The following is a 144179-nucleotide window of genomic DNA, read 5'->3' on the forward strand; positions in this document are numbered from 1 at the left end:
TTTTCTGCAGTCCCATTGAAATGACTGAGAAGCGCACACCCACCACTCCATTCACTTCTATGGGGCTGATGGCAATAGCTGAGCCAGGGCTCACCTACACTGAACAAAAATATAAACGCAAAACTTTCGGTTTGGCTCCCATTTTGCATGAGCTGAACTCAAAGATCTGAAATAATTTCTACATACTAAAAAGACGAGACGGTTTCTGACAGTTTGTGCAGAAATTCTTTGGTTATGCAAACAGATTGTTGCTGCAGCTGTCCGGGTGGCTGGTCTCAGACGATCATGGAGGTGAACATGCTGGATGTGGAGGTCCTAGGCTGGTGTGGTTAAACGAGTTCTGCGGTTGCAAGGCCGGTGGAATGTACTGCCAAATTCTCTGAAACGCCTTTGGAGACGGCTTATGGTAGAGAAATGAACATTTATTGCACGGGCAACAGCTCTGGTAGACATTCCTGCAGTCAGCATGCCAATTGTACGCTCCCTCAAACCTTGCGACATCTGTGGCATTGTGCTGTGTGGTCAAAGTACACATTTCAGAGTGGACTTTTATTGTGGGCAGTCTAAGGCACACCTGTGCAATATTCATGCTGTCTAATCAGCACCTTGATATGTCACACCCGTGAGGTGGGATGGATTATCTCGGCAAAGGAGAAGTGCTCACTAACACAGATTTAGACAGATTTGTGAACAATATTTGAGAGTAATAGGTCTTTTGTGTATGTAGAAAATGTTTCAGATCTTTGAGTTCATCTCATGCAAAATTGGAGCAAAACTGAAAGTGTTGCATTTATATTTTTGTTCAGTGTATTTTCGGCAGTCCCATAGAAATGAATGGAGGGAGGCCACACATGTGCGGCCTCAGCTGGGTTAGATAAAAGAAATCCAGAAAGCTGCATTTGTTTCAGCAGAGTGTAGTTTGCTGAAGCTGTTTGTTTAGATTCTTTTCTGGGCTGGATTTTTTTTGGACTGGTAGGTAGGTTGGTAGTGGGACCTACAAGTCCACACCCTTGCTCCAGTACGGATATTCCCCCTAGCCGGAGGTGATACCAGGTGTGGCTGCTGGGATCATTACTGGGGAATAAAAGAGGCCTCAGACTGTCAGTCTGGGTCAGAGCATGGAAGCTGATGGACCTGTCTTCAGTAAAAAGCCTGATCTCCCTATGTTTGGTGAAAGTTTTGGTGAGGAAACACCTATGTTTAGTTAGCGCCCAGATGGGCTGGTGTTTCTTTTGATGTTTTCTGTTACGTGGATCCTTACAAGTGACTGTGAACGTTTATTGGAGACAAAATAAACGTTATTTTAGACTTTCTAACCTGCTCTCTCCATTGAAGTCTGTCATTGCCGACCCCACCACACATACAGATCCCGACAAAAGGTTATGAACCCCTTCCCGACATATAAGTTGGATGTCGGGTCTTTAAAGATGGTGCCCACTCTGAAGTAGTGTGAGCCCCATAGTAACTGGGTGCCTACTGTTTCAAACAGCAGACACCCAAGGCTAATGTCTCCGATAGGTGATTGATAATGCTCATAATGGACATTAAACCCCCTCGGATGCCATGGTCAAATGTGACCACGGCATCTGAGAGGCTAAAAACCTGGAAGGATGCGATTGCCGGGCAGGAACGACTCCCCCGGGCGGAGATCAGGGAAGGCTCTCCATAAAAGTAATAAGCCAGCGCCTTATATTTACTTGTATATTACAATCCAGGCCAGCAGGTGGCAGCACTGAACTGTAATATATCGATCTTTGTATAAGGTAATGGCTAAAACTCCATTACTTTACACAAATTGAAATCTAATGATTACATGTTGGGATCCACATGGGGGCCTAAAAAAAGTTAAAAAATAAATAAAAAGGAAAAAATTCTAATCAACCCCCATCCCCAAAATTAAAATAAATAATCAAAAACACCTCTACTATTAAAATATTTTTAAAAAAAACTCATACATTGAATGGCGTGACAGAAAGAAATAAAAATGGCCGATTTGACATTTTTTCATCACTTCACCTCCCCAATTTTTTTTTATTAAAAGTGATGGGGGTTATGGGGGTCAGAATATGGCAATGAAAAGAAATAAAATAATGTTTTCAATTTTTTTTTCAGTATACATACACTTGAATAACTATGCAAATATGGAATCGCCATCATCGTATAGACCTGGAGAATGAAGAGCACGTCAGTTTTACCGCATAATGAACACCGCAAAAACAAAACCTTTAAAACTGGGGCAGAATTGCATTTTTTCTCCAACTCCACCATATTTGGAATTTTTTTCCAGCTTTCCACTACATTGTATGCAATATTAAACAGTGCCATAAGAAAGTATAACTTGTCCTGCAAAAAACAAGTCCTCTACTGCTATTGAATGTACTTGAAGGTATACAAGACTTTTATATGTTTACTTCTTGGCTGATTCTTCAAACTACATTTCCACTCCAGAGAACCCCAGGGAGCAACAACCTAAGGGAGTACACCGTGACACAATACTTCATGAGGGTAGGGGCGTAGAGCGGGTGTGTGGGAGGAGCGATGAAAGCCCGGGAGTCAGCCCCAGCAGCGCAATACGTGTGTGACTGCGCCATACTGCTGCTGCAAACGGCTGGATGTGACTGATCATCAGAGAACAGGTAAGTATTTGTGTGTTTTTTTTATGGAGCAGGAAAGGGCACTAGGGGTCAAAGGGGGGCACAAGCAGGACATAACTACCGTGAGGGGCCACAAGGAGGACATACATACTGTGAAGGGGCAGTAAGGTGGGCATAACTACTGTGAAGGAGGCACAACTTGGGCATAATTACTGTGAAGGGGCCACAAGGAGGACATAACTACTGTAAAGGGACAAAAAGGTGGGCATAACTACTGTAAAGGGGCCACAAGGAGGACATAACTACTGTGAATGGGTTACAAGAAGGACATTACTATGAAGGAGCACAAAGGAGCACATAACTACTGTAAAGAGACCACACGGAGGACATAACTACTGTGAAGAGACCACAAGGAGGACATAACTGCTGTAAAGGGGCTATAAGGAGGACATAACTACTGTGAGGGGCACAACGTGGGCATTAGTACTGTGTGGTAGCACTAAGGGGAAATGCCCTAGATTACCCTGTTATACATTGGGATGGCTCGGTCTTACAGGGCCAGCACAGTGCCCCCTGGTGGGGGTTTCACAGGGGCAGTTACCATCCCTTACTTATGTGATTATTCTTTTTGCTCTATCAACACATGGACCTTGTTCCAGATCCAGCGGACATCAGACCGACGCCAGCGACACCCTGGATGCGGTAGGACCAGTTGGTTCTTTAATTTATTGCACAGTGCATTGGTACCGCTGTGTACCCTGTAATAGATTTTATTAGGTAAGTGGGACTGGGTGAGTATAGTTATGAATTGGGTGGAGTTAGGGAAGTGGCTAGTGTGGGCACAATGCTGAATCCTTGCCCCGGGTGCTGAAAAGCCTAGCTACAACTCTGCATCAGGGCCACTATCACAGCCATCCTCTGCACCGGTTCCTCAGGGGCTCGCTGCATATGATTTTAATTGATTATATTACTGACACGAGGCTCCTCCCGTACTATTAGTAGTTTCTCTCACGCATATATTCTACACTACAAGGTTAATGAATGAACACATGAGAGACTAATGTAATGAACTACTCTTGAAAAGTTTGGGGAGTATTTTTTATTTATTTTTTTCGGTATTTTAAGACATGCAACATTGAAACAAATACACTGCCATGATTAAGGACAAGGAAGTTGTCCGAAACGAGTAGACATTTGTATGTTTTTGCAACCATTTGTTATGTATGGATTTTCTATGAATAAAGGGCCGATTTATGGATTCTGAGATGCTGGACTATTTTCTATAAAGGTTTTTATCATACCTGGTCTCTTATTGCAGTGGGGAGGGCTCGTGCCACAGCCAGTTACCTTACAGCCAGACAGGCATCTGATCTGTGGATTCTGAGAAGGAGGGGGTTCATCTTCTGTTACTAGGACCAGTTTTAGGGGGTGGCAATGGGGCGACTGCTTAGAGGCAAACTTTTTTATGGGGCTTCCCATGGAAAAGATACCCAGGAGCAGCCTGCATTTACTATTAACCCCTTCAATGCCTCAGACTACAATTTGAAAACTGTCTAAAAATGGAAAAGGGGGAAACCCTACTTTGCTTGTGGCCAAGGCCCCCATCTTCTATATAAACTGTCCCCGACTAGAGGAATTGTTTATATATTTAACCTTCAAAGCCTCTTACCAACCAACCCCTTCACTACCGCTTTAGCTTTAGTTGCTATAGAAATACTGACCGTCTCTCTAAAGACATTACGTGGCGAGCTAGAACAAACATAGCCGTCTTTTCCTAATAAAAATTAAAATTGAATGAATATGAAGCATCAGTTTAATGACAGAAATCATTTCCTCTTCATTGACTGATGTTCTATTCATATCTTTAGGAAGGGGAGTCTCATTAGAGCGCTCGGTTCCTGACAGACACTGGCCGGTTATTGGTTTCAGAACAAAAGTACACGGGATAATCTGGCTCTGCCGTGACGTCACACCGTGATTTTCTCCAGAATTTGACTGCGCGCTTTAATTTCTTTAAGCCCTACTAACCTATTTTGGGCCCCGTCTAATGAATAAATAACATTCAGTCGGCATTGTCCTGATTTTAACTCCAAGCCATTTTCATTGATATTTCATTTCCTTCAAAGCATCTAAATGTGTATTGATCCGGTTTGCATGAAGAGACAGCGACTGGAATCAAAACCTGAAATAAGTATAGGAACGTCTGTATAATGCCCCAAAATGCGTGGGCGCAGCCCATATCCATTAAGCAATCACTCTTGGTACTTCCTCTTAGGTAATCACGTCTAATTCATCCAAATTGATATTACAGTGAAGACTGCTTTGTGTGAATGGAGTTTATTCCAGTGGAGTGCAATTTACTACTTCAAGTCAGGAGACAGACTGTTTCATTCATAGTGAGACTCATCAGTAAGTCTGATTTCACATGGCTGTGTGCGCTCCGAGAAAAAAAGTCCGCATGACGGACAAATTTCCCAGGCCGAGTGAATTCACTGCATCATAATGATCTAAGACGCTGTGAGTTCCCGTCCAAACACGGGCCTATTGTCCCGTACTCAAAAGATGCTGTGAAGGCAATAGACCTGTAGTTGGGCTGAAATTCACAGCATCATAGGTCACTATGACGCACCTGAATACATTCGAGAATCTCCCGCATCCAAATAAAATGTCTTCTTTATTTAGTTACCGGTTAAAAGTACAGTCCCTGACAAAGTCTTGTCGCTTGTGTACAAATTGACCTGAAGTGCCGCTAAAATACACTCACCTAAAGAATTATTAGGAACACCATACTAATACGGTGTTGGACCCCCTTTTGCCTTCAGAACTGCCTTAATTCTACATGGCATTGATTCAACAAGGTGATGATAGCATTCTTTAGAAATGTTGGCCCATATTGATAGGATAGCATCTTGCAGTTGATGGAGATTTGAGGGATGCACATCCAGGGCACGAAGCTCCCGTTCCACCACATCCCAAAGATGCTCTATTGGGTTGAGATCTGGTGACTGTGGGGGCCATTTTAGTACAGTGAACTCATTGTCATGTTCAAGAAACCAATTTGAAATGATTCGAGCTTTGTGACATGGTGCATTATCCTGCTGGAAGTAGCCATCAGAGGATGGGTACATGGTGGTCATGAAGGGATGGACATGGTCAGAAACAATGCTCAGGTAGCCCGTGGCATTTAAACGATGCCCAATTGGCACTAAGGGGCCTAAAGTGTGCCCAGAAAACATCCCCCACACCATTACACCACCACCACCAGCCTGCACAGTGGTAACAAGGCATGATGGATACATGTTCTCATTCTGTTTACGCTAAATTTGGACTCTACCATTTGAATGTCTCAACAGAAATCGAGACTCATCAGACCAGGCAACATTTTTCCAGTCTTCAACAGTCCAATTTTGGTGAGCTCGTGCAAATTGTAGCCTCTTTTTCCTATTTGTAGTGGAGATGAGTGGTACCCGGTGGGCTCTACTGCTGTTGTAGCCCATCCGCCTCAAGGTTGTGCATGTTGTGGCTTCACAAATGCTTTGCTGCATACCTCGTGTGACGGTATCATCCGTGTCACCGTCTAGTATTCCCTTCTCCCCTTGAAATAGCACCGCCAAGTAATCCACAGAGCAATAGATCACTATTATCGCTGGTATCGCCAGTATCGCCAAATAAGTCTATACATGAGCCCAAGCTGAATGCTAGAAATACTTTACTGGCAGGCCTCACATTGAAAAATACAATTGCTTTTATCCCCTGCTCCCATGCAAGGGAGACACCCACAACAAAAATACATTAACCCATAACACAAAGGTTACAACCCACATAGACACCATGGTTAACATAATCAACACAGGCAGGAGAATACACATTGCCCTCTGTCCTGAGAGACAATCGAATTACAACTCGGTTGTCTCCAGGACAGAGGACAATCGCCAATACACACAGAGAGACAATGGAACAGACATCACTTACTCAAACATACAATGTCCCACCCTTTACAATACACATAGACATTTAACACATCCCAAAATGACACGAATTAGACCAGGAATTCAAAAGTTAGTCTCTTTGGCCTAGCTGTACTCATGGCTTTTCTGCACAAAACCGGTGCATACAACATGGGACCATAATCGCATGGTAAGAGGCGGGCAAGTAGTCCTCTCCAAGCACTCGTGGCAACCTCAAAAGAGGGGAGTTTGTCACATATCTTCCCTTTGGGGTTAAGACTAAACAGGTATCTGACCTCCTGTCGGTCAGTACCTAGATTAGTCAGGAAGCCCACCCACACAGAAACATTAGCAGAGTTGCCCACCCACGGTAAATAGTTAACAAGGTAGCTCACCCACCAGGGACAGTACTGGTCTGTAGGTCCCAGGTTGTGGTGAAACAGTTCCGCATCCTCAGCCTCCCTGGTGCAGCTAGGCAAACCGCTGGGGCTACTTGGGGAAAAGCGGCCAGCGGTGTTCTGCACTGATGCCAGCACTTCTGCTGGGGCGAAGGGGGTGCAAGCCAGTCCTGTAACAAGGGGGTCGGTGGAGCAGAGGCTAGCGGCGCTCTGCCCTGATGCCAGCTCTTCTGCTGGGGCGAGGTGGGTGCAATCCAGTCCTGTAACAAGGGGGTCGGTGGAGCAGAGGCTAGCGGCCCTCTGCCCGGATGCCAGCTCTTCCGCTGGGAAGGGATCAGTGGGTATCGCAGGCTCATCCCCTGCCAACAGAACTCGGCTGGAGGGATCAGTGGGCATCGCATGCTCATCCCCTGCCCCCAGAACTCGGTTGGGAAGTAGCTGGGAAGGGGAGGGCTCGCTAACCTCCTCCTCCTGGTATCCCTGCGGAGATGGCTGGGGATCTGGACCGACCGTCCAGCATCCCTGTAGGACTGGCACAGAGCCTGCGGTCTCATCTGCGCCCGTGTAGAGGGGTTTGTGTTCCCCTTTTCCCGGTATCTCCGGGTTCTGTTGGAAGGTGAGGCCGGTTGCCTCTCCTCCCCAGGACTCTGGTTGCTGTAGGGCAGAGGGACCCAGCATCTCCTCCCCCTGGAACTCAGGTTGCCGCTGTGGAGAGAGACCGGTTGTCTCCTCTCCCTGTGATATGCACTGCCGCTGGAGATCTGGGCAGGCGGCCCAGCATCCCTGTAGGGCTGGTAGAGAGACCTCGGTCCCATCTCCACCTGCCATCTGTGGGTCCTCCCAGGACAAGTCTATGAGGTTGCTCACCTCTGAAGTTGGTTGGGCAAAAGAGGGTATAATTTCCAGGCAATCCTCTGGGCTGAGGGATGGTGGTTGAGCTAGGTTGAACAGTTGACGGTAGCTCTGCTCCAGCTCCCACTCCATGGTGACTAGATGAATCAGGTCTGGCCCAAGGTCGTCCGCTCGGGGAAGGTCCAGCTCGGGTTTCCCTGATGTCGTGGATGTCCCATAACCGACATTCTGTGGGGCATCCAAAGTCATCGCCCTCATCAAAGGCTTCCCACAGTAAGCCCGGACCATTATAATCCTCTCCCTCCGGCAGATAGTGGTTAGTCATCCATGGGTTGCGCTGGGTGGCATACCACTTTAGTGCCCGGTACGCTTTGTCCAGCCACAACTCCCTCCAACTCAGGGTCCACAGTTCTGTCACCCACTTAGCCAAGGGTTGCTTTCCTAGGAAGGGTGACCGCAGGGCCACGAGTACCTGGAGCCTCTGTTCCTCACTGGGAAGACTCTCTCTCCGCTGCCGCTGTACCTTCTCCAAAGCGTCATACCACAGCCCCTTTCGAGTGGCATCTCTGTAGTCCAGTATGCCCTCCTCTGATAAAGGCCCATCCTGTTGGGCCAAGTACTGCTGCAACCTCCAGTTAAACTCCTCTTCCATGTTGCTGTGGATAGGAACGCTGCCTGGTAGCTAGCTCTGTCCCTTGAGCTCCTTCAAAGCCAGGGTCGCTGCACGAGTGCCAGCGTTGCCCTCCATGCACCATACACTAGTGCCTTCCTTGAATCCTCTGTGCAGGGAAAAAGAAGGGAAAATCCCGCTGCTTGCCACCAGTTGTGACGGTATCATCCGTGTCACCGTCTAGTATTCCCTTCTCCCCTTGAAATAGCACCGCCAAGTAATCCACAGAGCAATAGATCGCTATTATCGCTAGTATCGCTGGTATCGCCAGTATTGCCAGTATCGCCAAATAAGTCTATACATGAGCCCAAGCTGAATGCTAGAAATACTTTACTGGCAGGCCTCACATTGAAAAATACAATTGCTTTTATCCCCTGCTCCCATGCAAGGGAGACACCCACAACAAACATACATTAACCCATAACACAAAGGTTACAACCCACATAGACACCATGGTTAACATAATCAACACAGGCAGGAGAATACACATTGCCCTCTGTCCTGAGAGACAATCGAATTACAACTCGGTTGTCTCCAGGACAGAGGACAATCGCCAATACACACAGACAATGGAACAGACATCACTTACTCAAACATACAATGTCCCACCCTTTACAATACACATAGACATTTAACACATCCCAAAATGACACGAATTAGACCAGGAATTCAAAAGTTAGTACAAGTCTCTTTGGCCTAGCTGTACTCATGGCTTTTCTGCACAAAACCGGTGCATACAACATGGGACCATAATCGCATGGTAAGAGGCGGGCAAGTAGTCCTCTCCAAGCACTCGTGGCAACCTCAAAAAAGGGGAGTTTGTCACACCTCGTTGTAACGAGTGGTTATTTCAGTCAACGTTGCTCTTCTATCAGCTTGAATCAGTCGGCCCATTCTCCTCTGACCTCTAGCATCCACAAGGCATTTTTGGCCACAGGACTGCCGCATACTGGATATTTTTCCCTTTTCACATCATTCTTTGTAAACCCTAGAAATGGTTGTGCGTGAAAATCCCAGTAACTGGGCAGATTGTGAAATACTCAGACCGGCCCGTCTGGTACCAACAACCATGCCACGCTCAAAATTTCTTAAATCACCTTTCTTTCCCATTCTGACATTCAGTTTGGAGTTCAGGAGATTGTCTTGACCAGGACCACCCCCCTAAATGCATTGAAGCAACTGCCATGTGATTGGTTGACTAGATAATTGCATTAATGAGAAATAGAACAGGTGTTCCTAATAATTCTTTAGGTGAGTGTATATTTCTAATCAAGATTTTGTTACAAGAAATTGGTCATTTTAATCCCAACAGCTTTTGTAATAATGTTTCAGTGCAAAACGAAACTGACAAAAAGTATTCTAATATTCACAGCTTGGTAAAGCCTATTGAGTAAATTTTTGCCAAGACATAAGTGTTGTCGCCTTGTCATATGAGCTTCACCTGTGACTAATAATGGATCAATTAGGTCTTAGGTGTGTATAAAAAGAACCCCAATACACTAGACCTTCACATCAACTGCAACTAGACCTCTGCAAACATGCCTAAGATTCACCCGGAGACTAAAGTGTTGATTATCAAGAGGCTGAAGACCAGATCCACTGCTGATGTGGCAGACACCTTCAATGTGTCTCAGCGTCAAGTTCAGAGGATAAAAACATTTTTGAAGAGACTGGAGACGTTTTGGACAAGGCCAGGTCAGGCCGACCCCGCAAGACAACTACTCGAGAGGACCGTTTGTTGGCTCAAAAATCCAAGGCTAGCCCATTTTCCACTGCAGCAGAGCTCCACGAGACCTGGTCACCTGAAGTCCCTGTGTCAACCAGAACAGTTTGTCGGATTCTGTCTCGAAATGGCCTCCATGGTCGAATCAGTGCCCATAAGCCAGCACTAAACAAAAGACAATTGAAAAACCGTGTGGCATTTGCAAAGGCCCACAGCCTGCTAAAAGGATGGACGGTGGAAAAGGGGCAGAAGGTGGATTTTTCAGATTAATCTTCTGTTGAATTACACCACAGTCGCCACAAATATTGCAGGAGACCTACTGGAACCCACATGGAGCCGAGATTTACCCAGAAAACAGTGAAGTTCGGTGGAGGCAAAATCATGGTCTGGGGTTACATCCAGTATGGGTGTGTGTGAGGGATCTGCAGGGTGGAAGGCAACATCAATAGTCTAAAATACCAAGAAATCTTAGCTACCTCTTATATTCCCAACTATAAAAAAGGCCAAATTCTGCAGCAGGATGGTGCTCCATCACATACTTCCATATCCACATCAAAGTTCCTTAAGGCGAAGAAGATCAAGATGCTCCAGGATTGGCCAGCCCAGTCACCAGACATGAACATCATTAAGCATATGTGGTGTAGGATGAAAGAGGAAGCATGGAAGACGAAACCAAAGAATATTGATGAACTCTGGGAGGCATGCAAGACTGTTTTCTTTGCTATTCCTGGTGACTTCATCAATAAATTGTATGAATCCTTGCCAAACCACATGGATGCTGTCCTTCAAGCTCATGGAAGTCATACAAGATATTAAATTTGGATCTCACAGCACCACTACTTAATTTGCTGACATATTTTTGGATTTGCAATAAAGTTGTTCAATTTCTGTATAGGCGACAACTTTTGTCTTGCCAAAATTTGACCTTTCTGTCTTGATTAAATGATAAATCTTTTTTCAGTGAAACTAATTTATTTCAGTGCATTAAACATCATTTGGGAGGGCTTTAGCTTTTCATATGAGCTATTTCTAACACCAATTGATTAATTAAAAGCCAGGTTAATAGCAGGAGTTTCTATAAAATAGAGAAGCGACAAGACTTTTGTCAGGGACTGTACATATATGAGACTTCACCACCCTCCACCGCAGGTTAACATGTTTCAAACGCAATGTTCTTAGTCATAACCTGATGCAGTGAGTTTGGCTCACGTGAGCCATGGTGGGTCCATGATATGTGGCTGTCACATGGACTATGCACGGTGTAAAGGTCTGGTCACCGAGATATCCAACGGAATAACCAATTGGACAACATGTTATCACCGTTAGCATTTGTAGTACGCCAGACGTGGAGTACTAAGATGTCGTATATAGTAATTGTTTTGTATTGTGATGTATTTTGTATGTTTCTGGCAGTTTGTTCCAGTAGGGTTATGGATGGCAAGGATTAGCAAGGAGCAGCGCTAACCACCTTGTTCTTTCCGTTTGGTAGGAGTGGGCTGGTTCTGCTTCATGCCAGGAGGAGGAGTTCCTGTCAAAAGACAGACGGGAGAGGAAGCTCACTGCAGAGCTCCTGCAAAGCATTCTCCAAAGAGAATAACAGATAAAGACAGGGAATCATTGCGAAGACAGACAGCACAGTGAACAGCTACTATCAGCCGTGATGTGAGGGACTACGGCTAAGACATTCATCACCCAGATTACTACTAGGTAAGTACAATGCAAGTGCTAAATTGTGGCCACCTAACATGTCTTCATATTCCTTACTGATGCCAGAATTTTGCACTTAAAATCTGCTGCTACTGAATGTATCTGAAGTTCATCGTTGCACTTACTTAGAGACTTTTATACATTTACTTTTTGCCTTATTTTTCAAAACTACATTTCTACTGCACCGATCCCGAGGAAGCCACGCCTTGAAAGAGTACAGCAAGACACAACACTTCATCAGGGCCACTACCACTCCCATCTTCTTCACTGGCTCCTCTGGGGCTTGCTGCACATTGTCCTTTGCCAGCTGGCTATCTGCAGGATTTATGTATCCCTAGATGGCCCTGGTGAGTAATTCCCTGGATATAGTCTAGCAGGAGTGGAACTATTATTAGTTAGAAATACAATCACTATGGGCAAAGACAGCAGATTAGGTCACTAGAAACATACCGGGGGAGAAATGGGGTCCAGCCCATAGTCAGACAGGCTAATGGTCAGAATTGGAAGTCAGGCAGAACTGGGTATGTGGTAGCGTGATACAGGCAAGAGACTGGTGAGAGGCTACCCTGTTATCCCAAAGGATAGGTGAGGTTGGTCAGGTAGGAATATGATGCAGCACAATGGACAGCTTTAAATATGTGCCTATCAAGTTGCTTTGGCCAGGCTGCAAACTTTGAGCATGCACCTCTAAGCAGCTTGGCTGGAAGGCAGAAGAGATTGCTCTTAAGCAGGCATGCTCAACCTGCGGCCCTCCAGCTGTTGTAAAACTCCCACGATGTCCCTCTGTAGGATGATAGCTGTAAGCTGCCAGGGAATTATGGGAGTTGTAGTTTTGCAACAGCTGGAGGGCCGCAGGTTGAGCATGCCTGCTCTTGAGCACATACACAGGTACAGTTGTTGCGCCTGGTACTGCAGCTAAGCTGAATTTACCCGTGCTACACTACCCCTTTATTTTGCCTATAGGTGGAATTCCATCAAAGGTTAAATCCTGGTAAACCCCTTGAAGAAGCATTGAAGGGCCTTTCAATGATATTACCAACATAAGGATGTAAGCCATATCAGGCCTAATGCACACGGCTGTTGCGTGCATTGGAGACCGCAATTTGAGGTCCCCAATGCACGGGCACTGTCCGTTCGGCTGCCGCGACGGATCCAGGCAGATTCAACTTGAATTGGTCCGTGATTCATCTGCACTGCAAAAAAAATAGAACAAAATTGAAAAATTTTGCGGTGCGGCGGCGGCTGCATGGAGAGAAACCCCACGGAAGCACTCTGTAGGGCTTCCATGGAGTTCCGCGCCTCCGTTCTGCATCGCACCTTCCAGATTGTGGCCCCCTTTAAAGTGAATGGGTCCACATCTGTTATGTGGTGAGCACACGGCCGGTACCCGCATATTGCGGACCCATTGTTTGCGGGCCGCGGCCGTGTGCATGAGACCTAATCTTCATCACTAGGATGATTTCTGAAAACTTCTGCAATATGGTGCCCTTAGCCTGCTGTTACAATTTAGCAATACTCCCCATAGAGGCTGCAGGATAATATAAAACCATATACCCAATAAGAAAAAAAATCCCATATGCTACCCACCATGGGCGGACTGGCCATAAACCCTGGAAGATTCCTTGTGCTTGAGTCCTCCTCATGGCCGCTAGTCGGATACATAATGATCTGACACTTCCAGGGTCCTCAAGACGGTGATATAGTTTAATACTGTGGTGGGGCACAGGACCCTTTGACTCCCTGCCCCACCATCCCCCTTCACAGACCACTAGGTCTGAAGCTTAGGAAGCAATAAAATGGCGCAGATAGGCTACTTTCACACTGGCGTTTTAGTTTCCGTTTGTGAGATCCGTTCAGGGCTCTCACAAGCGGTCCAAAACGGATCAGTTTTGCCCTTAATGCATTCTGAATAGAAAAGGATCCGCTCAGAATGCATCAGTTTGCCTCCATTCCGCTCTGGAGGCGGACACTAAAACACTGCAGCGTTTTGGTGTCCGTCTGACGAAACTGAGCCAAACGGATCCGTCCTGGCGCACAATGTAAGTCAATGGGGACGGATCCGTTTTCACTGACAATAGAAAACGGATCCGTCCCCCATTGACTTTCAATGGTGTTCAAGACGGATCCGTTTTGGCTATGTTACAGATAATACAGACGGATCCTTTCTGAACGGATGCATGTGGTTGTATTATCTGAACGGATGCGTTTGTGCAGATCCATGACGGATCCGCACCAAACGCGAGTGTGAAAGTAGCCTTACAAATCAATGGAATCAACACTAGCGTGTGTACCAGGCATCAGGCAGGGTAATGACATCATCAAGACTGCCTGCATTGGGGCACAGGCAGTGTAATGATGTCATTGAGACCGCCTGCGCTGAAATTCAGTCTTTAACCTGGAGCATAAAGGGCACTATAGCGTCATTACTGTGGCCCTGGTGGCATTTTCAATACTGTTGGTAAAACGGGAAGCTGGGGGCATTTTTAAAATTGGGGCACTATAGGGTGGCATAACTGGGAGCATTTTTAATACTAGGAGCACAATAATGAAATATTATTATTACTTTGGCACAATAGGGGTGTTACTATTGCTGGAGGCAATATTACTACTAGGGGCACTATTTTTTTCTGCAGTACAGTATTTGGGACATTGGGAGCACAGCCGGCATAGCACTGGAGGTGGCAGCACGAGCGGAAATTTTGATAAATACCGTAACTAAAATGCAGCAGCTCGCCCCCCCCCCCTCACCCCTAAAAAACAAACTATGGACAATTATGTTATACCAAGTGCTTTGACTGCAGTCTGAGTACCCACAGAGATATCCTCGGGATAAGGCCTCATGCACGCGGCTATTGCCCGGCCGTGGCCGCATTGCGGCCCGCAAACAGTGAATGGGCCTGCATCACTTGAAGGGGTCAGCAATCCAGAGCTGCGGTGCGGAACGGAGGCTGGTGTTCCTCTCCGTGCGTCCGCACAGCAAAAAAATAGAACATGTTCTATTTTTTTGCAGTGCGGACGGATCACGGACCCATTCAAGTCGAATAGGTCCCCAATGCACGGAACGGCCGCACAACGGCAGTGTGCATGAGGCCTGAGGCATCGATATGCAGCCTCTCCAGACAGCTGATTGACAGGGGTGCCAGGAGTCAGACCCTCGCCGATCAGCTGTCTGGAGACGCCACATTGTTCTGATGGGCACTGTAGCCTACTTGCAGCTTACCAAGCACAGTGCCATCCATTGTATAATGGTTGTGCTTGGTACGGCAGCTCAGGCCCATTCATTGAATAACGATAAATGTAACTTCACTGGCCAAAGAAGAGGCCTAAGTGCTCAAGACCTGTTGGAACTACTGATCGGCGGGGGTGTCAGGCGTTGGAATCAATATCTTAGCACTGCACAACCCCTTTAAGAATACAAAATCTATGGGTAGCATTCGGGATTTTTTTTGTTCTTCGGGCAACCTCTACATACTTAGCCTGCCATGGGCCTGTACTGTTCCTGCGTAGCTTGATTTTATAGGGCGACATATGGAGTTTTTTTTTTCTCTCTCATTGAATATGTGATTGAAAGATGCATTGCTTATCCTTGAAATAACCTTGCATCAGGATGGCAGCACACGCATGGACCTGAATGGACTCCATGTGCAACTACGTCTACCTATTCATGTAGTGATTCATCCTCTGCTACCTCATTATGGCCTAACCTTGCAGACTTGATGTCTCCCATTCTAGGAAATTTATGGCATGGTGGTCATATTGCTTGTCACTCAAAAAGACAGTTAAAGGGAAAAGTAATAGTTAATACTAGCTATAGCTTCCGTTGGTCCAGTGACTTCTGCAGCCAGCATTGTGCCCGTATGTGCAAGTATGCTACATGTCATCACTGCTAGTAGCGGATGATTCACAGAAGTACACCGCGTATTCCAGTAATTAATGGCCCATTATAGCCGAGTGCAGATTGCTCTACCCTGTCACTGCTTATGTGATGTCTAAACAAAAGAAAGCCCAAGTTTACAATAGTCTACGAAATACTACCTTCTGAAACGAGGTGGCGGTAAGGCAGTTACGCACTTACCGATATTAACCACTTCAACCAAAAGCCCCATTTTTCAAATCTGACGTGTCACTTTATCTGGTAATAACTCAGACCATCAGGGTGTGATCAGGCTTAGATATACAGAAAGCCTGGATGCCGTTGCACGGCGCCCAGTTGCCATTGCAACCACCGGGCCACTGCCATCACATCGCGGCGGCCCGATGGGGGAGCCCCCTCCCTCTATTAACGCCATGGATGCCGCAGGTGAATACTGACCACTCTGTGTCCCTTGCCAGCTTGGCTTCTCCAGTGTCACAGCCTCAGTCAGAAAGTTGGATGTAACTGTGCGCCCGATTGCCTTAAATTACATGCAATCTGGATGTACAGTTACATCCAAATGCGTGAAGTGGCTAAAGATACAGTACAGAATAAGAAAAACATGGCTGCTTGCTCCCTGCTGCTCCTGTCCATCGGTGGAGTGTGATATTGCAGCTCAGTTTTACTCAGTTTTCCCTAACTCAAGTGAATGGGACGGAGCAGCTGTAATTACACCAGCTCACCTCTGCAATATCGACGGCGAGCAGGTAAACAGTAAAGAGGCCGCATTTCTATAATTTTTCTTGTGCTTTAAAGGGTAACTCATATTTTCATTTTTTTTTTTTATTAATATTTTAGCATATGTTACTGCTGGAGCAGCATTATGCATAAAGCAATCTTTAGTTTCTTCACATACCACTGTTTTCCTTGAGTTTTTCCCTTAGTTACAGCTATTTAAACATTTGCAATATGAGGACCTTCTCAATATAGCTTCTCTGCCAGTTCTCTGAGGCCAAAACTGCTTTCCCTCACTTCCCATACACACTTGCTGTAGCCAGCAGCTCCCTGCCAGCCAATCAGATTAGATTACTGAGAGACACGCCTCCTCACTCTGAAGCCTAATGCAGGCATGCAGTGTGAAGGACCGCCCCTCTGTCTTCCTAGCCGGAGACAGATGAGCCCTAGCAACGGTCTTTTAAGGGAGCAGTGGAAAAGGACAGAGGACATTAATGAAAGCTGTTATTATAAGGTAATTACAGATCTTTTGACAATCATTGACAGACTAACTCAGGTATACATGCCTAGCTCTAATAAACTAGCAAATAAAATAAAAATATGACAGGTATTAAGGCAATTTGCCTGGGTTTGTGGGAGGGGCTGAGGTCCGCCTCCAGCCTATTTAGGGCACTCCCCTCACCTGGCTCCTGCATCATTTGAGGTCTGAGCTTTGAGAGAGGAGGTCGCTTGTGGAGTTCCTGGAGAGTTACCTGCGAGTCGCTGGATTTCTGGGAGTTTTTTCGTTGCCATCCGTTCTGGATTTGGAGCATTTTGGTTCTATTTTTTCCGGCTTCACTCGGTTCACTGTGGGTCACGTTTGCCCGTTAAACTGCGAGTCATCCATACGGTGCAGCCGGGGCCTCACGGTTGCCCCCTGTACCGGTTCAATTCATTTCACCAAACGCTGCACCAATGTCACTGTTTTCTGGTACAAGTCACCAGTATTTCATTTCTGTCTTGCCTTGTTCATGCACAATTTGTCCACACCGTACCACTATTCCGGTCGGCCCCCCTGCGACAAGCATGCAGTCGTTTTCTTGGGCAATCCCCCATTTTTGTTCATTTCATTTCACCAAACGCTGCACTAATGTCATTAGACATGTCTTGAGAGGTAATGTAGATACAGGTAGCACACCCAGGACCAATGGGAAGGATTCACCTGTAGAAGGAGAGATGTGGAGTGCGCAACAGCCCACCAGCCGGGTCCGGAACTCTGGAATAGAAGGCCACAAAAGAATACCCTGTGCAAATGCAGATGCAACCAGGCATTTAGTGCCAAAACTCCGCCAGAGGGGGAAGTCAAGCAGGGGGAGCCACAACTGTATCGCTAGCCCATACCCCAGCGGAGGAGGGGCCACACCGCAGAGGCCACCAATTCAGTGCTAGAAGAATCCGCCACCTGACGAAGGAGCTGTGCAGTAAGAACCATAGTATGTAGTGTTAACACAAATACCACTCCCCCAGAAGTAGCCAGCGCCCGCCCTGTCGGCGCAAAACTGAGGGGGAAGCGTGAGGCTACCCCGTAGAAGCCATGGTACCATACTGCCCCAGTTAAGCAGAACTAGCCTGAACACTTCACCTTGGAAGGGCTCTGAACAGGAGCCACAGCAAGCTAGCGTCAGGGCAGAACCCCCAGCTGAGGGGGACTACAGAGTCAGTGAACACTCGACTCGCTGGAACATACTCCCCATATTATTCGCAATGGCGAATGCACCACGTATTGATGAGGACCATATCATGACCAACTAGAGACGAGGAGGCCCATAGAGATGGGTGGTCTCTAGGACTCAAAGTGTTGCTAGGCAACCCCTCTGAGAAGACAGAGGATGTCACAACCATGCTCCAAACCAGAACCAAAAGATAAGAAGGAGCCTATGTGAAAACAGCTACCGTATCCACTGGCGGCACCCATACACCACAGATGCAGAGCACCAGCACCTGCGGTATCGACTGTTGCCATGCCCCACTGTAAAAGAGCATGTCCTAAGGCATCTAGAGACGTGTTCTAAGGCATCTAGCGCCGTGGAGTAGTTGAACTGTAGTAATCTAAGATGCTCAGGTATTCCCCTGTAAGCGGATCACTTGTGGAAGGGGAAATGCAACAGGAAGCACGGTGATGGGAGAAGGCTAATGCATACGGCAGGTACAGAACCCAGTGGAGATGCAATGCCGCCCCCTACCGAGGGGGGATGCATACGTCCGGCACTGAAACCAGTGTAATTGTACTCCGTCCACCTACGGCAGTGGACAATATAAAAGGCAAGTACTGTAACCGTAGCAGTGCAATTACTCCGTCTATGGAAGGGGTAATGCATACAAAAGTACTGCAGCAAAAGTGGTCATGCATACAGCAGGAACTGAATGCAACGGTAGAGATTAGGTCGTTTACGGAAGGGTAATGCATATGGCGAATCCAGTACCCTGTGAGAGTGCAATTACTCCACCTAAGGGGTAATGCCTACGGTAAACACTGTAACCGGTGATAATGCCATAACGCCACCTATGGAAGAGGCTAATGCATACTGTATGGACTGTACCCAGTGGAAATGCAATTCCGTCCCCTATGGAAGGGGGAAAAATTACAGGCGTCACTGAAAACAGCGCTCTAGCAGTTAGTTCACCTATGAAAGGAGGTAATGCCTAAGGTAGGTATTGTATGTAGCAGTAGTGCAAATACTCCACTGGAGGAAGGGGGTAATGCACACGACAAGAACTGCTGGCTACTGTGGGCGCAATCTTGGAAGATTGAAACGGATTCGAGTCAGAGCCCGAATCACTGATTCCCCCCGCCCCCCCTTGGAGTGAACCTCTCCAGGGATGGAAGGGTGCGTCTGAGCGGAACCCTTGGGGGTGCGCAGGTGACAGAAGAGAAGTTCTGCTCTGGCCCGCTTGCGCAGGAGTTCTACCTCTCAGAAACTTGCCCGTGGCAGTTGTAGGCCGCGACGGTGGGTATATATCAACCAGCTACCCAGAGGGTGGAGTGGGAATCTATGGTTCCATCCACTGGATTGCGTAGGTGGAGCTTTATCAACCAAACGACCCCGGTGGATGGAGTGGGAACTTTCAGAGGTTTTCCATTGGATCGTGCAGGTGGAGAATTATCAACCAAAAGGCCCCGAAGGATGGATTGGGAAACCAGAGATCGTGTACTGGAGAATTATCAACCACATGACCCAGAGGGTGGATTGGGAATACTTCAGCTGTCCTCTCTGGATCTGCGCAAGTGGAGGAATATCAACTAACGATCCAGGAGGGCGATTGGGAACTATGAGAGGTCCTCCTTTGTCCGTATAGGACACGGGCCCAGCCTGGTACCACACAGACAGGGTGGGGAGGGGGGCCCGTATGAACGCACATTTTTCTCTTCCTTTTTTGGGATGCCCAGCGTCAAGTGGGCAGAGAGGCAGGAAGGGGTTAACTGTTTGAACGTTAAGAAGCTGTCCTCCCTTCACATTGCCCAGTGGCCGGCCAGAAGGGGTTAAGCTGTGTAAAGGACCGTGGGCGGGGCCCTGCGGCTTGTGGGAGAGGAAAAGTGAGGCGGGAAGAATTTGCGCCACAGTGCACCCCCTTGTCTAGAGATGTTATTAACCCTCTAAGTGCCCCAGCGGATTACATAGGGGGAGTGGGGGGCCTCCTCTGCTCCCTCTCTTGCCTGTCCGACCGATGCATGGTCCCGGTCTGCTGCGGTACTTCCGCACTGCGGCCGGGCCCAAGTTTTCGCGAGCGGCCGACCGGAGCTGACGGTCGGCCGGGGCGCAGAGAGACCTGAGCAGAGAGGCCGCTTGCGCCCACCGGCCAGGGGACCGAGTTCAGAGTGCATTATTTTACCCCGGACTGGGAAGATCGCGGGCCGGAATTTTCTTGTGGCGGCCGGCTTCGGTGTTAACTCTTCTGGAGCGGCGCTACCTGGTGCTGGCTCCCGAAAGGGTGGCTCCCGGTGGTAACTGCGGGACCGGCCTGGGACACCACGGTGCATGACCGTGGCCGGCCGAGAGGGCAGCGCCTGCTTGGATGTTATTAACCCCCTAAGTGGCCGCATAGCCGTCGGCCTAGAGGGGGAAGTGAGAGGGGGTCCTGGTGCTATAACACAATAGTGTGGCACAGTTCTGCTGCCACCTAATATCTGAGGGTCCATACTTGACTATTGTAAGGCATTCTTTGTTTGGCAGAACATAGTGAGGCCCAATTAACAGCAAGTACGCCACATCCTGTGGCAGAACCCCTCTAGTTACTATATTAAAGCCTCGTGCCTGCCACCAAAGAGAAAGGGAGGGAGGGGGAAGAGGGTTAAAACATACTTACCTAATCCCGTGTACTCACCTCATCTTCATCCTCTTCTCTTCACTCTCCCCAAGTGGGCCTATAAGGTCACCTTCTCCAGCAGGGTCACCTCCTCAGCAGCTGGCACCGGAGTGGCAGGAGTCTGGTATGGCGGGAGGGTCTTCTCTTTGGCGGACCTAGGTGACCCCTTGGCTGGCGGGATGCAGGGGAGCGAGGCTGCCCTGGTCCACCTTGTCTTCTTGTGGGGGGAGGAGGCAGCGTGGCCTACCAACGCTGTCGTGCTCCCCCCGGAAGAACAGGAAGGCGAGGCGTCCACTGTTTCCCACCTGAAAAGAAGGAAAATAAAAAATGAAAATGAAAAATCTTCTGGAGCTACCCTGCAGAGCAGGGAGGTCTTGCCTCCTATTGACACTAGAAAAAACTGAAGTTCTCTCTCCAGGCTGGAGGGGGTATAGCTGGCAGTGGAGGAGCTAGCAGCTTTTACTAGTGTCAACGCCTCCTAGAGGACATAGCTATACCCACGGTCTCTGTGTCCCCCAATGAATATGGGCGAGAAAAATACCACACGGTATTCTTTTTTCATAATGGCAGGCAGTAAGGCAGTCAATAGGCCCCAGTTCTGCACCAGGTCTCATCTGTCATACACAAACTTTTACTTTTTACAGACAAAATTTTGATTTCTGTAAATTCTATTTTTATAAATTGATGACTTTGGGGAATGGTCATAGCCCATTGATACTTCCTCACTAGTAAATTGTAGATCTCCCTTGATGTAACCTAAAATCAACACACAGATTTCACTGATGGGGTTATTGAATATGATTGCTTAGTCACTGTATTTTCCTGGAAGCTACATACCACATCCTGGCTCCCATCTCTGGTTTTCATACTTGTACAGTTCAGTTCTCGAGATGATGTTTATTTCCTTAATCTTGTACTACACAAATATCAATTATTCATCTTTGAAGGAGGTTTATAGAAAAATACTAGAAGAAAATAAGTTCGCTGCTAGTACTTTTTTGGCTTTTTAAAAACACATTTTACTAGGTTTTAAACGGTCAGTACAAAACAATATACAATACATTGTACAAAAGCAATCAACAAAATTGCTGTAAGAGACGGCAAAGAAGTAAGAAATGGAGAGTCATGGCCTAAAATTTTTGAGACTGAATATTGTCGATGATCTTTCCAATGTTTATTTGGTAGGATAGTTGCCCATTAAGCTTCATTTTGCACTCACTTCATTGTCCATCTCCTTTATTTTGGGTTAAGACCTTCTCCATTCCGGCACTGTGCTCTCATTTGGCCTAAACCTTCAGGCGGGTCTGGTTTTCATGCCGTTCATCTGCTCTAGTCATTTATCTATTAAACCAGTTCAGTATTCTCCTCTTCGAACAGTGGGTATCCATGAAGTTGGTTGCCTATCTTCTAATTACCCTTCTTTGGTTACCTCCGACATTCAGATCATTTGGGATGCCTACATTCGTTCTAAGGTCTTCCCTCTTTAGTGACTAGCTTCTTGTTAAATACTAATTTTCCATTTTTCTTGGTCCTTCTATTCCTCTTTAGATTTATGACAACCTAACCTTTCTAGCACCCCTAACGATTTCCTACAACTAGATCATCCAAGATCACAATTTGGCATTTTCTTGTCAATGCTAGCATCAAACCATTGTATGTCTTCTATTGACAATTAGCTCACGTGTGTTGGTCTCTGTGCCCCCAATATGGAATCTTCCATAACTTTAACAAGCATGAAATAATTTGTCTTCATGTCTCCTTGCTTACTCCAATTGTGTCACTGGTCCATGAGACAATTGAGCAATCCCTTAATTTCAGAAGTGGGAGGCAGCAGCTTTGGAATATCTTAGGTTACATGCAGGAACAAATTGTAAAATATTCCCCAGGTGGTATAGATGCCCAGATATCTTGCAGAAAATCTTTCTTACATCCATATGTTGGAGCGATGACAACAGGATCGGACTGAAGTTCTGGCCCACCAGAGGAAATTATTCTTGGGGCCCAACCGCCATATCATCAATAGGTTTTGATTCAAAGAAATAGACCATAGTGACTGTCTCCGAAGGCAGCTCCAATTTTTTTTTACTCGTCTTTTGGGGTCCAGTATGGTATCAGAGCCTGGGCCTACTGGAGGATTCTCTGGTGGGCCAGTCCGATGCTAGATGACAAGGTAGGAGAACTTATCACCATTTCTAGAACAGCTGCCCTTAAGTTTCTAGCCAAAGAGATAGTCCCTTCATTATACAATATCTTACAACTTGGAAACTTGTTCTATGGAGATGCAGACAACCCCCTTGCCATAGATAAGTGGTTTCATCACAGTCGATAAAAGTGTTTTCCTGCCATTCTTTTGTGAAAGCTTGCAAACGGTTGCAGGACTCTGAAAGCAACCTGGTTCTTCAAGATTTGGAGCTTTTATGGAACCGCTAATTTGATGAGCTTGTGTGAGCCCACCTATGTTGCACGGTTCAGAATAAAGTTGAAGTTATGTCAGGCCATTAACATTTCTGGAGCCTGCGTGTGGCGCAAACCGGTCCTATCTCTCGGATTTCTATATATAGTTATTCCGGCCGGGACCGTGAACTGCAGGTATTTCTTACTTGATCTAACATTTATTGCTCTCTCCTTAGCAACGGTGCCTGTTTTCACAAACAGTTTGGAAGAACTCCTCCAGATCTTGTATAATACTGAGTCAGCCTCTGAGTGCACTTCTCGCCATGTCACTCGGGTAAGCTCAGACGGGGACAAATTATGTTTTGCCGATTACTTGGGTTACGGCTTCTTTAAAATTAAACAGAGCTGCAGCAAGTGGGAGTGAAGAACCAAGCAGATGCTACCAGATATGAAATTGACACTGGGATGGATGTTTTTTTTAGTTAACTATGTTGACTTCAGATCAGGTTCCTGGAAGCACTGTAAACCATTCATTCTAACACGCTACTAAAGTAAATGCAAGATAAATATTCCGCCAACTTATTTCGATAAAGGACAGCTCTGGCGGCACAGGAAGAACGACTGTAGCCATATTCAGCGTATTACCGGTAGGAGCAACATTAGTCAAAGCTCTCAGCTGCTTATTACTGTGTCAATCTTGTAAATAATTTCCAGAAAGTAGGTACCGAGAACTTTTTTTTTAAGATAAAGGAGGACATTTTTTATTCCCTTGTGCCAGAGCGAGGGCATGACCATTGGCAAAAACGGTCATAAAACAATGGCTGAGATCGAGCCGCCATAGATTTCACTCTGGTGCCTGTGCCTCTTCATAAATTGCATACCTCCTCCAGCAGTGCAGGCCTATTTAAAGCCAGCGTAGCACACGCTGGCCTTGATAAATCAATATTTAAAGGGATCCCATGCCTTTAAAAGAGACACACCACCTGTGCAGCTACATGATTGAGGACCGATGACCTGTTTATGGTGGTAACTCAGTCATGTCTACAGTGCATTTTATTACATTGGTTTTCCCTGAGCGCTAGTCTGGAATCTGGGTCAGGGTGCATGGTACATGTGGAAACAGAGGAGCTGCATTCTCAGGAGTGTTGGGGTCCCAGTAGTCAGACCTGCATTGATCAGACTTTTATCATTATCAGAAAATTGGCAAACTGGCCCAAATAATTTTGTACAAAATGTATTTGCCAAGAATCTCCAATAAATAAAAAAAATAAGCGTAGCATTAGCACCAGAATATCTTCTATAACTAGGGTATTATTGTACTTTATTTGGTTTGCAGAACGCTGTCGCATTGTATTTTTTTTTTTTTTCTTCCTATAAGGGCAGTAAGGTCTTCTTCATATAGTCGTTATACTCTAAAGATGCCCCCCCCCCCCAGTCCCACCCCTGAGGTTCCACTACAAAGAATTTAAAGGGATTCTCTGAGACCAGCAACCCCTTTTATATTTACAGACAGGGTGAAAGGGTTAAAAAAAAGAAAAGACTCACCTGTCACCAGCTCTCCGGTTCCAATGCGTAGCTCCCCTCTCCTCCGCTTTTGGTTCCCACCAGACAAGAAGTGCAATGTGTTGTCTGCATGTACGTCAGCACTGCCAACCAATCAGTGGCCTCAGTGGTGATATGTGCAAACAAAGTACTTGACCACTGCTACCGCTGATTGGCCGATAGACGGGTGTAGACAGCACATCACACTTCTGGTCAAGTGGAGACTGGAAGTATAGGAGAAGGAGGTGCTGTCTTTTTAAAAAATAAATAAAAAAATTACACCCAGCTTGCACACATGAAAAAGGTGTTCCCAGTCTCGGAGAACCCCTTATGCATATGGTTTTTAAATTTGGTTCAGTGGAAATGAGGGGTGTCTGGGTGTTGCAGCTACAATATGAACCCTAAAACATGGCCGTATTACAGTCATGTGAAACCGGTATAATTGTGTGCAGACTTTGACTTTAGGACTCCAGTGCTTGTAAGACAATCCTATGATGCCCTTTGTATCCATGACCGGAAAACAGGCTGCTGTTGGCACATTATTCATTTCCATATTGTAAGCTGGGTGATGTCTGACTGCGAATCCCGCAGACCTGTCGCTAAGGGTATGTTCACATGTGGGACCTTACCGCTGACCAATACAATTCAATTGGGCTATGTGCACATCCTGTTTTGTTTTTCACAGATCCATCTGCCCGATTCACAAAATTCTCAGCAGGTCCTACGCTTGGCTATTTTTCAGGAAGAGAAAAGCTGTTTCCATTGACCGGAGTGAGAAAAAAAACGGAATGCATATGGAACGTATATATATCTATATCTTATATATTACTGCTGCATATTTATACTGCATGCCATTAAAAGATGCAAAAAAAAACTGTCGGCATTGCTGCTTTTTACATCCCTCCCCCTACCAAAAAAAAAAATAATAATAATTATATGTATTCCAAAATGGTGCCAATAAAAATGACAACTCGTCTTGAACAACACAAGCTCTCATACAGAGTTGTCAAGAAATAAAGAAAAAGTTTTGTCTCTTGGAATGCAAAGAAAAAAATAATAATAAAAATAAAACCCTCGGTCATGAAGGCTCTAAATAGGCTGGTCCTTAAAAGGTTAAAATGCTAATGTCAGCTTAGCCTAAAAGCTTGTTTCCAAAGCTATTTTTGCAGAAAATATATATTTAGTGAAAAATGCTAATGCGTTCCAGAAGGCAGACGTAATCAAACCCGCCTAGTGGTTTATCTATAGGTCGATGCAAAGGTCGCAGCTACACTGAGGCCTTTGACCCATAAAAGGACAGTGGTGCTATAAATGTCACGTGAGATTTGGGGGACCTCGTACAGGTTATGCAAAGAGGCAGAAAAGTTTAAACCATTTTTTTTTTCTCTCTACCCAGTAGGACACACTTCGAAACAGTGACTCCTGCTTACTCGCATTGCCCAATGGGGGAGTCCAGTCGGTATGGAATCAGCCTATAGTGTCATTAGAGCTGCTGCTCTGTCTCTTCCATGTTTTACACTGCAGCTCTGCTCATAAGCACTTATCTTCCTGTTTGTCCCATTGACATGCACATTCGCAGGTCCCAGTGACCGACACCCTTCACAATCTCATCTATCTTTCTGCAGCTGACCTGTGATGTATAGGTTATGGACAAAAATCTGATGTCTAATGCCAGGTCATGTCTTAAAAGTACTCAATTAACACTGTGGGACTTGTAGTTATAGCCAGTGCAGAGATATATCACTTATCTGACACACACAGGGTGAATGACTGAACTTTCTCTGAGACCAAGGACACAGATAAGAAATGCTCCCTCCTTTATCTACCATACCTTCAATACAGGGAACTTAAAGGGAACCTGTCAGCACCAAAATGGACCATAACCTGCCAGCAGTACCTTACAGCTGTTGACATCAGATTTCTAATTATGTTCTTGTATAAGGCCCCCTTTCACACGAGAGAGTATTCCGCACGGGGGCAATGTGTGATGAGAACGCATTGCGCCCGCACGGAATCCGGACCCATTCATTTCAATGGGGCTGTGTACATGGGCGTTGGTTTTTCACGCAAGTGCGGATGCGATGCGTTTTTCACGGATGGTTGCTAAGAGATGTTTTTTGTAAACCTTCAGTTTTTTATCACGCGTGTGCAAAACGCATTATATCGCATTGCACCGGCGCAATAAAAACTGAACACGATCACAGACCAAACGGAATAAACTTGCTTGCGAAATCGCGCATTTTTCACTGAACTTATCTGGACCTATTCCGCTCAAGCTCGTCTGCAAGGGGCCTAAGATGTCTGCAGCGCATGATCACTGTAAAAACAACTTTTATTCCCCCGCAGGTCGTATGCAAGTGGGGTTCTTGAAGTCAAGGTGGCAGCGGCTTTCACACTTGAAGTCAAGATCACCTCGCCTCCTTCCTGGCCCTTCGCATTTGATTGATGGCCTTTTGTATTCTGAATTCCATCCTGAGATTTTGCGCATGCGCTGTATGATATTGTTTCTGGCGCCTGCGCACTGATCCACACTGTAGCGTACTTGGTTCTGCGAGTCAACGCGCAGGCGCTCCTGATCCCAGACTGACGCTGATGCAGGGTAGTGTTCTCTGAAGCGCTTACCCACGTAAATCTGCCTAAGCACATTGCCTTGCTGAGGCCAAGTACACTACACTGGGGATCAATGTGCAGGCCCTGGAAACGGGATCATATGGCACATGCGCGAAATCTCAGGATGGAATCGTGCCTGAAAGAATCCAAAAGGCCATCATTCAAATTCAAAGGGACGGGAAGAAGGAAGGCCAAGCTTGGCTTCAAGCGTGAAAGCCGCTGCCCCCTTGACTTTAAGAACCTCATTTGCATACGAACTGCGGGGGAATAAAAGTTGTTTTACAGCGATCATGCGCCGCGGACATCGTACACAAGAACGTCATTATAAACCTGATGTTAACAGCTTTAAGGTACTGCTGGCAGTTTATGGTCCATTTTGGTACTGACAGGTTCCCTTTAAAGAGGCCCTGGAAAAAATCCTAAAAGTGGGTGGAGGGGGGTCCAACTTAACAGAAGGGTAGGCAGGGTCAGCAATATCAACGCAAAATACTGTCCCATCAGAACCACACACTGCAGTGCAGCACAATATATTGCCCCCAAAGCTGCCCCTCTGTGGTGGCCATCAATAGCTGCCATTTTCTGTTCTCCTCCTCCAGTTGTCTCTGATTTAAATACAGAGCAGTGGCCTTAGGAGATGAGCAGGAGCGGTCGCTGGCTGGGTGCATGGGTATCTGATTCTCAGAGGTAATCACCACTGCGACAGGATACTGGACACTTTTCTATGCCTCCGCTTTCCATGAATATGGGTCTGTACAGTGGGAAATACAGGAGCCTTCCATTGAATGGATCGGTATATCTCCGATGAACACAATGTGAACAGAGTCTCACCGCATTACTCTGGTCAGCTTCTTCTCTAGTGCCCTACTAGTCAGTACAAACTGGGAGAAAGCCAAGATACTACGTGACTTCTCCTTGCACTTGAATATCTGCGGCCAAGAGTGCAGCTTTACTCTTCTGGGCAAAAGTAGAAAAGTTTGAATACAGAATGTGAGACTATTGTGAATTGCACATAAAGAGATGGAAATTTTTTAGGAAAATGGCAGTTTCTGCTAGCTTTTTTTGCATCTTTATGTTCTAACAGAACATATGGATGGGGGGGGGGACCTAAATGGGTGTTACAGGCAGGCCATTTTGTTAAAGTGATCATAAAGGATTAAAAATAATCAGCAGGCTCTCTGCTGATCTCTGCAATCTTCCGATGCGGCTCTCCATTTTGACATGCCAGAAAGGATCACTTATGGCTCGGAAACCCCAAATGCTCAATGTTAACCACTTGGCTAACCGCAGCCCTTTAATACTTTATCTGCTCCGACTTTCAATTTCAAGTGGCTCAAGTTTGTATTTAGTAGAACACATTAAGCCATTTTAGTGCTATTCTTCAAAGAGGAAAACTCAAAACCATGTTCAAGAGGGTCTGTGACAGCAAAGAACTACAAGTAAGAGTGTAGTAAACCCCCCCCCCTACAATGATTGGAGAGCATGTGCACAAGGGCCGAGGTCTAGAAGACTGGACCGTCATAGGGAGCAAAACCACCAAATAGGAGACAAAAGCTGCATTTTCTCTACTGGAATCCATCTCAGGGTTCATATGTACGTTGCAATTGGAAATATAAGTTTTGAGTCCAAGGTCTGTGTATGGGCAGCTCCTGACAGATTGAGGGGGATTTGCCCGATCCTGTTGTTCTCCCAGGAGATAAGCCGCCGTCAGACATGTCGGCTGTGGCTTTCTCCTCTCTTCCCATTGAAGACACATACATGCTTGGCGGAACCAAGAGTATATGAGCATCAAAAAATTGGGAGGGTCAGGAGACATCGGTCGGCCGATAGCTACTGAATGTGTATGGCCAGCTTTATGGCTCATGCACGCGAAGGTGTGCTGCTCGTTCTGTGTATTGGGGACCGCAAATTGCGCTCCCCAATGCACGGGCATCATCTGTGTGGCTGGAGCAGACAGATGCAGACCTATTCAAGTTCAGATTTTTTGTGGAGTGGACAGAAAACCCATGGAAGCTCTCCGTAGTGCTTGCGTGCCTCTGCTCCGCACCGCTTGGATTGCGGACCCATTCAAGTGATGCACTGCACAAACGGCTGGTGCTCATATCTTCTATGGAGAACACTCAAGGACATTTAATACGCCCTTCAGAACAAAACTTTAAAAGGGTTTCCGAGATCTTTACACTGATGACCTATCCTCTGGACCCCCCCGATCAGTGGTAACCGCTGAGAAGACACAGTAGCGCCGCGACCTTCTCTCTGCTCGCCAAGCACAGTGTTGGACATTGTATAGTGGCTCCGATTGGTATCGCAGCTGAGCCCCATTCACTTTTATGAGGATGAGCTGCTCCTAGGCCATGTGACCGATGAACGTGATGTAACATGGCCTAGGGAAAGCTGTGAGGGCTGCGAGCGCCGGTGCCTTCTCAAACAGCTGATCGGCAGAGGTCCCAGACGTCGGACCCCCACCGATCAGCTACTGATGACCTATTGAGTGGATAGGTCATTAGTAAAAAGATCTCGGAAAACTCCTGTAAAAGGGCATTCCTATCTTATATACACTGCTCAAAAAAATAAAGAGAACACAAAAATAACACATCCTAGATATGAATTAATTAAATATTCTCCTGAAATACTTTGTTCTTTACATAGTTGAATGTGCTGACAACAAAATCACACAAAAATTAAAAATGAAAATCAAATTTTTCAGCCCATGGAGGTCTGGATTTGGAGTCACACTCAAAATTAAAGTGGAAAAACACACTACAGGCTGATCCAACTTTGATGTAATGTCCTTAAAACAAGTCAAAATGAGGCTCAGTAGTGTGTGTGGCCTCCACTTGCCTGTATGACCTCCCTACAACGCCTGTGCATGCTCCTGATGAGGTGGCGGACGGTCTCATGAGGGATCTCCTCCCAGACCTGGACTAAAGCATCTGCCAACTCCTGGACAGTCTGTGGTGTAACGTGACGTTGGTGGATAGAGCGAGACATGATGTCCCAGATGTGCTCAATTGGATTCAGGTCTGGGGAACGGGCGGGCCAGTCCATAGCATCAATGCCTTCGTCTTGCAGGAACTGCTGACACACTTCAGCCACATGAGGTCTAGCATTGTCTTGCATTAGGAGGAACCCAGGGCCAACCGCACCAGCATATGGTCTCACAAGGGGTCTGAGGATCTCATCTCGGTACCTAATGGCAGTCAGGCTACCTCTGGCGAGCACATGGAGGGCTGTGCGGCCCTCCAAAGAAATGCCACCCACACCATTACTGACCCAATGCCAAACCGGTCATGCTGGAGGATGTTGCAGGCAGCAGAACGTTCTCCACGGTGTCTCCAGACTCTGTCACATGTGCTCAGTGTGAACCTGCTTTCATCTGTGAAGAGCACAGGGCGCCAGTGGCGAATTTGCCAATCTTGGTGTTCTCTGGCAAATGTCAAACGTCCTGCACGGTGTTGGGCTGTAAGCTCAACCCCCACCTGTGGACGTCGGGCCCTCATATCACCCTCATGGAGTCTGTTTCTGACCGTTTGAGCAGACACATGCACATTTGTGGCCTGCTGGAGGTCATTTTTCAGGGCTCTGGCAGTGCTCCTCCTTGCACAAAGGCAGAGGTAGCGGTCCTGCTGCTGGGTTGTTGCCCTCCTACGGCCTCCTCCACGTCTCCTGATGTACTGGCCTGTCTCCTGGTAGCGCCTCTATGCTCTGGACACTACGCTGACAGACACAGCAAACCTTCTTGTCACAGCTCGCATTGATGTGCCATCCTGGATAAGCTGCACTACCTGAGCCACTTGTGTGGGTTGTAGACTCCGTCTCATGCTACCACTAGAGTGAAAGCACCGCCAGCATTCAAAAGTGACCAAAACATCAGCCAGGAAGCATAGGAACTGAGAAGTGGTCTGTGATCACCACCTGCAGAACCACTCCTTTATTGGGGGTGTCTTGCTAATTGCCTATAATTTCCACCTGTTGTCTATCCCATTTTCACAACAGCATGTGAAATTGATTGTCACTCAGTGTTGCTTCCTAAGTGGACAGTTTGATTTCACAGAAGTGTGATTGACTTGGAGTTACACTGTGTTGTTTAAGTGTTCCCTTTATTTTTTTGAGCAGTGTAGTTCGGGATTAACAAGCGCTTGATCTATGGCAGCCTCACCAATTTGGAGTATGAAGGGGACACAGTGCCGGTGCCCCTTCACCCTTTGTAGCCCCAATGTCCAGCTGTACCCAAGTAATTGGGGCTGGCTGCAGATTCCTTCACAATGTGTACTGGGAATGTGTCCCCTTCATTCTCACAATCCATGGACATCCCAGAGGTCAAATGCCTGCCAATCATAAAATGATATGCCATCACTTTGTGAGATGGGAATAATACCCCAAAAAAATAGTAAAAAATAATAAATCCCTAATGTCTATTACTAGACAGTGAAACCTAGAGACGGCCAAACAAAATTGCACTGAAAAAGGGTCTTGAGTGGTGGTCCACTGAGTGTAGAGAGCCAGCATGTATTGTGTATGATCGAGAGGAAAACCTGGTCTTGTCAAAGGGGTGGTCTAGTGTAGAGGTAAAATTATATTACTACTACGTTACATACAATTTGCTGCTTCAGGAGGATGAAATGCTGGCACCGGGGCCGCTTCCATAGACTTCAATGACGGGAGCCATGCACTTCCACACCCACCTCTCATTTTGGTCTCCATGGCTTTGTGTGGAGGTCGTGGGCCGCCATTATTTTGCCCTACACATATTTTAGACGTGTATAGCATATCCTGGGGTTACCCAATACATGTCTGAAGCAGAAAATCAGACATCATATAGTACGTGACAATCTCTTTCTAACAAAGCTAGAACCAGCCCTGGACCTCACATGGATCCAGAGATCTCCCCATTCATTGCTCTGCTAGATTTATATCAAGCTGTCAGCTTAGTGAGCGTGTTCTCTCAGGGACGTGTCCTTTCTGCTGTAGCCGGTGGCAGTTGAAGGATGGAACTGAGCATGTGTATCCATCTCAGTGAGCAGGACAGAGACAGTAGGAAAAGAGCAAACAGCAGGTGGCGCTTTACTGCTAGATTTTTAATGACATGCAATTATTAAAGAGGACCTTTCATTACAATAAAGAATCTAAACTAACTATACAGACATGGAGAGCGGCGCCCAGGGATCTCCCTGCACTTACTATTATCCCTGGGCGCCGCTCCGGTATCTTCAGATTTTCTGCTCAACTGGCAGGAGCCTGCTCTTGTTCTCCTGGGCGTCTCCTTCTCCCAGGCTGGAGCGCTGGCTAATCGCAGCGCTCAGCTCATAGCCTGGGAGAAAAAACCTCTCAGGCTATGAGCTGAGCGCTGCGATTAGCCAGCGCTCCAGCCTGGGAGAAGGAGACGCCCAGGAGAACAAGAGCAGGCTCCTGCCAGTTGAGCAGAAAATCTGAAGATACCGGAGCCTATACCGGGAGAACGGAGCGGCGCCCAGGGATAATAGTAAGTGCAGGGGGATCCCTGGGCGCCGCTCTCCATGTCTGTATAGTTAGTTTACATTTTTTATTGTAGTGAAAGGTCCTCTTTAAAGCATTCAGACCCAGGTGCTGGTTTGAATACTGCAGAATATTTTTCAAGGGACAACTTCAGATTATCGGTGCAAAATTTCTCCCACTGGTCAGGTGGTTCGATGTTCCTGAAACATAATGAAAATGTATAAGAATTGGGTGTACGCCCACTCATCACACGCCTGCTGCTCACATACAGCAAAGGGCCACATGTCGGCAGGGTGGGAGAGGAGGACATCCACTAGGAATGCAATTTAAAGGGGGTTCCCCGGCTGTAATAGAGTTTAATGGGGGAAAGCGCGAACTGTTTTGATGTAAATAAAGCGTAATCATTGTATAATATATTTTGTCTTTCTATTCCTCACAAATTTTTCTGCTTGCTGTCAATGAATTAAGACATCCGGATTCTGAAAACCCATATAGACCGAGCACAGTAATAGAATGTTTTTATTGGAGGAGGTTTTGAGGTACATTTTCCCGCAGGTTTTTCAGCCAGAAGCGGATCCAGCAGGACGGAGAAGATGAATCCCTTTGAATCCACTCCTGGCTTTGGCTGAAAAACCTACAGAAATCTGCCTCAAAACCTCCTCCAAAAAGCTGTGTGTGAACCTACCCTAACACTGATGGGGGTTTCCTACAATTGTATCCAGTCCAGACAATCCTCTGTGTGCAAAATACATCACCGTCTACTGCAGAAATCTCTGCTGTTGTTTTTTACAATGTATCAGGCGGAGTCCAGGCACACAGAGGGCTGTTTAGGCTGGATAGAACTGTAGCAAACCCTCAGCTGTAGGAAGTAAATTTACATCATGCAATAATACAGCTTTACATAAAACATGTATATAGCAATCGCTGGTTTTACTGGTCTGTCTTTCAGTCCTCCCACATCTCATACACCCTTGTGACCTAACCATATCATCTGTCTAAGGCTCCCCCCATGAAGTACCTTTTGATAACTTTTAGGGTATATGCAGAAATTCACCTGCGACGAGGAGTTTGAAATCCGCTGCATGTCAATTGTTTCTGCAGATTTTCAGAGCAGATTTCACCCTTTGCAATGCAAGGATAAGATCTGGGGCAAATCCGAGTCAAAATCCACAAGTAATGTGTGGATTATGGTGTGGAAACGCAGCAAAAAAAACACACAAAATCCACATAAATGACACTGCTGGGTACATATCACCTTAAAGCGGTTGTGCCACAAAAGATATTTAAATTTTTTCAAACCAGCACCTGGATCTAAATAATATTGTAATTGCAGGTAATTAAAAATTTAGTATAGCCAGTGAGCTATTCAATCAAATGTACCTGTATAGTGCCACCTGCTGTTTTCCTTATTTGTTGCCCACCTCACTAAAGTGGTCGCATGTGCTCAGTTTAACTCTTCAACTACCACCAGCCATATCTTATGTCAGAAGCTGTGGAGGTTATAGGGGAAAAGCTACAGCAGAGGACACACGCTCCCCGAGAAAGGACACGCGCTCCCCGAGAAAGGACACACCTCCTGAGCTGCCGGCCTGAATCTAGAACAATTAGAGCAATGAATGGGGAGCTCTCTGGACCCATGTGAGGTACAGGGCTGGTTCTAGCTTTGTTAGATAGAGATGGTCATGTACTAGATTATTTTTATTGTTATAATCATGGCATAACCCCTTTTAATCTTCTTTGAACCTCATCAAGTCCTCAGTATTTAGTGGGATCTGCTGTTTCCTCTTCTTCCCTACTATGTCCTCCAGCCTTCCCAAATTTCCTTGTCTAGTTAACTTCACCTGGAAAACTCTAAAATGGTCCAATTTGTCGTCCCATTTAGGGCTCATGCACACATCCGTTGGCTGTTTTGCAGTCCGCAAAACACGGATACTGGTCGTGTGCATTCCACATTTTATGGAACGGCCGGCCTCTGATAGAACTGTTTTGTCCTAGTCCGTAATGCGGACAAGAATAAGACATGTTCTATTTTTTCCAAGGCTGCAGAATGGACATACGGATGTGGACAGCATCTTTTGCGGCCCCACTGAAGTGATTGGGTGCCGGATGCAGATTAAAAATACGCTTGTGTGCATCAGTCCTTACTCCAGAAGCTATCTACCAATATCCTTTACCTGGCCGTGCAGTAGATGCACATATATGGAAAGTCTATGGATTGGAATATTTTATTATATTGTTTCCCTTTCAGTATCTCGTGTCTCCTACACGGACTTCAATGTTCTACGTTACTTCCTCGTGAACACATGTGCGTCTATATCCGTTGGTACCCTCCACATGTTCCTCGGTAGTAGAGTGTGCATTTCATGTCCAATTTTATAAAACCAAAACTGAAAACTAGAAAACCCCTCTCATGTAAAGGACAGACAGCGCTGCTCCCGTGAACTTGTGGAGGTCTGCAATGTCTCTGCGAAGCATTGTCCTCTCATGGACTACTCACACAGGGGCACGTATTCAGCGCCATTAGCCGTTTGTCATGTTCTGGAAAACAAAGGAAATATATTCTTTGCCTGGCTGGAGAAACAATTCATCAGAAAGCTGATGCATGGAGAAGTGGTTCCACTGCATTAATTCAGACATGGAAATGTTCTTCTCTGCCTTCCTGCCGAGGTGACAGCTCCTGGGCGTGAAGTGATTTTCCGTGGCATCAGCTGAAATGAAAACAATGACATAAAATTAGAGCGAGGATGAAAGAGTAACCTGTTGGTACACGCCAGGAAGAGATTCACCATCCGCACACACCAGTTACAGGGCTTTACTGGTTTTATTACAGGATAACAAACTGTGATTTAAAAAATAATTGTAAAAATAATGGCTGGCTCACGGTAATTTGCATACAATTCCACTATTTATTATAAAACACAATACATTAAAAACTACACACACACATATATATATAACTAAGGGTACTTTCACACTTGTGGCAGAGGATTCCGGCAGGCAATTCCGTCGCAATCCGGACGTAAACTGATAGCATGTCAGATGGATCCGAGTGCGGATCAGTCTGACAAATGCATTGAAATACCGGATCAGTGTCATCCGGAAAAACAGATCCGGTATTAATTCTTTTGGCCATTTTTAAAGGTCTGCGCATGCGCAGACAGAAAAGCCGGATCCGTTTTTCCGGAACACAATGCCGGATCCGGCACTAATACACTTCAATGTAAATTAATGCCGGATCCGGCAAGTGTTCAGTATTTTTGGCCAGAGAGAAAACTGCAGCATGCTGCGGTATTTTCTCGGTCCAAAAAACGTAATAGGGACTGAAATGATGCATCCTGAACGGATTGCTCGCCATTCAGAACGCATTAGGATAAAACTGATCAGTTTTTTTACGGTATTGAGCTCCTGTGACGGAACTCCATACCGGAAAAGAAAACCGCTAGTATGAAAGTACCCTAAAAAGCATAATTCATATCGTCCATTTCATAAACCAGGTCCCTTTAAATGCGGAGCTCACGCATGTATCACAAAATCTTAAAAAAAAATGATAAAGAAATAATGATAAAAAACACGGTTTCCTTAGTTTCTTCACTCTGGACGTGTGGTTAGTAATTTTAGTTATTTGGTTGCATTCACGCAGTTCTCTTAGTTAGTTGTCCCACGATCTGTTGTATTGTTAGATGTGCAGTGCCAGTTCTCCATTAGCTGACTTATTATGCGGGTGTGTAGCCGTAGCATATCATTGTCAGTCATTTTTATCATTTTGTGATAAAAAAAAAACTCTGCCCCTTCTGCTTTCATCAGCTTTTGGAGTGTGCAGAGTATGGATCCCATATACTTTCTATGGATCCATCAGCTTCATTCTATGTCATTTTAAGAGGAGCTTCCAACATCACTACCAGGCTCCCATTGTTAAAAAAAAAAATTAAAAAAAATACTACAACAAAAAAAAGTGCTGATCACAGGGGCCAACACCAGATGTGAACAGACCCCTAAGAGCAATCCTGGGATTACCTGGAAGGCGTTTTGTTACTGTACAGTCACATTCCAGCAGGTCGTGGGTTACACAGTCCGAATCTTCATGCAGAGTAAAGAGATCTCGGAGTTCATCCACGGAAAAACGAATATGTCCTGATTTCGGGGTCAAGTCAACAACCGCCCCAGAGAGACCCTGTTTACTTATCTGCCTCTGATAGATCTTTTCTTCTAAAGTCCCTGCAAAATATGGAAATGTACAGGGTCAGAGGTCACCTCTAATGGGTCACACTGGTCATGGATGTACAAGCCTTGTACTGCAAATGAGATCATTGGTGCTGATAATACAGCAGCTGAAGGATCGTTTCCTACCAACAGGAGGCCGTTTACAGTGTGTATCGTACAGTGGGGGAAATAATTATTTGACCCCTCACTGATTTTGTAAGTTTGTCCAATGACAAAGAAATGAAAAGTCTCAGAACAGTATCATTTCAATGGTAGGTTTATTGTAACAGTGGCAGATAGCACATCAAAAGGAAAATCGAAAAAATAACTTTAAATAAAAGATAGCAACTGATTTGCATTTCATTGAGTGAAATAAGTATTTGAACCCCTACCAACCATTAAGAGTTCTGGCTCCCACAGAGTGGTTAGACACTTCTACTCAATTAGTCACCCTCATTAAGGACACCTGTCTTAACTAGTCACCTGTATAAAAGACACCTGTCCACAGAATCAATCAATCAAGCAGACTCCAAACTCTCCAACATGGGAAAGACCAAAGAGCTGTCCAAGGATGTCAGAGACAAAATTGTAGACCTGCACAAGGCTGGAATGGGCTACAAAACCATTAGCAAGAAGCTGGGAGAGAAGGTGACAACTGTTGGTGCGATTGTTCGAAAATGGAAGGAGCACAAAATGACCATCAATCGACCTCGCTCTGGGGCTCCACGCAAGATCTCACCTCGTGGGGTGTCAATGGTTCTGAGAAAGGTGAAAAAGCATCCTAGAACTACACGGGAGGAGTTAGTTAATGACCTCAAATTAGCAGGGACCACAGTCACCAAGAAAACCATTGGAAACACATTACACCGCAATGGATTAAAATCCTGCAGGGCTCGCAAGGTCCCCCTGCTCAGGAAGGCACATGTGCAGGCCCGTCTGAAGTTTGCCAATGAACACCTGAATGATTCAGAGAGTGACTGGGAGAAGGTGCTGTGGTCTGATGAGACCAAAATAGAGCTCTTTGGCATTAACTCAACTCGCTGTGTTTGGAGGAAGAAAAATGCTGCCTATGACCCCCAAAACACCGTCCCCACCGTCAAGCATGGGGGTGGAAACATTTTGCTTTGGGGGTGTTTTTCTGCTAAGGGCACAGGACAACTTATTCGCATAAACGGGAAAATGGACGGAGCCATGTATCGTGAAATCCTGAGCGACAACCTCCTTCCCTCTGCCAGGAAACTGAAAATGGGTCGTGGATGGGTGTTCCAGCACGACAATGACCCAAAACATACAGCAAAGGCAACAAAGGAGTGGCTCAAGAAGAAGCACATTAAGGTCATGGAGTGGCCTAGTCAGTCTCCGGACCTTAATCCAATCGAAAACCTATGGAGGGAGCTCAAGCTCAGAGTTGCACAGAGACAGCCTCGAAACCTTAGGGATTTAGAGATGATCTGCAAAGAGGAGTGGACCAACATTCCTCCTAAAATGTGCGCAAACTTGGTCATCAATTACAAGAAACGTTTGACCTCTGTGCTTGCAAACAAGGGTTTTTCCACCAAGTATTAAGTCTTTTTTTGTTAGAGGGTTCAAATACTTATTTCACTCAATAAAATGCAAATCAGTTGCTATCTTTTATTTAAAGTTATTTTTTCGATTTTCCTTTTGATGTGCTATCTGCCACTGTTACAATAAACCTACCATTGAAATGATACTGTTCTGAGACTTTTCATTTCTTTGTCATTGGACAAACTTACAAAATCAGTGAGGGGTCAAATAATTATTTCCCCCACTGTATGTGATATGTCTAAAGTGATATTCCAGCAGATCTGATCGCACTCAGCACGTTTTATACGTTGTTTGGAAATTTCCTAAAGGGTTTAACACTGATGACCTATAGCACCGTATGAGCGGTGTGCTCTCCTTCGTTCTGGAGATGGGAGCAGGTCCCACCGGTGAGACCTGCACCTACCTATATGACATTGCTGGCATAACTTAGCGATATACCGTCAATGTCTGAGATGGGTAATTTACCATTACAGTTTGCATGATCTCCGCTTGCTGTCAATTGGTAGGATCCTTCATTCTTCACGCATGTTTGGCTACTTACAAGACACCGCTCTAATAAGTCAGGAACCTGCGTGTTCATCACATAACCAACATGGATTTGCATTGCCTGAAACTATACAATGTAGGTTCCCTCTGAATGACAGCAAGCACAGATCTTGTGAGAAAGAGAACCATCTCACTAGTGCCACCTTGCTGGAAGTGGTTCCCTAGGAGTCAAAATCCGACTTTTTAACAAGCCTTGGGACATGACAAGGGAAAATAGCCAAGCCAAATATCCATCTATTTTATAGCTTGTTAAAAAGCCAGATTTTGACTCATAGGGTGTACCTTCCACAAGGTGGCGCTAGTGAGATACCTCTTTGCATATTGTTTTCCAATAAGTCTTGATATCACGGAGCACTTCCAATAAACCATACAAGGCTGGTGTCTTTGAAGGGCATCAGTAGATTTGTCCCTAGGACACTGGCTGACCTGTTTCATGTGCGCTTGGGCAGCTGAAGGCATCTGTGTTGGTCCCATGTTCATATGTGCCCGCATTGCTGAGAAAAATGATGTTTTAATATATGCAAATGAGCCTGTAGGAGCAATGGGGGCGTTGCCATTACACCTAGAGGCTCTGCTCTCTCTGCTGCGCCCTCTGCAGTTTGATTGACAGGGCCTCATCATGCCTGCCTGGCCCTGTCAACCACAGTGCAGAAGGCGCTGCAGTTGCAGAGAGAGCTGAGCCTCTAGGTGTAATGGCACCGCCCCCATTGCTCCTAGATGCTCATTTGCATATATTCAAACATCATTGTTCTCAGTAATGCAGGCACCTATGAACATGGGACCAACACAGATGTCTTCAGCTGCCAAGTGTACATTCAGCAGGGCAGCCAGTGTCATAGCTACAAATCTGCTGACAGGTGCCCTTTAAGGAGAGCCAGTACCCTTCCAATTTTTACCTTTGAAAGGCTGCCGGGGGATTTGCTTACCAAATGATAAATGAAGCAACTTTATAAATAGTCTTCACTAAAAATTTCCAACCATTTTGATTCTGCAAATTGTGTGCGAGTCCTTCAATGAGCAAGCGGTGCTGCTGAATCTGACATAAGTCTCTCAGAGCTCTGCTCCTGTGTGGTAGGGAGAGTATCACTCAGGCTGTGTATCTGTGTAAAGACACTCCTCAGCATCAGAGCAAGGGAGAAGAGATCCCTAATCAGCTGTTCAAGGGCAAATCAGTCCAGGAATGAAGCTGTGCTGATACAGGAGAGCTAGTGATGGCAACAGCATCCTGGACACACAGCCCTCACAATATGTATTACTGGGAAGGACATACCTGCATGACACAAGTCTGAGGCTAGGAGCAGATTGAAAACTGCTTGTTGGAGGGGGGGGGGGGGGGGGGGTCTCAAAATGAATGACTAAATGAAGATAGCACCCTGAAACTTCGTGCACGTTAAAAAAGAAAAATATATTTTTCAATTTTAAAGGTGTACATAGACTTTAAGATCAGGATCTAGGGGCAGAAATTGTGGATGACTTATTCAAAATTTTGCATGATTATGACCATTTATGATGTTTCTAATCCATCTAAAAAAATGAATCAACTTCTTATTAACATCCATCAAAAACTAGGCAAAACCCAACCAAAGAAAATTAAATTATATTTAATCACTAATCACATATGGACTAAAAGGTTAAAGCCTATAACATAGATATACTAACAAACTACCTATAAAATGGATGCCAGACTGCTTATAATCAATATAAATTTTATCAGTCAATTAGACAAATACATAAGTTAAAAACCGGTAAAGGTACAGGGAAAAAGGCGACATCTACTGGAGGAGAAACACAGTGCGAACAGTTCAGCGCAAGTACAAAGCGCAAGTGCAAAAGCCAGTAAGCAACAAAATGTATAGGACAAGAAGCAGTTACCCATACTGTGTCTCCTCCAGGATGGCGTCAAACCCGACGCACGTTTTGGGGAACCTTCGTCTGGGGATTAGCTGTTGTTTAGCAAGAAGAAGAAATAGGAGTATGACGGCGGGATCAGACTACACAGTATGTTTGTAGTCTGTTACCATGGGGATGCATGAGTCTTCATAGGAGCTGAATTCCCAAACATAGACATTTTGCTAACTTATGGTAGGAGGTAAATCTGATTGGCATTAACCAACCTTCCAGTTTCTGATAGAGAAGGGAAGGGCAAAGATCCTGGCGACTTGCCAACATAGCAGAGGCTTCCAGGAGTCTGTGAACAGTTTGGGGGAGGCAGTGCTTTGTTTTATTAAAAGTGAAATATCAGAGTAAGGGCTCATGCACACAAATGTATTTTCTTTCCGTGTCCGTTCCGTTTTTTTTTTGCGGACCGTATGTGGAACCATTCACTTCAATGGGTCCGCAAAAAAAACGGAAGTTACTCCGTGTGCATTCCTTTTCCGCATGTATTTCCGTTCAACAAAAAAATAGAACATGTCCTATTATTGTCCGCTTTACGGACAAGGATAGGACTGTTCTATTAGGGGCCAGCTGTTCCGTTCCGCAAAATACGGAATGCACATGGATCATGTCATCCGTATTTTTTGCCGATTTTTTTTTTTGCGGACTGCAAAATACATACAGTCTTTTGCATGAGCCCTAACTCATCTGGACAGCTCATGTTCGCACTGTTGCCCTGCAGTGCTGGGGTCCTGGATTTGGACAACATCTGATTGGGGCGTGTGGGTTTCCCATGTGTATCTATGAGATGGGAGCAGGGACAGATGCTGATCTCTGTACAAGCTGCTGTATATGTCGGTGCTATACAAGCAACAGGCAAGTCTTGGAAGTTCCCATCCCTTGGCCTAACCTAGAAACTGAGTGATTCAGATTAGATAACTGCAATAAACGTGAGTAATCTTCAGGCTTAACCTATGTACACATTTTCTCAAGTCTCACGGTGGAAGGATCCTTGCCTTTCCTTTGTTTAAACAGGACCTGCCACAGGTAAAACTTTGAAATCCTCCTGCCTTCCTTAAAGGGGTTCTCTCACTTCAGTAAATGGCATTTATCATGTAGAGAAAGTTAATAAAAGGCACTTACTAATGTATTGTGATTGCCCATATTGCCTCCTTTGCTGGCTGGATTCATTTTTCCATCACATTATACACTGCTCGTTTCCAAGGGTTACGACCACCCTGCAGTCCAGCAGCGGTGGCCGTGTTTGCACACTATAGGAAAAAGTGCAGGCCTTTCAGGTGGCCAAGACCACAGGACTGAGCATAGACCAGTCCTTTAACTTACAATGTGCAAGCACGACTACCACCACTGGATTGCATTATGGTCGTAACCATGGAAACGAGCAGTGTATAATGTGATGGAAAAATGAATCAAGCCAGCAAAGCAGGCAATATGGACAATCACAATACATTAGTAAGTGCTTTGTATTAACTTTCTCTACATGATAAAAGCCATTTGCTGAAGTGAGACAACCCAAGTTTTACCAGATGACAGGTCCTCTTTAACCTCCTCAGGACCGCCGTACGCAGGATTGCGTCTTTGCGGCGGTCCTGTTGTTCTGGGTGGACGCGCCGGTGCGTCCTCTCGCGAGACGCGAGATTTCGTGCATTGCCGGCCCGCGCATGCGCATCGCGGGCCGGCAAAAGTTAAAGAAGTATTTCGTCACCAGCCTGCCAGCCACGATCATTGGCTGGCAGGCTGGCGATTTTCAAAAAATCAAATCAGAAGCCAGATAACAGATCATATTAGTAAATATGATCTGTTATATGGCTTCTCTGCTGGTCCTTTTCGTCGGTTGGATCCAGCAGAGGAGCAGACATCACTGTGAGTACCCACCAACACTACACCTTAGCCCCTGATCACCTTCCATCACCCCCATCATCCTAATTAACCCCTTGATCGCCCCCTGTCAATCACTTAGTGAAAGACAAAAAGTGATCAGTGTAAACTGTCACTTTTTTTTTTTCACTGGTATTGGCTGTTAGGTTTTAGGGATAGTTTAGGCCCCTTGGTTAGGTAGTAGCGTCAGTTAGCGCCCAGCCCACCGCACCGCAGTCACTTTTATTCGCTGATTAGCGTATCGCTAATCAGCATTTGTACTTTTATAGTATCTGTAAGTGATCAAAACTGATCACGGTCAGATCTATAATAGTATTAGTGTCACTTTAGTTCGCCCTCCACTCAAAACGCAGTGTTTGCCCGATCAGGCCTGATCGGTCGCCCACACGTGCGTTCACCCACGCCCGCCCCACCGCAGTGACAAAAAAAAATTTGTTTTTTGATCACTGCACATTCACTTTACACGCACTGCGGCGATAAAAAAATCAGTTTTGATATTTTTTATCAACCGCAGCGGCCTCCGGTACTTCGCTAGCCTCCCCTTTGTAAGACAGGCTTGCTTTTTTTCTTGGGTAGTCTCAGGGAATACCCCTAAATTTAGTAGTCCAAAATGTCAAACAGGGGGTATTCTTCTGAAGAGGCCTACAGGATTCTGACCCAGTAGGATGAGGAGTGGGAACCCTCATCTGACGAATCTAGCGGGTCAGAATATGAACCTGTGGAAAGCAGTGGCTCTCTGACCCAAAGTTCGGACGAGGAGGTGGAGGTCCCTGATAGAACCAGGCGTACCCGGCCCCGTGTCGCTAGACCACAGGTTATGCAGGATCCGCTTCAAGAGCAGCAGAGTGGGGCTGTCGCTGCCGGATCACGTGGTGAGGCATACACCAGCAGCGCAGCCCATCCTGGACCTAGTACCAGTACTGCCGTACAACATGGTGACGTGGCGAGCACCAGAAGGGCAGTTGAAGCTGGTACGGTGGCACGTGCACTAGTTACCCCGTCGCAGTCACCGCGCAGACAGGCCCGTAGAGCCCCTAGAGTCCCTGAGGTGCTGGCAAACCCTGATTGGCAGTCACCAACTTCAGCCGCACCTGTAGTTCCCCCTTTCACCGCCCAGTCTGGAGTTCGGGTTGAGACGGCTCAAATCGGTTCGGCCCTGGGATTTTTTGAGCTGTTCTTGACTGCGGAGCTCTTGGACTTAGTCGTGGCAGAGACCAACCAGTATGCCACACAATTTATATCCGCCAACCCGGGAAGCTTTTATGCCCAGCCTTTCCGGTGGAAACCAGTCCAAGTTTCCGAACTTAAAATTTTTCTGGGCCTTCTCCTCAACATGGGTCTAACTAAAAAGCATGAATTGCGGTCATATTGGTCCACGAACCCGATTCATCACATGCCCATGTTCTCTGCTGCTATGTCCAGGACACGATTTGAGACCATCCTGCGTTTCCTGCACTTTAGCGACAACACCACCTCCCGTCCCAGAGGCCACCCAGCTTTTGACCGGCTCCACAAAATTCGGCCCCTCATAGACCATTTCAACCAGAAATTTGCAGATTTGTATACCCCCGAGCAAAACATCTGCGTAGACGAGTCCCTAATACATTTTACCGGGCGCCTTGGCTTCAAACAATACATCCCAAGCAAGCGTGCCCGGTATGGGGTCAAATTGTATAAGCTCTGTGAAAGGGCCACAGGCTATACCCACAAATTTCGGATCTATGAGGGAAAAGATCAGACCCTGGAGCCGGTCGGTTGCCCTGACTACCTGGGGAGCAGTGGGAAGACAGTCTGGGACTTGGTGTCACCCTTATTCGGCAAGGGGTACCATCTTTATGTGGACAATTTCTACACAAGTGTGGCCCTCTTTAGGCATTTGTTTCTAGAACGGATTTGCGCCTGTGGCACCGCGCGAACTAGTCGCGTGGGCTTCCCCCAACGGCTTGTAACCACCCGTCTTGCAAGGGGGGAGAGGGCTGCCTTGTGTAACGAAGAACTGCTCGCGGTGAAATGGAGAGACAAGCGTGACGTTTACATGCTCTCCTCCATTCACGCAGACACGACAATCCAAATTGAAAGGGCAACCCGTGTCATTGAAAAGCCCCTCTGTGTCCACGACTATAATGCGCTCATGGGAGGGGTGGACTTCAATGACCAGATGTTGTCTCCGTATTTAGTTTCCCGCAGAACCAGACGCTGGTATAAGAAGGTGTCTGTATATTTAATTCAATTGGCGCTCTACAATAGTTTTGTTCTCTACAGTAAGGCTGGGAGAACACGATCTTTCCTCAAATTTCAGGAAGAGATCATCGAGAACCTCCTTTACCCAGGAGGTTCCGTGGCCCCATCCACCAGTGTAGTTAGCCGTCTACACGAGCGACATTTCCCCAGTGTCATTGCTGGTACCTCAACCCAACCGCCACCCCGAAAAAAATGTCGTGTCTGTAGCAGGAGTGGAATAAGGCGTGACACCCGCTATTTCTGTCCTGACTGTCCGGACCACCCTGCCCTATGCTATGGAGAGTGTTTCCGGAAGTACCACACACAGGTACACCTAGCATAGGGATTGCATCTCACAGGACAGGCACACAGGGCTATTAGGGCCCTTTTACTCTCAGCTGCTGCAAACCTCTCCTTTCACCTGGGATAAAGTGCATAACGTACTTCGCCACATCTTTGGGCGATTTGCGCTTTGCACATTGTCCCATGGGGAAGGAGAGGTTTGTTCTATAAAGGTAAAAAAAACTAAACAAAAAAAAAAATACCGGTAAGTAAAAAAGTTAAAAAAAGTTAATATGTTCTGTTCTAAAGTTAATAAAGTTATTGCGTTGCGGCCTGGTTTTTTCTTTTTTGTTTTGTTTTTTTTTACCTTCCAGGTGGACCAACCGATCGACTAGCTGCAGCACTGATGTGCATTCGGACAGAAGCATTGCGCTGCTGTCAGATTACACGCAAGTCGGTGTATGCGGCGCTGCAAGACGAGATTTCTCCTCTGCAGTAAAAGATACGTTTGCCGAGGCATATGAGCTGAGGAGGTGGCGGTGTTCATATACTTTGGCAAACACTTTGTATATATAAAAAAAAAAATCCCGGCAATGATTTATTCATCCACATCGATTGATGTGAATGGAGAAATCGGGTTTGCCAGGGCATACGAGCTGAAGTGGGTATGGATGTTGGGCGGAGCTCCTATGTCCTGGCAGACGCCTTTCCCCTCCTTTTTCTTTTTTTGGCAGAGATTTTTTCATCCACATTGATCGATGCGAATGAAGAAATCTGTGCCGTTCATTTTTTTCTTTCAGCCCAGAGGCTGAACGGAAAAAAAAAATCTCATTACCCGTATGCTCAATATAAGGAGAATAGCAGAAACTCCTAATGCTGGGCATACATGTAATGATTGCGGAGACCCTCAAATGCCAGGGCAGTACAAACACCCCACAAATAACACCATTTTGGAAAGAAGACACCCCAAGGTATTCGCTGAGGGGCATATTGAGTCCATGAAAGATTGAAATTTTTGTCCCAAGTTAGCGGAAATGGAGACTTTGTGAGAACAAAATCTAAAAAATCAATTTCCGCTAACTTGTGCCAAAAATTTTTTTTTTCAATGAACTCACCATGCCCCTCATTGAATACCTTGGGGTGTCTTCTTTCCAAAATGGGGTCACTTGTGGGGTAGTTATACTGCCCTGGCATTCTAGGGGCCCAAATGTGTGGTAAGGAGTTTGAAATCAAATTCTGTAAAAAATGACCTGTGAAATCCGAAAGGTGCTCTTTGGAATGTGGGCCCCTTTGCCCACCTAGGCTGCAAAAAAGTGTCACACATCTGGTATCTCTGTATTCAGGAGAAGTTGAGGAATGTGTTTTGGGGTGTCTTTTTACATATACCCATGCTGGGTGAGATAAATATCTTGGTCAAATGCCAACTTTGTATAAAAAAATGGGAAAAGTTGTCTTTTGCCAAGATATTTCTCTCACCCAGCATGGGTATATGTAAAATGACACCACAAAACACATTCCCCACCTTCTCCTGAGTACGGAGATACCAGATGTGCGACACTTTTTTGCAGCCTAGGTGGGCAAAGGGGCCCACATTCCAAAGAGCACCTTTCGGATTTCACAGGTCATTTACCTACTTACCACACATTAGGGCCCCTGGAAAATGCCAGGGCAGTATAACTACCCCACAAGTGACCCCATTTTGGAAAGAAGACACCCCAAGGTATTCCGTGAGGGGCATGGCAAGTTCCTAGAATTTTTTTATTTTTTGTCACAAGTTAGTGGAAAATGATGATTTTTTTTTTTTTTTTCATACAAAGTCTCATATTCCACTAACTTGTGACAAAAAATAAAAACTTCCATGAACTTACTATGCCCATCAGCGAATACCTTGGGGTCTCTTCTTTCCAAAATGGGGTCACTTGTGGGGTAGTTATACTGCCCTGGCATTCTAGGGGCCCAAATGTGTGGTAAGGAGTTTGAAATCAAATTCTGTAAAAAATAAACTGTGAAATCCGAAAGGTGCTCTTTGGAATATGGGCCCCTTTGCCCACCTAGGCTGCAAAAAAGTGTCACACATCTGGTATCTCCGTACTCAGGAGAAGGTGGGGAATGTGTTTTGGGGTGTCATTTTATATATACCCATGCTGGGTGAGAGAAATATCTTGGCAAAAGACAACTTTTCCCATTTTTTTATACAAAGTTGGCATTTGACCAAGATATTTATCTCACCCAGCATGGGTATATGTAAAAAGACACCCCAAAACACATTCCTCAACTTCTCCTGAATACAGAGATACCAGATGTGTGACACTTTTTTGCAGCCTAGGTGGGCAAAGGGGCCCATATTCCAAAGAGCACCTTTCGGATTTCACAGGTCATTTTTTACTGAATTTGATTTCAAACTCCTTACCACACATTTGGGCCCCTAGAATGCCAGGGCAGTATAACTACCCCACAAGTGACCCCATTTTGGAAAGAAGAGACCCCAAGGTATTCGCTGATGGGCATAGTGAGTTCATGGAAGGTTTTATTTTTTGTCACAAGTTAGTGGAATATGAGACTTTGTATGGAAAAAAATAAAATAAAAAAAATCATCATTTTCCACTAACTTGTGACAAAAAATAAAAAGTTCTATGAACTCACTATGCCCATCAGCGAATACCTTAGGGTGTGTACTTTCCGAAATGGGGTCATTTGTGGGGTGTTTGTACTGTCTGGCCATTGTAGAACCTCAGGAAACATGACAGGTGCTCAGAAAGTCAGAGCTGCTTCAAAAAGCGGAAATTCATATTTTTGTACCATAGTTTGTAAACGCTATAACTTTTACCCAAACCATTTTTTTTTTACCCAAACATTTTTTTTTTATCAAAGACATGTAGAACAATAAATTTAGAGCAAAATTTATATATGGATCTCGTTTTTTCTGCAAAATTTGACAACTGAAAGTGAAAAATGTCATTTTTTTTGCAAAAAAAATCGTTAAATTTTGATTAATAACAAAAAAAGTAAAAATGTCAGCAGCAATGAAATACCACCAAATGAAAGCTCTATTAGTGAGAAGAAAAGGAGGTAAAATTCATTTGGGTGGTAAGTTGCATGACCGAGCAATAAACGGTGAAAGTAGTGTAGGTCAGAAGTGTAAAAAGTGGCCTGGTCTTTCAGGGTGTTTAAGCACTGGGGGCTGAGGTGGTTAAATCACTTAAGAGTCACGCGCTGTCAGCCTTCCTTGGGTGATCCAGGTCAATACAGGACTTTCAGTAAGACCTCCTGTGCACCTTTATTAGAGGTCCCTTTACACGGGACGATGTACAAGCAGATTGTCGGAAGAAAGCGTTCCTTCCCGACAATCTGCTGATCGCTAGCGGAGGAGACTGGTGCATTTACATGCAGCGATCTCCTCCAGAGTATGAGGAGGAGCGATCACTAATCCCACAGCTCTTCCCCATAAGGACTCATCGTTTGCCAGCAGATCGTGTTTACCTGGCACCATCTGCTGCTGGTAAACTATCTTTTTAGCATGCGCACAATAGGAACAACAAAACAATAGGATTACCCAATGAAAGAGCGTTTCGCTTGTTCACCGGGTAATCAGCGGTACATTTACACCGCTCGATCATCGCTAATGAGCGTTACTATGAATGCTCGTTAACGATAATCTGTGCGATTCACGGCCCGTGTAAAGGGCCCCTAAGGTGAGCTTTAGTTATCCATATATAATTTGTATGAGTTCTTACAATAACGCCCCATCTCTAAAATGATATCAGTTCATCCCTTCTCACCTGTGGTCAGGAGCCGGTATATATGGACAGTGCGCTGCTGGCCATCTCTCCACACACGAGCCATCGCCTACAAAAAAGAAACCCCCTTTTAACATGTAGTCACAGACTGACATCCAATCGTATCTGTCTATAGAGATCTCTACTAGACCTTTTAGTCTGAAAAAGAGAATACATTTTGCTTGGAGTCTTTAAGTCGCTCTAGGGCAGTTATGGCAAACCTTTTAGAGACCGGGTGCCCAAACTGCAACCCAAAACCCACTTATTTAACCTGAACACTAGTATATCCTCCATGTACTTTATCATGTAGCTATAATATCCAGCCTGCATTCAGTGCGCGGCCTGTGCCGTTCATAGTGCGCCCTGCGCTGATGAATGACAGGGAGAGTCTAAGGCATATCGGTACACCATAGACTTTTTCCAGGGTGCTGGTGCCCACAGTGAGGGCTCTGAGTGCCACCTCTGGCACCCGTGCCATAGGTTCGCCACCAATGCTCTAGGGCAGGGCTGGCCAACCTGAGGCTCTCCAGCTGTTGCAAAACTACAACTCCCAGCATCCCCATACTGCCTACAGTTATCAGCCTACAGCAAAGCATGGTGGGAGTTGTAGTTTTACAACAGCTGGAGAGCCACAGGTTGGCCAGCCCTGCTCTAGGGGGTAGTTCACAAAGAGGCTTCTGTCTACAGAACTTGTCGCAAATTCTGAGCCAGAAATCAGGGGGCGGCCATATGGTAACCATCTCCCCTGTTCTTTCTTCACATGGTCTGCACGGACATTCTTAAAAAACTGTGGCAAAGGCAATTTCCACCATGTGAACTAACCCTTATAAAGAAACTTCTTGAATTCCTTTAAAGCCAAGATAAACCTGTCAGAAAGCAAGCGTTACAACTCAAGTAAGAAAAGGATTACAAGTCATAAGAACAGGAGAACAGTGTCACCTAGTGGCAGAAGTTCATATGACACCACAAGTGTCATGGAGGTGGCTTTAAAGGGAACCTGTCATCAACTTTGTGCTGCCCATACTAACGGCATTATAAAGTAGAGACAGGTGAGTTGGTTTCAGAGGTCTGTCATTTAAAAGTTAAAAGTAAGTGGTTGCCGAGAACCAACATCACAATCATTGCAGACTAGGCCTAGAAAAGAGTCCCGACCCCCTGAGAAGAGTCCTGGTTATCCATGAATTCCTGCTCTCCTGCCCACCTGCTGATGACTGACAGTCTTCTACCTAGTTTTCTCCCTTTCTCTCTAGGAGAGAACTGCCAATCATCAGCAGATGGTGAGAGAGCAGGAGATTATAATAACCAGGACTCTTCTCAGGAAGATCTGACTCTTTTCCAGGCCTGGGCTGCAATGATTATGATGCTGGTTCTCAGCAACCACTGACTTTTAGCTTGTTAGTGACACACCGCTGACATCAGCATTTCTGTCTGTAGTTTAAACTAGTTGGCTAAATGCAAGGGGGGGTCCCGTGACCCACCCGTGTCGGCGATCGCCGCAAACCGCAGGTCAATTCAGACCTGTGGTTTGCGGCTTTTACCTGGTGCGGCGGCGGCTGCGGTGGTGCCATCGGGTCCCCATGGGGCTGTAGGGGGGACCTGATGGAATGGAAGGCAGCGCGATCCCTTCCTGAGGCATCTGCGCTGCCTTCCGGTGACGAGCCTGTGAGATCCAGCCCCTTGGATCTCACAGGCCAGAAGCTGTATGAGTAATACACACTGTATTACTCATACAGCCAATGCATTCCAATACAGAAGTATTGGAATGCATTGTAAAGGATTAGACCCCCAAAAGTTCAAAGTGGGACAAAAAAAAAAGTTGAAAAAAAGAGTCGAAAAAAAAATTAAAAATTTCAAGATTTGCTTCTAAACTTCTAAGCCTTGTAACATCCCCAAAAAATAAAATATAATTCCCAAAATGATCCAAACATGAAGTAGACATATGGGGAATGTGAAGTAACTATTTTTGGAGGTATTACTATGTATTATAGAAGTAGAGGAATTGAAACTTGGAAATTTGCTATTTTTTACTTCATTTTTGGTAAATTTGGTATTTGCTGTCTCCTCATACAGCTGATTGGCAGGGGTGCTAGGTGTCGGACACCCACCGATCTGATACTGATGACCTATCCAGAGGATATGTCATCAATATTAAAAGCCCAGACAATCCCTTTAATATACACTCACTGACAAAAAAGCCATAACACACCCAGATAGAAATGTCAGTTACCTGCAAAACTGGGCATGCAGTTCTGTAAATGACTACAGGTGTGGCCTGGGTCTTGTCACCCTATGCCCCATAAAAAGGCTCTCAGAGGCTACTTTTGGGTAGGGCACCGCTTGGTGAGAGATCATTGACTGCATGACATGCTTCTACGACACGCTCAAAGACATTTTGACCAGCTGACAGCCTTTGACAGGGGCAAATCACAGGCCTGAGAGATACAGGAGGGTTGTTTTGAAGAACTGCCCGCCATCTATGCTGTTCTGACCTAGCTGTTAGGAGGTGTTGGGAGCAGAGGTTATGCAAGGGCACACATGGTGAACAGGCTCCGGATGGCCCAGACAGACCCCAGGTTGAGAGGATGGTTTGATCTGCCAACAAGTACAAACAGCTTCCACGGTTTCACTGTCCAACATCCAGACACAGGTGGCACCTTCAGGACACATCCCGGTCTCTGCCCGCACCATTTCTAGGAGCTTGGCAGAAGAGGAAATTTGGTGTCATGGTGCACATTAGGTGTCCGGCCATTGACAGCCAAGCCACCATCAACTTTGTTTGCAAAGGGGTCATGAAGCAAAAACCTGGACTGCTTCAGACTGGAACCATATTGTCTTTAGCGACAAAGCCAGATTCTGTGTGGGATCTCACGACAGTCGGGTTCTAGTATGGAGGGCTCGTGGTGAGCGCTTCAATCCTGCCTTTGCTGTGGAGCTACACACTGCCCCAACTGCTGGTGTGATGATCTGGGGGCCACCGCACATGACACTCGGTCACCCCTAGTAATGAAACGAGGGACACTAACGGCTCAGCGATATGTACAGGATGTCCTGTCGCCACACATGTTCCTCTCATGGCCGGGTTTCCAACTGGCATTTGTCAGCAGTATACACAGCAAGGGTCTCCCAGGAATGTCTCCTCCAGATTACAACACTTCCTTGGCTGCTCGGTCACAAGTTTTATCGGCAATCCAGCATTTATGGGACCAGCTGGGACATCCGCTTCATCAACCTATGAGTGTGCAGGATGTACAGGGCAAATGTGCCGCAGGATACCATACAGAACCTGTATACCTCCATGCCCAACCGTATCTCATCTTGTATCCAGGCGCGCAAAAAGGTCCTAGAGCCTCCCTCCAATTGTACAGTTTTCCCCAATAAACTCCCCCTTTCTCTCTAATATTGTAATCACTTGCATATCATTACATTCACATTTGGAAGGTTCAACATCTTCTTCTTGGTGCTTTCTTTTTTTTGATCAATGAATGTATTACATCGTTTGCTATTTCAAGGTTCCAGTATCTTTGTGGAATTGGCATTGAGGTCTCCTGTAAGGCTGTGTGGATGAAGAAAAGCTTTCCTCTGACGGGGGTCCTACTCCTACCACTGGATGAATGAAGTCTAGTTGTGGGGTACTCCACAAACTTGTCTGCACCCTGAAGGCACTGGGGGAATTAGTACTAATAGATACCGTACACCAGTGATGGATAACTTCGCGCACTTCAGATGTGGGGAAACTACGACTCCCAGCATGCCCTATTCATTTCTATGGAGTTCTGTGTTTGTCTTGGGAGTCGTAGTTTTACCACGGCTGGAGGGCCGGAGGTCAGCCATCACAGCCCTATACCATGACCTGGGTGACTGAACATCTGCATAGACAGTGTTACACCCACTATTCATATTTTAGGCATTAAGAAAAACAGCTAAAAATAAAAGCCCAAGAAAACATCAATCAACATGAAAATACCTGCATGTCATTAGCTGGATTCCAGTCAATGTCATATAAAATTAAATGGCAGGCTCCGATCAGGTTCAGCCCCACACCGCCCGCTTTGGAGCTAAGTAGGAAGATGAAGTCTGTCGAGTACTTGCTATTAAATCCGTCCACAATTTGCTGCCTGTGTGTGACCGGCGTCTGTCCATCCAGTCTGGTGCACTTATATCCATGCCGCTGACACACGTCTTGTAGTATATTTAAGGTCTGAGTGTAATGAGAGACCAGAACCGCTCTGCAAGATACAACAGTCTACAGATTATCAACTGCAGAGCATGGCAGCAGAACTCCACACCACTGATCACGCCTGGTCCTTCAGACCACACAGCCTAGCACCTCATCTCTCAAAACTGATCTCTCTTTAGATTCGACTCAAGAGAAATGGCAGTGTATGATCCTCATCATTTCCCACCCAGACTACTGCAACATCCTTCTCTGTGGCCTTCCATCTTGTTCCCCTACAAAACCACCTTTAACTCTGCTCTTCATTGAATCCACCAATCCCATCATTGTCCATTGCAGAGCGAATTCTTTCCAAAGTCCACAAGCTGTCCCTTCATACCTCCATCTCCTGATATCCCATGTAATCCCTGATCCCTCTATGACCTCCTCCTTTGCATCCTCCATACTCTGGATCTCACTTCCCCAGCACATCAGGCTCTTCCCTTTATCCTTTAAAAAACACACAAAAACGTCCAACTTTAGAAAAACCTACAACTCCAAATTTGCCCTCTGTCTCCTTCCCTTCCTCCCAGATTGTAAGCTCCCAGGGCCATGGTCCTCAATCCCTCGGTACCAGTCTGTGACCGGGTAAGCTCATGTGTATTGGACTAGATGTTTTATCGTCTCATGTTATGCTTTTAACCCTTTTTACATTTCACGTGTTCAGTGCCCTGAAACTGAAGGGGTTGTCAGAGAGTAAAAAAGCACAAACTAGCTGCAAGAAATATAAAAATTCAAAGACACTAATGTTACTCCCCTGTTCTATCACCTGCAGCTCCAGCGCCGATGCACCAGTTTCCATCCTTTTTTAAAGTTGTTTTTTTTCCCCTTTCCTGGAGCAATGATGACTTCTACATACAGGTAACTGCTACAGCCGATCGTTTACCGCGGCTGTCACATACTGAAAATGCTGGTATCATCTCTGAGGCCAGTGATTGGCTGCAGCAGTCCTGTGCATGTACAGCATCAGGAAAATAAACAGAGGCTGATGGCAGGCACTGGATCAGCGGGGGACATAACAGGGCAGACTACCCCTTTAAAGGGTTTCTGGCCCCAGAATTAACCCTATTAAACTAGCTGACATTAGCGATGTGCTAATGTCAGCTGAACCTAACTAGCCTATTCCTACTTTTATCTCTGCCCCCGTTACTCCAGAAATATAACTTTTATAATATGCTAATTAGCCTCTAGGTGGGGGGGGGGGGGGGGGCCTTGCCCCTGCTCCTAGCGGCTTCAATCTCCCACCTCTGGCCACGCCCTGCTACACTAGATTGACAGGGCCAGGCAGTGTTGGTTTCCTACTGCCGGCCCTGTCTGCCGTGTAAATCTCGCACCTGCGCCGTCCTGTTCAGCATTCGGCGCAGTGAGAGAAGGGCGCCCGCCGCCTGCCTCACTGCGCCTGCGCCGAATACTGAACGGCGCGAGATTTCCCCAGCGCACAGGGCCGGTAGTTGGAGGTGAGGGCTGCCTGGCCCTGTCAATCTAGTGTAGCAGGGCGTGGCCAGAGGTGGGAGAACGGAGCCGCTAGGAGCAGGGGCAGGAGCAGGAGCAGGAGCAAGGCCCCCCCCCCCCCACACCTAGAGGCTAATTAGCATATTATAAAAAATGTATTTCTGAAATAACGGGGCATAGATAAAAGTAGGAATAGGCTAGTTAGGTTCAGCTGACATTAGCACATCGATAATGTCAGCTAGCTTAATAGGGTTAATTCTTCTACGCTGCACAAGGCTGGGGTCACAAAGGGGTTGTCTGGGATACAGATATCAATAACCTATCAGAAGAGGTCATCAGTATCAGCTCAGCGGGGTCCGACTCTCCCACTGATCAGCTAAATCGCCGGGAACTATACAGTGTAGGGAGCAGAAGCAGAAGGCTCTATACACTGTATAGTTTGCAGTGGCAGATGCCTAAACCAACTGATTGGTGGGAGTCGGACCCCCACAGATCTGACATTGGCATGTATGTACTAGACATTCTTAATATCTTACTTCCACGCTGAGATATAACTGTTTAGCCAGAGGCTGCACCACTGAGACACATTAACCATACAAGGTATCCATGGCAACTCAAACCCTGACAGAATTCAACAGGGGAACATACTGTATAGTCGTAAGCATCTCAGTAGTGCAGCCCCAGGCTTTCGGTCTAAGTTTCATTCTCATTCATATGTCAGCAAAGAAGATACATATTAACAACTAGTTTTCACATTTTTAATGTGCCCTGAGGGGCCTTTAAAGGGAATTTGTCACCAGCGACCTACCTTTCCAGCTGTTTGCATAGACACATAGCGGTGGTTCACCAGATTAAAACGCTGTTTTTCTTTTCTTGATCCGAGAGTCCGTTTTCCAAGTTATGATACTTTTTCTTAATATGCAAATTCAGCCTTTGGTGCAATGAGGGCGTCGCCATTGCTCTTGTTGCATCCACACTCTGCTGCTTTCTGTGACCAGTCCCTCCCTGGCTGCTTTGATTGACAGGACCAGGCAGTGGTAAAGAAGCCAAAGAGGAGCTAGGCACAGAAAGGAGCGGAGCCTGGGAGCAAAAAGAGCAATGGTGACGCCCTCATTGCACCAAAGACCTCATTGGCATATTAAGAAAAAGCATCATAACTCAGGAGCAGAACTTCGGATGAACATAATAAAAACAGCGTTTTAATCAGGTGAAGCACAGCTATGTGTCTATGCAAACAGCGGGACAGGGAGTCCCTTTCATACATGGCTTCTAGTAAGTCTCCTTATTAATAAGCTGCACAGAACTCACCTCTCGGAGGGGCTGTGCTCTCTTATGGCTAATAATAATTTTGTTAAAACCTGCAGTTTCCCGGATTCGGACTCGGAAGCTGTATGTGTGCTATAACCGCAGGGAAAGAGCTCGGCCAGAGTTTCATAGAAGCCCTGCTCCTCGCCATCCACACTGGTGCTCTTCTCCTGGAAGAAGAAGTAAAGGAAAGACATTAGAATATCTAACAAGGGCCTCTTCCTCACAAGTGTAATAAAATCCGTCTGTATTCCAGCTCCAGAATGCACTTGGATTCCGGATAATATACAGTACCATCAAGACTGTCATCAATATTGCTTCAGTGTTTCATCCGGATTTACATGCGTACTCCTTCCTTGCTGCATTTTTACCATATACTACAATAGGCATATTTGAAAGATAATACGCACAGAAGTAGGACGTGCTGCGGATTTGAAATACTGATGGAATATATCCGCTTATTTGAACAGACCTATTCATTAACATTAGCAGCGGATTCCGGTTCACTAAACACACATGATATACGAAAGAGGCCTAGAAAATAAAATATTCACCATGACTGCAACATATGTACTTTCCCCACAAGCAAGTAGCAAGAGCCCAGGGGTGCACCTAGCCGTTCTGCTGCCTGAGGCGAAAAACTGAAACAGCCCCTCCCTATGGCAATTTCTTAACCTAACCCTTCCCCTTCAGCCCATGGCCCTTTGGCTGCACCCCCCCCCCCCTACCTGAGGCACTCGCCTCACCTGGCCTCATTGGTGGTGCACCCCTGCAGGAGCTGACTGATCAAGTTTTGAATCAATGGACAGACTTTCTTTTAATTATCATGGTTTGATAAATCATCAAGGCAACTAGAAGAGCGGTCCTGATGGAGAAGGCTTCCTGCCAGCCATATTCGGCTGAATACATGGAGCTAATCTGTCACTGGCAGCACCAGTCAGTCAACCAGTTAACCAGTCAACCTACCCTTGGGTTTATTCACATTGGAAGTATACATCAGGAGGATTTCACAACGTACATCTGACGGAAGCCTCCGACATGCCACTGTACAGCCAGTCGTAAAGTGAGGGACATTATTCAAGACTCTTACAGGTGAAACTCCAAACATTAGAATATTTTGCAAAAGTTCACTTATTTCAGTAATGCAGCTTAAAATTAGAATTCTGTGAAAAGGTTCAATATTCTAGGCTCAAAGTGTCACACTGTAGTCAGCTAATTAATCCATACCCCCTGAGCAAAGGGACCAGAGATTGTGACTTTGGGGTTCCATAAGCTGTAAGCCATAATCATCCAAATTAGAACAAATAAAGGCTTGAGATATCTCGCTTTGCATGTAATGAGTCGATCTCATGTGTTAGTTTCACCTTTTAAGTTGTATTACTGAAATAAATGAACTTTGCACGATATTCAAATTTTTCCAGTTTCACCTGTATATGTTTTAAACAAGTCTACACCGCATGGTATATGCTGCTGTATAGAATAGTGCAGCAGAATGTGCTATTCCATAGAGCTGAAGAAAAGGTATAGCAACATACACCAGCCCGACTGCAGATTAGGCCTCATGCACACGACCATTGTGTGTTTTGCGGTCCACAATTTTCAGAACGGCACAGACAGCCATTGATATAACTGCCTATACTTGTCCGCAAAACGGACAAGAATAGGACAGGTTATTTTTTTTTTTTGCGGACCACAGAACGCAGCACACGGAGTGCTGACCGCATCTTTTGCGGACCCATTGAAGTGAATGGGTCCGCATCCAAGCCGAAATAATTGCAGCTCGAATGCGGACCAAAACAACAATCGTGTGCATGAAGCCTAAAATGGACAATCTTTTTGGATCCATCAGGCATATACAGTCAGCAGCACATCTGTGGAGCATACGTAAGACACTGGCCCAGTTTACTAATGTGTCTGCGCCCTGGGAACTGGTACCGGTTTCAAGTTTTAAAGTAGTTTTCCACTTTAAAAATCAACTACCGAAGTTATTCAACTAAGTCACGCGCGACTTCGTGAAAAACTAACTTTGTTCATCGGAGCCCATACATTCTATTACTGCACGGAGACAAATCTCCAAGCAGTGTTATTCCGAAGTCATGATGTAACACCCGAAGCTCTCTTTGCTCATCTCTATCTGCGCCTAAAATCTGTCCAAAAAGTGGTGCAAGGTTGAACAATAATGGTAAAGGCAGCTCTCACCTCTTCCTCTGCTAGACGAGCAAGGATACCGCACCTGGTTGCAGTTGAACAAATATTGGAAGGAATAACATCCAGCTCCACGTCTAAGCAGGAAACACTTTTTATTGATGCGGTTAAAATCTTCATACAGGATAGTTTCATCAACGCGTTTCAGACCATATGACAATTTTGGTCCTTCCTCATGACAATGTCATGAAGGACCAAAATGGTCATATGGTCTGAAATGCGTTGACGAAACTATCCTGTATGAAGATTTTAACCGCATCAATAAAAAGTGTTTCCTGCTTAGACGTGGAGCCTGTGTAAGGTTACACCATCTATAATATTCGTAAACCAGGGCCATTATTGTATTTACTGGGGTGTATAGGGAAGATACTGAAGTGACTACTGTTAAGGGTGTATTACACAGCCCGATTTAACAGGCGATTGTTGAGAAGGAAGCATTCCTTCCCGGCAATCGTCTGCTTGCTAGCGGAGGAGACCACTGCTATTACATGCAGAGATCTCCTCCTCAGTTTGGGGAGAAGTGATCTCTAATGCCATCACTCTTCCCTATACTAAATCATTGTTTGCCGGCAGCAGCAGAGCGTGATTAGACCCCACGATCTGCAGTTGATGATTTTTTTTAACCTGTCAAAAAATTTGATATTGCCTGATGATCGCTAATGAGTGTTACTACGAATGCTCATTAGCGATCATCTGGGACTCCGTTGGGTGAAGCAGCGAGTCTGAATATTTGGCTGTCACCTGTCACCAGCAGATCACAGAAATGCTGCCATATACGCACATAGGGATGAACATTTATAAAACCTGCACATCTCACACTGACCTGGATGGTTTTATAAAGCAGATACGGGTGGTTGCAAAGTTTCTTCAGTGCCCCAATGCACACGAGATGAGGACTACTGTCTCCTGAGCCTTGCAAACAACACTTAACAAGACGAGAGCTCAGAAGCCTTTTGTAAAGATCAAGCTGGAGCTCGGAGGGTCTGCAGAAGACAATGCTCTCAATTTTAGGAGGGAGAAATTTATTAATGACCTCCTGGGTTCTTCGGAGAACACATAGGCCTGTTAGACGTCCCAGTTCTGTGGCTCTTTCATCTCCTAATTTTTTTTCCTCCTAAAAAAGAAAGAGATGCATGACATACCTTTAAGTAAATGGGAAACACTAACACATAGCCTTTCGGCAGGGGGGAAGGGGGGTTCACACTTGTGTTAAACGGATCCGGCAGGTTCACTGCCAGACCCTATTGACTATAACAGGATCTGGCTGCTTCCCGGCATGAGTGACGGGTTTCGGCTGGACAAAAGCCATTGCATGCAGTCTGGTTAAAAGATAAGGGTCATGAACAGGAGGACCTCCAACTAGATTGTTCAGACGCTAAAAGGATTCTTTTCAATGTCTAAAATAAAAGAAGTGATCCCCCACTTTCTGCTCGACACAGAGGAAATGACCTCTCAGGTAAGTACCTGCTACGACCCCTGATGTCCTCGCTAGGAACTTCGGTGATGGTTTAGCACTGCAGAACCTTTTGTCCCCTGTATTACAGCACTGCAGCCAGAGACATTGAAGTAAATGGGGCTGGCTGCACTTCTCCGCACGACTGAGTGGCCATGAGCGGAGTAGTGAAGGGAAAAAACCTACGGGAGACTGTCAGATATATTGAGCAGAAAAGGGATCAATATGGTAAAGGCCTATACAAATCACCTCCCAATAAATAGAAGGGGATAATATTACTATTCATTGTACAATTATAGTAACCATAATGTGAGTGATATTATATGATTTATCCTATATGTGTATGTTTTAAGAAACTGAAGTCAAGTATAATTCTGTAATCCAAAATTTTATTCATGATATATAGAATTAGATGAGGGTTCCCATGTAATCTTGTTGAGTGTGAAAGAAAGACATTTGGAGCTAATTACCACATGACTAAAGAATGTGTAGATAAGAAAATCAAGTATTTAGGGAGAGTTTGTTTAAAACTTGTATATTTTTGAAGCAGACTAGATGTCTGAAGGGTTGATATACATTAGTGTCTTTCTTATCTTATTTAAAGCTCTGTCTAAGACTTTGGTCAAGGGTTATCTTTTTGTCAAACTAAAAGAAAATAGAAGAATTAAGTGTAATTACACAAACTGTCACATAGAACACTAGTGTCCTCTTGTGGTGGTGGTGAGTAAGAGAGAAGTGGCAAATTGATGCACTGTGATCTCATTAGTCACGTGAAAGACCAAACCAAGCCCACCTTCTGGGATAAAAGTTAGCAGGAGCCACCAAGACAAAGACACACAAGAGAGAGGAGAGATCAGAAGGAAAATAAGATCTGATCTTACTTCACATTTGAACCTTGACACTGATTTCTTCCAGACAGATTCTCTGGTATAGTATACATTTTGTCTGTATATTAGGCAACTGATTAGCCATATACACACATATATATTTATTCAAATAGACCATATTGTTCTTTGTAGGATCTGGATTGATTGGAGATAATTGTAACTGCAGAATCAATTGTGCCTTTTCAATCTAGGGAGATAAATCTATACAATTGATATATCTACAATTGTGTGATCTCCAAAGAACTGATGTAGTTCTAGTCAGATGGTCTAATTGAATTGATATACATTACATAACATGGTGGAAGCTTAATTTTATTTGGGTTGTAATCTAGAGTTATAACAATAACAAAACTCATGCATGATGAGATGAAGTCATCATGCATCATTAAAAGGAGTTGTCCGGGTTCAGAGCTGAACCCGGACATATCCATAATTTCACCCAGGCAGCCCCCCTGATGTTAGCATGCTCTCCCTTGCCCTGCGCTGGATCGCGCAGGGCAAGGGCTCTTTTATTTACAACAACACACTGCCAGGCGGAAGCTTCCGCCCAGCAGTGTGTTCGGTGACGTCACCGGTTCTGATGGGCGGGCTTTAGCGCTGCCCTAGCTGTTTTACAGGCTAGGGCAGTGCTAAAGCCCGCCCATCAGTGCCGGTAACGTCACCGGGCTCACTGCTGGGCGGAAGCCTCCGCCTGGCAGCCCTATGGAGAGCCCGGTTAGTCACAGGAACTCCAGAAAATGCCTTTTCACGCAGGGAAAAGGAGAGCATAGGAGCATGAACTGCTACGATGCTCAAGTCAGGGGGGCAGCCTGGGTGAAAATAGGCTCTAAACCCGGACAACCCCATTCAATTTGAATTAGGAAAATCTGTTCGCTGGGAGAAATCAAGTGTCAATTTTTTTTCTTTATTACTAAGATATCTGTTTAATTATTGATTATATCAATATCCTATAGGTTATTTTATCATCTTGATTGCATGTAATTATTATTCTTGAATTGTCACCAATTTTATATTGTCTTATATTTAATTTTTTTATTGCACAAAAAAAAAAAATATATATATATATATATATATATATATATATATATATATACACACACATACACACACTGCGTGCAGAATTATTAGGCAAATGAGTATTTTGACCACATCATCCTCTTTATGCATGTTGTCTTACTCCAAGCTGTATAGGCTCGAAAGCCTACTACCAATTAAGCATATTAGGTGATGTGCATCTCTGTAATGAGAAGGGGTGTGGTCTAATGACATCAACACCCTATATTAGGTGTGCATAATTATTAGGCAACTTCCTTTCCTTTGGCAAAATGGGTCAAAAGAAGGACTTGACAGGCTCAGAAAAGTCAAAAATAGTGAGATATCTTGCAGAGGGATGCAGCACTCTTAAAATTGCAAAGCTTCTGAAGCGTGATCATCGAACAATCAAGGGTTTCATTCAAAATAGTCAACAGGGTCGCAAGAAGCGTGTGGAAAAACCAAGGCGCAAAATAACTGCCCATGAACTGAGAAAAGTCAAGCGTGCAGCTGCCAAGATGCCACTTGCCACCAGTTTGGCCATATTTCAGAGCTGCAACATCACTGGAGTGCCCAAAAGCACAAGGTGTGCAATACTCAGAGACATGGCCAAGGTAAGAAAGGCTGAAAGACGACCACCACTGAACAAGACACACAAGCTGAAACGTCATTTTCTAAGGTTTTATGGACTGATGAAATGAGAGTGAGTCTTGATGGGCCAGATGGATGGGCCCGTGGCTGGATTGGTAAAGGGCAGAGAGCTCCAGTCCGACTCCGACGCCAGCAAGGTGGAGGTGGAGTACTGGTTTGGGCTGGTATCATCAAAGATGAGCTTGTGGGGCCTTTTTGGGTTGAGGATGGAGTCAAGCTCAACTCCCAGTCCTACTGCCAGTTTCTGGAAGACACCTTCTTCAAGCAGTGGTACAGGAAGAAGTCTGCATCCTTCAAGAAAAACATGATTTTCATGGAGGACAATGCTCCATCACACGCGTCCAAGTACTCCACAGCGTGGCTGGCAAGAAAGGGTATAAAAGAAGAAAATCTAATGACATGGCCTCCTTGTTCACCTGATCTGAACCGCATTGAGAACCTGTGGTCCATCATCAAATGTGAGATTTACAAGGAGGGAAAACAGTACACCTCTCTGAACAGTGTCTGGGAGGCTGTGGTTGCTGCTGCACGCAATGTTGATGGTGAACAGATCAAAACACTGACAGAATCCATGGATGGCAGGCTTCTGAGTGTCCTTGCAAAGAAAGGTGGCTATATTGGTCACTGATTTGTTTTTGTTTTGTTTTTGAATGTCAGAAATGTATATTTGTGAATGTTGAGATGTTATATTGGTTTCACTGGTAAAAATAAATAATTTAAATGGGTATATATTTGTTTTTTGTTAAGTTGCCTAATAATTATGCACAGTAATAGTCACCTGCACACACAGATATCCCCCTAAAATAGCTAAAACTAAAAACAAACTAAAAACTACTTCCAAAAATATTCAGCTTTGATATTAATGAGTTTTTTGGGTTCATTGAGAACATGGTTGCTGTTCAATAATAAAATTAATCCTCAAAAATACAACTTGCCTAATAATTCTGCACTCCCTGTATATATATATATATATATATATATATATATATATATACATATACACATACATATATTTTTTATTTTTTTTTTGTACACAACCCTCTTCCTTTTGTCTTCAACTTAGCGCAGATAATAAGATTTTGTCAGCGCTGGTTTTGATTTGTGGAAATAAGTCGGAATCTCTTCTATTATAGATTCTAGCTTGTTTTTCCATAAATACATTAAGCTGTTTTTCAGAGCAGTATAAATATTCTGACAAGACAGCGCTAAACCAGTACTGTCGTCGTGTAATTCTTAGGACTGGCAAGGACCCCAGAGGTCGGACTCCCACTAATAAAGTGATGGCATACCCTAGCTATATGCCATCACTTTATACAATGGGAACGCACCTTTTATGCATTACAATAGGGTGGTTTATACAATTACTTTATTTGCTGAAGGCTCGCGGGATCTAATTATTGGCTCCTCATATATTTTTCTGTAAGCGGACAGAGCGCCAAGAATTCCTGGATTTACAAAGTCGATCAATGCATAAAACTCCTGGAGATCGTTCTGAATTGGAGTGCCTGGAAAATAGAAAGTTCACTCATAACTTTTTAACGCATTTTTATTTAGCATTATAAATGATCAATCCTAATGGGTAAGAAAAACAGTAAGAGCGAGCAGAATGTTCTTTAAATCAGGTCGATATGTGCTGAAGAGAATATTGGGCAACAACTAAATATGGCTGACTTTACTGGTCCTGAATGCCAAATCTATCTAGTTATATCTGAAGACAATTACTTTCCAAATTTCCTAATATCATACAGGAAGACCCCCACTCGGGATCTCCCTCCCATCAATAAGAGAACATGGAGAGTGACTAACCAGAGCCACCCAGTGGATCCAGTCCATCCAGGTGTTACGTGGACGTCTATTCATTTGGATAGCCACATGTTATACTACATTTGGCCTGTAGTGGTCACTTCAGAAGAAATGAGCAGTCAAGACTAGCTGTTTGCCAAGGGTCTCTGGCACTTAAAGGCAAGCTCGGACTGGCCCACAGGGGAACCCTAAGAAAAGTGGGCCCACTGTCCACCAGCACGGCATCTCAAATAACTTATATCAATATAAAAAACTATCCAGTTTATTATTATTATAGATGCATCGGAAAGATAAGATGGCCTCTCGGAATAGAGGCAGGCCAACCAGTATCCTCTCTTCCCAGGGACCCACCTTTTGAAGTTGTTGCAGAAACCCCCATAATCAATCATCCTGTAGCGTGTTGTTGCTGTCTGCCTCTGTGTGGGCAGGTAATATTTGCATGTCGCTGTACAGTGGGCAACCAGAATGAATTTCACTGGTGGGCCCCTAGGCATTCCATTCCGACACTGCTTAAAAGGGGTTGTCTCACTTCAACAAATAGTATTTATCATGTAGACAAAATTAAAAGTGTTGTCTGTTTTTTTTTTAAATATTGATGACCTATATTCACCGAGGCCCAACTGCTGTCACCCCCACCGATCAGCTGTTTTTACAAGCACTGCCTTCTCTTCACCGTTTACCTACGTGTAATTACAACAACATTTACGCAAGATCATCTCTGACGGTGATGTGAATGCAGCCTAAGGCTCTCATATTAATGGGGTTGTCTGTGATACAAATCTTTCAAGTAGACTACAAGGTTTGATTGTAATTTCATCCAGGAACAGCCAATGTGGGTAAAGAGGACCGTTCACCGCTCCTGACATTCCTGTTTTAATAGCTTCACGCATTCCCCATGTAATAACAATTCTGGAGCATCTATTCTTATGTCTGTATGTTGTGCCATTACTTTGTAATTTCTACTAGAAGTTGTGAATGAATTGCTAGTAGTCTGCAGTAAGGGTACAGAGAGGAGGTAACTAGTTGGGGGTGTGTACCTGCACAGTCTGAAAATGGCAGCACTAATTGGATAGAGCGATACTGTGCAGGTACACACCCCCAACTGGTTACCTCCCCTCTGTACCCTTACTGCAGACTGCTAGCAATTCATTCATAACTTCTAGTAGAAATAATAGAGGAATGGCACAACACAGAGACATAAGAATAGATGCTCCAGAATTGTCATTACATGAGGAATGCATGAAGCTATTAAAAAAGGCATCAAAGTGTGGAGAATAGAGAGGCGGCACTGCCAGACGTCACATTAATATTGACACCCCGTTTTCAACTACCTATCTCTTGCACGTCTCGGTGGTGCACAGCCTTGACAGTATGCATACAAAAATGGGGAGAGGAATAGAAGAGGCAGCACTCACCGTCGTGGTTCAAGTCCTTTATTCGTACAAAAAAGGTAGAATCTTCAGGCTGGAGCGTATGGTGCAATACAGTTGGAGTCAGCGGCGACGGCCGTTTCGCGCTAACTTGCGCTTCGTCAGGCCAGTGACATACTTGCGCTCACCGGCGCTTCTTATACCCGTCACTGCGTCTGGTTGTCACAGCAACCCAGACGCACGATCCAGTCCAGCTGAACATACTGATTTATAAACAACATCATGACAGACAGTTAGAAATGACCCGAGCTCATTCATCTATTATTAAGTCCAAGCGGATATGTCGACGACGTGTTTATGATCTGGTCGGGCACTGAGATGCAATGCAGGGAGTTCGTGTCCTATCTCAACAACAATAACAATATGAACATGAGATTCACCCTCAATTTTGGGGGTCAGTCTCTTGAGTTCTTGGATGTATATGTTGAGGCTGGTGCAAAAGGTATGCCTACTAGCGGTCACCGAAAGCCTACAGCCACGAACCCCCTTCTGCATCACAGGAGCTTCCACCCGGAGAGTTACGAAAAAACAATACCTTATGGCCAGTTCATGCGGTCAAGTCGGAAGTTAGCGCGAAACTGCCGTCGCCGCCGCCAACTGTATTGCACCATACGCTCCAGCCCGAAGATTTTACCTTTTTTGTACGAATAAAGGACTTGAACCACGCCGGTGAGTGCTGCCTCTTCTATTCCTCTCCCCATTTTTTTTTTATAAAAAAGGCATATTGCACAAAATGTTGGTAAATTTCTGTGCAATGGCCTGATCCCCTTTCCTGTTTTCATTGAGCATAGATCACTGTTGAGATGCCCAGGTGATCCAAGCACAGTGAGCAAGGACGCAGCATGCCCTGCATATGGCAGCCTACCACATATTCAGTATTTAATGAAGCGGATCCCGGCTGCCGTAAAACAGACTCAGCTTGCCGACAGGTTGAAGAAAGCCACAGCAATCTGATTTGCTTCCCCAATCTGCTTTATCACAAGAATTACTTATTGCAACAGATATAGGTTAGGAAACTGCTAAGAATGCAATTCCCAAATAAAATAAAAAGCCTAGTGCCAGCAAAAAGAAAGAAGAAGTTACCGGACAGGATGATCCTTCTGCTGCAAGACAAACTGCTGAGCGCCAAAGTTGTTTTTATGGAGCTGTTCTTTAAGCGATGGCCCTCGTCACAGATGATGAGATCAAAGCTCAGGTTCTGGAGTTGTTCTAGAGAGCGTAATAGCATCTCATAGCTGATGATGAGCACCGAGTACAAAGGAGAACTGACAAAGTCTTCCACCTTGTGATCCTAAAGAGAAAGACACAAAAGGATTCATTGCTATTCACATGACTAAGTGCTAGGATTATACAGTGAATGGGTGCAAGAAAAGGCTCGCAACCAGTCCCTAACCCCCAGGGTGTGCAAAGCAAAACTTAGTATGCACTCCCCTTTCCAATTGAATTTTTGCTGAATTTAAGATTCTTTTATTAAGTGGAGGAATGTTTTAATTTTAAAAAGTCACACTCTGCCTCACACCCTTGATTCCACTTCTTTGTCGACATGTTTCTCAATGTATTTACATCAGAAAACTGGTATAAATACAGTAATTACTCTACTATGTACAGATCTAAATCTTGTGCTTCACTTCAGTACATAAGGATGCCTGTCTGCTGTCACCACTAGGGGGAGCTCAGTTCACAGGAAGTTATTCCGGTACCATTGAGCTCAATGGAAGCAGCAAAATCTCTTTGCACCCAGCTCCCCTTAGTCGTAGCTGTAGAAAAATGCGGTGGTTTGTTGTTGAGAACAGGAGGAGTTCAGCACCAGGTCTCCTCTCACCACGGGCCTCATAGCAGCCTTCTGGTCTGCCTCCATGATGAGTACACACCACTGGATGAAGGACAAGAGGCCACTCCTCGCCAAAGCTTGGAGTTGTCTATGGCACCACTAATGCATCCCTCTAGAGTGGGCTCCATGTGAGGTAAGGAACCTAAAAGAAACATTTAGAGATAAAACCAACTTTCCAATCTAGATGGTTTTGAATCCATGCATTCTGATGGAGCAGAAATCATGTAGCTAGGTTGTCATTACCTGATCCACTGCAAACACTCTCATTCTCTCTGTTCCCAACCACTTCTGAAACTCTTTCCTCCAGTTCTTCACCAGACTCCCTGGGGTCACAATCAGCGCTCTCTTGAAGACAGGCTTCCCTCCATATGGACCTTGGCGAAGAAGAGTCCAGATCAAACAGATACACTGAAGCGTTTTGCCTAGGCCCATCTCATCAGCCAGGATAGCTCCAAATTGTCCACTGACCCTGCGCCAAAATAATTAAAGGGGACAACTCATTTCCATATACAATATCTCACAAAACTGAGTAAACCACAGACATTTTTCTAAATATTTTATTATATCTTTTCATGGAACAACACTGAAGGATCTGACACTGACCACTTAGGCTACTTTCACACCAGCGTTTTTGCTAGATCTGGCAGGGTTCAGAAAAAACGCTTCCGTTACTGATAATACAACCGTCTGCATCCGTTATGAACGGATCCGGTTGAATTATCTTTAACATACCTGAGACGGATCCGTCATGAACTCCATTGAAAGTCAGAGAAAACGGATCCGTCCCCATTGACTTGCATTGTGGGTCATGACTAAACCCAGGACAGAAAGAAAACTGCAGCATGCTGTGGTTTGCTCTCCGGTATGAGAACGCAACCAAGCGGAACGGAATGCATTTTGATGAATTCTGTTCTGTTCAGTTACGTTTTGTCCCCAATTGACAATGAATGGGGACAAAACCCTATGACGGATCTCAATACCGGAAAATAAAAACGCTAGTGTGAAAGCAGCCTGAAGTAGTCAGTGTGCAGCTTTTATAACAGTGTAAATTTGGTGTGCCCTCAAAATAACTCCACACACAGCCATTAATGTCTAAACCGCTGGCAACAGTGAGTACACCCCTAAGTGAAAATGGCCAAATTGTGTCCAAAGTGACAATATTTTGTGCGGCCACCATTATTTTTCAAGCATTGCCTTAACTCTCTTGGGCATGGAGTTCACTAGAGCTTCACAGGTTGCCACTGGAATCCTCTTCCACTCCTCCACAACGACGTCCCGGAGCTGGTGGATGTTAGAGACCTTGCGCTCCTCCACCTTCCGTTTTGAGGACGCCCCACAGAAGGTCAATAGGGTTTAGGTCTGGAGACATGCTCGGCCAGTCCAGCACCTTTACCCTCTTTAGCAAGGCAGTGGTCGTCTTGGAGTTGTGTTTGGGGTCGTTATGTTTGAGTACTGCCCAAATGCCAGAGCACTCGGGCTGTAAACTCACCATCTGATAACTAAACTAATGTGGATTTTCACATTCAAACGCTATGAACACCTTTGCATTGATATTTTAACCCTCATTTGCTCCCTAAATGCAAAATTAAGGCCTCTTTCACACTTGCGTTGTCCGGATCCGGCGTGTACTCCACTTGCCGGAATTACACTCCGGATCCGGAAAAACGCAAGTGTACTGAAAGCATTTGAAGACGGAACCGTCTTCCAAATGCGTTCAGTGTTACTATGGCACCCAGGACGCTATTAAAGTCCTGGTTGCCATAGTAGTAGTGGGGAGCGGGGGAGCGGTATACTTACCGTCCGTGCGGCTCCCCGGGCGCTCCAGAATGACGTCAGAGCGCCCCATGCGCATGGATGACGTGATCCATGTGATCACATGATCCATGCGCTTGGGGCGCCCTGACGTCACTCTGGAGCGCCCAGGGAGCCGCACGGACGGTAAGTATACTGCTCCCCGCTCCCCACTACACTTTACCATGGCTGCCAGGACTTTAGCGTCCCGGCAGCCATGGTAACCACTCTGAAAAAGCTGAATGTCGGATGCGGCAATGCGCCGAAACGACGTTTAGCTTAAGGCCGGATCCGGATCAATGCCTTTCAATGGGCATTAATTCCGGATCCGGCCTTGCGGCAAGTGTTCCGGATTTTTGGCCGGAGCAAAAAGCGCAGCATGCTGCGGTATTTTCTCCGGCCAAAAAACGTTCCGTTCCGGAACTGAAGACATCCTGATGCATCCTGAACGGATTTCTCTCCATTCAGAATGCATTAGGATAATCCTGATCAGGATTCTTCCGGCATAGAGCCCCGACGACGGAACTCTATGCCGGAAGACAATAACGCAGGTGTGAAAGAGCCCTAAGAAAACTTCTTTAAAAATGTTCTACCATTTTGCCTCTGCAGCGTGAGTATAAGGCTACGTTCACACCTGCGTTGTTGTTTTCCAGCACTGAGATCTGGCAGAGGATCTCAATACCAGAAAAAAATAAATACGTTTCCGTTTAGTCCTCATTCATTCTGATTGGGAAGAGATCCGTTCAGGATTCATCAGGATGTCTCCCGTTCCGTCAGCATTACGTTTTGTGATCTGACACAAAACCGCTGCAAGCTGCGGTTTTGTGTCTGGTCATAAAAATGGATAAAAACGGATCAGTTTTTTAGGAGCCTACATTGACTTTCAATGTATTTAGTGATGGATTTGTTTTTTTTCCGTTTAGATTTCACACCACCTCATCCTAATGGTACGGATGCATCCTGATGAGCAAAATCAAAACGGATCCGTTTAATTCTGGTAGGGGGAGAGCATCTAAGAAGGGCAGCTGACACAGTCAGGAAGAAGAACACAAACCATGGAAATTTGCAGGGAGAAGGTAGCAGTATCCTGGACACACAGATCCAGCATTATTACTGGGAGACACGTGTTCAAATGAGGAAAGTCTGAAACTAGGAGCAGGTAGTAAACCGTATATCAGGTGGTCTAAAAATGAATTGAAGGAATAAAAAGTGAATCCTGAAACAGCACAATTATCTGAGGATAATCACTAGCACATGCAAGAAGACTTTTCCCAATGTCAATGGGCTTTAAATGAAGAAAACCCTCCATTCTTACCTCATGCCCATCACACACTCATAGAGAAACAGAATCCCTTCTTTTTGATGGGGTCGTAGATGGACTGCCACATATGGATCCACCACCACATCTACAACAGGATAGCCGCTTTTATTGAACATTTGCTGGTGATATTTCGATGGTCTCGGCATTACAATAGAGTCTTCCAAAAAAAAAAAAGATGGAGACAATCCGCTTAGAGGAACAGTTGACTGAGGTTCAATTCTACATACAGTGCTGCTCTGTGACTTTGAGGTTTCCTTCTTCATTCCAAAACTTAGAGGTTTTCTGGGCTTTTTCATATTGATGATCTATCCTCAGGATAGGTCATTAATATCAGATCGGCAGGGGTCCGACGCCTGGCACAGGTCCGATCAGCCGTTTGAGGAGACGGTGCGCAGACTGCGCACGTGCCGTCTCCCTTCTATCTTCCTGTCCGCTGCTGCTGTTCCATAGACATACAGCAGTGAGCAGGAAGAGAGACAGGAGACGGCACGCGCGGACAGCGTGCGCCGTCTCCTCATACAGCTGATCGGTGGGGGTGCCAGGTGTCGGACCCCGGCCGATCTGATATTGATGACCTATCCTGAGGATAGGTCATTAATATGAAAAAGCCCAGAGAACTGAAGAGGAAGCACTGCTCGCATGGAGCGCAGCCTCCTCTTTAAACAGATGATCGGCAGGGGTGCCGGGTGTTGGACCCCCTTCAATCAGATATTAATGACTTATCCTGAGGATAGGTCATCAATATAAAACCCCTGCACAACCCCTTAAAAGTGGCCCTGGAAAAAAAACTAAAACATTGTCGCAATGTTGCAGGTAGCTCCAAATTGACAGAAGGTGGGGGTGTCACAAGACAATGGGCCCAATACAAGTTGCCAGGATCAGTAATATTATAATGTATCACAGAATACCCTCCCACAGAACCAAATACCACTGAGCACAACAAAGTACCTCTGCAGAAGCTGTCCCTTTGTGGTGGCCATAAATAGCTGCCACGTTCTATCCTCCTCCTCTAATTATCTCTAATATGGAGACGGAACAGGGGGCTTAGTAGGTCAGATGTGGGCCACAGCACCGAGTCGGTCCTACCTTCAGCATGCTGCCTGGACTTCCTCTAATAAATGACTCCTCTAGTTCCCCCAGTAGTAGTACCCGGCCAGCAGCAGTGAGGAGGGCTCAGGTGGCCTTATGAGCATCAGCCAACCGGGGAAAATTCCCTATTGGGTCTATGGCCAGTGTGGCCGGGGCATTATCCTGCTGAGAGAGGCCACTGCCATTAGGGAATACCACTGCCATGATGGGAGGTAGCTGGCCTAGGGTTGAGCGGTAAACTGGTGTCCACGATATACCGCGGTATTAAGAAACGGCATTATCCCCGTTTCCAAATAACCGCGGTATTTGGTGACGTCATAGGAGCGGTCATATGCGTGCTGACCGCTCCTAAATCTGTGTCAGCCCGCCCCTGCATGGTGCATGTGTGTACCGGTCACATTACTTCCTGCAGCGGCCGCCCCCGGCTCCTCCTCGCTGGCCGAGCACAGGAGCGAGGTGCGCAGAGTCAGTCAGCAGTCCGTGTCCAAGCCAAGGTGGGGGAAGAGGAGTGAGAGACCCTAACGGCCCAGGCGTCAGAAATAAAGGTTGTACTGTCTATGTCTTCTGCGGCCCTGGCCCTGCCTGCGAGCTGCGCTGCACATGGTGATGGCACCTGATAAACTATAAGGTCTCCCTGTTGCCCCCATACAGGAGCAACAAGAAGTCATTACTGTATGGGGGCCACAAGACATTATTATACTGATGGCGGAGGGGTTAAAAATTGTTGTCCCATACAGTATAATGTCACCTTGTGGCCCCCTTACAGTATAGTTCCTAAGTCCAGACAGTATAATGTCTCCTGGTGGCCCCATGCAGTATAGTGACTCTTGTGCCCCGCTGCCTGCCGAGCGGCCAGCCCATATAGTATATAATGTCTCCTTGTGCCCCGCTGCCTGCCCGTACAGTATATAATGTCTCCTTGTGCCCGCTGCCTGCCCGTACAGTATATAATGTCTCCTTGTGCCCCGCTGCCTGCCCGTACAGTATATAATGTCTCCTTGTGCCCGCTGCCTGCCCGTACAGTATATAATGTCTCCTTGTGCCCCGCTGCCTGCCCGTACAGTATATAATGTCTCCTTGTGCCCGCTGCCTGCCCGTACAGTATATGATTTCTCCTTGTGCCCCTCAAATTAAAGCTGACAGTCTGCAGGTAAAGCACATCTTGTTCGTTTCATTTCAAATCCATTGTGGTGGTGTATAGAGGCAAAAATGTTAGAATTGGGTCGATGTCCCAATATTTATGGACCTGACTATACATTTTTAAAATACAGATAGTGACATGAAAAAAAAAAAAGGTTTAACATAAAAATGTGATTTAAACAATAGATCATTTTCTGATGACACATTCCCTTTTAATGTTTTAATATTATGGCTGATTGGTGTATAGGAATAAAGAAATGAACTAGTATCAATGCAAAAAGTGAGGCAAAGTATTAAAACAATTATTTCAACCATTCATATTTAAAAACAAAACAAAGCTGAAGCTGTGTTTCTGCATTAAATAGGTTTTCCCCTCTAAGAACGTATCTCCTACGCACAGATTAGGATATAATCTGATGAGTCGGGGTCCGACCGCGCTATTGAACTCTATGGGACGGCTGGATAACGCTGTGCGCGGCTTCTCTTCGTCACGTCCATAGAGTTGAATGGAGCTGTATCATGTGACCACTGCTCCATGTTCTCCAGCACCTCATTCCTGTGACCAGTGAGGGTCCTAGCGATTGGACCCTCACTAATCAGATGCTTGACCCCTATCCTGTGGACAGGGATTATGTTATTATGGCGGGACAACGCCTGTAACTTTCCCAAATCGATGGATTTATCAGTAACTATGGAATTAATATATCAAGACATGACATGTACTACACCGGTCTTGATTAGGCCTGCGCCGCGGCATGTCGTTTAGGACGAGGCGTAATGCCTCCTCTGGCAGTCCGTGCGCTCCAGGTGTACATTTCAGTCATTATTTACACCAGTTTCTGGAGTAAATGAGGATGAATTTGCCGGGGCCAACACCATATCTTAGCAAACTGGCGAGGGCGACATAAAAACACCAGTTGATACTAGATTTAGTCACAATGGTGTTTAAAAAGTCATAAAACATGGCGTAGGGGAATGATCAATATGTCCGATATGAGAGGTCCAACAAAGTGGTTTGCCAGTTTTATGAATGCTTGGACTATTTAACATACTCCCCCCTTCTCGCTTGCTGTCAGTGAATGGAAGCTGAAAACATATCCAGCTCATGTGCTTCGTACATGAGGGGGCTCTGACACACTGTAACAAATCACGACCCTGTGCGAGCAGCACGTTATCAGGACAGGTTTTCGGCTTACGTCTGAAGTACATACAGGGACGGCACACTTTGGAAATGTTTAGAAATGTATACTTGGTGCGCTGGGATCGTGTCGAGGTTTGCAGATCTGGAGGTCTCTTGATGCGCCGACTTCTTTGCTCCCATCTTTCACTGGGTTGGTGAATGGTTTCGGTGGGGCGTAATCTGAAGGTGTATGGGTGGGCGCCATCACTGACGAGTGAAAGCACCTGCCGCTGGTGTAATCTTCTGCTGAGATTGTACCCATCACCTCAATCTCCTTTCCGCCAATCATCAAGGTGTGGCCTTCTTCCAAGCTTTCCAGATCCTTCAGCTTGTATCCCGACCCTGTGAAGAATAACCGTGTTTATGTAGGAAGAAAATGCAGGTTGCAGGACCCCCACCCCGACCAAGCACTGTCCACTAAACGTCAGCACCTCCTTCTTCAGGGAAGTGGGGGGCCTTTAGTTGGGAGTCGCTCTGATTAATTTGGTGTCGTTTCTGCCCTCCTGGGGTGTATCCCTGTCAGACTGGGTAGGAACACACCCTATGAACAATGGGAAGGGTAAAAGGTACATTTTTAACGTGGTTTTCCAGGAGTTAGATACGGGTGGCCTGTCCTCGGGATCGGTCATCAATACCTAATTGGTCATGGTCCGACTCCCAGCACCCAGCTGTTTGAAGAGGCCTCTTCTTTGGGGCTCGTTCACACGAACGTGTAATGCCCGTTGCCGTAGGGTGGACCACATTTGCGGATCCGCAATAAACGGGCACCGTTCGTGGCCATTCCGCATCACGGATGCGGACTCATTTATTTCAATCTGGAGATGCGGAACGGAACACTACGGAGTGCTTTCTGGGGTTCCGTTCCGTGCTTCCTCACTGCAAAAAGATAAAACATGCTCTATCTTTGTGCAGAATGGAAGGATCGCGGACCCATTCAAGTGAATGGGTCTGCGATCCCCATGCGCCTGCCCCACAGACGGTGCCTGTGCATTGCGGACCGCAATTTGCGGTTCACAGCACGGTCACGGGCTTCACACGTTTGTGTGAACGAGCCCTTGGCCGGTGACGTCATGTTCATCGGTCACATGACCTACGTGAAGCGCAGTCCCATTTACGTGAATGTGCCTGGCCTGCAATACCAAGCACAGCCCCTATATGATGCTCGGTAAGCCGTGAAAAGGCGCAGTGCTCACCAGAGCGCCGTGGCCCCTTCAAACAGCTGATTGTCGGGGGTGTAGGGAGTCAGAACCACTCCAATCAGATAGTGATGATATATCCCAAGGATAGGCCATCAATACTGAACCCCTTTCATTTCTCTATGCATTTTCAGCAGAGTAGTCAGGTTAAGCATTGAGGAGAAACCTCCTTATATACTGGTAAGGATCTAGACAAGGTCTCCCTGACAATGGGCCACGTTGTCGTCAGAATCTCTCAGTAGTGCAGCCTCAGGCTCTAGGCCTATGACCTGGAGATGTTTTTCACATCCTTTAAGAATTTATCTGTACATAAACCTATATTCACACTACCTTTTCCAATATCTTTGCCTTCCAGGTCCTTCAACGTCACAGATCTTCCTCTCGCGATGAGAACAGCGTCTCCTTCCCATTTCTTGTGCTTCTTCTTTGACGCTTTGCACCAGACCACGCTGAAGTACTTTTGGGGGCAGCTCGCCTCTTCCTCCTCGCTTCTACCGTCCACCATCTGATTTGCTGCTCGGAGAGGAGCGGCCAAACCTACGGAAACCAATGAGTCAGTAGTTATCAAACTGAGAACAGACCCGATGCAATATGGAAACACACATGTAAGGACAACAACCTGATGGGTCTGAATATATCTATAGCCACCACCTGCAAGATTGTTAATGGAGGCTATCAATGCAAGAGGCAAGGGGACAAGCAAACCAAGGGTGGAGGACACAAACCCAGAGATGGGCTACCAGGGCCAATATGGAAAGGCAAGAATGGAAGAGAAAGGAAAGAATAGGAATCCTCCTTGGCATCAGTCCAGCAGCTTCCATTACAAGATCCTGCAGGATTCTTCCCAGAAGATCCTGCTGACAACGACGATGTCCAGGGAGAAGATGATGGAAGATCTCTCCAATCCCCTATACCAGGGATCAGCAACTTCCGGCACTCCAGCTGTTCTGAAACTACAACTCCCAGAATCCTCCTTTCACATCTCAGAGTTACAAATACAACTGAATAAGTGTGCCTGTTGGGAGTTGTAGTTTCACAGCAGCTGGAGTGCCGAAGGTTGCTATCCTTATCACTGGGTCAGGGGAGGACATGGGGGGGTGGGGGTCTGTCTCCGCATTTGGAACAAAGCTGCAATACAGAGCCCCACCAATCTAAATATGGGCGGGCTAATCGCCGATCCTGGTTATCGGGCCCCAGGGATGGTCTGACAGAGCGCTAAAGGGGTCGTCTCACTTCAGCAAATGGCATCTAGCATGTAAACTAAGTTAACACCAGGCACTTACTAATGTATCGTGATTGTCCATATTGCCTCCTTTGCTGGCTGGATTCATTGTCCATCACATTATACACTGCTCGTTTCCATGGTTACGACCACCCTGCAATCCAACAGCGGTGGCCATGCTTGCACACTATAGGAAAAAGTGCTGTGCGAGTGCACATAGACCCATCTGGGTCACCTCGTGTCTACGCTGCAGCGGTGGTTGTATCCTCTGGAAACAGTGTATAATGTGAAGGAAAAATGAATCCAGCCAGCAAAGGAGGCAATATGGACGATCCCAATACATTAGTGCCTTGTATTAAAGGGGTTGTCTGCTCTTTGCTATATTGATGACGTATCCTCAGGATAAGTCATCAATATCAGATCGGTGGGGGACAGGCTCCCACCCCCGCCAAGCAGCTTTTTGAAGAGACCGCAGTGCTCACCTGAGCGCGGTATTCTCTTCTCCGTTTACCTGCTCGCTGTCGACATTACTGTCCAATTACAATTCTGCCTCCCCATTCACTTCAAAGGACGGCTCAGACCTGACCCCAAGATTTCTACCGTTGTTTTTCATTGTACATGTCGCAGATCCGTTAATCTGAGCGTGGCCATCACTCGCCGTTTTCACGTGGAAACTACAAGAATTGTGTGATGCAGATTTTCACTGAATGAACTACAGCGTAAATTTCCATTAAAAATCAACTGGCGCCTCACATTAAGTGATCTTTAACACAGATTTTGGTGAGGATAAAGGGCTGAAAACCTCTTTAAAAATTCTGCCCTGTGAACCACCTTAACGGAGAAGCTACGCGTCGCCATTTTGCCGCCACTGCAGCCAAATGCTGGCTGCAGTGGTCACCTACACCCCCCTTGCATCATGCCAAATACACAAAGGGGAGCAGGTCACCGCTGCCGCCAGCGACTGGCTGCAGAGGCGGCAAAACGGAAGAGGACATCCTGGGAGCAATCGAGGCCGAGGAGAGAGAGCGAGCGGGGGAGCAAGCCAGGCTTATTTTCGCAGGTCTGCCCAAGAGAGGAGATTCAAATGTGAAAAACTGACATGCAATGGCGTGCAGAGATTGAACGACAAACATTTTTCAGTCCAATTTACAGAAAATGAACGATTTATCATTATTAGTCGCACCCTTTTCCTATTACAAATCTGCAAGTCAGTAGCAGTGCTCTAGGGGCAACGGCCGAAATAAGGAGCAAACAGCACAAAATATTTAGCGATTACTTAACGTAACTGAACATTTAAAAAAGAAAATCTGCCTGAATTGTACAGAATTCAATATAATATAGGAAGTAGGGATCGACCGATTATCGGTTTGGCCGATATTATCGGCCGATATTGAGGATTTTGAACGTTATCGGTATCGGCATCTATTTTGCCGATATACCGATAACGTATGGGGAACACAGAACGCGCTGCTGACAGCGCTCTCTGTGTTCCCTCCGCAGCACAGGGGAGAAGGAAGCAGTGTCTCCTCCCCCTGTGCTGCTGCTGCCGCCAATGAGGGGATAGAACATAAGAGGAGGGGAGGGGCTGTGGCCGCTGCGCCACCAATGAAGATAAGCCTTTCATTCATTCATATATACAGGAGGCGGGAGCTGGCTGCAGAATCACATAGCCGGCTCCTGACCTCTATGAGCGATAGCTGCGGTCCGCGGTAGTTAACTCCTCAGGTGCCGCGGATCGCAGCTACCGCTGATAGAGGTCAGGAGGCGGCTATGTGATTCTGCAGCCAGCTCCCGCCTCCTGTATATGAATGATCGATAGACTTATCTTCATTGGTGGCGCAGTGCGCCCCCCCAAGCCCCCCAGTATTAATCATTGGTGGCGCAGTGCGCCCCCCACCCCCATCCCAATCACGGCCAATAGTAAAAACATTGGTGGCGCGGTGGTGCGCCCCCCCCCCCCCCACCCAGTATTAATCATTGGTGGCAGTGGCCACAGGATCCCCTCTCCCCTGCTCCTCCGATCGGAGCCCCAGCAGTGTAAGCCTGGGGCTCCGATCGGTTACCATGGCAGCCAGGACACTATTGAAGCCCTGGCTGCCATGATAAGCTCCATGCTGCTGTGTGCACAAAGCACAGAGCAGCAGGGACAGTGTGAGATCCTATTCACCCTGATAGAGATCTATCAGGGTGAATAGGACAAAGGTTCTAGTCCCTAAGGGGGTTAAAAGTTAGTAAAAAAAAAACACAAAAATATTAAGTATAAATGAAAAAGATTTATAAAAAAAAAATACACATTAACAATAAACAAAAAAAATACACATTAACAATAAACATATTAATTTTCAGCAGATTTGTGTAGGAATTTTTTTTTTTTTCTCAAAAATGAAAATTCCCAGAATATCGGTATAAATAATCGGCTATCGGCCTGAAAGTTCACAAATTATCGGTATCGGTCCTAAAAAATCAATATCGGTCGATCCCTAATAGGAAGCATACAGTGAAGGCCCGTGCACTAGAACGAGGCCGCTGTTAGGGCTCCATTAGGTGGATTTACCAATAATCGGGCAGATTATCGGGAACGAACATTCCTGCAAAGCTCGCTCCCGACAGTCTGCCAGTCTAGAGGTGTAGCCGATCACCCGATGAACGAGCAGACACATCAATCATCGTTTCTGGGCAGCAGATCGTGCGATCTAAACAGAGATCTACTGCCCAGAAACAATGATTCTGTATGGAGACGAGGGATGGCAATAGTGATCCCGTCCTCCTACTGTGGAGATGATCGCTGCATGTGAATACAGCGCTTCGCCTCCACTTAACGCTTCCTTCATGACAATCTGCTGCTCCTCGGCCCATCTAAACCCACTTTTAGGGCTGATGCACACGACCGTTGGATGTCAGACTGACACCGGCCGGAGGGGAAAGGCTGGCCCGTAATATTGCAGTCCTATCCTTGTCCAGACAATAATAGAAGATTTTCTTTGGGGGGGGGGGGAAGAACAGCCACGAGGACACAGAATGCACATTGAGTCATTACCGTTTTTTCCGGCCCCATTGAAGTGAATGGTTCTGCATACGGGCCACAAAAAAAAAACATGTTCTATTTTATTTATTTTTTTGCAGCCCAATTAAAATTAATGGGTCTGCATCCGATCTGCAAGAAGTATGGATTGGATGCGGACCAAACATGCTGTCGTGTGCATTAGCCCTAATAATCACTGATCAAACTCTGAGGCATCGCTCACATTTCCGTTTTTGATGGACGGGTGCCATCCTCATTTCCCGCAGACAGCACACGTACTCATTGATTTGAATGCGTTTGTTGATGTGAACTAAACGCCCATTGAAGTCTGTGGGTCTGTGAAAAACCCTTACCACAACATGGATGACACGACATCCTCTGGAAATGAATTTTAAGCCTGACAGTGTCTGTGGAACACAGATGACACACGGACCAAACACGGATCCTTCATGGACACTGATAAAACTATTTCCATGCACATCAAACGGACTCGGAAATGTGACCGAGGTCTGGCTGTGTGAAGGTGGCCTTACAAAATGGAGCCGAGATAGACATTGTGGAAGAATAAAAGAAAAACTAAAATATTTGTCATAAACTGCAAGAATTTTTATTCTTCAGAAGAAAAAAAAAGAAAAAAAAAAGACTTATAAACTGGAATTTTCACATTGTCAAGAACAGAATAAAAATCACATTTCTTATAAAAAATAAAATAAAAACGTCAAAATTACAAAAATCTATAAAGTGGAAACAATACAAGAATTTGATGATTTCTTCATAAATAGAAAAAAAAAAAAAAAAGGATGTGAAGATGTGATTTATTGTAATGTTTTCTGTACTTGTATCATTTCCAATAAATACTGCAAAGATCGCTCAACGAGGATTTAAAGGGGTTCTCTAAGGCCCCTTTCACACGGGCGAGTTTTCCGCACGGGTACAATGTGAGAGGTGAACGCATTGCACCCGCACTGAATCCGGACCCATTCACTTCAATAGGGCTGTGCAGATGAGCGGTGATTTTCACGCATCACTTGTGCGTTGCGTGAAAATCGCAGCATGTTCTATATTCTGTATGTTTCACGCAACGCAGGCCCAATAGAAATGAGTGGGGAATGCGTGAAAATCGTATCGATTCCGCAAGCAAATGCGGATGCGGTGCGATTTTCACGCATGGTTGCTAGGAGATGATAGGGATGAGCAACCCCGGACCCCATTAAAGTCTAACATGGTTATAAAGGGAAAATATTAGTATTCTTAATACAGGATGCTAAGTAAACTGTGGATTGAGGTTTTAAAAAAAATATATAAAAATAAATAAAACGTACTTACCCGTTTCAATTGATCGCGCAGCCGGACCACTCTTTTAGGACCTGCAAAAGGACCTTTGGTGACATAATCGCGCTCATCACGTGTTGAGTGTGATTACGTCACCGAAGGTCCTTTTCCAGCCAGGTCCTCCAAGAAGAAGAAAGACGACTATGCCGGATGCGCGAGCAAGTGGATGAAGCGAGTTTTTTTTAACCCCACAATGGACATTTTACTAAGCTTTCTGTATTAAGAATGCTATTATTTTCCATTATAACCATGTTATAAGGGAAAATAATAAAATCTACACAACACCGAACCCAAACCCGAACTTCAGTGAAGAAGTCCGGCTTCAGGTCTGGGTACCTAACCAGTCAGTTTTTTATCACAAAAGCAATCGCAGTCAAAACTGACTGCAATTGCGTTCCTACTCGCTCGATTTTCCCACGACTCACCCGCATCCTATCCGGCCCTCACACGCGACGCCCGTGTGAAAGAGGCCTAAGTGTGCCAAGAGCAGATCTTAGTGACCAGGCTTACAACACACAGCTGTTTGCATAGGACTGCATGGCTCATCCACGAATGTATTTTAAGGAATGAGGGAGTAATCTACTTTTCTTTAAATACTCAGAGCACCCCTTTAAAGGGGTTATCAGAGACTAAAAAAATACTCCCCATATGCCCGAGCCCCTCATACTGATTCTACTTACATGGCTCCCTGCACCGCCGCTTCTCCCTGTGCGCGGATGAAAACAGGGTGATGGGGGCGAGCCTCCCTAGCAGCCAGATTGTTTCATCCGCGCACGGGGAGAAGCAGCGGCGGCCGTGCGGGGACAAGGAGCAACAGGGGGAGCTAGGTAAGTAGAATCAGTGTGAGGGGCCTGGGCATATGGGGGGGCATATCTTAAGTCTCCGATAACCCCTTTAATGTTAACCATGAATTGTAGAAGGTTGGATTCCTGACACTTCACAGTCATAACCAATAACATTTCAGTAACTTTATTTCGAGTTAAAGGCTATGAACACCTTCAATGGGGTTTTTTTATGATTGAATTTTACTCATTTTGGCTTTAAAAAAAATATCACTTTTAAAATTTGTCTTTATTAAAAATTTTCAGCAGTTTTTTCCTACAGGTTTAGGTTTCGGCCTGGATGCTTTCCGTTTCACACTGAGCTTAGATGTCTAGCCATCATCTCTGAACTCTTGACAGCTCCACATCGTTAGGCTATTTTCACACTCACGTTTTGGGCGGACCCGTCGTGGATCTGCAAAAACGGATCTGTTACAATAATACAACCGCATGCATCCGTCATGAACGGATCCATCCCTATTGACTTACATTGTGTGTCAGGACGGATCCGTTTGGCTCAGTTTCGTCAGGCGATAGCAAAACTCTGCAGGCAGTGTTTTGGTGTCCGTCTCCAGAGCGGAATTGCAAAAGAACGGAGGCAAACTGATGCATTCTGAGCGGATGCTTTTCCATTCAGAATGCATTAGGGCAAAACTGATCCGTTTTGGATCGCTTGGGAGAGCCCTGAAACACATCTCGCAAACGGAAAGCCAAAACGCCAGTGTGAAAGTGCTGCGTTTTCATGAGCTGTCAGGAATTCAGAGATAAGGACTACACGTCTAAGCCTCAAAGCAGCAACATGACGTCTGAAACTTAACCCTGTAGAACAAAAAAATGTTTTTAGCCCTTTAGCCCAAAATTAGCAAAATGCAATCATAAAAAAAGTTGCCCCAAAGGTGTTCAGTCTTTAAGGCTGGGTTCACACGAGAGTGTCCGGATTAGGTTTTGACTGCAATTGCGTTCCGATGTTCAGTTTTTATCGCGCGGGTGCAATGTTTTTTGCACGCGCGTGATAAAAAACCGACACTGGTACCCAGACCCGAACTTCTTCACAGAAGTTCAGGTTTGGGTTAGTTGTAGTGTAGATTGTATTACTTTCCCTTATAACATGGTTATAAGGGAAAATAATAGCATTCTGAATACAGAATGCATAGTACAATAGGGCTGGAGGGGTTTAAAAAAATAAACTCATTAACTCACCTTCTCCTCTTGATCTCGAAGTTCCCGGGCTCTTCTTTACTTGAGTTGTGGGCTAAAGGACCTTTGGTGACGTCAGATCTCATGCTCCAATCACATGGTCCATCACCGTGGTGATGTACCATGTGATTGGAGCATGAGATCTGACGTCACCAAAGGTCCTTTAGCCCACACCTCATCAGTAAACTCAACTCAAAGGTCCTTTAGCCCACAACTCAAGTAAAGAAGAGACCGGGAACTTCGAGATCAAGAGGAGAAGGTGAGTTAATGAGTTTATTTTTTTAAACCCCTCCAGCCCTATTGTACTATGCATTCTGTATTCAGAATGCTATTATTTTCCCTAATAACCATGTTATAAGGGAAAGTAATACAGTTTATAGACTGTCACCTAGCAACCATGCGTGAAAATCGCACCGCATCCGCACTTGCTTGCGGATGCTTGCGATTTTCACGCAACCCCATTCACTTCTATGGGGCCTGCGTTGCGTGAAAAACACAGAATATAGAGCATGCTGCGATTTTCACGCAACGCACAAGTGATGCGTGAAAATCATCGCTCATCTGAACAGCACCATAGAAATGAATGGGTCCAGATTCAGTGCGGGTGCAATGCGTTCACCTACCGCATTGCACCCGCGCGGAAATCTCGCCCGTGTGAACGCAGCCTAAAAGTTTTCTTCTGCTCCCAAATTCTGCTGGCTCCCTGTTAACAGAGCAATGCATTGTGGGAGAACAAGGGGCAGCTAGGCTCTGCTCACATCACAATGGGGATAGATGCCTAGATTTCCTGATTTACACCATTATATCGCCATATGAAGAAGACACCACTTCCGTCCTACACTGGGCAAACGATGCCCTATGGCTACATTCAGCAAGCAGTAGGTGCCGGAAACCTTCCCAATGCATATGCCACATATTACTTCCATATGGCGGTGTGAACAGAGCAAACCGCTCGTCTCCCATGCAAGGTCAGATGTTCCTATCTGCTGAACATTGAGACTGTCCACATACACATGACATTGCTGGCAGAACCTGCCTGAGTGGAGCCCAGATAAACCGCTGACTGTTTCCCAGGGCAACCAGCAGGATTTTGAAAGCAGGTCTGTATGTGAATAGATAAAACATAGGATAACACATAGATTTCTAACGCAAACTGCTCCTGAAGGTGGAATAATATTAGGTCAATACCCCCAATAGCACAGCACAAGGCCTCATACACACAACCGTATCAGTTTAGTGGTCCGCAAAATACAGATGCGGTTTGTGTGCCGTCCGTAATTTTAAAAATTTTTTGTGGACCCACAGACTTCAATGGGTCCGTATTTTGCTAACATATTCCCATCTTTGTGCGGAACGGGCATATAGATGTGGAAAGCACATGAATGATCCGTGTACTTTCCGCATGTCCATTTCACAAAGAGATGGGACATGTCAGATACCTGATGGCAAAATGCAGACCACGGATCTACAGAAGTCGGGGTTTGGACCTGTAACTTTAAACAATCAGCAGATATTAAATGGATTTATTTTTTCCCCCGAATTTTATTGGGTCGACACTCACGTGTTCACTTTAGTCAGCCCACTAGCTGATGTCTTGTCTTTAGCGAATCGAGCTTCATCTACAAGATCCGAAGTTGATTCGTTTGAACACTGTGCGGATATTTGTCTCCGTACAGCATTTAAATGTATGAGCTCCGGGGAGGGAAATTCAAACTTCAATTTTTTAACTTGAAAACCATTTTAAAACTTGGATCCGAAGACTGCTTTGGTAGCAAGCCGTCTTCGGATCCAAGTTTTAAAATGGTTTTCAAGTTTTAAAATCGATGGCCAAAGTTATTCAGCGAAGTCTCGCGCAGACATCGGCGATAACGAATTTCCCCTCACCGGAGCCCATACTCACCGGAGGTTTTGAACGAATCGACTTTGGATCTTGAGTGACCTATCCTCATCAGTGTCCGATCGGTGGAGGTCCGACACCCAGGACTCCCGCAGATCAGCTGTTTGAGAAGGCAGCGGTGCTTCTCTCGGCACACCAAGCACAGGGCCATCCATTTGATAGCAGCTGTACTTGGTATTGCAGCTCAGCCCCATCCACTTCAATGGGGAGGAGCTGTGACTAGGCCAAGTAACCGATGACATGATGTCACATGGCCTAGGCTAAGCTTTGAGAAGGTCATGGCAGTATTGCAAGTGCCAGTGCCTTCTTAATCAGCTGTCAGGGGTCCCAGATGTCGGACCCCCATAATCAGATACTGCTGATCTATCCAGAGAATAGGTCATCAGTATAAAAGTCTTGGAAAAACCACTTTAACCCTGCTGAGACCTGCAGCTCAATATCAGAAGGCAGATCACAGTCCGGTGTATCACTGCAATATCCAGACGCACGTGTGGCAGCGCCTACAAGTTACTGTACTCCGGCAGGTCCCGCCGTAATCTTAATGCCTTAAACTTCTCCACTTTGATTTTGGCTTTCAGCAATTCCTCTTCTAGATGCTGCCTTCTCTTCAAGCATTCCCGCTTCTCCTTGATGTAAAGTCCGTATTGCTTCTGGTTGTGAAGGATGAGCTGATGCTCTTTCTTCACCAGCTGCAACGTCTCAGGACTGCAAGCGCAGGTCGTCCTTAGGTGCGAGCAGCTCTGGCTGAAGCATTCTTCTATCCTAGGAAGCGGCGGAGACATGGACAAATTCATATCCACCGAGGAGAGGGACGGAGACACCGACCTCTCCAAGGTGTGCTCAAACTCCAGATCCTCAGCATCTTCCGACGCCACCTCTATCGGCGGAGGCACCAGCAAAGATGGAGGGGGCTTCACGTCGTCATCGTCTTGCTCCAGCTCCACGGTGACGGCCGAGATGTGCTCCGGTAATGGCGGCGGCAGGAGGTTGTTTATGGACTCCGGCTTCGTAGTCTTCGTTTCACTGAAAAGAAAAGAGAATTGAGTTTGCCTGGGCATCTCTCAGTAAGACAGCAGCCCCGACACAGGCAACTGCCCCAGGGGCAAATAAACCGCCCCTGTACAGGCAACAAAGCCCAACACCAAGAAAGGGTTGCAATATTATGGGCAACTGGCTGACTTGGCGCTACTATAATCACATTAAGGGTCCATTCACACCTCCGTAGTGTATTGCGGATCCGCAATACATCCGGCCGGCAGCCCCCATAGAACTGCCTATTCTTAGGACATGTTCTATTGTTTGCGGAGCCGTGACCCGGAGGTTTGGGACCGCGGCACGGAAACGCGGATGCGGACAGCGCACTCCAAAGCGGAATGGAGACGGAACGGAGGCAAACTGATGCATTCTGAGCGGATCCTTATCCATTCAGAATGCATTAGCGCAAAACGGATCAGTTTTGGACCGCTTGTGAGAGCCCTGAACGGATCTCACAAACGGAAAGCCAAAACGCCAGTGTGAAAGTAGCCTTATTCTGTCCGCGATGGGGACGCAACCAAACAGAACTCATTCTGGTGCACTCCGTCTCGTTCAGTTTTGTCCCCATTGACAATAAATGGGGACAAAACGGAAGCGTTTTCCCCCGCCATTGAGATCCTAAGACGGATCTTATTAGCAGAAAGGGAAAGCGCAAGTGTGAAAGTAACCATATATTTAAAGTGTGCGGGGGTGGGTGGGCGCACTCAAGAACTGGGCCCCTCCAGCGCTCGGCTATTTTCCTAAGTCCCATTGCAGTGAGTGGAGGTGCTACCCACACCTATAGGTCCATCTGTGGCATATCCTATTGAAACCCCTTTAAGGTGAAGTAATGCCCTCCAGCTGCTGACTGTCCGTGTGCGCAGTAATACATAGACAACCGCGAATTGGAGTCTGGATGGCGGGGGGCGGTTGAATCTATTGCACTGTTTCACATTAACCCCTAAGTGACAGGCCGGTGTAATCAGCTTGTCCATCACTACACTAGGCTGGTGGATTTGAGAATGGTTTTTAGACTGGCGCACAGTAATACATTCAGCGCTTGCGTCTATTTCAGTAAAAGGTGCATCTGGGGGATGCCTGCTGTGGAATTGCGACTTTTAAAAAAAAGTCACTTCATAAATGCGATGTACTCTGAAACTGTCCAAATTTTCACTCCAAATCTGTAGGGGGCGCTGGAAGGCACAGGGAATCAAAAAGTTGCAAAAAAAAAACAAGAACCTCCACTTGCCACTTTTTGAAGTGTGCAGAATCCTGGGGTGCAGGGCTTGATATAACGCCCCCCACAGGGTCAGTGTGGCCCTAGAGGTCTCGTCTGGCCCCGCTCCATTTTTACGGTGACATTGCGGAGTGCTACCTCTCAGGACGCGGTGCGTGTATACACCTACCTACACGTCTATTCCGGTCTGACTACGCGGACACAGCTCCACGGTGTTGCTGAGGGTCCACTATGGGCTATGCATCTCTGCACCTGTCCACGGCTCTGCAGACTTCTGCCATTTCTTAATTTTAAAAAGGTTCCCCTTCGTAGCAAAGTTGTATGAAGGTGCCCATAGGTGTACAGCGCAGTGTATGGGGGGGGGGAGAAGTATATGACTTTTTATTTTACTTTAAAACTAAATGGTTTATGGACCCGACAGGGAGAGGGTTAAACTACCGCACTATGTGACAATATAAGCCGCAGTGATATCTGCAGGCGTAGGATCCCGGAGCAGGGACGCTCGAGGACCTCCCTAGTACTACCCCCATCCTCCTCACAGTGGCTGAGAACAGCAGCCGCCGCCCAGCGCTGGGATTGGCAGGCTCCTCCAGCTTTATATCCTAGGACTGGAATTTCAGGTTTGGACTGGCGTGGGGGATCCGCCGTCTCCCCTCCGAGTGCGACCTTTCAGTCCCTCGGCTCCCCCCATTAACCCCTTCTGCTCCGTCCTTTGCATGAGAAGGGTTTCTGCTTTGTATAGAAGACCCCAGCCGCCGCCGTCACCCTGCTCTGCCCGCACACTGCAGCGTTAGACCGCCCGTCCCGGAGTCCCTGCGATTAGCCAAGGGGTAACCAGTCAAAGATGTAATGTCTGCTACTGCGCCGCCGTCATGCAGATTTTCCAGGTCGCTGACTAACCAGATTAGAACAGAGGCAGATAAGACCATCAGGGCCCTAGAAAAGCTTCTGTCTCTTTAATTAAAGCTGCAGGGAGTCGCCCTGACTCTAAGCCGTCTGCTGCAACAGTGCCAGCAACCACCACCGGGGGGGGGGGGGTGGAGCTCAGGCTTTATTAATGTCATCTGATCGTATCCAGCGCTGCAGTTTAACAGAGCTGAGCTGCAATACCAGATACAGCCCACGGAGAGATGTGGCGCTGTTCCTTAAAAAAAAAAAAAAAAAAGCTGCAAGGGTCAGCAACCGCCACTTGTTGCAAAACTACAACTCCCAGCAACCTTCACTTGTTGCCCGGCTACCGATCCCAGTATGCACACTTGCTCTGTTCTCCCATACAAGTAAATGAAGCATGCTGGGAGTTGTAGTTTCACAACAGCTGGAGTCTATATCACGCTTAATGGGTTCTCGGACTCTTGTTGGCCTACCACGACCCGCTTAGGCGCCGTGTCAGCGCGTTATCGCCCCCACTGGTGGGAGGACCATGCGACCATTTGCCTATTCTCTACCTAGGACAGGGAATCCGCAACCTCCAGCTGTTCCGAAACTACAACTCCCAGAATGCTCCATTCACTTCTACGGGCGTCACAAGAACAGCCCAGTTGGGAGTCGTAGCTTGTCGGTCCATGCCGACCCGTTAGGCGCTGGCGCCATCTATGGCTCGTTGTCGCCTCCAGTGGTGGGAGGACCATCATTAGACTTTTCTCTACACAGGACAGGAATCAGCAACCTCCGGCGCTCCAGCCCAGTAAGCGTACACACTGGGAGTTGTAGTTGCACACCGGCCATGCTGTCGCCCCCGCTGGTGGGAGCTGGACTGTGATCACGTGACTCCTCTTTCTAGCCCTGGTTAATCTCAGGACTAACCCCCCCTCCCCCCGCACTTACTTGGCCGAGGAGCCGTTGACGACGTTGCCGAACTGCGGGATGATGTCGAGCAGCTTCTTGGTGGCCTCGGTGAGGGTGGGGTCCCCGGGGGCGGCCTTGGCCTGCAGCAGCTCCTGCTTGCCGTGCTCCTTCAGCCGCTTGTAGAGGGTGCGCAGGCCCTGCGGGGTGCGGGGCGGCCGGCCGGGGCCCATGGCGTTGTACTTCTCGGCGATGAGCTCCCAGCAGTTGTTCTTCTCGATGATGACGGAGTGCTTGTTGGTGTGCTCCTCCAGCACGCTGATGTACGGCCGCACCAGCTCCAGCAGGTCCAGCTTCTCGAACACCGTGAAGTTACACGAGCGCGCCTTCATGGTGTTAGGCCTCGGCCCGCGGCAAGCACGCACAGACCCCGCAACGCGAGCGGGCTTAAACTAGGTTAAGTCTCGCTCAGGCCTACGCCTACGGGAGGGGGGAGGAGGAGGGCTCATTGCGAATTCCTCCGGCTTTAGTCTGACGCCAGGAAGTATAAGGCTTTAAGACCAGGCCTGACCTACAGGGGGGGGGGCCGCTCCTGACACACGGGGGTGGGGGGGGGGGGCAGGGGTGAGGTAATAAAGCGGCGGACGGAGCCCTGAGAGCGCCGGCCGTGGAGAACCCCCTAAGCGGGGCCCCATCAGCCTGTGCTCAGGCTCGCCTCATTTGCATAATGCTGGTCCTGCTGCCAATCAGGGGCGGGGACGCTCTGTACGTCACGCCCAAGGCTTAGACTCTGCTGTATAAAGCTCGGCCCGAGCCGACAGGGGGAGGGGGGTATTTAACCCCTGGTGTGCTCAAACGCAGCAATGTGTATGAAGCGGAGGTGAAGGGATTACCGCACCTAGCCTCTCCTCAATACAATACATCGTGTGCATGAGGCCTTAAAGGGGTGGTCTCACTTCAGTGAGCGGCATTGATCATGTAGAGAAAGATAATACAAGGCACTTACTAATGTATTGTCCATATTGCTTCCTTTGCTGGCAGAATTCCTTTTTCCATCACATTATACACTGCTCGTTTCCATGGTTACAGACCACCCTGCAAATCCATCAGTGGTGGTCGTGCTCAGCCTCTCTGGTGGGAGCGCACACAGGTTGGTGCTTTTTCTTATAGTGTGCAAGCACGACCAGCGCTGCTGGATTACAGGGTGGTCTGTAACCATGGAAACGAGCAGTGTATAAAGTGAGACAACCCGTATAAAGGAGGCGCATATTGCTAGGATAGGCTCCCAATGGCTGACAGGTGCGGGGCCCCTATAGGACGGAGCCCGCCAAGTGTTGAGCGATATCTAAGAATTCTGTTACCACCGACCACAACTTATGATCCGTGGTAGCGGAATCCATAACGGGATTCTTATTAGATAAACCGAACACGAACCTTGTACGCCAAACCTGAAAACACAAGTTCGCTCATCCCTACAGTAGAGCGGACTGTGCATGGGTGGCCGCCCTCCATTCATTCATTTCTATGGCAGCGCCAAAAACAGGCTACGTCGGTCAGCCCCATAGAAAAGCGGTGGCTGCGCTTGTGCAGCGCGTTTCACGTCTATTTCAATGGCACTTCCGAAAATAGCCAAGTGCGCTGCTCGCCTATCTTCGGCAGCCCCAAAGAAATGAATAGACGGCGGCTGCGCATTTGCGGTCCACTCTAAGTCACGGGCTCCGCTCTAGAGATGTACACTGGCAGACATTGGGGGCTTATCCCAGGAATATGCCCCCAATGTATGAGAGGGACCAACCCCTTTAAGTGGTTTTCCAAAGTGTTTTATACCGATGGCCTATCCAAAAGGATGGGTGGGGGTCTGACACCCGGGACCCCCGCCAATCTCTCCTGTGAGCACTAGGACCTCCTTGCAGCTTAGCAAGCACAGCGCCATACATGTTATAGTGGCTGTCCTTGGTATCGCAGCTCAGCCCCATTCACTGTAGACCATGTGACCGCTGAATGTGGAGCAGTCTCTTCAAACAGCTGATCGGCGGGGGGCTCAGTAATACTAAACAGCAGGACAACCCCTTTAAATAACGTTTAGCCAAACCTGACAGTTTCAGTGGGACTGTCCAACCAGTTAGGCTCCATTCACACATCCGCAATCCATTCCGCATTTTGCGGAACGGAATTGCGGACCCATCCATTTCTATGGGGCCGCACGACGTGCGGCCCCGATCCGGAATTGCGGACCCGCACTTCCGGGTCCGCTATTCTGATCCTGAAAAAAATAGAACATGTCATATTCTTGTCCGCAATAGCGGACAAGAATAGGCATAATCTCTTAGTGCCCGCAAAATGCGGAACGCACATTGCCGCTGTCCGTGTTTTCCGGATCCGTAAAACACACACGGATGTGTGAATGGACCCTTAAAGTGTATGGGGGCTTCATGACTGCACCCTGAGGTCAGGAGACATCAGGATTGAACATGCCGGATCCTTTTTGTTCTCTAGGACACATGCATGCTTGGCCAAGTGTGCGTGTGTATAGATTAGGTTCAGGACAGACGGCTGCCGGTTGGCTTGTTCGGCTTATAGCCAAGTAAGATCTGGTATTGTGGATTCTGCCCCCAAACAGTGGGAGTCCAATATGCTGCACATGAGAGGGATCGCGTGAAGAAAGGACATTTCCCTTTGGTTTCTGGCAGAAATCGTGACAGGGGGCTAAAGTCGTGAGCGGACCCACCGCCTTCAGCATGTCCCATCAGGTGACCCTTTTCAAAAACCGATCAGCTGATGGTCCCGGGCTCCGCTCCAAGCCCCTTTAGCAAACTGATGATTTTGCCGGGGGACGCTGGGGCCATCAATGCAATATAAGGGCCAGTTCACACTGAGTTTTTTGGGGGGAGGTTTTGAGGCCGATTTTCCTGCAGGTTTTTAGCCAAAGCCAAAAGGAATCAGAAATATAAAGGAAGGACTGTGACTTCTCCGTCCTAATGGATCCACTTCTGGCTTTGGTTAAAAAGCATGCTTCGAAACCTGTTCCAAAAAAAGTCAGTGTGAAAATACCCCTAAGGGCTCAGGCACACGAACGTTGTTTGGTTCCGCATCAGAGACGCATTTTTTTTTTCCAGCTCGGACCCATTCACTTCAATGGGGTCGAGTTGCTCCGTACAGTGGGGCCGCAAAAAGGACATGTCCTATTCTGGTCTGTTTTGCAGACAAGAATAGGCATTTCTATTATGGGCCACCCATTCCGTTCCGCAAATACGCACACGGGCGGCATCCGTGTTTTGCAGACTGCGGTCGTGTGCACGAGCCCTAAGGCTGCTTTCACACAGCTGTGGCTAACCTGACCCGAACTCACAGCATGACCAATCCCTAAGATGCAGAGTGTTCGGCTCACGTGAGCCGCCGTTGGTCCTGGAAATGCGGACTACAGACGGCCACGTGAAAGCAGCCTGATATGGTGGCCACGTAATACAAGGACAGGAGCCCCTCTCCGTTCTGGCTCATAGAGGATAGGTCCTAAGACGGGGGTCCCCTCTGTGATATGTCATCATAGGCCGTCTGCATGAGACAACTCCTTAAAATGGAACTCCGCCTTTCAAGTAGGCAAAACGATGGGACATCAAATAAGCATAAAGGGTTAACCTCAGCTCTTACCAGTCGGAGGTCTGAACCTGGAGACAGCAGCGGCTGCCGGCTTCTGGGGGGTGACAGCAGGCGGTGCAGCTCCTACTTCTCCCCCGCAGCTCCTTTCACCTGTGTCTGGAGATACGAGCTCCTTCTTGGGCTTTACCATCAAAAAAGAAAAAGGATTATTACATTGGGACCAAGACAGAAACTAATCCATCCATGTAGAGGGGACCCCACCTCCACCAGGGTCTTTCTAGAGACCCCTCTCACGGCATTTTCATGTACACAGTATATACAGCAATGTGGAGAACATGGGGCAGCCGTGTGGACCCTTTCACAGAATGAACTTTCTCTCAAGTTTAAAGGTAAAGGCGACGCATGCGCAGTAAAGCAGGGTGTACTCATCCCGGCTTCAGATCCTCTTCGCCAAACTTCAAGGGTGAACGTATGACTAGAATGTGAGCGCGTCGAGGAGGCCGGAATACAAACGACCAGCTATGTGGAGCTACACAATGGCGCATGCGCAGAGATTCCTGGAGGGCAATGAGATGTTCCCAGCGCTTGACATAGTTGGTCAAAGGAGAAGGGTTTAGGCAGAATTATCTGCAGACATCCTTGTCTGGAAACCGCTCATTAGCATCCAACAGGAGCGGCGAATAAAGGCCATTTTTAGTGCGTTCAGAAGTAAAGATCAAAGGGGCGTGCCCTTTCCGATGCAGCTCAAAGGGGCGTGCCCTTTCCGATGCAGCTCAAAGGGGCGTGCCCTTTCCGATGCAGCTCAAAGGGGCGTGCCCTTTCCGATGCAGCTCAAAGGGGCGTGCCCTTTCCGATGCAGCTCAAAGGGGCGTGCCCTTTCCGATGCAGCTCAAAGGGGCGTGCCCTTTCCGATGCAGCTCAAAGGGGCGTGCCCTTTCCGATGCAGCTCAAAGGGGCGTGCCCTTTCCGATGCAGCTCAAAGGGGCGTGCCCTTTCCGATGCAGCTCAAAGGGGCGTGCCCTTTCCGATGCAGCTCAAAGGGGCGTGCCCTTTCCGATGCAGCTGGTGGCAGTTGAAGGGGTTGTCCAGTTTGCCATAATAATGACCTGTCCTCTGCATCTATTTGTCCATTCCACAGCCCCGCAAAAATATAAAACATGTCCTTTTCCTGTCTGCATTAGGCCTCATGCACACAACCGTTGTGTGTTTTGCGGTCGGCAAAGTGCGGATTCGCAAAACACGGATGGCGTCCGCGTGCGTTTTGCAATTTGCGGAACGTCACGAACAGCCATTGATATAACGGCCTGTTCTTGTCCGCAAAACGGACAAGAATAGGACAGGTTATTTTTTTTGTGGACCACGGAACGGAGCAACGGATGCGGAAAGCGGACCAAAACAACGGCCATGTGATTGAGGCCTTATGGACAAAGATAGGACTTTCTATAGAAGCCAGGACGTTCCGTGCAGGATGCACACGGCCGGTATCAGTGTTTTGTGGACCAGAAAAAACGGCAACGATCGTGGGCAGGAGGCCTAAGAGATGAATGGAGAAGAAAATGATGAAAGGGAAGGCTAGGTTTAAATGCATCGGTGTAGGAACAAAACAATGGAATCACTGGATCCGGCATATTCTGGACTCCACCAATGTCTGACGGATAGCGATAGTGAGGTCCATCAGGTGTACTGTATGGATCCCCGCATTCTGCCCTTTTTTTTGTCTGAACCTCTGCTGCAGATCTGAACCTAGCCTACTGTCTGGGGAATGTTGACAGTAGAGGATTCCGAATATTTCTACGTCTCCATAGAAAACAGCAGGCAGTGGGGCCTTTACCTCGAATGTCGTCGTCCCATTCCCCACCGACACGTATGAAGATGGAGTCACTTTAACTGGTGGCACGAAGCGAGGCCTTTTAGCTGCATTTCCAGCGAGTAGTTGGCTTGGGGCTGCTGACCGCCTCATGCTGGCGCTATCTGAAAGAAATGGTGGGGCCCCGTTATACTACAGATACAATTATACCGTTATATTGTAAAGGATGCGTACCGCAACAATCAGTCGGCTTTTCCCCATAGGAGTCTAATTAGGGATGAACGATTCAATGCTGAACGGATTCATCTCATTATCAAGAGCTCTTCCCCGGGAGGGGCTGTCCCCCCACAGGCAAAGAAGCGCCCACCTGCCTGTTGATTGACAGGGGCAGTTTTCTAGCCCGGCCTTACAATTTGGGCCCTGCACCACGGCCACTGAATCTCTGCTTCGGGAGCAGCGACTGCACGGGCACAGTAGTTCGAGGTCTTTATCATTTCGGAGACCTGCTCTGGGGTATAAGACCAGACACAGACGAGTAAGTTCAATGCGAGAAACTCGCTGCGTGTGTAGGCGCGATTCCCCGTTCTGACCTCTGCTCCTCTGACATTATAATGATTTATAATGCTGTGTAGAGTTGCATCGGGTATCGAAGTATCAATACCCAATCGATACTTTTAGACACGGATCGATACGATACCGGGTCATACTATTTACTGATACTAGGCCGCACAGCCTAGTATCGGTTAGAGAACATAGCGCGCGCCGCTCTCCGCGCACGCCATGTTCTCTTCACTAGCACAGTGATGGAGGCGGCAGGCCCTCCCTCTCCACTGTGACGTGGCTGCCACCAATGGGGAGATAGCAGGGAGGAGGAGGGGAGGGGCTGTGACTGTGGCCACTGAGCCACCAATGAATGTAAAACACATTAATTTAAGTATAGGAGGCAGCCGATTAACCCCTCAGGTGCCACAGTTCGGCAGATCGCATGCCATGTTATTGAGGCCGGGTACTGCCGCCGGCACTCGCTGCCTCCTATACTTGAATTAATGTGTTTTACATTCATTGGTGGCGCAGTGCGCCCCTCCCCCCCTCAGTATAAGTATCATTGGTGGCGCAGTAGCCACAGGTGCACCCCCCCCCCCCCCCCCCCATTGTTATAGTCATTTCTGCAGAGGCTACAGGGTCCCCTCTCCCCTCCTCTTCATTGGTGGCAGTGCCAGTTCTGATCGGAGGCCCATCAGTGTAATCCTGGGGCTCCGATCGGTTACCATGGCAGCCAGGACACTACTGAAGCCCTGGCCGCCATGGTAAGCTCCCTGCTGCTGTGTGCACTACACACAGGGCAGCAGGGAGAGTGTGAAGTCCTATTCACCACCAGAGATCTATCAGGGTGAATAGGACAAGGGTTCTAACCCCTAAGGAAGAAAATAGTAAATAAAAAGTAAAAAAAAAAAAGTTTATAAAAACACCAAAATACAAAAAGTTTAAATCACCCCCTTTCCCCAAGTTTACATATAAATTTGACAAACAATAAAAAATAAACATATTACATATCGCCACGTCGAAAAAAGTGTGAATTATTAAAATATAAAAAAATATTTCCTATGCGGTAAACGCTATAACAGGAAAAAATTATATAAAAATCAAAACCCCCAAAAAAGAGAATCGGACTGTTCTTTTATGGGCCGGAAGTTCCATAAAATGCGGAATGCACGCGGCTTTTTTTGGTGTTTTAATTTTTTTCACGTGGTATCAAATGGTATCGAGTATCGCAATACTTTATGGTATCAATCGAATCAAAATTTTTATATCGTGACAACCCTAAGGTCGCATTCACACATACGTGGATGTTCACGGACCGCGGTCTGTGAATACCCGGCCTGCCGTCCTGCTGAGTGCACAGCGTCATAGTAACCAATGACGCCGTGCACTCAGCAGGACGGGTTTTCCGTGAAAATCCATGTATGTGTGAATGCGGCCTAATGCTGTGTGTCCCTGCGAGACCTGGAATCTACTGAATTCTTCACACACAATGCCCTCAGTGTGAGGCCTCATGCACATGTATGTATTTTGCAGAACGGAACAGATGGCCCCTAATAGAACAGTCCTATCCTTGTCCGTAATGCGGACAATAATAGGACATGTTCTATTTTTTTGTGGAACAGAAATACGGACACGGAATGCACACGGAGCACCTAATGTTTTTTTTGCGGACCCATTGAAATGAATGGTTCCGCATACGGTCCGCAAAAAAACGGAACGGACACGGAAAGAAAATACGTTTGTGTGCATGAGCCCTAATTCAGTAGATACAGGCCGCGCAGGGACACACAGCATTATGAATCATTATAAGGGCTCATGCACACGACTGCGGTTTTGGTCCAAATCAGATATGCATTTTTTGTGAGTCGGATGCGGACCCATTTACTTCAACTTACGAGGCTCGGCCCGGGGGCCCTACCGTTTACGAGGCTCGGCCCGGGGGCCCTACCGTTTACGAGGCTCGGCCCGGGGGCCCTACCGTTTACGAGGCTCGGCCCGGGGGCCCTACCGTTTACGAGGCTCGGCCCGGGGGCCCTACCGTTTACGAGGCTCGGCCCGGGGTCTGTAATATGTAGGGGATTTGGCCTGTGATGTGCATTTATATAGGGGCTGGTCTGGATTCTAAACCTATTAGGGGGTCTCGGGTCCACTGTCTGCATGGTTAGCGCTCTATATTTTGTAAGAGATCTGAAGAGGGGGGGGGTCTGGATTTGGGTCCATATTTATTTAGGGGCTCTATTGGTTTAGTAGGTCTGGGGTCTGTACTTAGTCCCATATTTCTTCAGGGGGGTCTGGTCAGGGTCCTATTGGTTTAGTAGGTCTGGGGGTCTCTAGAGAATGCCTGATGTCCATACAGACCCCCTGGTATTAGCTGTGTGACTATGGCATATCTACCATTCAGCCCCCTGATACTATTAGGCGTCACCCAGCTTTCCCAGGCTCTGAACAAAAGCACAGGCTGTTTTGCCATGTGACAGGTATTCCTGTGAGGGTGGCACGACTGTCAGTTCATTGGGGGCTCCATGTAAAATAACGTATAGACAGTATGTACCGTACTCACACCCGGGACCGTCAACCAACTCCTAAACCAGCTGCCGCCGGTGTTCACCGCTCAAACCTCCCTCTCTCCCGGCATGCACCACGACCCGCCAATTCTCTTCAGTCACTAAGCAGTGAGTTGCACTCTTTTGCTCGCTAAATAAAGTTTATTGAAGGAACAAATAAACAAAAAAAAATCCGCGTTCTCTAGTTGCTATAGCAACGGAGAGCGAGGAGGTTGGGTAATCCGCTTGTGTGAATTTTGGTGTAGCAGGGAAGATAAACAGCTGTGCAAGCGCCTCTAGTTGCTTAGCAACAAACAGACCAAGGCTCAGGCTGTATACAGTTTATTGAACTAAACAAATCAGTATTCGCTATAAAAAAAACTAAAACGGTATAGTGCGGAACTAACCCCGCCCCCAACCCATCCTTAGTCTGTGCGCTGCCACGTGATCACGTGACCTGAACCTCCCGGGAAGTGGGAGGAACCTGTAACTAGCAGAATGAGCCGCTTTATCAGTGCAGACACAGTGCGCCGAACCTGCTGCAGGGCACCGTGCACTACGCTGTAGGCTGTATTGGATTGACAGCAGGGAATTAGCCCAATAAGCCCAAGAATGAGTGAGCCTAGTCTGCCATTACCAATGTATGATGCAGAAGAATTATGTCCCTCTTTAGTATTGCCTCTTGCCCCATTCACAGTAGTTATTAACCCCTTGCAGCAGTCCCCCATTCACAGTAGTTATTCCCCCCTTTCAGCAGTCCCCCCTTCACAGTAGTTATTACCCGCTTTAAGCAGTCCCCCCTTCACAGTAGTTATTACCCGCTTTAAGCAGTCCCCCATTCACAGTAGTTATGCCCCCTTTCAGCAGTCCCCCTTAACAGTAGTTATTACCCGCTTTAAGCAGCCCCCCATTCACAGTAGTTATGCCCCCTTTTAACAGTCCTTTGTTCACAGTAGTTATTAACTCCTTTCAGCAGCTGTAGGAAGGCGCAGGGGTCCGTGTCACCGAGGTTCCTGGCCTCGGTGAGATAGGAATCGGTAGTTTAATGTGTCAGTAGCAGCTAGTGCTCGCTGACACAGTGTTTTTTACTTAGTGTGGCTGTAAAGCCGATCCGGGCCAGTTCTTATTGGGAGCAGCCAAAGAGCAGGGTGGGTGGCTGTTCCCCACGTTCCAGGCCAGTTTTTGGGCTGGGAATAAAAACCCAGCCAGCAGCTCAGCTGTGTGTGTGTGTGGATTACCCTGCATTTTCATAGTGGAGCTGTGAAGCACGGTGGTTTTGGGTTCCAACCAGTTGGTAGCATGCTGGAGAGCCGCACGCTGAAAGTCAGGCGTCTGTGGATTGCCATGGACAAAACAGTCCATGTTGTTTTTGCTTTATTGCTTTTTGTGTGAATAAACACTGAACTTTTACTTTTACTACCGTGTTCTTGCCTCTGTACTGCGTCCGCTTACTCTGCCTACCAGAGCAAATCCCTACAATTGGTGGAGGATGCGGGCCAGTGCAGTGAGGCTGGCGTGAACACCGAAATATTTTTGGTTTTCATTTTCTTTTTTGGCACGATTGTATGTCATTTATCAAACCAGCTAAATTCAAACCTGTGTCACATGACAAAATGGAGGCTGTTGTGAAGGCCCTCATGGAGGCTAATTTGCAGCAGGGAGAGACCAACCTGCACCAGCGGGAGGCTCAGCAGCAAGAGACTAACCAGTTGCTGTTACATGAAGTGATGGCTTTGCAGACAGCAGGAGCAACCCCAAGCGTCCACGATGCCCGGAAAGCAGTCCGTGCAGCTATCCCTAAGATGGCACCATCAGATGACGTCGAAACCTACCTGGCGATGTATGAAAAGGTGGCCACAAGGGAGACTCTACCCCGAGACCAGTGGGCTGAGGTCGTCGCTCCGTTCCTTACATCAGATTCCCAGCGGGTGTGGTTCGACTTGCCGGATGACCAAGCATCAGAAAGAGAGTTACGAGAGTGACTGATACCCATGAGACAGGGGTAACCCTAGCAGAGTGGCCCGCCTCAGGGGGGAGACCAGAACACTGGGAACCTGAGTCCAAAGGGCCAGCGATAGGGGTGACCGGGGGAAACAACCCCGCTAAATCAGCTGTGTGGTGAATCCATTGAACAGTTGGTGGTGCCCCAGGCTTATCGCAAACTTGTGTTAGAGTTAGCCCACTAGCATGTTCTCGGGGGTCATCTGGGAATGCAGAAAACACAGGACCGGATACTACAACGGTTTTACTGGCCCAGTGTGTTTAAAGAGGTGGACGAGTTCTGTAAGTCTTGCCCGACCTGCCAGGCAACTAGCCCCCAGCACCTTTTTCACAGTCCCTTGGTACCTCTCCTGATCATCAAGATACCGATTGAGCGAATCGCTATGGACCTAGTAGGCCCAGTACCGAAGTCCGCTAGGGGACACCAACACATCTTGGTTGTCCTTGATTATGCCACTCAGTACCCGGAGGCAGTGCCACTGCGACATACATTGGCAAAACTTATAGCTAAAGAGCTATCTGAGTAGTTCTCCCGAGTGGGGCTTCCTAAAGAGGTTCTGACGGACCAGGGGACCCCTTTTATGTCTAAGGTCGTGAGGGAACTCTGTAAGTTACTGCATATTAAACAGTTAGACGTCCGTGTACCATCCACAAACGGACGGTCTGGTGGAAAGGTTTAATAAAACTCTAAAAACCATGTTAAAAAGGGTTGTGTCCAAAGATGGGAAGGATTGGGACCTTTTTCTGCCCTATCTCATGTTCGCAGTGCGAGAGGTGCCCCAGGCCTCTACTGGGTTCTCGCCCTTCGAATTGCTATATGGCAGACATTCTCATGGCTTGTTGGACGTAGCCAAAGAGGCGTGGGAACAACAACCCACTCCGCATAAAAGCGTCCTGGAATATGTCAGCGAGCCCAGAGTTGGATCTATAATCGGCAGACTCGGGTCCGGATCTTTAACCCGGGCGATCGGGTTTTAATTCTGGTGCCGACCGTGGACAGTAAGTTCCTAGCCAGGTGGCAGGGGCCCTACGAGGTACGGGAAAAAATTGGAGAGGAAAATTACAAGGTACACCAGCCGGGGAGGCGAAAACTGGAGCAGGTTTACCATGTTAATTTACTAAAACCTTGGAAAGATAGGGAAACCTGTACAGAAGACAGCCCGCGACCGGGTTTTCTAGGGCAAGAGGTTCTGTTGCCACAATAAAAATTGCTGACAGCCTCTCCTCTAAACAGGCTCAGGAAACCAGGGAGTTCGTTAGTCGGAACACGGATGTGTTCTCGGACCTCCCTGGACGCACTTCCACAATCCAACATGACATTGTCACTGAGCCTCAGGCAAAAGTCCAGTTAAAGCCATACCGGGTGCCCGAGGCTCGGCGAAAAGCCATCTTGGAGGAAGTGCAGCTCATGCTGCGGCTAGACATCATTGAGGAGTCTAAAAGTGAGTGGGCCAGTCCTATAGTCTTAATTCCGATTAAATACGATTTTGTAACAATTTTAGGAAGTTGAACGAAATATCTAAGTTTTATGCATATCCCATGCCTCGGGTAGATGAACTAATTGAGAAGTTAGGGCAAGCCAGGTATTTTTCTGTTTTGGACCTCGCCAAAGGGTACTGGCAGGTACCCTTGATGGAGGCTGCCAAAGAGAAACTGCCTTCATTACACCAGAGGGGCTGTACCAGTATAAAGTGTTACCCTTTAGACTGCATGGCGCCCCCGCCACTTTCCAACGTCTAATGGATATTGTACTTTGTCCACATCGGCGGTACACCTCGGCTTACCTGGACGATATTATCATTCACAGTACCGACTGGGAAAGTCACCTGCCCAAAGTACAGGCCGTAGTGGACTCCCTTTGAAAGGCTGACTAACTGCTAACCCAAAGAAATGTGCGATAGGGTTAGAGGAGACTAAATACCTGGGATAGGTCATTGGACGTGGAGCCATTAAACCCCAAGTAATCAAAATAGAGGGGACCTGCCACCTCTAGGCAAGTAAAGTCGTTCCTGGGAATGGTGGGCTATTACATGAGGTTTGTCCCCCATTTTGCCACTTTAGCGGCTCCGTTGACAAGGCTCTTGAAGGGACGGAAATCCGTGATGGTCCACTGGAATGACCAGGCAGAAGAGGCTTTCTCCGCTTTGAAGTCGGCCCTGTGGGTCCCCGGTTTTGGTGACGCCCGACTTCAAGAGGGAATTTGTGGTACAGACCAATGCCTCCGAAGTAGGCCTCGATGCGGTGCTGTCTCAGGAAGTTATCCCCCTTTCAACAGTCCTTCGTTCACAGTAGTTATTAACCCCTTTCAGCATCCCCCCCACGTCACAGTAGTTATGCCCCCTTGCAGTAGTGCCTCCCTCCAGGGCCGGCCTTTGGGGTGTGTGGGCTGTGCGGCCGCACAGGGCGCCATAGCAACAGGGGCGCTGGGCGGCCGACAACTCGCAATGTAATATGCGGCAGTCGAGGCTGCACTTGTGTTCTCCCTCGGGGCGCCCCCTCCATCTCCCCCTCCCCTGTCTGACCTGATTCCTCCTCCCCTGTGTCTGACCTGCCTGCTGCCCCCGCCGCTGCCAATAAGAAGAGAGACAGGAGGAGGAGGGGAGAGGCTGTGGCCACTGCGCCACCAATGAAGATAACTGACCTGTAATACAAATACAGGAGGCGGGTGCTGTAATCAAATAGCCGACACCCGACCTCTGTGACAGGGAGCTGCGATCAGCTGCAGTTGAGTTAACCCTTCAGGTGCGGTACCTGAGGGGTTAACTGCCGCTGATCGCAGCTCCCTGTCACAGAGGTCGGGTGTCGGCTATTTGATTTCGGCACCCGCCTCCTGTATTTGTATAAGAAACGTTGGTGGCACAGTGCGCCCCCCCCAACACCCCAGTATAAGAAACATTGGTGGCTCAGTGGGAAGTGCCAATGAGGGTTAAAAAAAAATTAAAAAAATTAACTCACCTCCTCCAGTTGATCGAGTAGCTGCCGGTCTCCTGTTGTTTCTTCAGGACCTGTGGTGACGTCACTGAGCTCATCACATGATCCATTACCATGGTGATGGATCATGTGATGTATCATGTGATGAGCACAGTGATGTCACCACAGGTCCTTTGACAGGTCATGAAGAAAGAACAGAAGACGATCAATTGGAGGAGGTGAGTTAATTATTATTTTTTTTTTTAACCCTCATTGGCACTGCCCACTGCACCACCAATGTTTATTATATTGAGGGGGGGTGCACTGCACCACCAATGTTTATTATATTGAGGGGGGGTGCACTGCACCACCAATGTTTATTATACTGGGGTGTTGGGGGGGCGCACTGCGCCAATGTTTATTATATTGGGGGGGGCGCACTGCGCACAACGATGGGTTAGGGAAATTTCACAGCAGAGTGCGCATGCGCTGGGAGCCTCGCCGGCGGTTAGGGTAGGGAAAAATTATGGGCCAGTGCACAGGTGCGTGATCGGATGGATGTTCTCAGCTGGACACCGGCCGACACTGCGCATGCGCTGGGAGCCTCACCAGCGGTTAGAGTAGGGAAAAAGCACTGGCCCGTACGTAATTTTTCCCTTCCCTAACCGCTGGTGAGGCTCCCGGTGCATGCGCAGTGTCGGCCGGTGTCCAGCTGAGAACATCCATCCGATCACTGCGCCTGCGCACTGGCCCATAGTTTTTCCCTACCCTAACCGCCGGCGAGGCTCCTGGCGCATGCGCACACTGCTGTGAAACTTCCCTAACCTGTCGTTGTGCGCCTGCGCGGCTCTGCACACCTCCTCACGTCATGTCCGGTGCGACCGGAAGTGACGAAGGTAGGGAAATCTCACGAAGTAGGGAAGTATAACATTACACCGGCCTTTGGGGTGTGCGGGCTGGTAACTACTTGGTTGGATAGTCAGCCAGCCTATGCCATGATGCCAGCAACAAGTAGTGTTTTTTTTTTGGGGGGGGGGGCGCCACAAGGTTAGCTCGCACAGGGCGCCTGAACACCTAAGGCCGGCCCTGCCTCCCTCTTTCCCCGTACTGTTTATAAAAAAAAATCCCCCCCCCCCCAAAAAAAATGAAAATATTCACATAGGCCAGTGGTCGGCAAAGTGCGGCTCGCGAGCCACAAGTGGCTCTTTAGACCCTTGAATGCGGCTCTTTGGTGCGGACTCCCAGGAAACCAACCCATCCTGCACTACAGAGGAATCTTGCCTGTGGGACGCATTTGCGTTCCACAAAGCAAGAGAGGGCGTGTTGCTCCTGCACCGGGTCCAGAGTCCTGCCCTTGCACCTCTGTCACTGATCTGACATCAGTGACATCGCTCCGCCTCTCCCTCTCCTCAGTTGGACAGTGACCAGCAACTGGACAGCCTGATGTGGGCGGAGCTATAATAGCCCCGCCTCCTTTTATACCCGCGATTCCTGCAGCCTGAACCTTCCAATCTTCCCTGCCCAGCAAGCTGAACATCAGGTGTATTGCCACAACTGCACCAGTGATGTGAGTAGCAGGGGAACTACTGCGGTTATATTCAGCTTTCCCAGACTGTGCCCATGTGACCTGCAGTACAGTAGGAAAGCTGGGTGAATTATATCATGAAATGTCATCCAGCTTCCCTGCTATCCTGCATGGCACAAGTGCAGAAGCATTAGAGTATGGGGGAGAGGCACAGCAGGAAAGCTGGGTGTCTATATGTCACGACTGTGACTGATCCAGACAGGTCTGGGAGGAGAAGGTCGCAGCGACTTGCTACTCGCGATAGCTTGTGAGTTTGCTCCATGGTTCAGGGTATGTCATCCGGGTTTTGCCTTGTGAACCTTTTTGTCCTGACTGGGAGTTTGTAGGCATCCTTCTCAGGTGAGTCCTGTCTGCCACTCCCAGCTACTATATTAGTTTCACTTTCACTTGCAGTCATTGCCAGATATAGTCCTTACCTCCAGTGCTACTCTGACCTTTGAAGGAGATCGTTTGATGGTGTTGCTGTGGAGCTCTTGTCCGGCGTGGACTGTTGTGTTTGGGATCGCCTTTTCTGCTCGTGACTGGATAAGTCTATCTCTGCTATAGTTTGTTTGTTGCTGTCTTCCCCTGCTGTTCTCCTAGACATGAGTGATGGTGACTAGTGCTCCCATCGGCCTTTCCCCACTCTAGGCTTGTTAGGGTGACTGAGGGTTTAGGCATCCTGCTCGCCGCACGGGTTCACACCCCATCTAGGGTATCAGGGCAGACAGGTGCCAGCTTAGGGTTAGTCAGGGGTGGCCATACTATTCCCATCCGTAGATAAGGGTCCCCCTTCCCCTCCGTCTGGTGCGACACGACTGCTGCTGGGATAGCGGTCGTGACAGTATATCTGGCCTTTTAAAAAAAAGTGACATTTCTTTTTTTTTTTTGCTTGCTGTTTTGCTTTGTATTTTTCTGTTCCACTATGGATCCGGTTACGGTTTTGGCGAAACAGTTACAGGGATTATCCCTTAAAGTGGCAGGATTAAAAGCAACAGTGCTGCAGCAGCAGCAGCAATCCTTGGGTTCCACCGTTGCTACGGGAAACCAAGGTACTCCTGAGCCAAAAGTGGCTTTACCTGATAGGTTCTCAGGAGGGAGAGACCAATTTGTAACCTTCAGAGAAGCTTGCAAATTGTTCTTCAGGTTACGCCCTAGATCCTCCGGCGGTGAGGAACAACGGGTGGGTATTGTAATTTCTCTCCTGCAAGGAGATCCGCAGGCTTGGGCTTTCTCCCTACCATCAGACTCTCCGGCCTTACGATCAGTGGAGGAGTTTTTTGAAGCCCTGGGTCTCGTATATGATGACCCGGACAGGGTCTTACTGGCTGAGTCTAAGCTACGTAGACTTCGGCAAGAGAACCGGTCTGCTGAACTATATTGTTCCGAATTCCGTAGGTGGGCTACTGATACGTTATGGAACGACTCGGCCCTTAGGAGTCAGTTCTGCCAGGGGTTGTCTGAAAAATTAAAAGACGCGCTGGCGGTATACGAGGTCCCTGGGTCTCTGGAGGCTGCTATGTCTCTGTCCATAAGAATCGACAGACGACTCAGGGAGAGACTATTAAATTTTACGGAGGCCTCTATAGGGCAGGGATCGGTTTGTTATGATCCAGTCGAACCAATGCAAATAGGGGGCGCCACTAGACGGGTGAATCCTCCTAAGTTCCGCCGTAGGTCAGTGGTTTGTTTTCGTTGTGGGGGGGAGGGGTCATTTTGTAAAGGTTTGTCCCTCAGAACCCAAGAGACCACAAACAAAGGAGCCGCCAGAAAACTAGAGTCCCCAGATTGTGCGGAGGATAACAGTCTGGGCGTATTCGTTTCCTCCATACGCATGTCTCAGTTTTTGTTGTCCGCTACCGTTGAGGCGGGCAATAAGACTGAGATCTGTTCCGTCTTTTTGGACAGTGGGGCGGGGGTCAACTTGGTGGATTCACGGTTTGCTCAGGCTCTGGGTTTTACTCTGGAACCGATACGCAGAACTATTCCTGTTTTTGCCATCGACTCCTCCCCTCTTACTCAGAAAGAGTTAACTCAGATCATCCATAATATCCATCTGCAGGTAGGGGACCTCCATAAAGAGCATATCTCTTGTTATGTCCTGGACGGTCTTCCGGCTCCTATGGTATTGGGGCTTCCCTGGCTGGTGACTCACAATCCAGTGGTGGATTGGCAGGCCGGGGAGATTGTGGAGTGGAGTGAACATTGTAAGGACAACTGCTTGAGTAGTAGGTGCTCTACACTCTCTGTAACATCTTTACCTGCCTTTCTGTCAGATTTTATGGATGTGTTCTCTGAGAAGGGTTGTCAGGTGTTACCACCTCATCGTCCATATGATTGCCCGATTAATCTATTACCTGGGGCAAAACTACCTAAAACCCGGTTATACAATCTTTCCGGCCCGGAGAGGAAGGCTATGAAAGATTATATTTCGGAGAGTTTGGCTAAGGGACACATCAGACCCTCTTCTTCACCCGTGGCTGCAGGGTTCTTTTTCGTTAAAAAGTAAATGGGGGCCTACGTCCTTGCCTGGATTTCCGGGAATTAAACCGGAAAACTATCCGAGATCCCTATCCTCTTCCTCTCATTCCCGACCTCTTTAATCAGGTTGCTGGTGCTAAATGGTTCTCCAAAATGGATCTCAGAGGAGCCTATAACCTGGTTCGCATTTTAGAGGGGGATGAGTGGAAGACGGCTTTTAATACTCCGGAAGGGCATTATGAAAATCTGGTCATGCCATTTTGGTCTTACTAATGCGCCTGCGGTATTCCAACATTTTGTCAACGATATTTTTAGTCACCTTATCGGGAGATTTGTTGTGATATATCTTGATGACATCCTGGTCTATTCCCCGGATCTGGATACTCATAAGATCCATGTGAGACAAGTGCTGCAGATATTAAGGGCCAACAAATTGTTTGCTAAGTTAGAAAAATGTGTGTTCGCCGTAAAAGAACTGCCATTTCTGGGGTATGTGTTGTCAGATTCAGGTTTCCGCATGGATCCAGAGAAAGTCCGGGCGATTATAGACTGGGATCTGCCTGAGAACCTGAAGGCATTGCAACGCTTCCTGGGGTTTGCCAATTTTTATAGAAAGTTTATAAAGAACTATTCCTTGGTGGTCAAACCACTGACGGACATGACCCGAAAGGGATCCGATTTTTCCAAATGGTCACATGCAGCCAAAACTGCCTTTGCATCTCTGAAGGAGAGATTCACCTCGGCCCCTATTCTCGTACAGCCAGATGTCTCGCTTCCTTTTATTGTAGAGGTTGACGCATCAGAGGTGGGGGTGGGAGCGGTACTATCTCAGGGCCCGTCCCCTGGTGAATGGCGTCCGTGTGCTTTCTTTTCGAAGAAATTGTCTACTGCAGAAAGGAACTATGATATTGGCAACAGGGAACTTTTGGCTATTAAGTTGGCTTTTGAGGAGTGGCGTCATTTTTTGGAGGGGGCGGTTCATCCCGTCACGGTGATTACTGATCACAAAAACTTATTATATCTGGAGTCTGCTAAACGTCTCACCCCTAGACAGGCTCGGTGGTCGTTATTTTTTACTAGGTTTAATTTTGTAATAACCTATCGCCCGGGGGCAAAAAATACTAAGGCGGATGCATTGTCTCAAAGTTTTCCTGGAGGGGGTGATGTTGAGGTACCAGAGCCCATTTTGCAAAAGGGGGTGGTGGTCTCTGCATTACACTCAGGTTTAGAGGGGAGGGTGTTGGAAGCTCAGGGGGACGCCCCGGCCTCCTGCCCCTCGGGTAAACTGTTTGTGCCAGAAGATTTACGCCTGGAGATACTAAAAGAACACCATAACTCCACACTGGCAGGACACCCAGGTAGTAGGGCAACCTCTGAATTAGTGTCTCGTCGGTTCTGGTGGCCTAAGTGGCGCCAGGAGGTGTTGAATTTTGTGTCTGCATGTGCTACCTCTGCTCATTCTAAGGTAGATCATACTCGTCCGGCAGGGCGTCTTTTACCTCTAGCCATCCCCAACAGGCCTTGGACGCACCTATCAATGGATTTCATTACGGATCTACCAGTATCAGCGGGGAAAACTGTTATTCTTGTAGTTGTTGACAGATTCAGTAAAATGGTGCACTTTATTGCTCTTGCCGCATTGCCTAATGCTAACACACTGGCTCAGGTTTTTATTGACCACATCGTGAAGCTTCACGGGGTCCCTTCCGATATTGTTTCGGATCGTGGTACCCAATTTGTTTCTAAATTTTGGAAAGCTTTTTGTTCTCGTTTAGGGGTTCATCTGTCGTTTTCTTCATCTTTCCATCCACAGTCCAACGGTCAGACTGAACGTACCAATCAAAACCTAGAGACATATTTGAGATGCTTTGTTTCCGAAAATCAGGAGGAATGGTCATCTTATTTACCGTTAGCCGAGTTTGCCATTAATAATCGTCGTCAAGAATCCACCGATAAGTCACCATTTTTTGGTGCGTATGGTTTCCATCCTCAGTTTTGTACGTTTAGTGAGGGGGGGCCGTCTGGGATTCCCGAGGAGGAACGATTTGCGTCTTCACTTTCTTCAGTGTGGCAGAGTGTGCAAGAAAGTTTGAAGAGAATGGGTGGTAGATACAAACGTGTGGCTGATAGGAGGCGCTCTGAAGGTCCGGACCTTGGGGTGAATGACTTGGTGTGGTTGTCTACCAGAAATATCAAGTTGAAGGTTCCCTCGTGGAAATTAGGTCCGAGATTTATTGGTCCTTATAGGGTAATTAAGATCATTAACCCGGTGGCTTTTCGTCTGGAGCTACCTCAGACTCTAAGGATCCATAATGTCTTCCACAGATCTCTGCTTAAGAGATATGTAGAACCTCCTGAACCATTGCCGCTACCGCCTCCACCGGTGGTTGTTGAAGGCAGTCTTGAGTTTCAGGTAGAAAAGATTGTTGACTCACGATATGTTCGCCGCTCTCTTCAGTACCTGGTGCACTGGAAAGGTTATGGTTCCGAAGAGAGAATGTGGGTTCCAGCTTCAGAGATAAAAGCGGACAGACTCATTCGGGCTTTTCATAGCTCCCATCCGGAGAGGCCTGGTCTTGAGGGTCCGGGGGCCCCTCGTAGAAAGGGGGGTACTGTCACGACTGTGACTGATCCAGACAGGTCTGGGAGGAGAAGGTCGCAGCGACTTGCTACTCGCGATAGCTTGTGAGTTTGCTCCATGGTTCAGGGTATGTCATCCGGGTTTTGCCTTGTGAACCTTTTTGTCCTGACTGGGAGTTTGTAGGCATCCTTCTCAGGTGAGTCCTGTCTGCCACTCCCAGCTACTATATTAGTTTCACTTTCACTTGCAGTCATTGCCAGATATAGTCCTTACTTCCAGTTCTATTCTGACCTTTGAAGGAGATCGTTTGATGGTGTTGCTGTGGAGCTCTTGTCTGGCGTGGACTGTCGTGATTGGGATCGCCTTCTCTGCTCGTGACTGGATAAGTCTATCTCTGCTATAGTTTGTTTGTTGCTGTCTTCCCCTGCTGTTCTCCTAGACATGAGTGATGGTGACTAGTGCTCCCATCGGCCTTTCCCCACTCTAGGCTTGTTAGGGTGACTGAGGGTTTAGGCATCCTGCTCGCCGCACGGGTTCACACCCCGTCTAGGGTATCAGGGCAGACAGGTGCCAGCTTAGGGTTAGTCAGGGGTGGCCATACTATTCCCATCCGTAGATAAGGGTCCCCCTTCCCCTCCGTCTGGTGCGACACGACTGCTGCTGGGATAGCGGTCGTGACACTATATATGTGTATTGTATATGTGTGCGTCCATGTATGTGGAGAGTGTGTGTATGAGTGCGCCCCTGTATGTGAAGAGTGCGTGTATGACTGTGTCCATGTATGTGGAGAGTGCGTCTATCACTGCGTCCATGTATGTGGAGAGTGCGTGTATGACCGCTTCCATGTATGTGGAGAGTGCGTGTATGACTGCGTCCATGTATGTGGAGAGGGCGTGTATGACTGCGTCCATGTATGTGGAGAGGGCGTGTATGACTGCGTCCATGTATGTGGAGAGGGCGTGTATGACTGCGTCCATGTATGTGGAGAGGGCGTGTATGACTGCGTCCATGTATGTGGAGAGTGCGTGTATGACTGCGTCCATGTATGTGGAGAGTGCGTGTATGACTGCGTCCATGTATGTGGAGAGTGCGTGTATGACTGCGTCCATGTATGTGGAGAGTGCGTGTATGACTGCGTCCATGTATGTGGAGAGTGCGTGTATGACTGCGTCCATGTATGTGGAGAGTGCGTGTATGACTGCGTCCATGTATGTGGAGAGTGCGTGTATGACTGCGTCCATGTATGTGGAGAGTGCGTGTATGACTGCGTCCATGTATGTGGAGAGTGCGTGTATGACTGCTTCCATGTATGTGGAGAGTGCGTGTATGTGTCCATGGCTGCAGTATGAAAGGTACAGAGGCTAAAATACTTGTGGATATGTAGAGGTAAATCAGACATGTCTATTACAATTGCGGCGCATGCACTACTTTTTTGCGGTGCGGAGGCACAGCCAGAAGCACCACGGAAGCACTCTGTAGCACTCATATCCCGGATCCTGGACCCATTGAAGTGAATGGGTCCATGATGCGGGCTGCACACGGCCGTGTGCAGCCCGCATCATGGACCCATTCACTTCAGCATGCGCTTCCTTCCTATATATTTTAGGTTTTAAAAATGTGGCTCTCCAAAAAAATTTCAATCGTGGTTTTGGTGATATTTGGCTCAGTTGACAAAAAAGTTTGCCCACCACTGGCCTAGGCCGTTGCCCCGATGATCGGAGCACATCCTTTGTGTGGTGTTACCGTACTATGCTGCTGCTGGGGAGCGCCGGCCGTTGAGTGAAATGGGCGCAGACGGCTCCCTGCTTCACCATTCCAATTAACTGTCGAAAGCGGGACACAGACAGCCGAAAGCGGGACACACCTTGGCCCTCCAGAGACCACGGGACAGCCATTGAAATCCGGGACCCGATGAGGGACGGATGGGAGGTATGACTTTTATCTTATCTCCAGTTCACTTCAGTGGAAAGACTGAGTGCTCTCATTCGCCTCAGGAACCGAGACCAGAGCCCCATGAAGGGTTCCCCACCAGTGCCAAGAAAAATGGGCCCTTAACACTCCTTCTCTTCCGGGGACCATGTGTTGTTCCAGACCAGAAACATGTTCATTTGTTTGTCAGCCCCATCCAGGTCTATGGAGAGAGAGTGGTGCTCCTGACAATCAGCGGTTTGAAGGGGCGTCCCCGCACCAGGTGGTGCTCTGCTCTCTTAGTGGTGCCAGTGTCTATATTTGTAGCTCTGTCACATTGACTTGAATTAAACAAAGCCATAGTGAATTGTAATACCAGGCGCAGGCGCTACTAAAGGTACCAAGCACAACACGGACCCACTCCTGCTGGATCCCCACTGATCTGATAGTGATGGCCCCTCTTTCCAAGTAAAGGCTTTTTCAAAGTCCCAGAGAACCCCTTTAAGTCTGCAATATGAGACGCCCAGAGCTTGTGTAGTATACAGAAATTAGGCAACTTGTACTCTGCAGCTCGCGAGGTATTACCAGACTTTTATGATACTCAAAATGTGTAACTTCCTTCTCTCAACAGAACTGCTGGGTGACAGTTTTGGTTCTACTGTTTCTATTGACTTCTATGTAAAGTGACTGTTCCACGTCGGTGTTGAATGAAGTTTCTGTACACGATGTACCTTGGTGCATACATGTACCATACAATTAGTACTGGTCTATTAGATGCAGTCACAGGCCAGTCAAGATAAGATAAGGCTCTGTTCATATCTACGCTTCTCATCACTATTAAAATAATGTCCGTGATGGGTCTGTCACAACATGGCCACCTACAGTGCCCGACAGACCCCATTGACTATGATTTTAAGGTAGTTTTCACAGAAATGGAGCCTCCAGCACAGAGACGATGTCCCTTTTTTCATCTTACACTAAGCAGACCTTATAGAAGACCTGTCACCTCCCCTGACATGTCCGTTTTAGTAACTATTCGCATCCCCCATGTATTAAGAATTCTGGATCAACTATTCTTATGACTCTATGTTGTGCCATTCCTCTGTTATTCCTAGTAGCATGGTCCACTTCTGACCTTGATTTCCAAAACTGCATCAGGAATCCTGACCATGTGGCCGTACCCTTAAAGGGGGTTATCCAAGACTATAAAAATGTCCCCCATAGGCCGGGCCCCTCACAATAAATTTACTTACCTGGCTCCCCGCGCCGCTCCTAGTCCCCGGTGTCGGGGGGAGCAGCCAATGGTAGACGGGGACTGTGACGAGCCTCCCTAGCATCGCAGGTGGCGCTAGGATATGCCCCCATTGTCTGATAGGTGTGGGTCCCACCGCTGGGACCTGCATCCATATTGAGAACAGAGTGGGCCAACGTGTTGGCTGGAGGACTCCAGTCCAGCCACCACCAAGTGCTCTCCCCATAGGAGTGAATGGGAGCACATTGTGAATGACCGGCCACCGCTCCCATTCACTTCTATGGATCAGACGGAAATAGCCTAGCCAGCACATGGCTATTTTCGGCAGCCCCATTGAAATGAACGGAGGGTGGCTGCGCATGCGCAGTGTGCCCTCCGTCACTTTCGGGGGTCTGTTTAGGAGACACACCTATCAGACAGTGGGGGCATATCCTAGCGATATGCCCCCATTGTCTCAGATGAGACAACCCCTTTAAGGTAAGTGACCAGTCATGTGCGGGCCATTGCCTACAAAGAATGGCGCTTGCCACTTATGTTCCTGTGATTCATCTCGGCTCAAGCGTTTATGGCTTAGGGTTCATGCACAGAAACATATTTTTTCCCTGTCCGTTTCGTTTTTTTTGCGGTCTGTTTTTGGAACCATTCAATTCAATGGGGCCACAAAAAAAAAAAAATGATTCCATGTGCATTCCGTGTCCGTATGTCTGCATGCCCATTCTGAAAAAAAATAGAACATGTCCTATCATTGTCCACATTACGCATTCTATTATGGCTCGGATGTTCTGTTCCGCCAAATGTTAATTGCACATGGCCGGTATCCATGCTTTGCGGATTCGCAATTTGCGGACTGCAAGACACCAATGGTCGTGTGCATAAGCCCTTATCCAGTGGATTTGTGTAACATAGTTGAAAAAACAGCAACGCTAAGAAAAATGAAGTCTGTTTTAGATACGTGGATGGATGGTCGTTTATTTTTGGTGTTTTTTTTGTTTTTTTTACTACTACAGTGGAGCCCGTTCTTCTATCCATGTGTGACGGTGCAGAGTTTTACTATCCAGGGGTCTCTGTTTTCCAGTGAACAGTGTCGCATTGTATACAGAGCTCAGTCCGTGGCTGTCCGGTCACCAGAGAGCTGTCTCTTAGGAGACTCATGGCATCTTCTTTCTTTGTCAGGACAATACAGGAAGGGAAATAAGATTCCAGAGAGGCTTCTCTTCCCAGTATAACCCAGTCCTCTCCTTCACTGCCTCACATCACCTTCATTGGGTAAGTGTTTTCTCTGAATATTTCTTATTCTTTCACAGAATTTGTCATCGTACAGCTCTGCCATGGGCTGGGGAATAAGGTGTGAGTTGGCCGGCTATTAAGGGGTGGAGGAGGCCAGATTTATTTATTTTTTTACATGTCTGTAATAATTTTAAACTTACATGTAAATGGATTTCCACATGTTCTTGGCTGTACTGTCATGGGCATCTGTCCGCAGATTTGTACCTATGACACTGGCTGACCTGTTACATGTGCACTTGGCAGCTGAAGGCATCTGTGTTGGTGCCATGTTCATATGTGCCCGCATTACTGAGAAAGATAAAGACGTTTTAATATATGCAAATGAGCCTCTAGGAGCAACAGGGGCTTGCTATTATACCTAGAAATTCCACTTTCTCTGCAACTGCTGCACCCTCTGCAATTTGATAGGCAAGGGAGTGAAAACGTCATCACTGCTTGGCCCTGGTAATCAAAGTGCAGAGGGGGCGGCAGCTGCAGAGACAGCAGAGCCTCTAGGTGTAACGGCAACGCACCCGGTGCTCCTAGGGGCTCATTTGCATATATTAAAATATCATTTTTCTCAGCAATACAGGCACATATGAACATGGCACCAACACAGATGCCTTCAGCTGCCAAGTGCACATGTACCAGGTCAGCCAGTTTCATAGGTACAAAACTACTGACAGATGCCCTTTAAGCTATGTATGCATTAAGGGGCACATTTATTAAAACTGACATTTTAGACGCCATTCTTAATAAAGGCCCATTGCTGGCAGTGGATCCGCTGCAGTTATGAAGAGGCTGTCTTACATTTAGACCATTTTCTGCCCCTAAAAGGCGTAGAAAATGATGAATAAGATGAATCTTCTCTGCCCACGCCGCGCCCACAATTTTAGAACTGGCATCAGTGGGGAAAAGTCACAGATAGCAGCGCAACTAACTATTGTGCCGCCATCTGCACCTGAAATACGCCTAATCAACTTAACTTAATTTAACTTTAATCATTGCTAATCTCTTTACTGGATATCTTACTCTGTCTTGACTCTTAGCTCTGGTAACAGCAGGCAGTCCGGGCGGGCGGCGCTCACTCACTGACGTCACGCACCCGCGCCGCCTAGTGGGAGGAGCAGGCGCGTGACGTCAGTGAGTGAGCGCCGCCCGCCCGCACTGCCTGCTGTTGCCAGAGCTAAGAGTCAAGACAGAGTAAGATATCCAGTAAAGAGATTAGCAATGATTAAAGTTAAAGTTAATGATTAGTTTATAAATGTTCTCCTGTGAGCGTCGGGGAGGGGGATCTGTGGATGGCACTGTTTAGGGGGGAGATCTGTGGATGGCACTATTTAGGGGAGGGGGATCTGTGGATGGCACTGTTTAGGGGGGAGATCTGTGGATTGCACTATTTAGGGGAGGGGGATCTGTGGATGGCACTGTTTAGGGGGGAGATATGTGGATGGCACTGTTTAGGGGAGGGGGATCTGTGGATGGCACTGTTTAGGGGGGAGATCTGTGGATGGCACTATTTAGGGGAGTGGGATCTGTGGATGGCACTGTTTAGGGGGGAGATATGTGGATGGCACTGTTTAGGGGAGGGGGATCTGTGGATGGCACTGTTTAGGGGAGGGGGATCTGTGGATGGCACATAGGAAGGGGGGGGTTTAGAGAGAAAGGGGTTTGGCCTTGACAGGAAGGGGTGGGGTTTAGAGAGAAAGGGGTTTGGCCTTGACAGGAAGGGGTGGGGTTCAGATAGAAAGGGGTTTGGCCTTGACAGGAAGGGGTGGGTCAAATTTATATTAGGGGGGTGCCCGAGTTTAGTCTCGCCTAGGGCAGCACAAAACCCACAAAGATACACCTCTGCATTGTGGCCATACCCTAAGGAGACGAAATACATATTAGAGGAAAAAGCTGCCAAACCTGCTGATTTTGGCAAGACTATCTAGTGTGCACGGGGGTGTCTCCTGACTCTCCCCTGATGGTAGATGCCGGGGAAAAGGAGGATCAGGCATGTCAGGCAAGTCACTGCCAGAATCCTCCTATTTCCCTCTCCCCATTGGGGGAGTCAGAAGGAATGGGTGTCAGCCAATAGCCTTTGTAAGTTTATGGGTAATACCTGTAGGCTAGTTGTTTTGGACAGTGTTTTTTCTTGCTTTTACACTGAACAAAAATATAAACACAACACTTTCGGTTTTGCTCCCATTTTGCATGAGCTGAACTCAAAGATCTGAAACATTTTCTACATACACAAAAGACCCATTACTCTCAAATATTGTTCACAAATCTGTCTAAATCTGTGTTAGTGAGCACTTCTCCTTTACAGAGATAATCCATCCCACCTCACAGGTGTGGCATATCAAGGTGCTGATTAGACAGCATGAATATTGCACAGGTGTGCCTTAGACTGCCCACAATAAAAGGCCACTCTGAAATGTGCACAGTTTTGCCTTACGGGGGGAGTCAGAAAACCAGTCAGTATCTGGTGTGGCCACCCTTTGCCTCACGCAGTGCAACACATCTCCGTCGCATAGAGTTGATCAGGTTGTTGGTCGCAGCCTGTGGAATGTTGGTCCACTCCTCTTCAATAGCTGTGCGAAGTTGCAGAATTTTTGTAGCATTTCTTAGGTGTTTGTGGTCCTGGTGGCATTTCTTTTTATGTGCAGCATGCCCTAACGGTGGGGTATCTAAGGTTCTCACCTGACATGGAGTCTTGCTAAGTGCACACTGGGTGATAATAGTTTCCAAGACTCCCGTATGACCCCCGAAGAATTCTGAATAGGGGCTGTATCTAATGAATAGGGCAGCGCGTGATGCTCTCTGAAACTGAAGGGACGCTTTACTATTGGAGTCTGGCAGAATTTCTAATACATGTCATTTCTTTCAGAAGAAGTCATGGGGTACGACACTGAGCGCTTTCTTGGCTACGTGAATGATGGTCTTCTCTGCTGTATATGCCGGGATGTTCTCGAGCATCCATTACAAGCCCCCTGTGAGCACGCGTTCTGCTCTTCATGTATACATGGATGGCTCGTCCACCACAATAACTGTCCCGAGGACAGACAAGTGCTCGCCGTCACCGATCTACGTGCATTGCACAGGTAATAATGATATCATTGAGACCCTGTCAGGCCACCAAATATATTCTGTGTCACATAATTACATTTACACATAGCACAAAATTCACTGAGAACAAATGGTGTCCAAAACTTACCAGACTTAAATGGTGGCGGGTATGTCACCAAATGTATTTGGTGAGAACACTACAGATTTGTTACTAGTCTCCGTAGTGCAGCTTTAGGCCTCCTGCTCAGGAACCTGTGCGCCCCGTGGCCGTGCTGCGGCCTGCAAAATGCGAGCCACAATGCACGAACACCGACCGCGGGGCAGCCGCAGCGGATCGTGGACCCATTCACTTTGAAGGGTCCCTGATCCGGCCGTTCCGCAAAAAGATGGGACATGTTCTATCTTTTTGCGTAACGGAAGTAAGGGACGAAACCCCACGGAAGCACTCCGTAGTGCACTGATTAGGTCTCATAAGTTATCTCCTCTCTACAGGATGGGGATAACTAGCTGATCAACGAGGGTCTAACTGCTGGGACCCTTACTGATATTGAGAATGGGAGTCCTATCCCCCATACTGGTCTAAGGACAGCGTCAGTCTTCCGGTACATCTTCAAGAGCAGCGGAGCCTGCAAGTAGGTTGCATCACCATCAGATCAGTTGGGTCACTAAAGCAGATCAGAGAGCCAGAGACTGAAGGGATTGGCAAGTCAGTGTGAGAATCAGCAAAGCTACTGGTGCACACATCTCTGCAGAGGAGTTCAGCAAAAAGCAGGAGGCACCTGGTACGGCAATGTTATGATTAGCTAAGACATCAGAGACTGCCCAGTTTTAATTGAGCACAGAGACTCTTAAACAGGACCTGTAACCTCTGCTGACGTGTCTGTCTTAGCAACTATTTGCAATCCTCTTGTAATAACAGTTCTGGAGCATCTACACTTCGTGCAGAATTATGAGGCAAATGAGTATTTTGACCACATCATCCTCTTTATGCATGTTGTCTTACTCCAAGCTGTATAGGCTCGAAAGCCTACTACCAATTAAGAATATTAGGTGATGTGCATCTCTGTAATGAGAAGGGGTGTGGTCTAATGACATCAACACCCTATATCAGGTGTGCATAATTATTAGGCAACTTCCTTTCCTTTGGCAAAATGGGTCAAAAGAAGGACTTGACAGGCTCAGAAAAGTCAAAAATAGTGAGATATCTTGCAGAGGGATGCAGCACTCTTAAAATTGCAAAGCTTCTGAAGCGTGATCATCGAACAATCAAGCGTTTCATTCAAAATAGTCAACAGGGTCGCAAGAAGCGTGTGGAAAAACCAAGGCGCAAAATAACTGCCCATGAACTGAGAAAAGTCAAGCGTGCAGCTGCCAAGATGCCACTTGCCACCAGTTTGGCCATATTTCAGAGCTGCAACATCACTGGAGTGCCCAAAAGCACAAGGTGTGCAATACTCAGAGACATGGCCAAGGTAAGAAAGGCTGAAAGACGACCACCACTGAACAAGACACACAAGCTGAAACGTCAAGACTGGGCCAAGAAATATCTCAAGACTGATTTTTTCTAAGGTTTTATGGACTGATGAAATGAGAGTGAGTCTTGATGGGCCAGATGGATGGGCCCGTGGCTGGATTGGTAAAGGGCAGAGAGCTCCAGTCCGATTTAGACGCCAGCAAGGTGGAGGTGGAGTACTGGTTTGGGCTGGTATCATCAAAGATGAGCTTGTGGGGCCTTTTCGGGTTGAGGATGGAGTCAAGCTCAACTCCCAGTCCTACTGCCAGTTTCTGGAAGACACCTTCTTCAAGCAGTGGTACAGGAAGAAGTCTGCATCCTTCAAGAAAAACATGATTTTCATGCAGGACAATGCTCCATCACACGCGCCCAAGTACTCCACAGTGTGGCTGGCAAGAAAGGGTATAAAAGAAGAAAATCTAATGACATGGCCTCCTTGTTCATCTGATCTGAACCCCATTGAGAACCTGTGGTCATCATCAAATGTGAGATTTACAAGGAGGGAAAACAGTACACCTCTCTGAACAGTGTCTGGGAGGCTGTGGTTGCTGCTGCACGCAATGTTGATGGTGAACACATCAAAACACTGACAGAATCCATGGATGGCAGGCTTTTGAGTGTCCTTGCAAAGAAAGGTGGCTATATTGGTCACTGATTTGTTTTTGTTTTGTTTTTGAATGTCAGAAATGTATATTTGTGAATGTTGAGATGTTATATTGGTTTCACTGGTAAAAATAAATAATTGAAATGGGTATATATTTGTTTTTTGTTAAGTTGCCTAATAATTATGCACAGTAATAGTCACCTGCACACACAGATATCCCCCTAAAATAGCTAAAACTAAAAACAAACTAAAAACTACTTCCAAAAATATTCAGCTTTGATATTAATGAGTTTTTTGGGTTCATTGAGAACATGGTTGTTGTTCAATAATAAAATTAATCCTCAAAAATACAACTTGCCTAATAATTCTGCACTCCCTGTATTCTTATGACCGTATGTTGTGCCATTCCTTTATTATTTCTACTAGAAGTTATGAATTAATTACTGGTAGTTTGCAATGAAGGTCCAGATGGTTGTGGTTGCACAGTCTGACACTACCCAATCAGTGCTGCCAGCGTCAGATTCTGCAGGAACACACCTCCAACTGGTAACACTCATCTGGATCTTTTTTGCAAACTGCTAGTAATTCATTCATAACTTCTAGCAGGAATAATGAAGGAATAGCACATCATAGTCATAAGAATAGATGTTCCAGAATTTTTTCAAGGGGAATGCAACTAGCTGCCAAAACAGAAGCAACAATTAAGAAAGAAATACCAAAACTCAGCCGCACCTCCAAAAATAAAGACTAAATTTTATTAAGACAAATAGATTTAAAAACATAGATGAACAAAGCCCTCCTCACAGATGAGGGAATAAAGTGCTACAATGCATATGTGAAGCCACCATACAGTAATGGTACCACAACAGGACATCAATAAAGTATCTAAGAAGCCTGAACAAAAATACTTATCGTGGAACACAGTGGTAGCGCATGGGGTAATTGAAGATCCATCCGTGAGGAGAGCCAGAAGAACCTGGCGCGTATCGCTAGTACAAATGTTAGCTTCCTCAGAGGTCCATCTATGCAAAAACAGACATGTCAGGAGAGGTCACAGGTCAGCGGCGACCATGCCCATGCTGCACTGGAAATAAGAACTGGGGGGACACTTCCGCTTCCGGCGCTGGGATGCAGGCAGCGGCGTGAAGGAGCTCCGGCAGTCTCCCACCTTTAAAATCACAGCCGCTACTTTTAAATCGGCAAGAGGGGGACAGGAGGAGTGAGGTCAGTTCCCCCAACTCACCGGGTCCATTGGTACATGGACCGATATCTACTGCGGAGCGGCAAACGGAGGATCTCAAAAGGCAAGACCAGTGACGCGGGCGGCATGCTCAGTAAAATGGCGGATGCGCGCCCTTCATCCCCAGTCCCAGCAACTCAGGAACATGGTGAGTCACAGATTCAATCCAGCTCACAATGTGCTCCCCCAAATATTGACTATAAATCTCTGGCCATAGAGGTGGCCAAACATCTAGCGCCAGATATTAGGGACACTTTGTCCAAGACGCCGTCGGCGTCCCTACAGCAACTACATGAAGCAGTGTCCCAGCATGACGCAAAGCTTGAGGAGCTAGAGCAGAGAATGTCACAGGCTGAGGATGACTGCATTTCTTCTGCCCAGAAGATGAGCGAACTGTCTAAACCAAGCATGTCAAACTCAAAGGCTAACATGGGCCAAAAAAACTAAATTTAAGTTTATGTGGGCCGCATCTGTGGATGGTACTGTTATGAGGTGGGATATCTGTGGATGGCATTGTTATGGGGGGGATCTGTGGATGACACTGCTATATGTCATCCACAGATTCCCCTCATAACAGTGTCCCCCAATACACCGGCCCTCTGCTCACCGAAGTATTTATAAACGTGAATCCTTATCCTGTTATTAAGTTGAACTAACGCTGCCCTCTCCCATGTTCCCATGTTCCCCTGTATCCCCACAGCACTTACGAACAAGCTCCCATAGCAGGCAGAGCGGACGGCACCAGTAACGTCACTCACTGACGTCGCGCGTCTGCTCCGCCTGCTTCATTCATAAAGTGGGCGGAGCATGCGCTCGACGTCAGTGAGTGACGTTACTGCTGCCGTCCGCTCTGCCTGCTATTGAAGCTTAAGTAAGTGCTATGGGGATACAGGGGAACATGGGAGAGGGCAGCGTTAGTTCAACTTAATAACAGGATAAGGATTCACGTTTATAAATACTTTGGTGAGCGGCGGGGCCCGGTGTAAGAGTACAGTGACTGCACCGGGCCCCGCCCCTAGTTACGGACTCCAGCCCCTCCTCTCTCCCGGCTCATACATAACAGTCTGCGATGCTGCATCTGCAGCGTACTCAAGTTAGGTTTAAAAATGTTCCTGGGTGTTGTAGTGCAATCGTGACTCTAACCTGAGACAGCTGACTCTCTGCAAGGGCAGGTAATGATAAGTAATGTTCGTGACGCCAGTGCCAATTGAACGGTGGCACGCCGTTTGCTGATAGCAGGAATAACTGAGGAACCACTTGATGTTAAAACAGAACTCAAACTTTAGTAGTCATCATGCATGGACATAGATGGAAGCGCAGTTCCTTTGAAGACAGTTGGTTTCAATACATTTGATACAGGCAAAATATAGCAAGGTGACTTCAGAGTGTTAAACACAGGACTTGCAGTACAGGCGGCTTGCACTCTATTCCTGACTGATCCTGGAACATAGAAACTCTTCTCCAAGGCCCGATGCCCTAGCTCTGGCGTATATCCTTGGTTTTATCCTTATCAAGTACCTCCTCTGTTGTCTTTAGTACCTCTTGCTTTTCTGGACTTGCCTCTGTCTCTCTCAGTTTCGTCAGGCTGATTAACGGTGGTGTTCCTGCTTTTGCATATATAAACTCAGGAGGGGAACCTTCTCCTTGGATCTGGAACCCGGTTACAGGGACTGCAATACCCTCTCCTGGTCTGCAGGCTCCAGGCCTGGACTTAACTCAGACATGGTCTAATCTCCAACCTCAGCTCCCACTTCAACTCCACTTCCTTTCCCTGACTGGGCCTTATATAAACTAGGGCTCCCTAGCTCCCTCTAGTGACTAAGAGCTGGAATGACACCCCTAGCAGGCCTGGACATGCACATTTTACAGTAACAGGAAAGTACATAGCATTACATTACATTATATTTTATGAAGATGACTTATACCAACCTCCCCATAAATAAGGGGAAACGACAGCACACAAGTGACCCTTCTGTAGTGACGGGTATTACAGCCCCCGTACACTACACATCTTTGCCGGGCCGCAAAGATATTCATTGCGGGCCGCATGCGGCCCGCGGGCCGCATGTGGGCCGCATGTTTGACACCCATGGTCTAAACAAAATGCCATTTTATTAGATCGGATTGAGGACCTTGAGAACCGGTCTAGACGAAACAATTTACGTCTTCTGGGCTTACCGGAAACGGTTAAACCGCAGGCCCTTATAAATCTATGTGAAAGGGAGCTACCGCTGGCTCTGGGGCTGGAGGGCTGCCACAAAGTGGAAAGAGCGCATAGAATAGGCCCTGCAGTGGAAATACAGCAGAGACTATTTAGGGAGACACGTGGCAGAACGCCTAGACCCCGTCAAGTGATAATGAAATTCCTGGACTACTGTGATAAGGAGGCAATACTCAGAGCTTTTAGATCTAGGAAGGGGCCGCTGAAGTTGATGGGGCACTCAATTCTGTTGTTTGCGGACTATTCTACCGCGGTGGCGAAGAGGAGGAGAGAGTTTAGTCAGATATGCTCTATTCTACATCAGAGGCGGATTAAATTCCAATTATTATATCCAGCCAAGTTGCGGGTAACACACCCTGATGGAACTGTGACCATCTACAATGACCCGACAATAGCGGGGGAGTGGATGGACTCTTTACAGATCCAGACAAGGGCGGCTGATGATGACTGAGAACACCAAGGAGGGACACCAAGACAGGAGCGATCCGGTGGCCCAGAGTGGAAAAGAGGAACAGATCTAGATCTTCGGGAAGCCAGGAATGGAGGCGGAAAATCCCCCAATCGCAAGGAGGCGTCTTATCCTAGGAGATGACTTAAGTATTATATATTCTGCCATGTGTCCAAAGACATACTGATAGGGACCTTAGATTGTGAGCCCCATTGGGGACAGTTGGATGCTAATGTCTGTAAAGCGCTGCAAAATATAGTAGCGCTATATAAGTGCATATAATAACGAAATAAATGTGAAGGTGCTGATTACCTTTTAGAAAATGCTGTAATAGCTACCGTGGGGAGATCCCATGCTAAAGATTTTTATTTCTTTCAGAACGTATCTTTCCCAGGACCCATTGAATGTTGTTACGTTATATACCACTGTTTGGGTCACCTGGGTGGGCAGGCTACCCCTTTAAGTCTCATATTGCTAATGTTGGAGATGTTCTATTACGACTATAACAAGGGGAGATCCCTTCTATAAAAGGTGGGAGGGGGATGCAGCCCAGAAAAAAGGAAGTTACTAAAGAAGTTAGTGAAGTGGTGTTCTAATAGGAGAGGGGAAATTTCGGGTGGGAGGGAAGGTACAGTTTTATTGTTGGGGAAAGTCTCTGTTTTCTTTGAAACCTCTCTGGGCTTTTGTGGGATATTCATAACTCTCTGAGGCACATACTGTCATTGCAGCTATCAAACTCGTTATGAGGGTGATATCTTGGAATATTAAAGGTTTGAGATCGCCTCATAAACGATGGATGATACTTAGACACCTCAAGAAACTTAAACCTGATGTAGTACCCATACAGGAGACTAATCTCGGGACAGGTGACTTTGACAGAATGAAGAAATCTTGGGTAGGTACGGTGTTGGAGTCGAAAGCAGGGGGTATTAATATTGATCAATAAACAATTGAATAGCTGTGTTTTGCAGCACTCAGCTGACTCCCAGGGCAGATGGGTACGGGTACTGTTGCAGGTTCAGGAGACCCAATGTAGCATTTATAATATTTACGGTCCGAACACGGGGAATGCTCCTTTCTTCAAAGATGTGGAGATGATGTTGTTAGGGGATACCTGTGACAACAAGATTGTGGGTGGAGACTTTAATGCAGTAGCTCATGGGATTGAGGATAGCAAAAAGGCTAGGGAAAGGGTGGGGATGGAAGGTCCCCAAGATCGAGCATTGAAGTCATTAATGGAGGGAGTGGGACTGATTGATCCGTGGCGCCAGCTTCACCCAGATGAAAGGAGCTATACCTTCTATTCCCACTCACAAAATTCCTGGTCTCGAATTGATTACATTTTAATACCTCATTCTCTGGTGCATAGAGTGGAGTTGACGGACATTGGTGACATTGTAATTTCGGATCATGCATCGGTTGTTCTAGTCTTGGGGAGGAGCACCAGAAGTTTGGGAAATGTGAAAAAGACAGAGAATCGTTGAGGAGTACAGAGTTTGAGGCCAGATTGTGTAAATTTGGCAAAAAGTCTGGGAAGCTATTGGCCATTAGGCAACCTCAATTTATCAATTGTCTAAAGAATTCGGAGAGGGAGTTGGTACATAACCCAGCAAGTTGACCTGACCGATTCCCTTCTGGACAGGGTATGGCTTCCCAGACTGAGCACTGAACAACTCTTGGTCCTAAATTCTGACATCTCCCTGATGGAACTTCAGGGTGTGGTTAAACAGTTAGGTAACTCAAAAGCACCGGGTCCGGATGGATTTACTGGGTGTGACGGTCACGTACACTACACACAGGGGGGAGGATAGTGACCACTGCGCTCCACCCTCACCCCTGGCCCTGCCTTCTTGCCTCACAAGTCCTAACTTGTGCAGCTTCTTTGTACCTGATGAAGGGGAGTGATTCCCCGAAACGCGTTGTATTGCTGCAATAAAAGATTCCTTCTTGATCCTGGTGACTGGTTGACGGTAATTTCGCGCCGTGGGACGTATTTTGTTTTCTCGCAAGTCCTAATGACAGGGGACAACTAGACGGCAGTCCCTAACTTAGGATACGTGCTGGGAAGACAGACAAGACAAATAACGGAACGTGAACGGACCGGGTCAATACCTAGAGAGCTACGCAGTACTAAGGAATGAGCAGAGAATAGTCAGGAAAAGTCGAGGTCAAATACCAGGAGAGAAACGAAGTACAACAGGAGTCCGCAAAGAATCGTCAGGTGGAAGTCGGGGTCAGGATACCAGGAGAGATGCGCAGTACAGGAGGAGCAGGAAAAGGATCGTCAGGGAACAGGATCAGGTGAGTATTCAGTAGTCCAACAAATAGCCAGGATCCTAGAATTAACAGGCAACCTGTGGCCAGCAGGCTGCCTGTATTTATAGTGGGGAGTGAGGGTCATGTGACGTGGCCAGCGTCACATGACCGACAGACAGACAAGTCGAGCACCGAGTTATAAGCTCGGCGCTCAAGGCAGACCTAGGAGCAGGGAGCCTCCCAGCTAGCAAAGCCGCCCTGGGAACGAGGTCAAACACAGATCCTCGCTCCCGAAGCTAAGCAGCAGGTCTGCGGCTGATGGGAGACCGAGTGCGCCTTTGGCGCCCCGTGAGACCGGGGAATACTATAAAGCTCTATCGAACCAGATCTTACCGGTTATGTTAGACTTGTTTAATGAAGTCCTTAAAGGACACTCACTGTTAGATAGGGACAATATGTCTAACATCAAATTACTTCCTAAACCGGGCAAGGACCTCTTATTACCAGGGTCGTACAGGCCCATCTCGTTAATTAATGTTGATGCTAAAATCCTATCTAAAATAATAGCTGATCGTCTGGCCAGAATATTACCCCATGTGATAGGGCACGAACAAGTAGGATTTGTTCAGGGAAGGTCCGCGGTGACAAATATTAGGACAGTGCTAACAGTTTTGGACAGAATACATGTCCCTGAAGGGGGAGAGTCTCCAGCCATGCTTACATTAGACGCCGAAAAAGCTTTTGATAATGTCAGGTGGGCATGGCTGGAGGCAGTTCTGGATAAGATGGGATTCACTGGCGAGATCAGAGTCTTTTTGTCTCAGCTATATCATAAACCAACGGCTAGGGTTTACACGCAGGGCTTCCTATCTAGACCCTTTAGCTTGCAGAAGGGGACTCGCTAGGGTTACCCCCTGTCCCCCCTTCTGTTCAACCTAGCACTAGAACCATAAGCCAGAGAATTATGTAACTCTAATGTATTCTGAGGCATTAGAGTTGGTAACACTCAGGTGAAAGCTGCGCTATTCGCAGACGACGTCATATTATTTCTGGCGAAGCCACGGGGACATATCGGGGAGATATTTGAGACTTTGGAAGTGTTTAGGAGGTACTCTGGTTATAAAGTTAATTCCTCTAAATGTGAGCTTCTGCCTCCTGGCTAGGACAATAAACGTTCCTGGGTCTCTTCTCCTGGGATTGGTCTGTCGCTAGCTAAATCCCAAATTACTTACCTGGGGCATTAAAATAGGGAAGTCGCCACATTCCATCTATCAACTGAACTACCCACCACTGGTCACCAAAATCAAGAACGACCTTGATAGGTGTCAAAGATTGCCTCTGTCTATGATGGGAAGGTGCCACCTAGTCAAAATGATGGGGATGGCGCTGTTACTGTACCCTCTCCAAACTATACCTTTACTTTTACGTCATGCGGATGTTGCAAGGCTAGAAATTAAATTTGTTTGCTTTATTTGGAACGGAAAGAAGCCCAGAATTTCCTTACGAAAATTAAAGATGCGAAAAGAGCACGAGGATCTTAATTTCCCTGACGTTCGGGGGTACAATATAGCATGTCTCAGTAGACACCTGATAGACTGGTTTAATGGTACGGCTTACTACTCTAACATACACCTAGAACGACAATTAGCAGCACCCTGGGACTTGAGGGCACTTGTGCACACCAGTCTGCCCCGTCTCCCGTATTTAGCTAGACGTTCACTAATTTTAAGAGACTCCATCATTACTTGGAAGACTCTCAGGAAACTTTTCGGTTTACCGTATCAATTCTCCAAACATCTACCCATCCATAACAACCCAACCTTTATTCCCGGGCAATACGAAAAACCCTTAAAGCACTGGGCGACTAGGGGAGTGAGGAAAATGGGGGACCTATTCCACGAACAAGAGGCTAGATGGGCAACCTTGTCAGAATTGGAGGATAAGTGGAGCTTACGGGGCCCCAACATGTTTCCCTACATGCAAGTTAGGAATTACAGCAGAGAGTTTGGTAAAGGATATCACCAATGAGTTACGACCAAACAAATTCCCTTCTCGTTAATAAAAGTAGAACTTCCATTTCGCTCTTATATAGCACTTTGAGGAACATATGGGATGACTCAACTTCCAGAGGGCTCTTCAAGAGATGAGGCGTTCAATTGAACGTTCAGGACATTCAGCCTGTTGTCCGAGCAGTTATTATCGCCTTGAATAGAGTGGTATTAAACGAGAGGATTAGAGAAACACTTTTTAAGATCATCCATCACGCGATATATGGATTTGATCTGCCTGTAACAGGGACTAAACCTGATAGAATTACCGCCTGCCCCAAGTGTTCTACGCCAAAAACTGACCTTTTTCATGGTTTGTGGAACTGCCCAAGGTTAGAGGAACTTTGGCGTCAGGTAGACCAAATCTTGAGAGGGACCAGCAATTACCAGAAAAAGCTGTCACCATCGATAGTTATTTTACACGCAGATAGTACGGGGGGATCCGTAGGAGATGGACAAGGGAAGGAGGTGGGCCTCACAGCGATAGGACACAAAGTGGTGCTGGGAGCTAAACAGTATCTGTTATCAAAGTGGTTAGAATCGGACGTCCCGACTGTTGAGGTATTGCTGAGACAACTGCGCCATACCTTTCATTTAGAATGGCTAGACGCTCTTACTAAAAAAAGAAACTTTAGGGAAAAAATTATACAGGACGTGGAAAAAATTCATTCTAAAATACATACAGGAATCTGAGTATGCTACCATAATGAAACCTTTCCAGCTGACAACATGGTGTCTACAAGAAGACCTTAAGGGTCAGCTAGGCAAGTTGAAGCTGGGGAGACGAGAAACTGCTGAGGGGAGTTAGGAGTTGTATTACACCACACGTTTAGGAGGTATTGTAGAAGGGGCTTGTTAAGAGATGGCGTATACCCAGAGAGGGTTTGTTATAGGGTAACTTGGGGAAGGTTAGGGTGTAAACAATAAAAAATAGTTGTGTCAACACTTTATTTCACTGCTTATGAATGTAATAATTAATATTGTACATGTGTTGTGATTCATGATTCATTTTTATTACAACCGATATGTATCTGTCGATTTCATTATGGCACAATGACAATAAAGATTTGTTTAAAAAAAAAGAACTGGCGGGACTAGAACATGGAGACACCAGAGGCAGCACAGAGGAGCGGAGCAGAGGGGAGCTGGTAAGTATGAATCCTTAGCGTAGTGGGGCAGGCTGCCGGCACTTAGTAAAATATTATTACAGGAGAATCCCTTTACGTTTAGAACAAGCAGAGATATAAATGTATAAAATACAAGTTTTACAGAATCTTTTCCCATAAAACGACATATCAATCTGCTCAGCTCCTCCTGCTCTGTAACCTGCTGCCTGCATTACCTGGTGACAGGTTCTCTCTAAGGTGACTCTGTTGCTTCACATTTACTGATGTCAGTCACACATTCATCCTCTTTTTCTCTGTGTTTCTAGGTGACACTGGGAATTCAGTCTGCTTCCAGTTAGAATTCCTGCCTTTGTTTCCTAGCAATATTGTAGTGTGAACCTCTAATGAAAACTGGTGTTCACCATGGTGCCCATACATCAGAGTGATTGTAAACCCTCAGCTTTTGCAGTTTTTTCTTTGTGCATTAATAGTCTTAATTGCGTCTAATGCGATACTTGGGTTTTTTATGTGCTAAGAATATGATTTTTTTTTTTTTTTTTTACACACACCTATAAGTATAAGTACATTTATAAATACGCTGTTAGGGTACATGCGTAAAGCATTGTCATAGGTACGGACCCTCTAGGATGGCAAATGAGGGTCCTTACCTCAGAGTCAAAAGTACTTTTGCAGTAAGCCGGATTGGACTAATGCACACTGGCGCAACAATATGCACTGACTGGGTCAGGTGTAAATTATAGTTTTGTGACGCCAATTGCAGCGTGCGCAGGGTACAGTCTCAGGGCCCTTTAAGGTGTTGCAACTCACGTACCAGGTTAGTAATGCCAGAGTGGTATAATGTCTCTGTGTAGTAGTAGGTATAGTGTCAACGGTGTCTCCTACCTTGGTACGGCTGGACTCCTGGATCCTGGCTCACTTGCAATAAATGAGTGTGTTGCTAGTAGGAGTAATTGAGGGATTTTGGTAGCAGTAAATGAGATCCAGACTTGTCATACAATTCAACTTGTCTTTACTGATTGCAGCTTGAATCCATACGAGATACAGCATTAGTCTTTTAGGTCCCAGCAGGATTTGCCAATGTATGGCAGGGATCAATATCTCTTCTGCATCTAGCATGTGCCTGGGAAATATGGCAGGAATCTGTCTTCTGCTCTGTCTATCTTCTGCTTGGTGTGGGGACTGACTAGCTGAGGAGGAATTTGGCTTCTCCTGGTATCTGGATAGTTACTCACAGTTCTGCTCACAGGGAATGGTTCGTCCTGGAGATCTGGAGGTGCTGCTTGCTTTTCACCAGTTGATGCTGAAGGCTCAGACTGGGGATGAAGATCTTTGGCCTCAGCCGAGGCACGATCAGGGCTGGGATCCCTAAAACTGGGAGCTCCTACCAGCACAGCCTTCCCCTAGCAGGGGTAGCTGGCACACTAACATTAACTTCCTTTCCTCCCCATGAGACAGGACATGGGCCAGCCCACTTCTGCTCATAAAGGGGGGAGCTAAACTGGAATGTACTATTCCAGTCTAGATATGCTAAACTGTCACTAAGGTCCTGCTAAACATTGCTGCCACCCGCTGGTGTACATTGAAATTACAGCAAATACATTTAACAAGGATTAGAAGATGCACATTTGTGAGACTATGATGTTAAATTATACCAGATGACAAGATAAATACACTTAACATGTTATAGCGGGGTAAAAGTGTTTAGTAACATAACTCTGGGATGTTACACTTTGTGTCCTGCCTTTTGGAGCCTACATGAATTCCCATTTTCTTCCTTTACAGCAATGCTTCTAGGAAAGAATACCTATATAATAAAGCATCCGTGAAGACTCTTTTTTTAAATCAGAGATTGATTAAAAAAAAAAAGTGTCTGCCGCTAAAATCAGATCATACAGAGGTATAATTTGGTCCCATAGTGGGCCATGGTTGCTGCATTCCAGATACATACAATAACTGTATATAATAGGCCTAAAGTCTACTCAGTTAAAAGGGTATTCTGGTTGGTAAAAGTTATCCCCTATCTATCGGTATCGATTACAAGAACGCCCGCATACGCCCCGCAGCTCACGTGAAATGACCAGAGCGGCCAGTTGCACATGCGTGCGGCCGCTCCATTAATTTCTATCAGAGTTTCTGAGATAGCCAAGTACAGCTCCAATCATTTCAGGGGAGCAGCAGGGGGTATGTGGCCCTCATTCTAATGATCAGTGGGAATCCCAGCAGTAGAACTCCCACCGATCTAAAAGTTATCCCCGCCATGTGTATCGAACCCCTGGCGGCCAAGATCAGGGCCTGCCCGGACATCAGAGGTGTTATAGTCAAGGACAGGGAGTTTAAGCCATCGCTATATGCTGACGATATCCTTCTTACCCTTACCAAGCTTCACATTTCCCTACCAAACCTCCACTCCATCCTACGGGAGTTTGGTCGTCTCTCGGGGTCAGCACCCATAAAACTGAGGCCCTCCCTCTTAATCTTTCTCAGAAGACCCTGGGCTCCCTCAGAGTTAACTTTCCTTTCCATTGGAAGACGGACTCACTGCGATATTTGGGTGTTGACCTCACTCCCCGATATGGAGAGCTTTACAAAGCTAATTTCCCACGTATATATGCTGAGATTAGGGGTCTTCTAGATAGGTGGCATCCTCTCTCACTCTCTCTCATGGGGCGTATTGCTGCGACTAAAATGACGATCTTGCCCAAGCTTCTGTACCTTTTTGAGACCTTACTGATTAAAGTCCCCCTTAAAGGGAACCTGTCACCGGGATTTTGGGTATAGAGCTGAGGACATGGGTTGCTAGATGGCCACTAGCACATCCGCAATACCCAGTCCCCATAGCTCTGTGTGCTTTTATTGTGTAAAAAAAACGATTTGATACATATGCAAATTAACATGAGATGAGTCAGAACTTGAAAATATGACTCTTCTCTGGTCACACAAGTAAGATATGACTCTTTTATGTTAATTTGCATATGTATCAAATCATTTTTTTTACACAATAAAAGCACACAGAGCTATTGGGACTGGATATTGCGGATGTGCTAGTGGCCATCTAGCAGCCCATGTCCTCAGCTCTATACACAAAATCCCGGTGACAGGTTCCCTTTAAGGATCTGAGATCCATTCAATCTCACCTCCTTAGATTCATATGGGCGGGAAGGCGGCACAGAATCCCGCGGTCGGTCCTCCTATCTAGTAGGCACCAGGGTGGTCTAGGGGTCCCGGATCTGTCCAAATATTACTGGGCGGCTCAGCTACGTTCTGTCAAAGCCTGGGCTTCCTTGCACCCATATTCTGTCTGGATGCAGGTAGAAAGACTCTGCATGGCTCCTGTACATCCTAACTCCTTGTTATGGTCCGGACCTGACAGGACTCTGCCAGCCAAGGACCTCCTAGGGCCCATGGCTTGTACCAGACGCATCTGGCAGCAGTGCAGTAGCAAATTCCCTCTGGAGTCCAATCACGAGGCCATGGTTTCAGCGGGGGTGTTTCGGTTTGCTGATATTGTGGACCCCTTCACTAGGGTCCTTCTGCCATTTTCTACCCTGCAGGCCAAATATGATCTCCCCCCCTCCTCCAACTTCTTTTATATCCAGATTAGGCACTTCGCCCAGTCCATTTTTTCAGGGGTCACAGTTTCCCTTCCGACTCCCTTTGAACGCCTTTGCAGGGAAGGGATACACGCGAAAGGTTTGATTTCTGAGATTTACTCCATATTGCTGACTCCCTTCCCTGATCGGGTCCAAAGGCATTCCTATATGGTGCAGTGGGAGGAATATCTGGGGAGGGCCTTGCCGGACACACTCTGGCACCTTATATGGAGGAGGGCAGCGAAATCATCTATGTCGGTACTTCATCAGGAGAACCAATATAAAATCTTAATGTACTGGTATCACACTCCTGACCTCCTCCATAGAATGAATCCAGTAGTCCCGGGTGATTGTTGGAGATGTGGCTTACATAGGGGTACGTTGCCTCACATTTTTTGGGACTGTCCCAAGATATGCCCCTACTGGACCGGAGTAGGCGCCCTCCTGAGTGATCTCTTTGGATTTGAAATCCGACCTGATCCTTTGTCCTTCCTGCTCAATGTGGTCCCCATACAAGTTAAAAAACACGCACTCAAGCTACTGCTACTGATACTAACAGCAGCTCGTTGTCTAGTCTCCCGAGCTTGGAAAAGCCCCGAACCACCACGGGTCTCTGATTTGTATGCCAGGGTGATGGAGGTCCAAACAATGGAGTACTCCACTGCTATGTTCCAGGACAAAATGGCACTCTTCAACGCCATATGGGATAATTACTGGGCCACTAGACAACCTTGACAATCTCATGTGAAAGAAATGTTCCCTTCCCCCTCCCCCCCCCCCCCATTATGTCTTTGTCTATGTCATTTGTCTTGTCTGTTAGGTATTTGCTGGGTTGAGCATTATTGGCTGAGAAGCTCCGGGCTTTTGGGTCTTTAAGGCTCTCCCGCTCCTTCCTGATGTCTTTTTGTTTAAGATACATTGCATAGTAGTCCTTGGTCGGACTGGTTTCAGATAGACACGGTCTCAGTTAGCCCATTTTATTGCTTTATTTTTGTTTGGTCTTTCATTCTTCATCACTGACTATTCTCAAGTGTTACATATTTCCATTTAATATGTATGTGATGTATTTCGTGTATCATCCTTACTTTGTACTTCTGTGCATTATTCCATTGTAAAAGTGTATTTTCATCTTTGTTTTATTTATCAATAAATATACAATTATAAAAGTTATCCCCTATCCTGTGTATATGGAATAATTTCGACCAACCGGAATACCATTATTGACTATAAACGTCCTGGGCGGTCGGGTTTATCTCTGAATGGACGTTCTGGAACGTCCATTCAGAGATTGCAGCTGCACGCTAATCGTGCAGCTGCTGAGCGGGGGGCCCGCTGTCAGTGACAGCAGGGCACCCCAGAGAGAAGGCAGGGACCTTCCTAAGTGTCCCTGCCTTCTAGATTGCTGCTTCCTGTCCTGGCCAGTGGTCATGTGACCGCCGGGACCAGGGGAGTGCAGGAGCTGTCGGGTCTTCCATAGACCTCGATCAGCCCTGCACTGAGGCTGTACAGTATAGTATAATGCTGTACAGCCTCTCTGGGGGGTGTACAGTGAGGAAAAGAAGTATTTGAACACCCTGCGATTTTGCAAGTTCTCCCACTTAGGCTACATGCACACGACCGTATGTGTTTTGCAGTCCGCAAAAAAAAAACAGACGACATCCGTATGCCATCCGTTTTTTTTTTTTTTCAGGATCCATTGTAACAATGCCTAAAACGGACAAGAAAAGAACGTGTTCTATTTTTTGGGCGGAGCTACGGAACGGACATACTGATGCGGACAATATGATCTACCCCATCAAGTGAACGGTGTAAAAAAAAAAATATAGAAAAATGACACCAAACAGCTTTTTTTGTGACTTCACCTCCCAAAAATGAGATAAAAAGCAACTAGAAAGCCAAATGTACCCCAAAATGGTGCCAATAAAAACTACAGCTTGTCCCGCACAAAATAAGCCCTCACACAGCTCATTTAACAAAAAATTTAAAAAGTTAGCACTCTTAAAAACCATGAAAGAAAATTACATGTTAGAAAATCCAGATGCCGCTCCTTCCCTTCTGAGCCCTGGCTTATCCCCAAATAACAGTTTACGACCACAATTGGGGTGTTACTGTATTCAGGAGAAGGTGGGTAGCAAATTGTGGGGGATATTTTCCTGTTATCTTTTGTGAAAAAGAAAGTTTGGGCCTAAAGCACCATTTTGTTGTAAAAAAAAAATGTAATTTTTCATTTTCACACCAAAGTATAAAAAATTAGATGAAACAGCTGTTGAGTAAAGTGCTCGCTACACCCCTTAAAAATTCCTTGGGTGGTGTAGTTTACAAAATGTGGTCACTTTTTGGAGTTTTCACTGTTGGGGTACCTCAGAGTCTCTTCAAATGCAACATGGCGCCTTAAGACCTTTCCAGCAAAATCTGCCCTCCAAAAACCATATGGCGCTCCTTGCCTTCTGTGCCCTGTCGTGTGCCCAAACAGCAGTATACGACCACATATGGGGTGTTTCTGCAAACTGCAGAATCAAGGTAATAAATATTGAGGTTTGCTTTGTTGTTAACTCTTGATGTGTTCCAGGAAAAAATTTATTAAAATAGAAAATCTGCAAAAAATTTGACATTTTGACATTTCACCTCTCTTTTGCTTTAATTCCTGTGGATTACCTAAAGGGTTAACAACATTTCTAAAACCAGTTTTGAATAGTTTGAGGTGTGTCATTTCTAAAATGGGGTCATTTATGGGTTGGTTCTATTAAAGAGCCCGTCAGCTCCTGGTCTTACGGAAAAGACAGAAAAATCCAAAGGGTGCTACTAGAGCATCTCAGTTCTTTATTAATAATATGGCGTCCTTTTTTCTGTAAAGACCAATTTAAAACATTATTTTTAGCTCAAAATGAGTACAATGCAATAATAAATAAAATTGCCCCCAAAGGTGTACATAGCTTTTTATAATTTTATTCGGTTCTGGGGAAGCTAGGTGACAACTTATAAGGCTACCACTACAACTCCTGCAAGAATTGTCCCCCAAAAGGCAGAGTCATTTAGAGATTCATAATACCATTAAAGGGGTTTTCAGAGACTTTTATAGGTTATCGTATCTCATCAGTGGGGGTCCAGCTGTTTGAGTAGTCACCGGTGCTCGAAGTAGCACCGTGCTCTTCTCCAGCTTTGCCTACGTCAGTGACATCACGTTCATTGGTGACATGGCCTAGGCGCAGCTCAGCCCCATTGAAGTGAATGGGGGTGAGCTACGATATATGCCATAAATGTGAATACTGCTTCAAGGTTCTCCCACCAGTCTCCATATCCCAGCAATAATGGGGGGACTGGAAAGGAGTAAATCAGCAGATCACAAGACAGAGCAGCAGAGTGCATGCACAAAGATTTGTACTGTAGAGGGACCCCAGGATGAGCACCTGCAGCCCCTCCGTCCATCACAGTTGCACACCACTGAGTGAGACTATCTTATAACGTACGCAGAGAAATTTTACACAGTGATATATAAAGTGTGCAACGATATCAGATTATTTACAGCATGGACATAAAACTATCATTACCGATTCTGTTAAAGGGCATCTGTCAGCAGATTTGTACCTATGACACTGGCTGATCTGTTACATGTGCACTTGGCAGCTGAAGGCATCTGTGTTGGTCCCATGTTCATATGTGCCCGCATTGCTGAGAAAAATGAAGTTTTAATATATGCAAATGAGTCTCTAGGAGCAACGGGGGAGGTGCTGTTACACCTAGAGGATCTGCTGTCCCTGGAACCGACGCGCCCTCTGTTTGACAGGGCCAGGCAGTGAAAATGTCATCACACCTGGCCCTGTCAATTAAAGTGCAGAGGGCACAGCAGTTGCAGAGAGAGCAGAGCCTCTAGGTGCAACGGCAATGCCCCCGTTGCTCTTAGAGGCTCATTTGCATATATTAAAACATAATTTTTCTCAGTAATGTGGACACATATAAACATAAGACCAACACAGATGTCTTCAGCAGCCAAGTGCACAAGTAACAGCTCAGCTAGTGTCGTAGGTACAAATCTGCTGACAGATGCCTTTTAATGGCTAAGGTTATACAAACATATTATGCTCCTGTATTTAGGTACATGAGGAACGATCTGAGCCGACTTCAGATCCAGTGTAAGAATTACAGAAGTGGCTGTGAGATGGTTTGTTCTCTGGAATCCATAGATAAACATGAGAGAGAATGTGAATACAGTCGTATGTCCTGTATAAACGCTGGTGAGTTTCTAATAAGTTATCAATATTTAAGGGGTTATAACCTGAAAAACATTTATCTCCTATCCACAGAATATGTGGTAAATGTAATATTGCCGGGGGCCCACGGCTGGGACTGTGTTACAAGCAGCAGGAATTTGCCTATTGTCTCATCTTCTCCTGTTTACCAACACTGTTTAGGGCAGTGGCCATGCAAATACCTTACATCTGAACTCTGGTCAGATGGTCACCTTGCTCTGCTTGGTTCATTTAGGGAGACATTTCGATTGGTTGGCCTTCCTTTAAATGATCATGCTTTCTGCTCTTTAGTTGCAGGGTATAAGTAAGCTCTGTGCATTTTGTATCCAGAATCCATAGTATTCCTCGTATGCTCTTCCAAGCCCAGATTTGTGTTGTGTTCCTGTAGTCCTTCTAGGCCGCCCAGCGGTCAGCAACCTTCAGCACTCCAGATGTGGTGAAACTACAACTCCCAGCATGCTCTATTTACTTCTATGGGAGTTCTGAAAACAGTTAAGCAAGTGTGCATGCTGGGAGTCATAGTTTCACCGCAGCTGGAGTGTCGAAGGTTGCTGATCTATGTTCTAGGCCCTTCATTGCTGATAGTCTTGAAGTTCGTTGTTTTCCTCTGGATTCTCTAATAATTGTCTGTCTGCTGAGTTTATTTTTTTGTCTCTGGCTCCTTGACCCTTCTTGTTGTCAGTGTCATTTATGTTCTGTTCAGCATCATTCATCCTCTGTCCACCTGTATACCATGACCATCTTCTGTCTGTTCATTGCCTATCATCTCCTTCATCCATTTGTGCTGTCATCCTTTGCATTCATCATTTCATTCCTCTCCTCTATCTGTGAGTTTACTTCTGTATATTAGTTATCTGCCAGTGTCACTATATGCTTTAAAATATTATTTTGCGGCCATTTGGTGGTTATATAATTCAGCCCTACTGTCCTGGGAGTATCTGAGAGCCAGGAGACACCAATATGACAAAGGAAAGAGGACTACTATAGGTGAAGTCCAGTTTTGCTGTCTTGTTAACCTTTTGCCTACCGTCGCATGAATGGATACTGTCAATCTGCAGTGTATTGGACTTGGTTTTCCAATGTCAGTGCCGCAGACCTGTTTTTGGTTTAGCTCCACTGGACATGTCCATACTTGGCGCAGTGTGGAAAAAGGAGATTTTTGTATAACTTACCAGTAAAATCTCTTTCTCGCTCTTCATTGAGGGACACAGGAACCGTGGGTATAGCTATGTCCTCTAGGAGGCGTTGACACTAGATAAAGCTGTTAGCTCCTCCCCTGGCAGCTATACCCCCTCCAGCCTGGAGAGAGAGCTTAAATTTGTGTACAAGCAGTAGGAGAAGCAAGCCAACCAAAGAAAACACATGGAACACCAACCATGCCAAAAGGACCCAACAGGGTTCAAACCAGCAACTGCTCAACTGTGGTAGAACAACAAAACTGGGTGGGTGCTGTGTCCCCCAATGAAGAGCGAGAAAGATTTTACTGGTAAGTTATACAAAAATCTCCTTTTCTCGCCCATATTCATTGGGGGACACAGGAACCGTGGGACGTCCAAAAGCAGTCCACAGGGAGGGAAAAACCACAGACCCATGGAAGCAAGCGTCCCGGCAGGCATCTAAGAAACTGCCGCCTGCAAGACCATGTGGCCTAAGGCAGCGTCCGCAGATGCATAAGTATGCACCTGGTAAAATTTGTGAATGTGTGCAAGGAGGACAAGTAGCCACCTTACACAACTGAGCAGCTGAAGCGCGATTCCTCCGAGATTACTGCAAAAAATGCACCAAAATGATACGCAACTAACAATACTAGCTAATTACTCAAGCCGATGTTAAAAGCTGAGAACTTTGCCAATATCTTCCAGTCAGGAACATATCGGAGCCCCTCATGCACCACGTCACGGTGTCTCAGCACGCATGGGGTCCTACCACTCAACTGCCCGTGATGTGTGAACAGGGTCTGAATCAGTGCTAGAAACCAACTCACAACCAGATTCTCTCATGCCTCCATAGTGGTATCACCAATGCACTGTGAGGTAGGATAAAGCTGTGAGCCGCCCCCACAACAGACCATGTGACACAGAAGCTACCAGGTGCAAAAGAATGTTACCAACAAAATAAAGTGGCACATTCTATACACATAAAGACAAAAAAACTCACTGAAAAAAGTGGCCTAAACGGGTGAAAATGCTCCAAACCCAGACACTGTAGCGTGTCTATAACGCGATTCCTCCGAGCCCAAGATGCGCCCACCGCTCTGGTGGAGTAAGTCGTGACACTTAAGGTCGGAACCCTGCCTCGGGCGCGGTATGCTTCAGCAATTGTAGACCGAATTCAGCGTGCGATTACCACCTTGGAAGCCGCCAATCCCCTTCGAGGACCCTCAGGAATGACAAAAAGGGGATCCGTACGGCGGAAGGGACCGGAGGCTGCTAAATAGATCTTCAGAGCTCTGACAACGTCCAATGGTGTAACTCAGTTTCCTTAGGGTGAAGGAGATGGGCACAGTGAGGGAAGGACAATTCCCTCGTTAATATGGAAGTCAGAGACCCCTTTCGGAAGAAAAGAAGGGACAGGCCAGCGAACCACCTTGACCCTATGAAGAACCAGGAAGAGTTCTCTGCAGAGAGCGCCGCCAACTCAGACACCCGTCTGATGGAAGTGATAGCGACCAGAAAAACTACCTTCCAGGACAGGAGTGGGAGAAACTCTCCCACAAGGGCTCCAGGGAAAGCCTGGAGCGCTGAGAGGACTGAACTCAGATCCCAAGGTGGTAAAGGAGGACGGTATGGAGGAACCGTATAAGCTACTCCCTGAAGAAGGTCCTTACAGGCCCCAGGGAACCTGAGAGCGCTGGAAAAGGATAGAAGGCGACGACGCCTGACTCTGCAAGAACTAAGGGCCAGACCAAGGTCCAACCCTGATTGTAGAAAGGACAGGACTGTGGGGAGAAAAAAAATTAAGTGGCAGAACATTTTGGCTTCCACAGAAACCCAGGAAGGACCTCCAGGTCCTGAATAGATCCTGGACGATGCAGGTTTGCGGATGACATCCGCTGAAAAAATCTCTTCGCATAGAATGGCGGTCTTAATAGCCATGCCGGCAAACGAAGAGACCTAAAATACTAATGAAAGACCGGCCTCTGCGAAGGAAGGACATCTCTGAGTGGCAGTGACCAGGACGTCCCCTAGAAGGAGACGGGGTCGGCGTACCACGTGCGACGGCCAATCCCCAGGGTGACTAGGATAGTCGGAATACCCTCCATCCTGATCTTCCGTAGAACTCTGGGTAGGAAAGGGAAGGGGGGAAAACGCAAAGGAGGGAGAACCCTGCCAAGGGGAATCAGGGCGTCCACGCAGCATGCTTACGGATCTCTGCTCGGGAGAGAAAGGTGGGAAGCTTCCGAGACTCGAAGCCATCAAGTCCACGTCCGGGTGACTCCAACACAGACAGACCACCTCGAACACCTTCCGCAGTCCAGGAATACAGAAGGGAGAGGCCGGCAGCCGAGGGGGAAGAAGAAGAAATAGAAGGGTGTTCCGTACCAGGAATGGAACGTCTATCATCGCGGCAAGACGTGACAGCAACCCCGCTCCGTCTGGTGTGGGGAGTCTCGCAGTCTACCCCTGGAATGGGCGGTGGGAAGTATGATCACCAGAGGGCTGACGTGACCTAGACATTAGTGATGTCTTAAGAGAGAGGCAATATACAGTGCTGCCCATAATTATTCATACCCCTGGCAAATTCTGACTTAAAGTTACTATTATTCAACCAGCAAGTAATTTTTTGACGGGAAATGACATAGGTGTCTCCCAAAAGATAATAAGACGATGTACAAGAGGCATTATTGTGGAAAAAAAACATTTCTCAGCTTTTATTTACATTTGAGCAAAAAGTGTCCAGTCCAAAATTATTCATACCCTTCACAAACTGTCACAGTATGTGGGAAAATCTAAAGTTCTATACCATTCCAAATAGTCCAAGCTGTTCTAAAGCATCCTAATTACGCTGATTAATTGGGAACAGCTGTTTTAATCAACTCAACAGGTGAAAAACAGCAGCTCTCTGCAGTTGGTTTGTGGACAGTCATGGCTAAGACAAAGGAGCTCAGTGAGGACCTGCAGCTGCGCATTGTGGCTACTCACAAGTCAGGAAAGGGCTACAAGGCCATTTCTAAATGTTTTCAAGTTCCAGTGGCTACAGTGCAAAGTATTATTAAAAAATGGAAGATGTTCCGCACTGTGGAAAATCTTAGAGGACGTGGTCGGAAGCCAAAAGTGACACCTGTGCTGGCCAGGAGGATAGTTAGAGAGGTGAAAAAGAATCCAAGGATCACCACCAAGGCCATCCTGGTGAATCTGTGCTCTGCTGGTGGCAATGTCTCAAGGCAGACAATCCAACGGACACTGCACACTGCTGGGTTCTAAGGATGCAGACCAAGGAGGACGCCACTTCTCAAGATAAGGCACACAAAAGCTCGCTTGGCCTTTACAAAAGCTCATCTGGACAAAGAAGAAGACTTCTGGTCTTCTGTGTTATGGTCAGATGAAACAAAAATGTTATTGTTTGGTCACAATGATGTTTCCTTCATTTGGCGTAAAAAAGAAGACGCCTTCAACCCAAAGAACACCATCCCCACTGTCAAACATGGTGGTGGGAACCTAATGTTTTGGGGGTGTTTTTCAGCCAATGGACCAGAGAACCTAATCACAGTAAACGGCACCATGAAAAAAGAGCAATACATGAGGATTCTCAACGACAACATCAGGCAGTCTGCAGAGAAACTTGGCCTTGGGCACCAGTGGACATTTCAGCATGACAATGACCCAAAACACACAGCAAAAGTGGTGAAGAAATGGTTAGCAGACAACAACATTAACGTTTTGGAGTGGCCCAGCGAGAGTCCAGACTTGAATCCAATTGAGAATCTGTGGAGGCTGCTAAAGATCAGGGTGATGGCAAGAAGACCCTTAAACCTGAAAGATTTGGAGCTCATTGCTAAAGATGAATGGGCAAAAATACCTGTGGAGACCTGCAAAAAGCTGATCTGCAATTATAGGAAGCGTTTGATTGCTGTAATAGCCAATAAAGGCTTTTCCATTGATTATTGAGAAGGGTATGAATAATTTTGGACTGGACACTTTTTGCTCAAATGTAAATAAAAGCTGAGAAATGTTTTTTTCCCCACAAATGCCTCTTGTACAGCGTCTTATTATCTTTTGGGAGACACCTATGTAATTTCCCGTAAAAAAAAATCACTTGCTGGTTGAATAAAAGTAACTAAGTCAAAATTTGCCTGGGGTATGAAAAATTATGGGCAGCACTGTATATACAGGTGACACACCCAGGACCAATGGGAAGGATTCACCTGCAGAAGGAGAGATGTGGAGCGCCACATCCCACCAGCCGGGTACGGAACTCTGGAATAGAAGGCCACTAAAGTGTGGCGGGAAGAATTTGCGCCTGTTATTAACCCCCTAGTGCCCTGACACCAGCGATCCTACATAGAGGGGAGCCTCTCCGCTCCCTTCCCTGTTTGTCCGCCGATGCATGCCCCCGGTTCGCAGCGGGGATGGTCGGTACCAAGCATGTTGCGCACGGCCGGGGCGCAGAGGGACCCCGAGCGAGAGCGCATGCCGGCGCTCTCACTGTCCAATACACTCTGGTTTGCTCCCTGATCCCCACCGGCCAGGGGAGTTCCCCGGACTGGAAACAGCACGTCTGGAATGCTGCGGCGGCCGGCATCGCTCGGGCGTTAACCCCCTCCAGAGCAGCGCTTCTGGTGCCCGCTTCAGAAAGGGCAGAATCCGGTGGTAGCCACGGTAGGGACCGAGAGGGCAGCGCGCTCATCTGAAATAAGCCCTGCGCATGGTCCTCCTATTGACACTAGAAAAAAACTGAAGCTCTCTCTCCAGGCTGGAGGGGGTATAGCTGCCAGGGGAGGAGCTAACAGCTTTTACTAGTGTCAACGCCTCCTAGAGGACATAGCTATACCCACGGTTCCTGTGTCCCCCAATGAGTATGGGCGAGAAACTGCATGTAAATATTCAGCAGCCGCATGAACGGCAGAGAGGACTCCCATTGAAAACAATGGGAGGCGGTTTCAGCGATGGAGACATGCGGCTTTGGCAAAAATCCACCATGTGAACATATCCCTTATCTATGGAGCCTCAAGAAAAACCCGCCTACCTGTTTGCCCCTAGAAATCTTAGAAATCTGTTGTTTTTTTTTCGGAGAGTCATGTAACCAGATATCTGGTCATCAGGGTATCGCTAAGATGCATAACTTCGCCGGACCCCCATTCTAGTGATTGTAGTGGTCCCAGCAATCATACCTTTGTTATCTGTCCTGTAGATAGGTGATGAATGTTTTTGCCGGACAACCCCCTAAATTTTTCATCCATTCTTAGTAAAGTTCTATGTGACCTTCCTTGCATTAGGCTGCCCTGTCCAGTTTGAGAGAAGACATCTGCATAGCCACCTGGCAGTGTGTGAACATCGGAGCCGGGAATGCCCCAATGGCTGTGGCTATCTCATCCTAAGTGCTGAAGATTTACAGCACAACTGTACAGCGGAACTAAGGACAGAGCTTGAACTACTCAGGTAATAACCTTTACACTCACACACACAAAAGAGAGACCTCAGTAAATACAGTACAGACACATTACATATGATTAACTGATCCAGAGTTACATCCTGTGCTATCGTCTATAGCTGCATTCACAATTCTGCAGATGTCAGAGCTGAAAGCTCCCAGCATTCCTTGCTGACCTTCTGTCAGCATAGAGCGTGCATCAGGGTGATCTTAAATGAGAAACGTTTTTAGGTGACCTAACAACCTTAGTGTCACGATGGGTGGTGCGGTGTCAAAGGGTAAAGGGGATCAGCCTGGCCAAAAGGAGTAATAAGGGAGCAGGTCACCTCCTACCGCATCCCTAATCCTCTCCCTGACTCCTCACCGTATGAGCGGACTCCGATGGTAGGACGACTCATACTCAGGATTCCTAGAGACCCTAAGTCGCCCTGGTAATCCCTCACCAAGGAGCAGGGAAGAGACGACCTGTTCATCCCAGTCATGGAGGAACAGGAGTCTCTATCTGAGGCCAGGCTACAAGGAGAGGGGAACACATACAGCATATGGAGATGGCAGGTAAGCGAGACCAGTAACACACTTACCTGCCACAGACACACAGACTGGAACCCGTCCACAAGTGCTGGTGTCCACACCAACATTAAAGGACACAGCACACACCACACAGGAACCCAGGACAGCCATAGCTGCAATAAACATAAGACACCATAAAAAGATCTTCTATGACCACAAGGGTGGCCCTCACTGGACAGATGGCATATAAAGACCAGGAGGATAGCTCCAGCATACACCATGGCTGGAGTACCCCCCAGCTTCAGGCATCCAGCAGAGGCTAAATAGCCCAAGCAGCCGCACCCACACACACATAAACCCAGTGTTAAAACACTAGGAAGGGAGTTAACCCTTCCAACACCAGACAAGGGGAGGAAGCCACTTTAAGGGGAAGTGCACACACAAGCATGGAAAGCTACACATTGCCGCAGGCAACAACATGCGTGGCAACCATGTCACAGCAATCACCCAGAAGGCCGAGACACTGCCACCGCATGCACACACAGCAACACGTTGCCGCGGGCAACTGCAAGTGTTGCAAAAGTGTCACAGCGCACACCTTAGGTCGTGACACTTAGACAGCTTTTTGCTTGCCAGATGATTGGCGGCATAATTACACAGGACAGGCATCAGGAATGAGCATTCATACAGACTTTCATTCCCAATAATTGCCCAAGATAATCTGGCCATTTAAATGGGACCTAAAATGTTTGAGGACAGCCCAACTGTAACCCTATCTCTCTCTCCAGGGAAAATGAGGTTGGATTTTAACCCCCCTAAAGGCACCTTTGCACAGGCCGACAGTACAGGCAAATATTGGGAATGAACCATTAGGTCTCGATAATTGCCTGCTACTCAGAGGAGTTGAGAGAGCTGCATTTACATACTGCAATCATCTCTTCTGTTTGGGACCGACCCAGAGCTGTCTGCATTCTGCTATTTATACCTATTCAATGCAGTTGAACAGACATTTATTGGGGAGTTATGACCCATTTTACGGAGAAGAAAACAGACTGTGTAACTCGGAAATATCCCCAGCAAATCACAGGCAATACACCCAACAATCTATTATTGTACTATATTTTCCACCGTGTTTAGGGTGAGAGGTGCATGACGTGCACTTACTGTACTTATATCTCTTCTTTAGATCTGAAATGATATGCAGAGTTGAAGAAGCAAAGCAAGAGATGGAATCCAGACTTGACTCACAGAGACGACACATGGTCCAGAAAGAGAGCGTGCGCCAGGCTGAGATAGAAGAGCTGAAGGTATTGTACATTCATACTGAAGCACATATTCACATGAACATCAACCTATACAGGAAAATGTAGTTCGGAGGGTCTCCCCACTGCTGCGAAGCCCCCCACAAACATTTCACTGTCGGCCAAACCCATAGTTTTCGGCAGGTTATTAATATATCAATGTGTATGGAGGCGTTAACCCTGTGAATGACAGTCTACTAGACTTGTTTGATGCTGGATCAGTGTGTGCTTATGTGTTACAGAATAGCCACAGGTGGTGACTACAGAT

General features: G+C 46.8%; 1 protein-coding gene and 1 long non-coding RNA gene across 9 annotated transcripts; one reads left to right on the forward strand and one right to left on the reverse strand.

Moving 5' to 3' along the window:
• Window positions 1-34864: 34864 nt before the first annotated feature.
• Window positions 34865-110669, reverse strand: RAD54B (RAD54 homolog B). Of its 8 annotated transcripts, none has more exons than XM_040432020.1 (15): window positions 97216-97305; window positions 94137-94276; window positions 92357-92486; window positions 75515-75721; window positions 74058-74330; window positions 70574-70736; window positions 67711-67936; window positions 66720-66927; window positions 63769-63908; window positions 59204-59494; window positions 56179-56345; window positions 53170-53431; window positions 49209-49275; window positions 36856-37056; window positions 34865-35549 (listed from the first exon to the last, which is right to left on the reverse strand). In XM_040432020.1, the coding sequence occupies exons 2-15, from the start codon at window positions 94263-94265 to the stop codon at window positions 35362-35364; spliced, it is 2652 nt and encodes an 883-aa protein (XP_040287954.1). In that variant the 5' UTR covers window positions 94266-94276; window positions 97216-97305; the 3' UTR covers window positions 34865-35361. The 8 variants fall into 8 exon arrangements, with proteins under 8 accessions (XP_040287954.1, XP_040287953.1, XP_040287957.1 ...); XM_040432019.1 differs by having other exon boundaries at window positions 97207-97295; XM_040432023.1 differs by lacking the exons at window positions 94137-94276; window positions 97216-97305 and adding an exon at window positions 110600-110669.
• LOC121001104 lies at window positions 55509-72025 on the forward strand. The gene is made up of 3 exons (XR_005778977.1): window positions 55509-55519; window positions 68488-68492; window positions 71885-72025. It is a non-coding gene; the product is annotated as an uncharacterized LOC121001104 (long non-coding RNA).
• Window positions 110670-144179: the final 33510 nt, after the last annotated feature.

This window comes from Bufo bufo, chromosome 5 (assembly GCF_905171765.1).
Source record: "Bufo bufo chromosome 5, aBufBuf1.1, whole genome shotgun sequence".
NCBI classification, from domain to species: domain Eukaryota; kingdom Metazoa; phylum Chordata; class Amphibia; order Anura; family Bufonidae; genus Bufo; species Bufo bufo.

Excerpts from the sequence above, each read along its gene's own strand:
- RAD54B (XM_040432020.1), bottom strand. The coding sequence starts at position 94,265 with ATGAGGCGGTCAGCAGCCCCAAGCCAACTACTCGCTGGAAATGCAGCT. Across the intron at positions 74,331-75,514 it reads AGGCAAAGATATTGGAAAAG|GGTCGGGATACAAGCTGAAG; the intron begins GTAGTGTGAATA and ends TATTCTTCACAG. Across the intron at positions 35,550-36,855 it reads AGTAACAAAACGCCTTCCAG|CTGATGCCACGGAAAATCAC; the intron begins GTAATCCCAGGA and ends TTTTCATTTCAG.